Source organism: Pipistrellus hanaki (assembly GCF_964339955.1).
Source record: "Pipistrellus hanaki genome assembly, chromosome: 14".
NCBI classification, from domain to species: Eukaryota; Metazoa; Chordata; class Mammalia; order Chiroptera; family Vespertilionidae; genus Pipistrellus; species Pipistrellus hanaki.
Genome location: NC_140516.1, coordinates 53,819,270 through 53,958,787, shown reverse-complemented (window position 1 = coordinate 53,958,787; position 139,518 = coordinate 53,819,270). Strand labels below are relative to the sequence as shown.

The window sequence follows — 139,518 nt, the reverse complement described above, 5'->3', positions numbered from 1 at the left end:
GCCTTGGAACCAGGGACCCGGAGATACCCTCAGAGCGCGGACCTGCGGCTGAGCCCCTGCGGGCGGCCCGGCCTCCCCGCCGGCTCCGGGTCCGAGGGTCGCGCCCGCGGGGTGACAGAGGCGGCGGCGGCAGCGCCCCCCGAATCCCAGCGCCCGTGCCCCCGGCCCCGCGCCCACCTCCCCTGGCGCGGCTCCGGCGCCCGCGCGGCGATTACCTTGAATGGCAGCGCTCCGCCCGGTCCGGCGCCCGGGCCCCGTGGGCGGGACGGAGGCGGGACGGGGTCCGGGGAAGTCCAGCAGGAGCGCGGGTCCCGGCCCTCCAGGCTCCGGCTTCACGCGCGCCCGGGGCGGCGGGGGGCGGGCATGCCGCGGCGCCCGGAGCGGGGCGCGGGGAGCGGGCGGGGGAAAGGGCGGGCGGCCCCCAACTCCGCTCGCAGCGCGGCCCGGGGAGCGGGGAGCGGCCCGGGGGCACGGACCCCGCCGGCCCGGGAGCAGACGCTGCGCCGGCGCCCTCGCCGCGCAGACCCCTCGGCGCCCGGCTCCGCGCTCCGCACCCGCCGCTCGAGGACCCGCACCCGCCGCCTTCGCCCGCCGATCGGCTCTGCGCTGCCCGCGCCCGCTCCCCGCCGCCCGCCCGCCCGGCCCCGCCCCTCCCGCCCGGCCCCGCCCCTCCCGCCCCGGCCCCGCCCCTGAAACCCGAGCCGCTTCCCGGACGGGGCGCCGCTCCGCCAATCAGCGCCGCCCGCGCCGCGGCCCGGGCCCCAGCGGCCGGAGGAGGGCGCCCGCGGCGGGACGGGGCCCCGCGGTCCCGTCCACCCGGGCCGGCCTGACCGGAGCTGCGCCGGCGCTGCGGTTCGTGGTCGCCTTTTAAGCCAGAGAACCCCGGACGGCACCCGCCCCCCCTCCGGACCGGGCGCACGGCCGCGCGGGCGGGAGGGGCATCCCCGCGGGGAGCCCGGGGCGCACGCCGCGCGGGGCGGGAGGGGCCCCGGGGCCGGTCTGCGGGACGCGGCGTGTCCGTCCGCGAACAGCAGCCGCGGAGGCAGCGGCGGGCTCACAGAGGCCCCGCGGGGGGTCCCTCCCTGCCCCCCGCCCCGGAGTCAGGTCCCGGTTCTGATGGGGAAAGTGGGGGGCACGCAGCTGGTCCTGGCGGAGCCTGTGAGTATGATCCCTCAGAAAAGGGCAAAGCCTGCAGCCACGGGGCGGTGTTTGGTCCTTTACTTCTGAATTAATGCAGAGATTGCAGAGATATTAGACTGGATCCCGCCTCACACAGCCCTGTCACCCTCAACGGGTCCGCTCCCCTCTGTCCGAGACTCTTCGGCTGCGAGATCCGGTTCCTCCTCGGACTGCCGAGCTGTCACTGGTCACATTTCCCCGTGTATCGTATGGGGTGATTTTTCCAAGAGTTTTAATTGATTTTGAGAGAGAGAGGAAAGGCGAGAGAGAGGAGCATTGATGTGCTGCGGCCACACGGTGGGCCGCCTCCTGCACGCCCCCTGCTGGGAGCACAGCGTCAGCCTTCTCGTGCGCCTGGGCCACCCTCAGTCACTGATTTCAGTCCCTGTCCTCCCCCCTCTCCTCGCTCACCCGCACCGTGCAGCCATGCTGCGTCCAGGCTGAAGTGGAGCTACAATCCTTTGAGGCTTTTCCTCCAAAAGCCTCATGAGACCCAGAACTGCGTCGGCAGCTTTTGAGGCCTAAAGGGGCAAGGGGTCGCGGGGAGTGAGACCCAACTGGACTGGAAAAGGGCCTTCCCCGCATTCAGAGACGCAGGCGACGTGGGTCCCCAGCATCCCCCCGTCCATAACGCCTTCAAGGTGCCTCATGGCCTGAAACCTCTCTTCTTTCTTTCTTTCTTTCTTTCTTTCTTTCTTTCTTTCTTTCTTTCTTTCTTTCTTTCTTTTTATATATATTTTTATTGATTTTCTTACAGAGAGGGAGAGAGGGATAGAGTTTGAAATATCGACCAGCTGCCTCTTGCACACCCCCTACTGGGGATGTGCCCACAACCAAGGTGCATGCCCTTCACCGGAATCGAACCCGGGACCCCTCAGTCCGCAGGCCAACGCTCTATCCACTGAGCAACACCGGCTAAGGCCCGAAACCTCTCTTCCTCACAGGACACCACAGACAACTGCTCATGCAAATGACTGAAAAGCCAGGCGTCTCAGACCCACTGCCGTGCTTCACGCAAACCGGCAGGACGTTGTATTTTGGAAATGTGACAGCACCCCTGCCAGGGACAGCCTGATTCTCCAGCAAAATGGCCGGCCTGCCTGTTTGGGGGAGGGATGGGTGTGGGGCCACGTCTTCTCACCGGAGTCAGTCCCGGACCTTTTCACTGACGGCCCCCAGCCACCGGCTCCCACCGGCTGGGACTCAGGCGCCAATGCTTCCCCAGCGCTCAGCCTCGAGGTCACAGAGGGAGCTGCGTGTCTGCCCGCCGGGTCCGCGGGCACCGGACCGACCCGCTCCGTCCCGGCCGGCACATCCATCAGCCGCTGAGGACGCCGAGAGACGTTCCCACATAAATTACCGGGAGGAAGCCGGACCCCGCGCCCAGCCTCCCGGATCGATTGGCCTGGACGTGACAAACAGCGAGGTCCTCCGGGCAGGCTCACTCCTCACGGGGACGCACGGGTCCGGGCGTGGGGCGCGAACCCCACCGCAGAGAGGGCTTCGGCCCTGAGAAAAGGAGAAGCATGTTTGGAATTTGGAGAGAGAGAAAAAAAAACACAACAACACAGAACTAATTCTGTCCTCGCATTTCGGCGTGGAGGACCTCCGAGCACTCCCAGGCCGGCTCCTGAATGAGGACATAATCTCTTTACAGCTTCTTCTCTCCCCTCCTCCGGCTGGGACCCTGTGTCAATGGCCGGGGTGAATGGTGGTGCTAATAAGCCTATTAATGAGCGCCTCCGCGGCGTGAATAGGTAAATAGCTCCGATCGGAGAGGGCAGAAACGCTGGCAAGAATGGGAGGTGACAGTTGGAGCTGAGCCGGCCCAGGGCCGCCAGACAAGGCGGCATTCAGGAGCCTCCACCCCCCGCCAGGACCCTTTTCTTCCCGATTTTCCCCTTTACAAAATGCCCTGCGTATCACCTTTTTTTTTAATTCCCCCAAAAGGCCCCGGACCCGTTCTCATTTTTCACTCTAGGGAGGATGGCACGTCCGTGGCCGGAGAAAAGTGAGGGTCCCGGGGGGGGGGGGGGGACTCTGTAAAAAGGGCCCAATAAAAGTTTTTTTAAAATTTTGCCAAGCAGTGTCACCCCCAAAATTTCAATAAAAAAGTAATAATAAAAAACAGTGAGACAGCAGAACGCCGTGGCCCAGCTCCCCGCCCCCCCCAATACACATTGCACCCCCAGCCCATGGCTCTGGGGAGGGGGGAAGGGAGGGGTGGTCGCTGCCTCTCCCCTCAGGGACTGGAACTTCTCCTTTAAGAACTGTTTCCAGCGCTGGCTGGTCCTCGGCCTGCAGAGAAGTTGGAGGAATAAAAGCTAATTAAGTGCTAATGAGCCCTGCAATGTGGCCTGAGCCCGGCAGCCCGGGCTGTTCAGGCTGAAAGCGAGGTCTCAGCGATGTGCAGGGGGAGGAGGAGCCTCTGAGAGAGGGCGCGGGACAGTCCCAGGGTCCTGGGCGCCCGTGAGGGGAGGGCTGGGCCCCCCACAGCTCTGTCCCCCCTTCAGGGAGCGGATGGTGCTTCACTGAAGCAAAGTCACGGGGCACAGCCTCGTCCTGAGCACACACCAGCGCCTGGAGCCAGAGTCGGCCTCCCGAGAGGCCCACAACCCTGTGCCGCGGGCCGGGCGTGGCTCTGGCCCCTCCAGGGCTGTGTGGCCTCCGCCGGTGACCGGGGCTCTCTGAGCCGTCCCTGTGCTCCGGGTGCCCGTCCGGACCTGAGGGTCACAGAGTGGATGGAGGTCTGCAGCCTTTCCTGCTGGACGCCCCCCTCAGCACAGGAGTGATGAAAGAGGGAGAAGGTGCTTCCTGCGAGTCTGATAGTCCTTCCTATCCCTCCTCCAGGACCGCTGGGAGCACTGAGGGGTTCGGGGAAGCTCCTAGAACCCCCTGATGCCATCACAGACCCGGGTTTAATGGAGTCTCAGCCATTCGCTGCTGAGCCCCGTCCCCCCCCACTCCGCCCCAGCTGACAGGCCCTGAGTGCCCACAGGAGACCCCCCTGATGTGAGCCTGGGCCTGGGCAGGGGGCCCGAGTCGTGCAAACGGCCACTGGTGCCCACTGCCCCGGTGCGCTCTACCCACCGAGCCGCACCGCCCTGGGCTCGTTCTCGTCGAAGATGAGGTGTCTGTGCCACCCCTGGCCCCTGCCCGCTCCCCCTCCACGGCATCTGCTGGCGGCTGGACAGAAAGCACAGTGGGTGCAGGCCCGGTCTCCGTGGGAGTTCCTGTGGCCCCAGGTTCCAACCCCTTGGGAGAAGGGAAGGCCTGGGCACAGGCGGCCGTGCCCGTGGGCAGCCCGTGGACACTGGCCTTGGGCGGCCATCCGGGGCCAAGGGTTCAGGGGGAACCCCTGCCCTGTAAGGCCCAGGAAGCTGACCTGTCTGCCTGTCTGCACGCGGGCCTGGCCGCCCGGCTGGTCCATCCGGGCGGTGCCCTGAGCTGCCTCCTGCCGGACAGACACCTGCTGGTGGACGGAGGCGGCCACTGGGCCTCCTGGGGGTCCTGATCGGTGTCCTGGTCGGGGTGTGGGGAGGGGGCTGCAGAGGAGGGTGTGGTGGAGTCGGAGGTTGGAGACCAGGAGCCCCCGGCTGGGCTGACGGGTGTCCGCGGGCCCGACCCCACGGGGTGCGCCTCCCCTGGTGTCCGTGTCACCGTCCCGGGGTGTGTGTGTGTGGGGGGGGGGCTCTTTGTCCAAAGGGAAGCGAAGCTCCGGTTCATAAGCCGGAGGGGAGGCGGACGCCTCTGCGGACCGGGGGAGCCGGGGCGCGGACGTCGTAAACCCACATCCAGGCACCTCGGGTCCCCTGCCCGTACCCGCCCCGGGCCGTGGGGGGGCGCTCTCCGCACGGACCCGGCTCCTCCGGCCGGTGCCTGGGAGGCCCCCGAGCAGGTGGCTCAGGCCCGGTCCCGCTCCCTTTGTCCTCGCTCCGCGCGGGGCGGCGGGCACCAGCGCCCCCGTGTGGCCGGCGGCGGCGCGCGCACAGGAGCCCGGGAGCCGGCGGAGGCCCCTGGAGCGCGGGGCCGCCTGGGGGACCCGCCGCTGGGGGACCCCCGCCAGGCTGGGCAGGGATGAGCCTCATTCCGCCGCATCCGCCGCAGGACCCGGCGCTCGCCAAGCTCGGCTGCTCGGAGCATCAGCCTGTGGACTGAAAGGTCCCGGGTTCGATTCCGGTCAAGGGCATGTACCTTGGCTGCGGGCACATCCCCAGTAGGGGTGTACAGGAGGCAGCTGATGGATATTTCTCTCTCATTGATGTTTCTAACTCTCTATCCCTCTCCCTTCTGCCCTGTAAAAAAATTAATATTTTTTTTAATTATCCAGGTTTACCTGGAGTTCAGACGGCACCACGTGGTCCATGTTCCGTCGGGCAGCCCTCCGCCGGTGGGAACCCGCCCGCAGGCAGGTGGCTGGGGCAAGTCCCAGGCAGGCGGACTGCGATGCCTCTAAACCTGAGCACCCCACAAGCCAGGATGGGGACAAGATGCAAGGAGATGGGGGCTGGGGACAACGGGCCTCAGGGGAGGATAAAGACCACAGGCCCGCCGCCTGCCCGGTGCCTGAGACATGAGCGCCCGGCATGGGACACGCAGTTCATGCTCCTGTGACGTCCCACACCGCTGCTCTGGGTAAACTTCCCGGCCCTGCTGACTGCACCTGAGGCTCCCGGCCCCTCCTCTCTGCTCACCAGCTCTGCCCTCGAGCCTCCCCACGCTCTTCACTCGGAGGGACCTTGCGCGGCCGGCGGGGCTCAGGGGTTGAACTTTGGCCTATGAACCAGGAGACCTCGGCGCAATTCCCGGTCAGGGCACAGGCCGGGCTGCCGGCTCGGTCCCCAGGGGGAGGGGCGCAGGCGGCAGCGGTCCGGGTGCTCTCTCATCACTGGTGTTTCTCTCTCTCCCTCTCCCTTCCTCTCTGAAGCCAATAAAGGTATATATTTTAAAAAATGACACTCGACTATCCTGACCTCGCTGGTTTCCGGAAGCAGCGGCCGGCGGAGGAGAGCAGTGCCCAGAGGAGGGGCACCGGGAGCGGAAGAGGCAGCAGTCACTGGGGTGGAAAGATGCCCCAGAGGGAGCTCCTACCCCCCCCCCCCCGCCCCGCCCCGGCAGGGCCCAGGCTTGGACCTCGGCCAGCGAGGGGCCCCCGGGGCCAGGCCAGCCCGTTTTTTGTCGCTGGCGTCCAGCTCGGTCTGGGACAGACCCGTGCGGTCTGTTCAATGAAGACATTGAAGTGACCTTGAAGAGGCACCAGCCAGGGCTCTGGACACGGCCCCTCCTGCGATGGATGGAGACCTGGTCCCGGTCCGGCGTGCAGCCCCTTCCAAGGGCATCAGTCGCCAGAGGCCTTGGCGAGGGCAGAGCTGGGGGGGGGGGGGCAGCCCTGAGAGCCGAGGCCGCCTGGGGAGGCGCCCCAGCTGTTTATGCGATGGGCATCTGTGGATAAATAAACCTCGTCCTCCAGGGCTGCCATCTCTGCACGAGCAGAAACACACACTCGCTCAGAAACGTTAGAAAAATAAACAGCCGCGGTGATGTTTGAGTCTTCAGCGAGGCCGAGCTGAGCTGCTGGCCTCTCAGCTGCTTGGTAACCCGGTTTACGGCCCCCGAGGCTCCACTCGGAGGAAACACTCCTGGCGGGGCGGGGAGGGGTCGCCGGGCAGAACCTCCGGTCCACACCACCCCGCTCCCCCTCCCTGCCTCCCTTCCCCCCTCCCCCCGCCCCCCACTCGCCCGCAGCCTCCAGCCCAGACCACCAGGCCTCGCCCATGCCCACCGCAGGCCACCAGTGTCTGGGGCGCTGGCCCTGCTCAGCCGACAGCGGGCGAGGTCGAGAGGGGCACGGGAAAAGACAGACTTCACTGGGGTCCCCCTGGGGTCCCCTTTTCCCCCCGATCGGAGGCACCTCAGCCAGGCATCTGCCCACCGCCCTGCTCCGGCCTCAGTGCCAGAGGGAGGACAGGGCCCGGGGCCCGGAGCCGCACTGCCTGGGGCGTGAACGTGGGTGACGAGGCGGCAGGAGCCGGTGGCTCTAGGGGAAGCGTTCTCCGCTGGGCGCCGTTGCGCCGTTGCTTTCTTTGTGAATCCTCCCCTGGGGATGTCTTTCCATTGGTTTTTAGGGAGAATGGGAGGGGGGAAGGGGGTACGGGGGATGGGGACACACGGAGAGAGAAACATGGGAGAGAGACACACGCATGGTTGGTTGCCTCCCACATGCAGCCCACCCACAGCTGGGGATGAGCCTGCAACCCAGGTGCATGCCCTCGACCAGAATCGAACCTGAGACTGAGGGCCGACGCTCTAACCTAGGGGTGTCGAACTCAATCAGAAAAGGGGCCAAAATCTAAAATCCAGCCTAAATCGAGGGCCGAATGGTTTACTGAACAGTCATAAACTGACAATGTCATAAACTGACAGCGGAGTGCAGTGATGACAGCGCGGTGCGGGCCACATTGCAAGGCCTGGCGGGCTGGATTTGGCCCGCGGGCCTTGTGTTTGACACATGTGCTCTAACCAGTGAGCTCACCGGGCAGGCTGCAGCCAGGTTTCACCCGCCCCAGGGGCCACGGGTGGGGTTGGAGAAGACACTCCACCTTGGGCGGGTTCTGAAGGTGCCCCAGACCCCGGTGTGCGCGCTGTGGGCCCGCAGCAGCCGTGGGGCGGTGGTGTGTGTCAGTCACACCACAGCCGGGGTGATGTCGGACTGGCAGGGGGACCACTGGCTGGGGCACCAGGTCAGGACACAGGGCAGCGCCATTCCCTTCAGGGCTGGGGGCTGGGCGGAGGCCTGACACCCACCGTCCGGCTGGCCACGTCCTTCCTCCTCCTGACTTTGGGGGTGCCCCATGCCAACAGACGCCCCGCTGAGGCGAACCCCTGCTCCCGTCCCCCGGGGGTGGGGGGGTCAGATGGCGAACCCTCTTCCTGCCGCACCTCCCAGCCCGGCCCCAGGCACGTCGCCGACACCCGTGCCGTGACACCGCGTGCCGTGTCCGTGTCCGTGACCGCGGCCTCGGTGATGGCCTCGGTGACGTGAGCCGTCAGGGTGCGGTTCTGCCACAGACCCAGGTCCACGCGGTGGGCACGGAGCCGGGGGGAGGGGGGGCTCAGTCATCCTCGCATCCGCCTGACTCCTCCCCTCCCCCCCACAGCTGCAGAGGCCACCCAGCAGCCCTCTGAGCTGGCCCAGGACCCTGGCCCTAGACGGCAGGTGAGCAATTCCCGGGAAGAGCAGGGGACGGGTGGAGGGGCCGGAAACAGCTTCTTAAAAGTATTATTTTTTTCATTGTTTCAGGGAAGGGAGAGGGCAAGCGAGGTCCCCACCCCCACCCCCGCCCCCGCCCCCTGGGGAGCATCGGCCACACCTGAAAGGCTGTGCTGTCTCTTTAAGGCAGGAGGAGGGCGCCTGGCTTCCTCTGGGAACCTGACCCATCGGGAGGATAAGAGCCCTCAGTCCTCAAGCTGGGACCTGCCCGCCCAGCACACCCAGCTCACTGGCGCCTGGCTGAGCTCCTGTTCCCTCACTGGGGCTCCTTCCCCGCGGGCTCCGGTCTGGGCGTGCCCGCGTGTGTGCCCTCGTGTGTGCCCAAGTGTGCCCACGCGTGTGCCCGTGTGTGCCTGCATGTGTGCCCACATGTGCCCATGTGCCCGAGTGTGCCCCCCATGTGCCTGCATGTGCCCCATGTGCCCCGTGTGCCTGCATGTGCCCCGTGTGTGCCCCCCGTGTGCCTGCATGCACCCCGGGTGCCAGGCCTCCCCGCGTGGCACTGGGCGAACCATCGATGCTTCACGCGGGGCCGTGAACGTGTCCATGGAGCCTCAGGGAGCCACAGGCCGAGGGCGGAGCGGCGCCCCCTGTGGACACCCCGGTGACGGCCCAGCGCCGGAGGCCGGAGGCTGAGACAGTGCCCTGGGCCTCGGCCACATCCCGGGCCTGGGCCTGGGCCTCTGTCCGTCCGTGTCACCGCCTGGCCCGTGGCGCCCGTGGAGGCACAGCCCCTCTGAGCAGGGCCCCAGAGGGCAAAGGGCCACTCTTTTGGGACCAGGCGTGGCGGTCCCCTGGGCGGCCCTTTAGAACACAGACGCTCGCCCAGCCGGTGGGCTCAGGGGCTGAGCATCCACCTAGGAGCCAGGAGGTCAGGGTTCGATTCCCGGTCAGGGCACAGACCAGTGTGGGGAGTGCAGGAGGCAGCCGATCCAGGATTCTCTCTCATCACTGATGTGTGTGTGTGTGTGTGTGTGTCTCTCTCTCTCTCCCTTCCTTTCTGACATCAATAAAAACAATCTTTAAAACAAACAAACAAAATCATATAAAACGCAGAAGCTCCAGAAAACCTGAGTCACAGCCTTCCAAGAACTAGCTTGTCAGACAGCTGGTCACCCCGGAAGTGTGTGGGGGGGCTCCGCCTGAGGGGAGCTGGGCAGCCCCACAGCCACGGGACATGCCCCTCCTCCCCGAAGCCCGGGTCAGAGCGAGGAGAGCCTGGCAGTGCCCAGAGGGCAGGAGAGGGATGTGAGGTCAGCTGCCCAGCGGGTATGGCCCCGAGGAGAAGGGTCAGCCGGAAAACGGGGTTCAGGGAACAAGCCCTTGGCCAAGCCGCCCGCCAGCCCGCCCGCCGTTCACAGGTCCACCCGCCAGCAGGGACAGGAGCGGCTGGGGCTCAGGAACCCGTAGGTGTGAGGAGGGGAAGGGAGCAGGAAGCAGACCAGGTTGCAGGGTGCAGGGTGGGGTACCAGCCAGAGAGGAGCTAGGCTGAGGGCTCAGGGCTCTGGGGGAGGAGGGGGCACATGACAGGGTGACAGGGAAGGGAGAGAAGAGGAAGGGGCAAGGCGGGAGGAGGGGGAGGGGGGAAGAGCGGAGGGAAGAGGGGGAGGAGGGGGAGGAAGATGGGCCTGAGGCCCAGAGAAGCAGGGGCAGCGGTGCCAGCCCAGCCCGGTCCCCGCCTCCCCAGGCGGCCACGGCCCTCAATGCCTCCTCTGTGCCCAGGACAAGCCTGCCCGCCCCCCGCCCGCCCCCCAGGAGCCGAGGCCGGGCGTCATGTGGCCCCATGCGGGCTCCAGGCTCCGGGTCGGGACAGTGCGCTCCGGGCACCAGCGCAGACAGCACGGCTCTGCCCTCTGTGCGGGGAGAGACGTCTCAGGGCAGGACCCACCCGCGGCCCGTCTGCGAGGAGAGGGGGCGCCGACGGCAGCTCCCCATGACCCCCAGTGACTCCCAGTGGCCCCCAGCGGCTCCCAGTCACTCCCCGCGGCTCCGGGATCCACAGGCGCCATCTCACCTGTATCCTCACCGCCAGGCCCCTCCCCACGTCCACCAGCCCCGGCCTGCAGCCACCCTCCCCCCTGACCCCGTCTCCGTGCCCCCCTGGTCCCCGCGACCCTGCTCCGTCCCTCCCAGTGGGCAATGCGGCCCCCCGGCGTTCCCTCCCGGCGGGCACCGCGGGCCCCCGGCTTTCCCTCCCGGCGGGCACCGCGGGCCCCTGGCTTTCCCTCCCGGCGGGCACCGCGGCCCCCCGGCGTTCCCTCCCGGCGGGCACTGCGGCCCCCCGGTTTCCCCGTGCACCTGGCCCCACCCCAGGCTGTTCACCGGCAGCCAACACGCTCTTTCTGTTTAAATGTGTGTTATTGATGTCAGGGAGGAAGGGAGAGGGAGCGAGAGAGAAACATCAATGAGAGAGACATCCATCGGCTGCCCTCTGCAGGCCCCACACTGGGGATGGAGCCTGAGACCTGGGCCTGGGCCCTGACGGGAATCGAACCCTGACCTCCTAGTTCCCAGGTCAATGCTCAGCCCCTGAGCCACGCTGACTGGGCCCTCGTTGATTCTCCATCAAATAATCATTGAGCCAAAAACGGTGTGGCTCATTCAATTCTGGTCAAGGGCCTGTACCTTGGTTGTGGGCACATCCCCGGTGGGGGTGTGCAGGAGGCAGCTGATCGATGCTTCTCTCTCATGGATGTTTCTAACTCTCTATCCCTCTCCCTTCCTCTATGTGGAAAATCAACGAAATTTATTTTTTCAAAAGTAATCATTGAGCACTTACAACAGAGTGTCCCCGGCCCCATACCCTGTCCCCTAACCCCACCCCGAGCCTGGGACTGCAGGGACGAAAATGGCACAGTGACACCTTGAATCTTATGCACCTCAAACAGCGTCCAGCAGCCCCTCCGTGACACCGCGGCCCAGACCACCGCGCAGGCCCGGACCGTGACCCCTGTGGCGGGAACCGGGTTCGCAGCGCCCCCCACTGTGCGGACGCTGTAAAACGGCACTCACTCCCCGCTGCCAGGACAAGCAGCCGCCACAGCAGTTACGGCTCCCTGTTGAGTTTCATTGCTCAGCGTATTAACGTAGGAGCGGACGCATTACTACTCCACATGTTTTAAATACATCGATAACTGTTCAATTACCGTTCACTGTACGTGGCTTCCTCCATAACCTCATACGCTCCGGTTTATGCACCGAGAGCATTATTCTGAGGCGGCTGCCAGATGGCGAGGAGGCCCTGAGGCCCCGTCGGCCTCCAGTCGGCCTCCCCCGGGCCGGGCCTCTGACAAGGAACGAGACCAAAGGCGTCGGCCTCACAGACTGCCCCCCCGGGGGCGAGGCGGGGAGCACAGGCACAGACCGCGGAGTGACAGCTCTGCACCCGGACACCACCTCCGGGAAAGCAGGCCAGGGGCAGGGCACAGAATGCCGTGTGTGTGTGTGTGTGTGTGTGTGTGTGTGTGTCTGTGGAGAGTTCAGCTGAGGAAGCCTCTCAGAGAGCAGGGGGTTTGAACAGAGACCTGAATGACAGAACGTGAGCAGGAGAAACCACGTGGGGAGGAGGTTACAGCAAACGCAGGGGCCCTGAGGTGGGCCTGAGCGGGGAGTGGCTGTGTGACCATGGGCAGGACTGAGATGGAGAAGAAGATGGAGGTGGGGATGGAGATGGAGGTGGGGATGGAGAAGGGGGTGGAGGTTGGAGGTGGAGAAGGGGATGAGGATGGAGATGGAGATGGAGATGGAGATGGAGATGGTGATGGAGATCGAGGAGATGGAGATGGAGAAGGAGGAGATGGAGAAGGAGGAGATGGAGATGAAGAATGGGGTGCTGGTGGAGGTGGGGGTGGAGAAGGAGGTGGAGCTAGAGAAGAGGATGGAGGTAGAGAAAGGGGTGTGGATGGAGAAGGTGGTGGGGATGGAGAAGGAGACGGTGAAGATAGAGAAGGAGGAGATGAAGATGGAGAACTGGGTGCTGGTGGAGGTGGGGGCGGAGAAGGGGGTGGAGGCGGAGAAGGGGGTGGGGATGGAGAAGGAGACAGATGGAGAAGGAGATGGAGATGAAGATGGAGAATTAGGTGCTGGTGGAGGTGGGGGCGGAGAAGGGGGTGGAGGCGGAGAAGGGGGTGGGGATGGAGGAGGACAGGGAGAAGGTTGCTGGCCAGGCCAGCCCTGCAGGCCTCAACCAGCCGGGGAGGGAGCTGGGATTGGCCCCAGTGTGGGGCTGAGCAGACAGGACAGTGGCCAGTGATGCTCCATCTCATTTACAGTTGAAAGGAGCCTGTGGCCCCGTGGGGAGAGGAAGCCGGGCTGGTGAAGAAGCCATTGTGCTCAGCCGCCAGGACACAATGGAGGGGCTGGAGCCACAGGGAGCAGGAGGGGATGAGCGGCTGTGGACAGGCCTGGAGAGCAGATGACAGGACTGATCTGAGGGGCTGCAGGGGCGGGCAAGGAGGGGCAGTGAGAGAGCGGATTGATGCAGCTCCCGCTGGGCCTTGGCCACTGGGTGGACAGCGTGCAGAGAGAGAGAGAGAGAGAGAGAGAGAGCGCAGGCCCGGCCCTGGAGCTCTGCTACCCAGTGCCCCCAGGGCAATAGCCCCAATCCTGCCCCCTTGCTTTAACCCCCACCACCTGGCCCATCCTCCTGCCCATCTGGTCCTGCTCCGCCCCTTCCGGCAAAGCTGCCCCAGCAGAGTCTGCCCGCCCGCTTAGCCCCTCTCTGCCTGCCTGCCTAGACCGGTGAGGCCCAGCCTCCCACGCCCTCTCCCCGGTCCACCCCAATCCTCCTGCTCCCACACGGCCCGGAGAAAGCCCCTCCCCCACGCAGGCCCCCCCGGCGCTGCCAGCCCTCCCGGGCACTGGTGTCCAGCCTGCTCTTCATGGTGACTTCTCTTCTCTCCCCTCTGATAGGTCCTCCCTTCCTCCAGATGATGGACAGACGTACACTCCACCTGCGGCCAGACATTCCTGAGCTCCGAACCAACCACCCATCAGCACCTGCCAAATACCCTAACCCCCATTCCTAAGTCCCTAGGTCCCTCATCATAGGCCTTACCTGAAACCACCAACCAGCGTGTGCCGAGGGCCCTAAGCCCCGCCCCCTGTCCTTAAAGGTGCTTGTACCCGGCCCTCTCCGAGGAAGCAGCCGGCAGGGGTACTCTTCCTTCCGGTCTCCGGCTACCTTCTTTACTTACTCTGTCACCCTCCAGTGGGGTTCCCTCTCTATTTAATCTGTCACCCTCCAGTGGGGTTCCCTCTCTATTTAATCTGTCACCCTCCAGTGGGGTACCCTCAGGGCGGAGCAGCCGCGGGGGTCTCCATGGCAGGTGAACTCTGAGTAGGTCCTGATGCCTCTGGGTTTACCCACAATCCTCGGGTTTGTGTCCTCGTTTCTACACTTGTGCTCGGTGGCCTCCCAGAGTGAGCAGCTCGTCAGGGACGACCAATGGAGTTACTACGAAACGTGACATTTAAAAGTATCTGTGGCCGAAACCCGTTTGGCTCAGTGGTAGAGCGTCGGTCTGCGGACTGAAAGGTCCCGGGTTCGATTCCGGTCAAGGGCATGCACCTTGGTTGCGGGCACATCTCCAGTAGGGGGTGAGCAAGAGGCAGCTGGTCGATGTTTCTCTCTCATCGACGTTTCTTGCTCTCTATCTCTTTCCCTTCCTCTCTGTGAAAAATCAATAAAATATATTTAAAAAAATAAATAAATAAAAGTATCTGCGGCCCGGCTGGCCTGGCTCAGTAGCTGAGCGTCGACCTAGGAACCAGGAGGTCAGGGTTCGATTCCCGTCAGGGCACAGGCCCGGGTTGTGGGCTTGATCCCCAGTGAGGGGCCTGCAGGAGGCAGCGGATCCATGATTCTGTCTCATCATGGATGTTTCTCTCTCTCTCCCTTCCTCTCTGAAACCAATAAAAACAATTTTTAATTCTCTGCTTCGGTAAAATGAAACCAGCTCCAGCTTCTGGAGAAGGCGGAGTGGACTCTGAGCCCCAGTGGAGGCCTGCCAGCCCCTCTCATGGCCGCCCTGACCTCAGGGTGCTCGTCGGGGACAGAGGGAGACACTTCTCGGGCTGAGGCTCAAACGGGCCCCTTCCTCCCCCCCATCTCCCTCCCAAGGAGCCGGACATCTCCACCGGCTCTCACTAACCAGCATCTGGCGTCTGCCCACACGGCCCCCTCGGCACGGCCCTGGCATGCCCGTGAGGAGCGGCCACCTAAGCTAGACACGGAGGTCCCTGCCTCAGTTTCCCCCTTTGCAACAGCCCCGCAGTTTGGAGCACAGGGATGCGGCCACCGCCACGTCGGCTCTGGGTTCTGGAGAAGATGCTGGGCTCCGGCTGAGGCCTGTGCTTCCTTATCACAGGTGCCACCTCGGAGGCGGGACAGAGCGACGAGAACGAGAAAAGTTGGGGGCCCTGGCTGGTGTGGCTCAGTGGATAGAGCGTCAGCCTGCGGACTAAATGGTCCCAGGTTTGATTCTGGCCAAGGGCACAGGCCTGGGTTGTGGGATCGATCCCCAATAGGGGACGCGCAGGAGGCAGCCGATCAGTGATTTTCTCTCATCATGGATGTTTCTATCCCTCCCTTCCTCTCCCTTCCTCTCTGAAATCAATAAGGAAATATGTAAATATATATTTTAAAAATGCTGGGGTGCGATGAGGAGAGTGATGCCAACAGATGTGTGTCCAGCCCACAACTCAGAACGTGTAGAGGGTGGGAACTAGGACAACTGACGCCCACGGCCTTTCAAACACCCTAGTTTGAAGCCATCACAACTTCAAACCGCCCTGAAGACACCCACAGGGAGAGGCACACGGCCCCTGGGGGGGGGGCACCCACAGGGAGAGGCACACGGCCCCTCGGGGACACGTGCTGAGAAAACAGCGGGAAGTAGACCGGTCCCCACACGCAGTGCAGATGCATACAGTGTTGCAGGCTCCAGGCAGTCAGATACTTGGTAGCGAGAAGCAGCCGGAAACCTGTCTCGTTATCAGGAGGATCAGCGGCACCTGAAATAGCTTTGTCCCGGGAGGGATGCGGCCTAACCTTTCCAGAAAGCTGTCACCGGGACAGAGGGCCCGCCTCCGGGGATGCACTGGGCGAGGCCCTGCCCGCCGCCTGCAGGTCCTGACGGGCCGGCTCTCCTGCCGCCCACCTGCTCGGCCCCCTACCCCCACCCCTCCCCCGGTCGGCGGTGACAGCTCCGAGCCGCCGGGCCGGTCTGAACCGGTTTGGAACACACGTGTGGCCTCCTTGCATGAACGGACAGGCTCCTGGATCCCCTGGCGGATAACGGGGGTGGGGGGAGGGAGGGGAGGGGGAGGCAGTGGGGCGTGGAGGGGGTTGTTGGTTTAACTAAATGCTCGGCTCTCGTCGGGGCAAACCCTCGCCCGGGCCTCATCAAAGTCCCGAGGGACCTTCATCGAGGGTGTCCGGGCCCGAGCCTCAGCACCGCTCCCTGGCCTGGCCCAGGGCCTTCCTCCTACACACCAGTGGCCGGTGATTGTGATCTCTGAACGCACAGCAATCTGCCACTCAGGGTGTTAACACGTCTTTATTGATGTCCGAGAGGGAGGGAGCAGGAGAGAGAGAGAGAATCACGGGCCGGCTGCCTCCTGCACGCCCCACCTGGGGATGGAGCCCGCACCCCGGGCCTGGGCCCTGACTGGAGCCGACCCTGACCTCCTGGTTCACAGGCGGACGCTCAGCACTGAGCCCGGCCGGCCGGGCAGACATTATTTTAAGTGTATCTAAAAGCTGTGAGCCCCCCCCCATCCAGAAAGCAGAGAGAAATCCTTTCCTTTGTCTTAGTGCCCCGAGTTCAGACAAATCCAGCTCAGGGCCCCGCCAAGAGGACCCTTCGCAGACGCCCCATTGGGGGCGGGAGGAGCGGCGGGCGGGCGGGCCCTCAGCTCTGCCTCCCCCGCCTGCTGGTGCCAAGCTGGGAGCTGGTTACCCCCCTCCCCTACCCTCACCCCCCTACCCACCTCCACCCCCCTACCCGCACACCACCCACACCACCCCCACCCATCTCCCCCCCCACCTCCCCACACCCCCACCCCATCCCACCCCACCCCAGCCGGCGCCCCGGGGCCCACATTCTCGGCAGCTCCGGGACTGGCAGGAAGGCGTGCCTGGACAGAGCGGCTGAGGGAGAAAGGCTGCCCGCAGGGCCTTCAGGTCCCAGCAAGACACGCAATCACAGAGCCGAGGCCCGGCCCCCGCCTGCCCGGGGCAGGCCAGGCGGAGGGCGCGGGCCTCACGAGGAGCCGGTTCCCGGCCGCCAGGGGGTCCACGTCCCCAGTCACCGCGGTGGAGCGGAACCCCGTGCCGCAGCACAGCCGGGCCAGGGCTGGGCCCCCTGAGCCTTAAAGCACCAGCGGGGGAGGGGGAAGCAGCCACTGCCCTGCCTGCCCCCTCCCCGCCCAGCACAGGCCCAGGCCCAGCCTTTGGACACGCCCAGACACGGGCCTCGGCCCCCCTTTACCCCCCACCCCGTCCCCCAAAAGACACACATCCCTGGGGCCCCTCATGCTCAGATTCCTGAGGAAGTTTCCGTTTCTATTGGCAACAACGTGACCCCGCCCACCCACCCTCACCCGCGGACGCCGGCTTCTCCGAGTGACCCGGAGACACGCACACATGAACGACACACAAAGAACACGCAGCCCATAGCCGTCCACACACGTGGCCGGGCGCCGGGAGCCCACTCCTCAGAGAAGCACACAATGGTTCCGTGTGCGTGTGGAGATCTCCCCCTCCTTTACATGCTCAAGCATGTGTGTGTGCACGCGTGTCTTGTGTGCCTTCCTCGTGTGCATATGCCTGTCTTCTGTGCATGTGTGTGCGTGTGCATTTATGCGTGTCCTGTGTGCGTGTGTGGTGCTGTCTTTGCTGGTTGCTTGGTGAGGCTTTAGAACACAGCGTTCCGGGGTCCCCGGTGGGCTGGAGGTTCTGCCCCCACGTGGCCACCTGGAGAGGGCGGGCGGAGGGCCTGTCAGCCTCTGGGCGGGGGGGGGGGGGGGGGGGGGGAGACCAGCTGGTCACGGGCAGGAAACAGGCGGCAGGTGCGGACCCAGCTGGACTGGGAGGCAGAGTGTCCGGGTCCTCACAGGCCCGCCCGCCCCTCACCTGTGGCGAGGGCACAGGACAGGCCCGGAGCGGCTGAGGGACCAGCTGACAGCGGCCGTCGGCACCGGGCGGCTGGGTCACTGGGCTCGGGCCTCACGGGCTCCTCACGTCTGGCAGAGGGAGGAGGCTGCCCGGCCCGGGGGCCTCAGGCCTGAGCATCGCCCAGGGAGCCGGGAGGTCGAGGTTCGATTCCGGTCAGGGCACAGGCCCGGTGTGGGCTCCACCCCCAGCAGGAGGCAGACGATCCTGATTCCCTCTCCTCACTGATGCTTCTCTCCCTCCCTCTCCCTTCCTCTCTGACATCAATGAAAATGTATTTTAAAGAGCCGAGGCCTGCCGAAACCAGTGTGGCTCAGTGGATACAGCATCAGCCTGTCGACTGAAGGGTCCCGGGTTCAATTCCCGTCAAGGGCATGTACCTTGGTTGCAGGCACATCCCTGGTGGGGGTGGGCAGGAGGCAGCTGGTCGATGTTTCTCTCTCATTGATGTTTCTAGCTCTCTGTCCCTCTCCCTTCCTCTCTGTGGGAAATCAATAAAATATATTTTAAAAATAAAAAAATAAAGAGCTGAGGCCTCTCCCTGGGCCTGAAGGAGGGTGTGCGAGGAAGCCCCTCTTCGGTATGAACATGGGAACCAGCTCACCACCCAGCCCAGGGCCCCGCCCTGCGCCTCGGGGGGGGGGGGGCGTCGGCAGCAGGGGGTGTGGCCGCTGCCCAATGGGCAGGGAGCAGCGTCTCTGATCTGGGGAGCCCCAGGGTTCCCACCCGGCCACGGGGTGCCGTCCAGCGTGACAGCGCGCTGGCCCGTCTGAAAACACTGCTTTTGACCAAAAACAAACACTGTTTTGTAATCTCCAGCAAAATGCTCTGTGAGCCCTGGCCAGTTTGGCTCAGTGGCTAGAACGTTGGCCTGCCAAGTGAAGGGTCCCGGGGGTTCAGTTCCGGTCAAGGGCACGGACCTCGATGGCAGGCTCCCCCCCGGCCCGGGCCCTGGTCCGGGAGCAGGCGGGAGGCAGCCCGTCGGTGTTTCTCTCACTCACAGTGATGTCTCACTGCCTCCTCTCCCGTCCACTCTCCCTAAAAAGCAGTGGAAAACATCGTGGGGGAGGGTGAACAACAAAAGTGCTCTGTTAGGCTCTGACCAGTGTGGCTCAGTGGATGGAGCATCAGCCTGTGGACTGGAGGGTCCCAGGTTCGGTTCCAATCAAGGGCAAGTACCTTAGTTTCGGGCACATCCCCAGTGGGGAGTGTGCAGGAGGCAGCTGATGGATGTTTCTCTCTCATTGATTTTTCTGGCTCTCTATCCCTCTTCCTTCCTCTCCCTAAAAAAGTCAATAAAATATATATAAAAGTTCTCTGTTAGGGAGAAGAGTCCCGTTTATCCCCGTGTCCTTCTGAAACAAGGCTGCTTGGAAAATGTCCATAAAGGCCTGTGACCGAGAGGCTGGGGGGCGGCTCCCAGGCCTGTCCCCGGGGACCAGGCACAGACACAGCCGGGGCCGGTGTGCAGGCTCCGGGAACATAGCAAAAGCCTGGCCGCGAGGAGCCTGGCGGTCCAGCGCGGGGCCGCCTGTGCAGCCACCCCAGGCCCTGGGCCCCTGGGCTCCTGGTAAGGCCGTCCCCTCTTCAGAGAGGCTCTCAGCGATGCAGTCAGCCCGGGGCTGGGCGCAGGGAGGGCCGTGTCACGCACCAGCCTCGCACACAGCTCCTGCCGCGTTAGAGACTGGCGCAGGGAGCCAGGAACCCCACGTCCCGCCCGCCCCCCTCATCCCCCCACACCAGCCAACTGGTGGGAAAGCGGCCTGCGCGGAGGACCCTCCAGCAGCGCTGAGCCCGCGGCCCGTCGCTAAGAGACGCCTCCACCCTGTCATCCATTCTCCACGCTGGAGGGCAGGTGTCCGTCCCCGCCGCCCCTCTCTGGCCTCCGCGCCCCGGGGGAAGCGGGCCAGGCTGACAGGCCATCACAGACCTGTGAACTCAGAGCTCACAACAAACCGTCCCAACACGGCTCGGTTTAACCCCTGAGCCCGCGGCGGCGAGAAGACAGCAGACGGGCGGCCGGCGGACAAAGGCTTTCCCACAGCCTCTGGCCCCTGATCCCACGGATGCCGCTCCCGCCCGCCAGGCCTGGCCCGGGGCTGGGCGCCCGCCGGCCCCTCGCAGGGACCAGGGCTGCGTGGAGGCCAGCTGGCTGTTGCCGTGGCAACACAGGGCACCCAACCCGGGCTCTTTTAAACCAAACCACATGCTCGTGAGAAGAAAGGAGCGAGTTTCCATTAAAATATCCGGGCTGATTACATGTGGAAACTTAATAACACGCCGCGGCTCAAACGGCTCCCGCGGCGCGGGGCCCGGCAGGGCGTCCCGGGTTCGAGGGGAACAAGCGTCCTGGTGAGCCTTGGCATCGTCACCCCGGCTAACGTTTTAATTAAGGAGGGGCCGGCGGTGTCACCCGCTTTCTCCCGTCTCCAGGAGCGGCCGGGCCCCGGGGGCATCGACGGAAGAAACACGCTGGCTCTGTCTCCTCCCTCGGCCCACGCCCCCTCCCCTCCCCTCCTCCTGTCGGGAGCTGGACCAGAGGCACGGACGCTCAGGTGCCCCCCAGCAGCCGCGCCCCGATGGCCCCCTCCCCGCTGCCGCCCAGAGGACACCCGGCCGAGGCCACGAAAGCAAAGTTGCCAGACCTGCCCGCCCGCCCGCCCGCCCCCAGGTAGAGGCACATCTGGATCACGAAAAGGAACTAAAAATAACTGCGACCTAAAGATCCAAACGCAAGTCTGAACGCATCCCGAAGCATGTCCTCCTTTAGAGGATCCGATGGAAACGCGGGCCCGGGGCCCGGGCGGCGTCCTGCCTCGCGCTCCCTGTGCGGAGTCCTCCGTGTCCTCGGTGGTGGAATGGGGATGAGCACCCTAAACCGCCACTCAGGCTCCACGGCGGTAACACCCCCACTGCTCGCAGGGCACCCGCTCCCCGGGGCTCCCCTCGCTCCCCCCCTCCTCAGGACCCGGCCTGCCCATCAGCGGAGGGGGGGTGGGGGTGTGCCTCTGGAGGGAGATCAGGCCCCTGCACCCAGAGCTGCAGGTCAAGCAGAAAAGGCCAGTTGCTGGGCACAAACGGAGACACCCGAACCTCAAACCCCATGTGGGGGCGGGAGAGGCTCCGGGTGCGGGAGGCAGGGGGCAGGAGACCCAGACAGTCGGCCGCCTCAGGGCCGAGGCTCAGGGCCTCCGTGGAGAGGTGGGGGCAGCGTGGGAGAGGGAGGGGCGGCTCACCAGGCCAGGAGGCGAGGAAGGCCGGGATGCACACTTCTGCTTTGATTAATGGCACTTAGAAGATAGCGCACTTAGAGGGCCTTGAAGTGCTTAGATTTCTCCAGGAAATAAAACCCCTATTTACACTGGCACACAGTATAATTATTCACACTTTCCCAAGTGTTTGGAGATAATTGGATGGAGTCCACGGGTCTAGATACTTATAATGCCAAGAAAACTGTGTGCTACTGTGATTTGTTTTCTACTTAGAAAATAACTCATTTTTATATCATTTTGCTGGAAATCCTAATACTCAGACTTTCTGGTCCGCAGGGAAAACTCCAGATTCTAAACAAAAGCGAATGCACATAAAGCTCTTGGGGCAAAGAGGCTTCTAACTCCACTTTGCATGCTGGCACAGGCCAGGGTATTTATTTTTTTTAAATATATTTTCATTGATTTCAGAGAGGAAGGGAGAGGGGGAGAGAGAGAAAAACATCCATGATGAGAGAGAACCTTGATCAGCTGCCTCCTGCATGTCTTCTCCATCCCCACTGGGGATGGAGCCCACAACCCAGCATGTGCCCTGACCGGGAATCGAACCCTGACCTCCTGGCCCAGAAGTCAACACTCAACCACGGAGCCATGCGGGCCGGACACATTGCTGGGTATTTACTACAAACAAGCAACATGCTCCACGTACACGTACCCAAACAGCAGCCGCAGCCGCAGTGGAAGGTCAAGGCGACGTCCGCTGCCCTGAAAGCAGACAGTCCCTCCTCTGGGGTCGGCTGACCCTCGAGCTGCGGCGCTTAAATGTGGTCCAAGGACCGAGACCACCCGCTTCACTGGGGGGCTTGAGGGAAATGCAAAACGTCCACACCCCAGCCAGCCCCATGCCTCCTGAGTTAGTCATTTTAACAAGATCCCCAGGGGACACAGGTGAACTGATGGTCTACTGAGTGAGAAGGCACGCCGTCACCCACTTAAGGACTACATTCCCCAGACTCCCTTGCAGCTAGGTGTGGTCATGTGACTAGGTTCTGACCATTGGTAAGTGGTCAAAGTGACAGGTACAACTTCCAGGCCCTGACCTTCTTTATCTTTGCAGTGGCCATGACGCCCCCTTCTGGTCGCAATCTGTCCGTGCTTCTCCTTACAGACCGGGAGCTTCTTGCAGACAAGACAGCGACCACATCTCATGTGAGATGCTCACTACACCCCTCGTTCTGCGTCTGGCCTACAACCGCCTCACCAAGCGCCCAATTAAAGGAATGAGCAGATGAATGAATGGATCACGAGGCGCCTCCCACTAGCCAAAGGTGATATCTGAGGAGCTGCAGGAAGATGTAACTGCAATGGACTAAACTCACCAACTACGTCTAAACACGTTAAGTACGTTTACCTCACAACACACACACACATACACACACACACACACACACACACACCCCTAATCCATCACCTTCAAAGTGTAAGGAGCAAACTTAATATCATGAGAACGGGTAAATGGCAGAAAGGCTCAGACACGTCTCCTTCGCTGCCTGTGTGACCACTTTCTCTGTTCCAATCTGCAAGTTCCTATAAAACTCAGGAAGAAACTCACTGCCCGCCTTTGAAATACGCGGAGACCAACTCCTTATTTAGAAAACTGCTAACCAAAGAGTGAGAAGAGGAACGGATCCGGCTTCTCTACATGCACTGTACTTTGGGGGCAAATAGCTGATGAAGGCAAGTTCCCTTTGTAACAAATCAAGATGGAATAAAATTAGCCCTGACCGATGCTCAGTGGAGAGAGCGTCGGACTGAAGGGTCCCAGGTTCGATTCCGGTCAGGGGCATGTACCTTGGTTGCGGGCACAGGCCCAGTAGGGGGTGTGCAGGAGGTAGCTGATCGATGTTTCTAACTCTCTATCCCTCTCCCTCTCCAAAATCAATAAAAGTATATTTAAAAATAAAAATACAAAATGTTAAGATGAGGAGGAATGGGAAACCCAGGCCCCACTGGCCCGGAACCCCCTGTCCGGGCGATTCCCACGAGCAGCCCCACAGCCCAGGAGGAAGTGACTGCCGAGGGGCGGCCGCGAGCAGTCGCATCAGAAGTGAGGCCGCCCTCTCTCGGGCCCGACGCCCGAGGATCTCACTGGAGGCACAAAACACCAGCCACAGGACAAAACAAACACGCCGCGGCTCAGTCTGTTTTTACAGGGTGTGGCAGGAGCCGGGAGGTCTGGATCGGGGCCTTTGGGGGAACTTGGTCTTGATTGAAATGGTCTGGGCACCGGCTCGTATTATTCTTTCTCGCTTTGAAACGGGGACGGAAAGTCTGGTAAAGGCAGGAGCACAGCCCTGACCTGTGTCACTCCCGACCCTCGTGCCCTTTGTACCCCAGAAGCCAAAGTGTGCCCCAGCCCCCACAACTTACCGCTCTGATGCCAGGGTCCCAGCACCCACCGGGCCACGCAGAACACGGGCCCCGGCCCGCAGCCACGGCTCCGCTGGGAAGCTGTCTACCAGCACCTGAGACCGCAGACTCACTCGGGGACCGAATCGCCCCTCCTGGGGGAGTGGGGGCTGGCCCTGAGAACTGGCACCTGGTTCCCTGCGGCTTCCCGGAGCCGGGCGCTCGCTTCTTCCCAAGATGCGGCAGCCTCGGCCGGCCAGGCCGGCGGTCCCAGTGCAGCTCGGACCCAGAACCCGGGACCCAGCGGAGAGCCAGCAGGAAGTCTCTGCCGTTGGCATGGCCTCCCTGCAGCAGCCATCCCAGCGCCTGGTCTGACCTCGCGGACACGAACCTGTGGAGGGGAAGGGGCCTGCAGACGGGGACACCCTGCGGAGGCCAGGAGCCAGGAGAAAAGGCTGAGGCGGTCTCAGGAGGGGAAATGGAGGGGAAAGGGGAAGAAGTGGGGCCGGCCGGGCAGGGCTCGTTCCTTCGGCTGGGAGGGGTCGCTGTGATGGGACCAGGAGAGGGGCAGGTGAGAAGGGTGACCTCAGGGAGGTTAAACCGCCAGGGGCAGGGGTGGGGGTGCCAGTGGGGGGACAGGACGCTGCCGAAGGCTTTCCCAACAGGCAGATCCGAGGTGCTACGGGCCCGCACCAGCCCAGCCAGGCTGGACACGGGAAACAATGCCGGAGAGGGGGGTGCTGTGGGGCCCAGGACCCAACCCCAAAGCCATTCTACAGGACACGACTTAGCTGTCATCTCCTCTCACCACCGTCTTAGATGCAGAGGGAGAATTAACTCAGAGACAAACCGAACCTGAAAAAGCAATCAGACACGCCAGGCGGGAGATGGACTCCGCATCACACACGCTGGCCGAGATGGGCCAGAAGCAAGCTCCAACGCCCCATGGCCCGTCAGAGGTGTGAGCACTGGGTGAGGAGGTCTCCTTCTGCCCCCTGGTGGCTCCGGGGAAAACCAACGGAAAGGGCAGAACGGGGACCTCAAAGCATCTCCACTCTGCCCTAGGCCCCCTGAGCACCTCGCTCTCCACCCTGAAGATGATCCAGATGCTCCTGGCACAGCTCTGTCTGCCCAGGTCGCCAGGGGTGCCTGGCGAGCAGGGGGCTCCAGGTACGTGCTCGTGACGGACATCGAACCCCGGCCCCTTCAGTCTGCAGGCCGACGCTCTCCACTGAGCCACACCGGCTAGGGCATCACCAAGGATTACAGAGAACTGACAAAACCTGTTAGCACCAGTCAATTACAGCCCTGCTGCCACAAGGGAGACCAACGTCTTCGGCCCCTTTCTCAAAAGAGAAGAGTCACAGCAGAACAGCATGTGGCCACTAAAATGACATTCGTTCCTCACTCATTTGCACATTCACGATATATTAAGACATTCGCATACATCAAATAAGGAATCACAAAACAGCATCCATGGCAAGATTCCATTTTTATTTAAAGCCACAGGCTACACGCGTGCAGGTGCCCCTGTGAAGGCCAGGGCTTAGGGTGGGACGGTCAGCGCCTCGCGGTCTCTGGCGCACTTTTCTGTCCCTGCAGAGGTCAGCACTAAAACTGCTTCTGTTCTGGGGAAACGCTGTGGGAATTGTAACTGATACTAGAATAACGTGGAAAACTGGGTTCGTTTTACCATCAGCTCACCAGGAAAGACAAGCACTTGTCAATGTGTTCCACAGACACACTGTGGACTGTCACCGAGTGGAAGCAGACTGCTTTATCGCTACTTAGGAAAACGTCTCTGTAAACCGCATTTTTAAAGAGAAATTATATTCGAGTTGGTAACAAATCTTTTACTTCAAGTCCCTTTGGGGAACAGGATGTCTGTCCCCAGTGTGCCCTGCGGGAACCCAGGTCCTCGCTGGAGGAGACTCTTCCTCTGGCGTTTCCTGAGGAGGGAACCCGGCTCCTCGGGCTGCAGTGACCAGTGACCGGGAGCCGACGACACCCGGCCGATGCCTCGCTCTGCTCTCCACGTTCCGTGGTGACGGGACTCCAGGAGTGAGCAGGGGGGATACGTGTCTTTTGTGTATCGACCACAGGAGCCTCCTCGGACAGAGCAGCTTCATTTCCTCCACTCAGCGTTAGCCAATGGGCCGCTCCGAGGAATAGACAGCAAAAATACAACACGCAAGCAAGCCTGTCTGCCTTCCACATACTGGGTCTCTTTTGGAACAAAAGTACATGTTTGAACAACTTCTAATTTAACCATTTCCCAATTACATCCATTGTATTTCCCTTTCTTTTCTATAAAGTTAGCAAAAGACAGACACATTTTATGTAAGTGGTCATCATATTCTTTTTCACCTTTATTCACACGGAAATAATAGAAAACGTATAAAACCAAACCATACATCCTTCAAAACCTGAAAAGGTTCATTTACATAACAGATTCCATTATGTCAAGCAACCATACACAACTGATATTTTGCAAATAGATTAAAAAATAGGATATGCTTGTTGGAAAGGAAAATGAACAATAATTTCTTATCTAATTTTAATCAAATGATAAAATATTTATCTAATAGCCTCTATATTCTAGAATGTCAAAAGTGCTCAGGTTACACTCTGTAAAGATAAGCGAACAAAAGTGTCCACAGAACAGAACTAATGTGAAGAACGATGGTTATGGGGAACCTCTAGAACAGGGGTCCTCAAACTTTTTAAAGTGGGGGCCAGATCACGGTCCCTCAGAGAGCTGGAGGGCCGGACTATATGAACTACTAATTCCTACTGTAACACCTCGGCTGCGCTCACTGCCCAAAAAACCTGGTGGGCCGGATCAGACTCCTCTGCGGGCCGCATGTGTCCCGCGGGCCGTAGTTTGAAGACCCTTGCTCTAGAACCTTCTGCCCAAGACAGGACGGTGGGTGTGACCAGAGCCACCAGCTTTGATAGGTTCTGTCTTTCGGGGAAGCCAGGGCGTGAGAGCAGTTCTCAGCTGGGCTGCGCATCTACTGACAAGGCGGCCACTGGCCGCGACTGCCCTCGCCTTCCACCACCACCAGCGCGCAGCAGGACGCAAACCAGCACATGGCTGCTGCTCAAGAAACTGCTCACGGGGACCAGGATACTGCTATCTGTTCTCACAAACAAGCAAACAAACAAAACCCAACACGTGACGTGAGCAATCGAGCATATCTTCATGCCCAGCCCTCGGGGGCCTCCCTGGAGCCACAGCGCCCCCCCGCAGGGTCAGCTGGGTCCCGCAGGCAGACCAGCGGGGGGGGGGGGGGTTGGGGGGGGTGGGGGGGGTTTGCCCCCCGGAGGAGCCTCCTGGGAACCCTGCGGAAACAGCTTGTGCCCAGATACAGGCTCTCTCCTCACGGACACTCGTGCGTCTTTGCGAACAGCATTCTATTGTACTTGCCAACTACTCGGATGGAGGCGGCCGACGACCAGACCTGGCATCCGAGTGCCCAGGGCACTGAGGACGTCCCTGCCCTCACCCCAGAGCACTCACACCACTTCCGAATGCCACCGTAAACTCCAGCTTCCGAGGCCCACAACTTGGGAGAACACAGCATCAGACAGGATCCTATTTATGTTCAAGTTGTCATGTGTGTGCGCACAGGACAAATCTTTCTCTGTACGGCAGGACTTCAGATTGCTTTTACTCTCCATTACATTTTCCTTAATGTTTTAATTGCTCACATATCACTTTCATAATCATACGAAAAATTAGGCTACTTTCACTTCAGAGAGCAAGAGACAAACAATTTTCTATAGATTCTGAAGGCAGCTACAAGTAAGAGCCCCTCGAATGCCCTTGGAGGCTGCTTTGGGGAATTCCAGGAGGACCTGAAATCCCTGCTCTCAGAGGACACGGCTCGCTCCCCACTGTCCCCGTGGCCCAGTGGCCGCACACGGCAGGTGGTACCACGCACGGCCGGCGGTGCTGCACTCTGAGTGGATATGCAGTTTACCTGGATGTTCAATTTCTAGACACCTGACTTCTAAAACATTGTTTTATGAGCCCCCTTTTTGCTCTAACTGGCTGAAATTATTGTATGTTTTATCTGAATTCACTGCGTGTAGAAGAAACATGTAAAGGCAGCCGTGAGAGTCAGCCGACTGCACTTTATAGCACAATTTTCAAAAGGCTCACACAACACAACACAGACCCAAGGCAGAATACGGCTGCCAGGACCGAGGGGTCAGCGGAGAGCACGCGAGAAAACCACCTGTCCTGGCGCTCCCACAGCTCACTGCCCTCCGTCCTCAGCAGCCACCCTGACCGTGGCCACAGGGGCATTTGCTCAAACAAAAGGAAGTGGGAGGGGCAGGGGAGCCTTCACTTCAATGGCCAGCGTGGCATCTCCAGTGACACCCCGAAGGGCGAGCCAAAGTGTCACCCACCCTGGAGCGGAGGTCAATGGTTCCTCGTAATGAAATGGGGCTGTGCCACAGCGATGAGCGATGAACGCATTCGGACAGGAACCAATTCTCAATCAAGAGCCAAAGACGAGCATTCTCGGTCCTGAGGCATGAACAGCCAGTGAAGGCAGGAGCCCACGTTTTTCTTTAGAAACTCACTTCTTAAACGTTTACAAACAGAGCCAATGATGGACCGACGGTAAACCCAATGGGGTCGCCTGCAGAGTGAGGGGAGCACTCGCAACAACTTCCAGGAAGACATCACGCCAGTCCGGCAACGAGCAGGACCGCGGGGTAAACAGACCCGGCCCAAAACACCTGTTCAACCTCGCACCTGCTTCCCCGCTCCCTCCTGACCCCACTGAGACGCTCGCAGTGACAATGCTGGAAGCCAACAGCAGTTCTTCTCCTGAGAGACATTTCTAAGAGAGAAGCACCCCCACCTCTTCCCCACACGGAAGGGTTTTGTCTGTCTTTTAGTGTAAACTAACGTTTTAAATGGATCCAAGGACACAGTCTGCTTTGAATTCTAACGGAAAAAGGCACAGCTGCAGTTAACATTACTTATGATTCACGGATTGACTTTGCTTTCTAAAACACTGACAGTGAGAGAAGTTTACCATGTCTTGTTCATAAAACAAACTTTCGAGATTATAAATCCCAATTATGGAGCTAGGTCATAACATATTTTTTAAGTCTTTAAATTAACCATGAGGTTTTCACAAACACATTGCCACAAAGGAGTTTACAAAAGCCGTACGAGAGTCGGAGTAAGGAAGCCGCGGGGCGGCCCGGGAGCCTGCGCGGAGTGGGGCGGGTGGCCGGGCGGCTCAGCTGCGGAAGAGCAGCATCCGCTCGGAGCAGGCCTGGCCCACGAGGCGGGCGTACTGCAGCACGGCGGCCTCCTCGCCCGGCTCCCGCTGCTGCCGCTTGAACACGCCGTACGGCAGGATGGACTTCTTGTACAGCACCTGCAGCCGGTCGGGGTCCGTGCTGCCACCTTCATCCGCTGCAACAACAAAACACGGTTAGAAAGGCACAGAGCACACCCTCTTCCTAACTCGCAACACACGCACGCACAGACGGAAGTGCCGAGACGCCCCCTCCGAGCAAGGGCTCAGGCGAGGGCGCACAGCACGAGCACCCACCTAGGCAGGTCAGACCCGCCCCGACGCCGAGAGAGGGTGCGCTCCTGGCCCGTCAGGGAGACAGAACTGTGTGCACCTGAAACACTGTGCCCTACGCCTGTCACCGCCTCACACTCACTCCCAGGAGGGTCTTTCCTGCGCAGGCTGACCCGGACGTGCCGATCCTCGAGCCGGCCCACCCCGGAGGGTTCCCTCTGCGCAGAGCCTCCTGCCACGGCAGTCTTGGCGGACCCACGCCGCCAGGTAAGGGCAGTGGGCACCCTGTCGTGGCAGGGGTCACGGAGGACATGCGGAGCCTGCTGTGGCTGCCACTGTCTGTCTGCCTTTCCAGTAAGTACTTTCTGAGGGTCAGCAGCTCACTGTGTGCCAGAGGAACACGGGTGTCGCAGGAGACCTGGCCTCTGCCTGGGAGCTTGCGGTGAAGAGCTTTCCCTCAGCTCAACCAAAGCAAAACCACGAAGGACTCTGGGTACGGGAGGCTTCGTGGAACCAAACGGCCATGCCAGCCCGGGACGGCCATGTCAGAACTTGACATCAAACTGGCTGCTTGCACCAACCTACTTTAGGTGTCCATTTCTGGCAGCTGCTCCTAATTCTAAATAATCAACGTGGACTCTTCAAATGACACCATGTCCTCTCCTCCACGAGACAGCCACGGGCTGACGAGGATACATCAAGTTCCGTGTCGGGGAGACAGCGCATGGAGCCCCGCGGCCCTGAGAGGCCAGGGCTACCTGCCTCCATCACCTCTGAGAAGGCAAAATCAGGCCTTGGAGGCTGACTGCATCCTGAGCCTGCCCAGGTACCTGCGATGGAGTGCCAGCCTCCGCGGCTTTTCCCAAAGAGGTCACACAGGCCGGAGACCAATGCCTCCACTGAGCACCAGCCTGGGCAGCGCGGATGGGTGAGGACCAGGGAGCCCCAGGACGCAGCCAGAGGCCCTCACTCCACAGAGCGAAGTCCGGCGCAGTTTCAGGTTCCCGGTCCAGGATGTCTTCAGGGGACATCAGTGGAAGCACAGCGTGGCAGGAGGCGGTCTCCTCAAGGCTGCTCCGTCCCCATCCCCATCCCAGGGCCTTCGCTCTGCCCACGCCAGGACGTCTCCCCAACCTCTCCCCTCTCCTCTCAGACTCTGCTTCGCCAGCGGCTCCTGCTGCTCTCGATGTTGTCAGGCTCCATCTTCTGGGGCAGCCCGGCCCCTGGCGCCTTCCTCTCAGCCAGGCAGTGGCCAGCCGCCTGCTGCTGCCCAGCTCCGGCCGCCTCTCGGTGCCGCGGGGCGCACATCACACACACGCATCCAGTTCCCCGCATCAGGCATTTGCTCTCCGTGGTAACCCTGCAGTGCTCTGCAGCCCTGGCTGGACCACCGACTTCACAGTGTGCTGTCTGGATAACTTCATATCCCACCGAAGCAGAAAAGTCGTGGCTCTAAAACAGGAAACACTTACCACGTGCTAGGTCACCACCTCCCTCCTGGGGGAAGCGACAGCAAAGGGAAAGGAGCACCTGGTTCCTGCTCTCGTTTCGAGCACATTATGCTCACGCATCGCACCACCTCCGGCTCTCCACATGATCATAACCCCCCCCCCCCCCCAGCTCTCCACGGAGTTACGATTTAATAATGCACCTTGATGTTTATTTACATTTTCCTCCACAGCAAATGGTGCCATGTAGTCTGCAGTTATGTGTGTAAGCTTTGTTAATTTTATGTCATATTTTACAATAGATTTGGGCATATTTTATGGCACAAATACACTACTACCTATATACAGTATTTTTTGCATTCATGACATAGCTTTTTCTTGTGTGTGGGTTGTTTTTTGTGTGTGTGTGTGTGTTTTTTTGTTTTGTTTTTTTTTCTTTTTGCTATTCTAGGCTATGTGCTTTATCTTTTTTCAAATTGTCACAAATCTCAAAAAAATCCCCCAATATAATATGTATTGAAAAAAATTCACACAGCCTGGCCAGTGTGGCTCAGTGGCTGGGTAACCTTTCACTAGTTTGATTACCGGTCAGGGCACATGTGCAGGCTGCGGGTTAAACTCCTGGTTGGGGTGCATACAGGAGGCAGCCGATGGATGTTTCTTTCTCACCTCAATGTCTCCCTCCCCTCTCCTTCTTTCCCCTCCCCTCCCTTCCTCTCCTCTCCCTTTAAAATCAATTTAAAAAACACACTAATATTTAAAACGGTCAGTGCTTGAGGAAAAGGGAACAGAGATCAATGAGACACATGTAAGAGAAGGGACAGAAAAGGAGCAGCACAGAGATGCAAGAAGAAAGCCAACAAAATACCACAAAACCAAACCCGCCCCAGCCTGTTTGTGCCCAGCTCCACCCTGAAACCACTCCACACCTTCACTCAGTCCAACTGGTTAGCATTTCTGTCTTGGTGGCTAAGAAATATGGGGAAGAACTCTTACGCCCTCTCAGAGTGAAAGTAACTAACGGGTGATGGAGTCAGCCCTCAAGCAGATGTGAAAGCTAATCAGTCGCATGAGCAGCTCGATTAGCCAGGAGCACACACACGAGTTTCCGCATTCATCTGCAAAGCTGTGTGCACATGGTTCCTTATACGCACGCACGCACGCACGCACGCACGCTCTACAATACAGACTAGTAGAAAGCTCTCTGGACCCTGTTAGGAGCCACGGCTTCCCGCCCAGCTCTGCTCCACACACACCTGCTTCGGGGTCCTGGTTGAAACGGCAGTACTTGGAGTTCTCCAGGGAAGGCAGGCACTGCTCGATGGGCACCCACACGTAGGTCTCAGGACACAGCAAGTCAGAAGGTCTGTAATGACCCTGAGGAGACACGAGGGAAAAGGCATGACCACCACAGGGCGCCCTGGTTGCGAGGCTCAGGGGAGGGCTTAGCCACAATGGAAGAAAGGTGGCCAGAGCAGCTTTCCTGTCAAGGCTCAGCAACTCCATCAGGGCCCGCGCCCCATCCAACAGTGCACAGGGCATCCCAGGGCCTCTGAGTGACCTGGGAGGCCTGTGTAACCTGGAAGATTTGGGTTTCTATTTCTTTTGGGAGCAATAATTGACATATGATTTTTGCTGAGCTGATGGCTAAAAATACCCAGTTTCAAAATCAAGTTCTTTTAAATGCTAGCTAATAACACAGGGAAATTTATTTTCATGTATGAGAGTATTTTAGTTTATATAGGAAATGAACTTATTTCCCAAAATAAAATTTCATCATCCTTAGTCACAAAATTCTCACTTTGTAGACTCAGTTGACAATTTCATTTCATTCTAATAAATTAAAAAGTACTGTCTTGTCAATATACTTCCACTTCCATGAGCAATCTAAACTGATAAAGAGAAGTCTAAAAAGCATTATAGAAATTTCAGAGGAACTCTGGGATGTTTCTTTTATCTGATTACATCTTCCCATATTCCTACAGAAGAACTTCTTACAACTGAATGTACAACTGATCCACAATGAGAGGAAAACTTGCTCTTTATATTATAATGGAAAATCCCGTGACGATCCTGAAGAAAGCACTGGAATGACCGACCACGCCCTTTCAAACAAAGTCAAGTGTTAAAAAGTCTACTCTTCCATTATAGTAAATCCAGAAATGCATGACTTTAATTTCAAAAAGGCTTTAGCATCTTTTACAAACTTTTATTTTTTTTTTTTTGGCATTCATAAGATATATGTAAACCCTTATGTATTCAGGTCTATATATGTTTACAAACCTGACATGTAAGAATTCTCTCTGAATATTACATTTTTCTTTGCGCAAGTTTAAACATGCAAAAAAGAAGTTATTTCTTTAATTAAAGTTAAAGAACTTGAGACTGTTATTTTTCTCAGAAAAAAAAAAAAATCAGAGAAAAGCAAAGAAATGCTTTCATATGATATCCACCCAAGTGAGCGTTCCTGGCTTCTAATTGGAAACATCTGGGGATGGGCTTGGCCGATTGCAATAAAACTGAGGTTCCCAATTCGCACCCTGCCATTTTGAGGGAACTTTGTTTTTACAGTTTTCAAATTAAAACCAAACGGACTTTCCTTTGAACTCTGGTCCTGAAGCAAAGATCTTTATGAGATTTCACTCTCAAGAATACTTCATAAACATTTTGAAAAATTCGAAGGATTTTGTATTTGAGAAAAGGATAAACCAGCAGTTTGTTTTGAAAGTTCAATAAAAATGTAAGAATACAAAAAAGGCAATATTGTTTAAATACGGGGGGGGGGGGGGGGCGGAGAGACAGACAGACAGACAGAGAGGGGGGGGGGAGAAGGAGGGAGGGGGAGAGAAGCACTGAGCAGAAAGAAAGATTAAAGTCCTCCCTCAGGTAAAGCTGACAGGTATCCCATTTTCTACAACAAACCAATTGGCTTTACCTAAACCACTCGCCTACAGAGACGCTCTAACACTACATAAACAGAACCAGTTGAAAACAATCCATTAGAGTGGGCAGCACCTCAGAGAAAGGGGGCCGGGGTTATTAAACCCAGTCTTCCCCCTGAAAGACAACACCGGCGGAGCCGTCGAGGAGCCCTGAGCAGACCCTTGCTCCCTGGCTCCGTTACATAAACAGAGGCTGACTTGTGGGTCCCCAGGAGAGTGCTTGGGAAGTAACTCAAGCCGCTCTGTTTTCAGAAACGGTGTTCAGGCTGCGCCCGCTCAGCGGCGAGGGGAGCCGAGATGGGAAGACAAAGGGCCCAAACATCTGAATCCATTTGTGCTCCCCATTTCTGAAAGGCAGCAGATGCGCTCCATGTGCTGCAGGCTAAGCTTTGAAAACCTAAAATTACATATTTCTTCCTCTGACAAACAGAAGTGATGGAGTTCTGTGTTTCTTTAATTAAAATCCAGGGCTGGCAAAGGCTCCAGGACTTGCTCTAAAGCTTCCTTAAGACGGGGCTATTTATTTTACTAGTAGCAAGTAATACAGAATAAAGATTCTAATTCAGCTTTAATCACAATCTTTGCTTTTATTTTGGAAACCCTGGGTTAATCTTTTTTTCTTCTAGAAAATACAAAGAAAGCTTGTGAAGAAAAGATTCAAGGAGTCAACTTACAGCCCAAATTTAATTTCAACCTGAAGGGTCATAAGTTGAAAAGGATAGAGAAGATAAAGAGAAAGAAATAGGATGAAAGATGAAGACAAAGAAAATAAAGAGAAAATGAAAAGTAAAATTGGAAGTCTCTTTAACTTCTGCTGCAGGTGAAGGTGCTAGGTGAGTGTCTGCGTGTAGGTGTGTACATATTAAAGCTGGCCTTCGCCGCACGGAGGAAAAGCATCAGCTGCGTGTTTGCTCTCTCAGCTGTTGCTTGGAGCAGTTCCAGTCACTGGTTCTGACACTCCTCTCGGGTGACAGACAGACCTGGGAGCTGACTCCACGTTCTCCCTGATGAGCCCAGCTCCCTGCCACCATCGGGGTAAACTCTCTACGAAACCCCTCCGGGTTCCGCAACCTCTACAGTAAGGAGAACCACCCCTTTTTAATCCGCAACCTCTACAGTAAGGAGAACCACCCCTTTTTAAAGTGAAACCATTCCAGAGGCCAGTGATCTTAGCTACAGCTGATGAGAAGTTACCCAAGATGAAAAGGCACGACCAATTCCCGCCGCTGTGAAACGAGCTTAGGTTTTACTGGTCCCAGACCCTCGTGTGTAAAGTGCCCGTTCTGCCCTGTGTTTTCAGTCCACACCCACAGCTGCGTGGACCCGGCGCTCCTGCTCCCTGGCTGAGGCCGGACACTGCGTGTGCCAGCCGCCTTCCTCACCCCGCACTGCCCAGGGCACTGCTCTAAGCACTAAGCACGGCTGTGGGCCGGTGACCGCTCACTGTCCGAATGCCCACTGCACCTTGGGCTCGGCATCCCCTCACACCACCTGCTCCTTCCTCCCAGGCAGGATCTGGCTCTCATTCCTGCAGGGCAGCAGGTAATTAGTAAATACCACCACCTGCCGGGCTCCGAGCCAGCGTCCTGGGTGTGCCGTGGGGAACAGCGTGCCCATCTCAGTTCTCAGGGACCTCTCCCAGGAGGGAGGCAACTTTATAATCATAGAAACATCACGGCACCGTCTGGCAAACAGGCGAGGAAAAGCACAGCACACAGCGAGTGCCAAGGGAAGCCCATCCTAGAACGCAGTGCACCTGGGTCCTGCTATCCGCTGTGCCCCCCTTTCTGCCCCCACATACCCCAACCCAGAGTTTCCCCGAGACCTGAAGTGCAGCATTTCTTTGCCTTCCTTGTGCCTGGGCAGAATACCTTGTCTGGACTGAGCTCTCAATACTTAGTGAATAACTGCTGACTTAAACTAAACGGTGTCACACTGTATTCCTTAAAAATAGAAAATCAGGCCATTTTAAAAGTAGAAGAGCCTTAGGCCTCCCGAAGCAGTCTCCAGTCTCATTTTAATATTTAAAAGAGGGGCGGGAGAGAGAAAAGTCAAGTGACTTAAGGCCGATCACTGGCAAAGCCAAGATGAGCTTAATCTGTTAAAATTTCAGTTAAAACCAGACATTCAGACTAAACCCCTCCAGTGCACCAGCAAGGCCCGTGTCCTGTTCATGGAGACTCGCAGAGGAGCGCCCTCGGGGGCTGGGCCCAGAGAAACACGTTGGCGGCTTTAGCTTTCAGGTGAGAGGACCCGGCAAACAACTGCTGCCCGCGCCACGAAGCACCGCTCCACACACAGCCAGCTGCCTCGCCCCACGCCTCCATCTGAAGCTGGTATTCCCGTAAACATTTTCAGTGATTATGAAGGCCTTACTCCTGAGGCTGTGTGTTCCCGAGGGAAACAGAAGTTAGCTGATCCCTGTGTCGCAGGGGTGTGACCTCTGGTAATCATTCTTTTTTCCTGCCTGATGGGAAATTCATCACAGGGATTTAAATGCTTCAAGCTTGAGGATAACCTTCCTCCTCACCCGTGCAGCAGGAGTCCAGTACAATCACATCCTATGGCCTTAAATGTCACCAGGATTCTATGTCTCAGCAAGGAAGGGCTTGGAGAAGGCTACTATGACAGCCGGGGGAGGACCCACACGTCAGCAAGCTCAAGGGATAACTGTTTCCTCCCCTTCTCAATGCTCAGTTACGTGATTATGAAGAACACTAGAGGCCCAGTGCATAAAATTCATACACAAGGGGGTGTCCCTCAACCCAGCCTGCACCCTTCTCCAATCTAGGACCCCTCAGGGGATGTCTGACTGCCGGTTTAAGCCCAACCCCTCAGGGCAGTCGGACATCCCTCTCACAATCTGGGACCACTGACTCCTAACCACTCACCTGCCTGCCTGCCTGATTGCCCCTAAATGCTTCTGCCTGCCAGCCTGATCACCCCTTAACCACTCCCCTGCCAGCGTGATTAACGCCTAACTGCTCCCCTGCTGGCCTGATTGCCTAACTGCCCTCCCCTGCCACGATCCGCCTCCCCCACCCCCAGAGACCCACCTCCTCCATGCCACGCAGAGCCTCAGGATTCCCAGGAAAAAGATATGAGCCCCTGCAGACTCTGGGCCCCTGAACCCCACGGAGTTCCCACTCGCTCACATCAGTGACGCAAGCTCAGCACACGAGGCCCTGAGGAAACTGCCTTTGACTCTGATGCAGCAAAACCTAAAACTTAACAATTTAAGCATAAGAGTTTGTGATGAGTGTGTGATGTTTCTAACCCCCACCGCCAGCAGGAGGCATCGGAAGCCCTTGCTGCAATGCCTCTATGGTCACAGGGCATTAGCTCCAGGAAGCCGTATGCTGGGCTCTGTCCATGCAGAAACTGTGAGGTCATCCGCTCCCTCCGACCAGCAGCAGCGCTGGCACTGCCGTGTGCCCGTGCTGTTAGACCACGGTCAAGCGGAGGCACCATCACAGCTAATTAGCCTTTTGTTTCCTTCTGACATTTCCGAGACCGTTCTGCTGTTTCAACCATCTGATGTCTGGCCACGCCATGACACCCACGCCGACTGCCTGCAATCCCTGCTAACTCTGGCCACAGACAGATATGGATAATGAACTCAGCCAAAACACTGCCTTCAGATCCCTAAGGCCTGGCAGCATTAAAACGAACTAGCCTATAGAGAATACTAAAACTCTGGAAAACGCCAGCAAAATCACTATTTCCAAAAACCTAAGGTTTGGATCTCTTAGCATATTAGTAGCACTACAGGAACTCCCAAGTGGAAATGAACGATTTATAAACTTACTTTGCTTCCAACGCTTATTTCTTGGAACACCATGCATGTACTCAGGAGATAAACTGATTAATATTACACTCACAGTGTTAATAGCAGACTAGGCCACAAAACCCCAACAACACGGCCACAGCTACACACAAAACCAGCTGCTAGACCAACCCCGCACCTGTCTTCTTCCTAAAAATGTCACTGCTCCCCTTGTTTAAACTTGATGCTGGTGAATCCTTCAAACCAGTAACGGTTCTATGGGGATTACTCAGCTTTAATTTTTGTGGCAAAATTATTATATTTTCCCCCACTTTCCTGGCTTCTCAACTGATTTTCCCCAGGCTTCATTCAGAAAAAGCATGCAAATTTACCCAGAATAGCTAGGATTTCTTACACTGTCAGCAAATTCCTGCAGATCAACTACACTAAACAACTACTAAGTGCCTATGGGTAAGTACTATGCAAGGCGATGAGCAGGCTAGGCACTGTGAAAGACTGAAGATGCTTAACAATAATTTGTTTATGTTCATCAGAAATGTACAAGAAAGTGAAGCTATTCTGATGACAAACTATGAAAGCATTAATTTTCATAAATTGGAACTCTAGCAGACATGTGTGAAATCAATCTTACCTTATATTTCATCTTGGGACATGAATGAATGTAGAAACCCATATAATAATAGCTGAGCTGAGGTGCTTTTTCATGAAGTTGCCTAGTGAAAGCAATTTCTCTGTCAAAAGAATAAAGAAGATACAATTATACCTAGTTCCAATAGTGAAAGTACTATGTAAATTGATGCCAAATATTTGATAAAATTTGATACTAAGCTATCAAAAAAAAATCCAAGTATTGAAAGAACTATTTTAAAAACACTGAGATGATTTTTAATACAAAGATACAAAAAAACCCCTCTAACTTCTTTTGAGCAAATGCATCTAAATTCAGGTTTTACACTATTTTGGGCATAGATAGTGATTAATCTAAAATGCAAACACCATAAAGTTAAAGAGATCTATTTAGTGTGATTTCTTGTTGTTATTTATTAAGGAGATCAGGTGACCTCATGCTGGCAGTGGGCTGGTATCACACTTAAAGTCCAACCTCTTTACCATGATCTGCAAGCCCTGCTCCACTGCCCTCCTCACCGCGGCCAGCACCCCCTTGCACATCACTGTCCATAGTTACTGACACCCTAGCTGCACCACCTTCCTCTCTTTCCTCCTCCTCCTCAGGGTGTTTGGATTTGCTGCCCCTTCACCTGGACTTCTACCCCAGGTTTTACATAGCCTCCTCCTTTCCTTTGTTCTGATCCTCAACTGCACCTCACCCACCATGGTTTATTTGTCACAGCACAACAGAGGGCCTAGAATTATGTTCTTGGCTTTTGAACCCAGAAATAGAACTCAAGTAAGCATCTACTAAACTAATTAATTACATTTCTAAAATACATCTTAAAAAAAAAAAGCCATGCTCAAGATCGCCAATTCAAACATTTTTTTAAATCTGCAGACTAGATTACATTAAAATCTATATTGATGCCAAAATCAGTTTGGCTCAGTGGATAGAGCATTGGACTCTGGACTGAAAGGTCCAAGGTTCGATTCTGGTCAAGGGCATGTACCTTGGTTGTGGGCACATCCCCAGCAGGGGATGTGCAAGAGGCAGCTAATCGATAATTCTCTCTCATCGATGTTTCTAACTAAGCTCTCTCTTCCTCTCTGTAAAAAAATCAATAAAGTATATTTTAAAAAATCTATATTGATTATATATTGAAATACAAAAACCTTAAATGATTGGAGGGAAAAGATACCTGAACAGGTTTCACTGAACTACATTCAAGTCGGTAAGGACAGAAGTGAAACTTGTGATCTACTGGCACGGATTTTGCTCTGAAATACTGATCTTCTAGGTCTCTCTCCTCCACAAGCTCAGCAGCTCCACCTCTAGGGCTCTCAGGGAAAGGCGGGCAGGGCTGCACGGGGCATCTACTCATGTTCTCCTGTGCAGGCTTCCTGCTCCATCCTCAAAGCTCTCTAGAATTTTCCAAAGATATACCAAACAATAAGCACAGCTTTCTCATTTTGCAGGGAGTTATTTAGTTACTATCTCAAATGCAGGATTTCTATGTCTCTTAGCTATTGAGACATGGGTGGGACTTATTATTTGGAATAAATATTCTTAATATTCATCTGTGATGTCTAGACAAATCCACAATTATGCACAGTAAAGTGATAGGTACAAAAATAAAACAAACAAAAAAACTCAATAATTTCAAAGTGTTAACTGATTTCAGTACAAAGAAAGAGTATCTGTTCTGTAATAGAATACGTGTCTCAAGTTAGAAAGTGGATTGCTTCAAATGATCAGTTCCAATTTTAGTGAGATCACCAAGTCATAAATACTTTTTAGTTTATATAAAAATGCAATTAAATACCTAAGAAAAGTAAAAGATGATTAGAGATCAGTTGTAAACATGTATAATTGTGAATTTGCTATCACTAAGATAAGATGAGTTGAAAAATCCCAAGATGGAGATCTTCTTTATATCATGGGCCACTGAAACACACACAAAAACCAACTATGGACCAAATTTAAAAAATAAATCAAATGGTGATTAAAGAAAATATTAACTCTCTTACTTTCATAAATACAAAAAAAACCCACACCCGTAAACATAATAAAAATAACCACAAAGTACATTTTATCAAGATGTAAAAATGTGACCATCAGAGGAGGAACTGGAAAAGGAGAGGGGAAAAATTGACACAATGATACCGCGGGACCAAAGAGGCCTGAGCTCCCAAACAGAAAAGCTATTCTCCATCCCCTCCCACCCCGGTACACACAGGAACAGCAAGAATAAAAACGAAACAAGTATTTTCATGGAATAAAGTCCCGATCCCTTTACCTTAGGATAATGCACTGAAGGTATGTGTGCTGTGCTGCACGTATTTGCACCTGACATACATGGGAAGTCATTGTCCGATGAGGGACTCTTGGGCCTAATCCATTTTATATAACTGCATATTTCAATTCATTGTGCCAGATTCACTTAACCTTTATGAAAACACTGTATACAACACTGATGACAAGAAAAATAAATAAATAATACCACATTTGAGGAACATTAAGTGGTTCTGACAGGGGAGCTTAAATAAATGCATAAACTAAACAACAAAAGCATCCCTCAAATACAATGACTTCTCATGCACTAGAGCAGATGGATGGAGACCTTCAAAAGCTTGGGAAGTACCACCGGACACTGCCTTAGTTCTCATAGTGGTGTTTCTAAATACCGACATACTAGTGTAAAGAGACGACTGTAGCAACGAATTACATGTACTATCACAATAGGATTTCTACTGTTCTGTGATGAAACATAATCAAATGAGGAACTGCTGGAAGTTCTATATGACCCTAACAGCTGTCTAAGGCAATCTTACCGTAGTGCCGAGTAGACACCCAAGGACAGAAACGAATAATCAGGATCATAGTACAAATACACAGACGACACACAGTAGGGAAGGATGTCAATCACCCCCACTGCGATGATCTTCCCGTCCAGCCAGTACTGCTGGTGAAAGGAGCCATAGCCACAGTCGGGTCCATTCGGGGGATTCTCTGGCTGTGAAAACAGACACACATGAGCAGTTTGTCACCGATATGTACATGGAAGGGTCAGCATACACACATGTATGTACATGTATGTGAGATGAGGCCTAAGCGAAATGACCCCCAGTAGTGACAAGCACACCTAGCACCCGATCTCGGTTTCTCCATTCTGCAATAAAAGGAACCATTTATCTCTGGAGGAATGCCTGAGTCCAGGACTGAGGAAGGAAATGTACAAGATGAGCCTAAAGTATCTTGTAGTGCCAAAAACAAGGAAGGACTCAAAGAGGAAAAAGAAACCCCTATTAGTGGCGGTATATCAAAGGGGCTGGGGGGTGGGGGGGGCGGCAAGTGAAAGAGCTCCAAAGGCCTGGGCTGAAATACTAAAATGAAGTAGTACTGCCCAGCCAGTGTGGCTCAGTGGTTGAGCACTGACCCAGGAACCAAGAGGTCACCTGTTTGAGTACCGGACGGGCACATGCTCAGGTGTGAAGGAAGCAGCTGATGGATGTTTCTCTCTATCCCTCTCCTTTCCCTCTCTCTAAAAATCAATGAAAACCTAAAGGCAGGGAAGCATAACTCCCTACTTAAGTGTGGGCTGCACAGAGCCACTTCCTTCCAAAGAGCACCGTTTATGGAAAGGGAAAAGTCCCTGCATAGGTGATCAAGGTCAACCACAACCAACACGAGGATGCAGTGAGGTGCTAGCAGTATCCGTGATGTCTATAACTTCCACTGCTGTGGTTAATGTGCTGCTCGGGTAATAAACACATCTTAAACTTTTAAGAGCTCCCACCAGCTATGATGAATGATGCCAACCCCGGTCTCAGCACTCACTGCCACACAGAGCTTTGCTCCTAGCAGTGCCTCTGATCTCCCTAGCAGCTCCAAGAGGACAGGTGAGTGAACCTGTTTTAGCCGCACCACCTGAACTGACACCAACAGCTGTAAGGCTGAAGTCTAACCACCCGTTTCAGAAGCTAGAACACTCCAACTATGCCAGAAGAAAGAAAGAAATTCCTGCATGTCCTGGCATTTTACCAAAACCGTCTTTCAGAGGTGAGCCCTAAGGGCCACAGGAAGGCAGCTGCTCCCTGTCCTTAGAAATAATCGCACAGGAGAGCAGCCCTGCAGTGACCTGGACATGAAAAGGGGGGCGCTGTACTGTCAGAAACCTCCTAGTCACACGCTAATGAGGCCATAACCAGTTTGACTCAGTGGACAGAGCTGGCCCACAGACTGAAATGTCTCAGATTTCATTCTGGTCGTGGGCACGCACCTGTGCCTCAGTTGCAGGCTCACCCTCGTTTGGCACCTGCAGGAGGCAATCAGTCAATGTCTCTCACATCGGTGCTTCTCTGTCTCTCCCCCTCCCTTCCACTCTTTCAAAAAAGAAAAAGAAAAAGATCATCAAAATATCCTCAGGTGAGGAGTAACAAAACAAACAAAAAGAGCTAATTAGACAAATTTGTGTATCAGCTTGAAATAGTTTTTAAAATTGCAATTACCTTCTCAGTTTCCAATAACCATCATTCCTCTCATTCCCTGGACTTCGCTTTTAATAATCTGCTTCCATTTCATTTCACTGCTTTCCTACCACGGGCACCGTTCCCCTCTCAATCCGTGTGAAAGCAGGGGCCTTCCCCATCTGCAGATGCGGCTGCCTTCCAATTCCTTAGGAAAAGGAAGCCACAGAGCGACCTACTCTGACCCCCATCCCATCACAGCTGAGAAACCTGAAATCCAGGAGTCGATCAAGCAATATAATCACGAAACCATAGAGTTACAAACGGATCCCAGACAATAATTTAACTTATTTTAAAAGTCTGTTTCTACATTTTAAAAATAGGAATCATCGAGCTCAAAGGTAGTTGTAAGAAACAAATGATAATGTACAAACAAAAGCATCCTGCAGATTTGGGTCAGTTTTAGCTTTTGGTTTAAGGGTCTGAATGGCATATTCTAAAAGATTAAGTCTATGAAGTTACACCAGTGGCTCATTCATTTAATAGCAAAGTTATTTAAACTAATAACAGCAGTTAACTTCAGTTTCCTCATACATAAGTGATGTGATAGCAATTATTTAATAGTTTATCTTTCTCATGCCTGCAGTTTATACAGATTTGATTGTGTGAAAGAATAAGCAAAGTTATTTCTCAAAAGTTCCTCATTTCCAGGATTTAGCTGACAACGGGAAAAGTACAATAAAGCTCACCACCAGCTACACAAAAGGAAGCCGCCTCAAACCCGGGGATGGCGGGCGGCTGTGGTCACTGAGGCAGCAGCACACAGTCCCGGGCGCTGCGGATGCCACCAATGCTAACAGGCGGCCTCAGGCTTCAGGTCCAGCTGCTCCCCAGTGAGTGACCATTCCCTCCGAGGAAGTGCACCTGTCTCCTGACCCTCTGCCTCCTCTTCTCCCGGTTATGCTTAAAACACACTCCTCACCCTCAAAGGGGGAGTCACCCGCCCAGCACTGAGGTGACTCTGTGCGGGGTGGGGGGGAGGGGGTCCAGAGATGGGACAGGGAATGTCTTCCGTCTTCCGGGGCTTGGGGAGCAGAGTCTGTGTCCTCCTTCCTTCCTTCCGCGGCACCGAAAGGGCCTCCCCAAACAGGTGCTCACCACAAGCCTCGATCAGACACCTGGCGCCCTGAACATTTTAAACAACAGTTTGCGAGGCCCCCAAAGGACCTCTTTCTAAGCACGATTAAAAGCAAGCAATGCTTTACAAGAACTCAGTCACTGTTTTGCCTTTCGTTAATATAATAGTTTCATGAAATATTGTGTATACTAAACTTTGGATTCATTTTTTAAAATAGAAACCCAAAGGTGTGTTAAATCATTATGGCATCAAAATCTACATTAAGAAAAATAAAAACTAAACTTGAAAATTTGAAATAGTCTATAGTAAGAAATTTAAAAATAAGTTTAATTTGGAAACTGCAAACACCAACACTTAGGGTTAGGTTAATAAGTTTTGTAAAAGTGATTTAAAAATCAAATGCAACAAATTCCTAATTTTCTGGCAATCAGTACACTAAAGACCCAAATTAAACAAAACAATAAAGAAGCTAATTATAGTACATTCATATGAGCAACTGTTAATAATTAAAAATTATTTTTACCAAGACTTTTTAGTAACACGAACACTCCTCCAAGTTAAGTAAAAATATAACACTGTAAAATGGAAAATATAATCCCCATCATATGGAAAATTACTGGGTGTCTTTTGATGCAGATCTGGCCACACAAGTTTCAGCTACATAGGTTAACTAACATTTAAGGAAATTTAAAATCTGGTTCCTAACAAGCACATAGCTATGTAAGACACTAGCAACATACATGATGGGACAGTGCAGATGGAGAACGTTTCCACACAGCTGAGCTTTGGTTTAGTCCAGTGGTCGGCAAACTCATTAGTCCACAGAGCCAAATATCAACAGGACAACGGTTGAAATTTTTTTTGAGAGCCAAATTTTTTAAACTTAAACTTCTTCTAACGCCACTTCTTCAAAATAGACTCACCCAAGCTGGGGTATTTTGTGGAAGAGCCACAATCAAGGGGCCAAAAAGCCGCATGTGGCTCGCGAGCCGCAGTTTGCTGACCACGGGTTTAGACCATTTATATCCTATATAATAAAGAGGTAATATGCACACTGACCCTCATGCCCTCACAAAGATGGCTGCCTATGATCAGGTTGGCAGGGGGGTTAGTGAGAGAGGACCAAACGACTGAACTGCAGGCTGCATGGGGGTACCAGACAGGCGGGGGTGGGGTGGGGGGAGGGAGGCAGTTGGGGGTGACCAGGCCGGTAAGGGGGGGGGGGCATTTAGAGGCGACCAGACTGGCAGAGGGGGATAGTTGGGGTGACCAGGCCAGCAAGAGGGGACAGAAAGGAGTGACCAGACAGTGGGGGGGAGGGAGAGGAAGGGCAGTTGAAGCGACCAGGCCAGCAGGAAGGAGGCAGTTGGGGGACTGGCCAGCAGCAGGGGCCAGTTAGGGGTGACCAGGCCTTTAGGGATAGGCAGTTAGGACCCATCAGGCAGATGAGTGATTAGGAGCCAATGTTCCAGGATTGTGAGAGGGATGTTCAACTGCTAGTTTAGGCTCCATCCTGACAGTCAGACATCCCCCCAGGGGACCCAGAATGAAGAGGGTGCAGGCTGGGCTGAGGGGACCCCCCCCACATTAATTTTGTGCACCGGGCCTCTAGTTTAATATAAAATCAATAGCAGTGGGTTCAAGCGGGCCATCTTGCTAGCTGTCTCACCTGTTCTCTGTTCAGCTTTCCTTCTTTTCCCAGACCCTCTGAGAGACTGAAAGTTGTGTTCTCGTGTTGTCTTCACTACTGGATTGTGAACTGTCTCCTTTTTCTTTTTCTAAGGCTGCTTTAGGGCAGTGTCCCCCGCCCTCCCAAGCTCAGACGGAGGGTGCTCCTGGCCTTGGTGTGGGTAGGAGACGGGAGTGTTGCTCAGGAGAGCACCCACAACAAAGACAGAACCGACCCGCCCACAGCGCCGAGGCTGGGAAAGCTTGCTCTAGCATTTACAGAATCCATCTCCCACTCATCACTGTCTTCCAATAAGTGACGACACTTCCTGAGCCACGAGGCTCAGAGCAGTGCCATCAGCTCTCCTGCCTGCCACTGCTGCTCACGTAAACAGCTGTGATCCGGACCTCCCCTCACCTGCCTCTCCAGGCTCAATGTGCTTCATGAGCAAGTGGGGAACATCTACCTCATGGACACTGTGAGAACTGAAACAAGGGAAGCAGAGCTTAGCACAGTAGCCACACTGTCGGTGCCAACTTCTTTTTAGTAACTGCAACTGAAGACTTAATTGACCTGAAATGAAGGGCTGGAAGGACACCTCTGAAGAGAAGCCCCAGAGCTGGCAGTCACACTCAGTTCAGTTCCTTCCAGAGGCCCCTCTGGGGCTTCACCTCCAGAATGGTGCTGAGCTGCCCCCTACCACACCGGCTGGCAGGGCTTGACTCAGAGGAGAATTTCAAGAATCTCTCGGCCTCTGATATATAATCCCTTTACTTACCTACACTTAATTGAAGACATCTGTGGGTGGTGCCACACAAAATGTAATTCAGGTTTGGAAACGTCAATAAAAACGTCTGTAAGGAGAGGCCGGTGTAAACCTAGCAGGGAGCGCACATCGGCAACCACAGAGCCACACAAAGTTGGGACTAGAATGGAAATATGTTGCCTGACTTGACGAGGTGATAAAAGCTCTTTTCCCATAAAGCGTAATGAGCTCTATTAGTCCTCAGCTCACAGGAACGCGCAGGGTCAGCCCCACAGAGGGAAGTAACGACGCTCCACACATGGCTCCACTCAGGCGGCAGCGGATCCCATTACTGACGGAGCTGCTACCCAGACAAGCTCATCAGTTCCCGTGGCAGGTAACTGGTTAGGACTTGCAACAAAGGACACGCTTCATTCAGAGCAGCTTTTGTGGACAAAGTGAAATTGAGTCTCCTTCATTTCCACCAACTGCAGGTCTCATGTATTTCATTCTCTACCAGAATTATTTTTCTTTTATTCGAAACTAGAGGCCCAGTACACATTTGTGCACTGGTGGGGTCCCTTGGCCTGGCCTGCAGGGATCGGGCTGAAACCAGCTCTCTGACACCCCCCAAGATTGCAGGAGGGCATAGGCCAGGCCAAGGGACCCCATTGGTGCATGATCGGGGCTGGGGAGGGACCACAGGATGGCTCCAGGATGTGTCTGGCCCATTTTAACCAGTCCCCATCAACCAGACTCCAGCAGCAAGTAACCTACTGGTTGGAGCATCTGCCCCCTGGTGGTCAGTGGACATCATAGCAACTGGTTGAATAGTCGGACACTTAGCATACTAGGCTTTTATATTGTATATATATACAATAGATTAGGCAAGGTGTCTCTTCTACAGCTTAATGTAAAAATCAAACATTTAGACTCCCAACATTCTCCTGCCTTAGCTTTGCTTGGGCTCTCAGGCTCCGCAGGACCAAGGAGCCGAGTCCTGAGCTCAATGATTGGAGACTAGGAGGAGCTAGAGACTTGGGGAGCTGGAGACTGGGAGGCAGGGGGAGCTGGAGACTGGGGGGAGCTGGAAACTGGGAGGCAGAGGGAGCTGGAGACTGGGAAGCAGGGGAGCTGGAGACTGGGGGAGCTGGAGACTGGGAGGCAGGGGGAGCTGGAGACTGAGGGGAGCTGGAAACTGGGAGGCAGAGGGAGCTGGAGACTGGGAAGCAGGGGAGCTGGAGACTGGGGGAGCTGGAGACTGAGGGAAGGGAGGAGGGAGCAACCAATAATTGTCATCAGGTAGCTCCCTGGAAATTCCAGGCTAAAACAATATCAACAGAAAGCCCTCAACCACTTCCCAAATACTTTAAGGGGAAAAAGAGCACGTTGGCCATGTTAAATTTTTATTTCTTCCCCTCCCCATGTCCATCGGTCCAGTCAGAAATTAATCACTTTAGCTAAGGCAAAGTACATTTCCAAGCATTAAGTGGAAAAAGCGAATCACACAGAAAAGGACAGAAATCATCACTAAGCATCAATCTCGACGCTGTCCCTTGTTTTCACTGAAGATGAAGCTTCCCCACCTAAAGTCCAGCGTCCCAGGGAGCGAGAGGCACTGGAAGCACGCATGCTTGGTGCAGCTCCAGGTGTGTGGCTGGTGTGCTCCATGTCCCACCTACACCTGGAACCCGGAGACCACAGATCCGAGGCTGAGGGGCTACAACCCAGCAGGGAGTCCGAGGATCGCCCACATTGAGATACAAACGGGAAACCTGCTGTGCTTCTATGGGTCACACCTGCCACTCTCAGCCTCAGCCCCACCAACTCTTTCCTCGGTGCCTCTGCACTGCACCGAGCTAAGCCAGGAAGCAAGGAGAGCAGGCTCCTCTCGCTGGCCTCGAGCGGCCCGAGAAGCTGGAGTTGGCCAGGAGGCCAGGAAGGGAAGGCATGATCTCGAACCCACAATGGCTCTAAATCCAGACGTCTCTACACTCTCGGCCACCTTTCTATTTTTCCCCAAAGTCTCATCACGCATCTCCCGCAAGTTATTTCGTATTAGCTGCAGCTCACAATGACTCCTGGTTCCCCGAAGAGCTAAGTTTTTCTTTATCTCACCATTTTATCCCTAGCTTCTCAGTTCTCATCTGCAGAACACTGTGAGGACTAAACGAGAAAGTGAACAAGGCACCTAGAGTAGGGTCTATACTATGAGAACAGCTCAGTCACAGGTGAGTCCTCCGGCACAGGAAGTCCTTTGCTCCTTCCTAATCAATCCACAGATTTTCAACAGCTCATTTGAACCAAATGAAGCATCCTATGTCAGCCTCTGCCTAGGCTTCTCCAGCTCGTTAACACCTTGGCAGTTCAGAGAAAGTAAGGCTGATGTTAAAACAGTTATGGCAGCGGGAGATGCCCCACACAAGATGTCCATGGCGATGCTATTGCTCAGGTCAGTGTAAACTTACCTCCAACGGTGAGGTGCAAAGGAATCCTGTGAACTGCAGTCACATTTGAATAGAATCAGGTTCATCCAGTAAATGAGCAGCAAAAGAGAACATAAAAGGAAAACTTATTACACACATTTTCAGCAAGAACACTTAAAGTAACCCCAAAGTCTACGTATAACATCAATGCTCTCATACATATATAGCCATCCAGAGTACAGAGATGGTCAATGTGGCCCACAGTGGGCATCTGACTACTTGAATTACATTAAGTAAAATTTTTTTTTTTTTAAAGAATCTGTATAAAAACAAGTAAGTCCTAAAATATTTCTTTAAAGTTTCATTTCACAACCCTTGTATAAGAAAGCACCCGCTCTAAGGGAAGAGTCAGAGTCTGCCTGACCAAAGTCAAGTAAACGCCAAGCAAAGGACAAGGTATAAATCAAGAGGAACCGAGAAGAGAGAGAAATAAAGTCAAGAGCAAAAGAGGAGGTTGGATTTGATTAAATCCCAGAAGCTCTGGGTTTAGGAGGCAAAAAGAAGCAATTCAACATATTATAACAGTCCCATTTACATGAAATATTCACAATAGGAAATCTCTAGAGACAGAAAGTGGATGAGGGTTGCCTAGAGCTTGGGGTGGGGGGGGATGGGGAGTGTCTGCTAATGGGTAATTAAAATGTTTTAAAATTAGATGGTTGTGGTAAAAATCATTGATTGTACACCTTAGGGGTGAAATTTGTAGTATGTGAATGATATCTCAAGCTATTAATAAAAGCTCCCCTCCCACCCCTGCCAGTTTGGCTCAGTGGATAGAGCATTGGCTAGCTGACTGAAAGGTTCCCGGTGTAATTCCGGTCAAGGGCACATGCCTGGGTTGTGGGCTCAATATCCAGTAGGGGGCGTGCAGGAGGCAGCCGATCAATGGTTCTCATCACTGATGTTTCTAACTCTTTCCCTCTTCCTTCCCCTCTGAAATCAATACAACCATATCCCGTCCCCAAAGCAGGCTGGGTGAGCCTGAGTGACAGAGGGCAGGTACTGCTCCACTTGGTGGCAGTTCCCTGCTCAGCTCTCCCTCCCCAGCCACTCACATATCTTTCCTCTCTGCTCTTTCTCAGACGCCACAGCAGCTTACAGAATCTCACCTGGAACTAAGAATGCTGCCTCCCAGCATTTAAACAACGACGCATACATTTTGGGGGAGGCAGTCATGCACAAATGACAAAGCAAAGTGCAGTTTTGCTCTGAGGACTCCATCTCATCTCATACATATTCATAATGGTAATTCATGTTTTCTTAGATGTCCTTACAAAATCAACATTTCAAACCCCTTGAGTTACAATAATGATGAAATACCCAAGTAGCATAAACTCTTGATCTTTCTAAATGCAAATTATGTGTACAGCGAGTTAGGCCGCTCCAAGCCCTGCTGGACCCCCCTTGCCGGCACTCACAGGGAACACAAATTATTTTATTTCCTCTTAGAGATGCACTCAGAAATGTTGCACAATGAAATTACATGATGTCTGGGATTTTCTTAAAAATCACTTGAGGGGTCAGGAGGAAAGTAATGAGGTGAATGTGTAGACAAAACAAGACTGGTCATTATACCAGTAAGGACAGAAGATGAGTTTTTGAGAATTCATTATACGAATATCACTACTGTGCGAATGTTTCAAGTTTCCATAATAAAGTTTAAAAAACTGTATCATGTGGTGAAGGCAGGGGTAGGCTAGAAAGGGTCAATGGTGAAAAAAAGGGGGCATCTGTAATACTTTCAACAATAAAAAATAAATTTTAAATAAAAAATTAAAAAACCTATATCAGACACTTCCTCCCCCAAATACTCAAGTAAATATTACTAGTACACTCCAAAGCCACGTAATTAACTAATATCCTATAGGCTCTCGATGCCAGGGAATACCAAAATACAAACTATCAGAATGTTTTCTTAAATTGTATCAATATGCAATTCGATTATATTAACTGTTAAGAGAACTTTCTGAAAGTGCAAGGTCTAACAAAATTTTAAATTCTCAAATGCTGATATGAAACAAGTCATTCTACTGAAATTTAAAGTGCAAGCTTTGTTGTTTGGGGTCCTTTTTACAGGAGCCCAACATGAGACAGAGACTGCACACTTATAGGTACCGCTTACACACTTGGTCAGACTGCCTCCAAGCACGACCACACATCTCCACAGCACGCCAGGTCCAGGTATTGCCAAAAGCTGTTAATATTACTAGTAGTATTTTATCATTTTTAATATGAATGCAAACCTATAAAAATAACTTTAAAAATATTTTAAGATTTGTTAGCTAAAATGTGCAAAGGACGATGTCTTATTTATCTATGTGTCCCCAAAACCTACCATACTGATGAAACATGCTAGGAATTAAATGTTTACACAACTGGTTGAATAGAAGAATCACACTCATCCATAGCCAAGGGGAAAGAAATATGGGAGCCATTTTAAAAATAAAAATTTTGAACTATTTCTAAAATGTCACAGAAAAGCTTTTACATATATGTGTGTCAATATGTTTACATACACATATATACCTATAGCTTACCTTTCTAGATCTACACAAATATATTCCTATTTTTACACATTCTTAAAGACAGAATTAGGCTCTGGGTAAATAATCATGTACGTTAATACATATTCTTGTATTACTACTAACTGGATAAAACCAACTGCTTTTTCATCACGCAAACAGCTCCCTGAAATTACTGGCGTCTTAAATAAATTACCACTGCAAACCACAAGCTCTCCTTGTTTGGACTAGCCATCACAGGCAGCACTGCTCACTTGTCAAGTCCTTCGGAGGCCGTAAAGCACGAGGCTCCTCAGGTTTAATAGGAAAAGCAGACCTAAATCACAGCAGATCACGACCCAAGGCGCTCAGGACAAGGTGATTCCTATCACATGAGCTTTGCAAGCACTAAACAGTGCTTACTTGTTGGAGGTGGATTTCTCAACACTCAGGAAACTAAAGCAACTCTCACTTATAGAGAAACAACGCCAAGAGCTCCTGACTTCTTTTGAATTTTCCTTTTGCTTCAATGTCCCAAGTTTCAAGAACACAGTTTTCTTTCAGAGTAGTTTTCCGTTGGCCGGACTTGTCTCCAGCTGCTTCTTAGGAACCGTCAACTCAGCGGCGGGTCTCCCCACGAGTTCCTGGGCCCTGCTCCAGGCACCGACCGAGCCTTTCTTCTGACTCTAGCCGAGTATTTTCACAAGTTGGTGTAATAGCACAAGGAACACTACAGGCTATGGGAATCTGACCTAGTGAGTTCTTCAAAAGCAAGAACTGCCATCACCAAAGCACAAACTCAGAAATATCCTCAGTTCCTTTGTCTCCAGCTCCAAATAAAGCCGTTGAAAAATATACATATAAATCTTTAACGAATGATACCTTTTTTAGGTTTTATATGATATAAAAGTAATTTACAAAACTAAAATTACAGCCTTGACTGGGTTGGCTCACTGGATAGAGCGTCGGCCTACGGACTGAAGGGTCCCGGGTTCGATTCTGGTCATGGGTATGTACCTTGGTTGTGGGCCAACCACCATCTCTACTCACTCTCTATGCCAACTGCTAATGACAATCTCTGACTAACTGCCACCCCAAAGGGCCCACTAGAGCAGGGATCTCGACTGCTGACTCACATGCTACCTACCAAAGGCTTCTCCAACAGTGCCTGGCACATACTGTGTGCTCGATACATATTTAACAAACACGTTAGGAGACCATAAGGTAGAGAGGGAATACGCTAAAACTAGACAAACTAACAAATGACATCAAAAAGAGAAAGGATAAGAGGCTGGGAGGGGAGGGAAGATGGCAGCGGAATAGACGGACATGTCCTGAGCCTTGTCCCGGAGCGGGTGGAAGGAGCAGCTAAAACGAGTGGAATTCAGCCCGAATTTGGCGAGGAGACGCAGCTGGTGAGATAGTTTGCACCCAGGAAGGGCAGAAGTCCCTGGAAGTAAGGTAAAATCAAGGATCTAAGCAGGAGAATCTGCCGAGCCGCTGTGTCCAAAGAGGCTGGGGGAATCTACAGGAGCCGGGCCGCGTCCCTGAGGACAGGCTAAGCATCAGTCTGTGAGAGAAAAAAAAAAAGGGGGGGGGGGGGGCCAAGGGAAAGAGGCTGGAAGAGTCATTAGAGAAAAAGGCAGTCACCTGCGGGCACTTGCACTGGGAGGAGGCGGAGCACGACCATGCGTTCGTGGAGGACTCTCACTGCACATGATTTGAGAACATAAAATCTTCAATTACCTGGAAAATGTGCTTATGCTGAACATCTCATTCACTGGTGTCAGTTATTCTATAGACATTGTTTAGGCCACTGTAACTTAGCCACACGGTAAAATGTGGCCCAGTGAAAAGCACTTACATTTGGAGGCACTACTCTGCCATTGCTCCCCCATGTTATCTTGGACAAAGCGCCTAATTCTCCGAACAGGAGAAGTCAATCTACACAACCACTGAGTTCCCTTTGTCTCTAAAGTATGATGCTATGCTTTATGATCTGAGACAAGTTTCTGGAAATTACTGACCAAAATAAACTTTAAGGAAAAATATTCCCAGTGCTATTTAACACAAACCCTTTTGTATCTCCCCCCAAATTAACATTATGCTAAGAATACAATAGAGCTGCTACTCTAAGTTATTTAAGTGATTCAAAAACTTTGGTAATTTAACTATTAGTAAACGTCTCACACGCCTTAAGACGGATTACAATACGAAAGTACCCTGATTTAGAAGTTGCTCATAAAAAGTGTTTTTTTTTAATTGAATTAAAATACCAATAATTGCCTAAGCCCTCTACTTTATTCAGCTAAGTTAGCCCTGACCTTAAAAAAATATGAAAAATATTTCAAAATGCTCAGAGCTTGCCTTCATTATGAGTTAGATATTGATAAAATAGTGCATGCCTATGCACATGACAGGTTTGTCTGCATACCTGAAGGAACTGTCAGTCTGATACAGTGGTAACTTTTTAAACGTAAGCTATTATTTTCATACACACAGAGTAAGACTACTAAGAGGGGAAATGAAGCTGAAAATGTGTAAATTAAATTCCAAAAAAAATTAAATCTTTCACAAGCAACCAATCATCTGTAATTATCATATTCAACGCCTCGATGCAAACTGCTTCTACCCAACAGCAGAAGGAAAGCATTTATCCTCCTTCCCAGGATGTAAACCCAGGGCTGTATCCCCTACTGGCAGGGCTGACCCTGATCAAAGACTAGACCTGTTCTGGAGCCAGGGCGCCACCTGCTGGCTGGAGCCATGCACAACCCAGCATTCCATTAGCTCCTGTGTTTCACTTCCAGGTCAGGGCGGACCCAGGGTGACCTTCCCTTTTTATGACTACGTTCACTGTCTGACCACGTATGCCTCATGTAAGACAGCCTTCCCCTAAACAAGCACCGCTGAGGCGTGCAGGTCTCCTTCTCTGCATCGCTCACAGTAATGCCCTGAACTCCTGTAGCAAACAGTATCCACCAAAGCACAGGACCCTGGAACAGCCTCCACCGCGGTAGGAACGTCTGCAGCAGTGACACCTCCTTACACAGGGTTGCTAGGCAGCTCACAGGCCTGCTGTTGCCCACCAGTGAGCCCCAATTTACTATCTTGTCTAGAGAAGATCCTGCTCATGAAGCAGGGATGTCCCTCGGAGAGAAAGGAGCCAGAGAGCAGCGGCCGTAGGAGCAGAGAGCTACTCAGCACCCCCAAGAATTGTTACCCACTGCCAACAGCAGTCCAAAAATATCAAATGAGAAGTCCCAGCAATAAACAATTGGTGGGTGTTACACAGCACACCACTCTGGGCGGTGTGAGGCACTCTCCTGCCATGCCGTTCTGCCCGCCCAGGACGCCAATCACCCGTGTCCAGTGTATCCGGGCGTACATGCTCCTCCCTGGGTAATCAGAAAGACAAGCTCACATAGCTTTATTACATTCCCTGCTACACTGCACCACGTCACTGCTAGTCACTGCTGTCCATCTCTTCTGTGCCTGATCTAAGATTAAACTGTGCGCAGGCATGTGCAGGAAGAACATGGCACAGACAGGATTTGGGGCACGAAGACTGGCGGTAACGAGCACACAGTGATGTCTGCTGACTCGGCCTGATGACAACAGATACACACACTGCATTCCATTTCCTGGGCAGAACATCGTGTAAGAACACATCTTTTTCCAGGAGGATTTAAAATGTCGACAGGTATAACGCATTTTCATAACATTCAGTATCTCACACTGAAAGTAGAGTATTATATACTCCACTGAACAGATTAAGTGGCATAAGAAATTATATTATTTCTTCACACCCACGCCCATCACATAGGAAACGTGTAACAAAGGTACCTCGGTCTTCCCACACTCCTCGGGCGGATCCTGGTGTATGGCCATTTGATACTTGACATACAAAGAAAACGACTGGCTGAGGGACGACTTGAACTCTGGGTCCTCAAAGGAGACAGGCACTAACCTCACCTTCAGAGCAAGGAAGATACAAGCACACACTATTGAAACACGCCGCCTGAGGACGCGCTTCTGAAGGTGAGGCCCAGTAAGATCTCCGCAATTCCCCTTCCAAAGCTCAGCACTGGGTTCTCCAGGAAACGAGTGACCCTGGGAGGTGACGGGCATAGAACTCAAAGCACTAACTTCACACTAACAAAGGCCAAGACTTGGATCTTCCTCTGTTTGGGGCTTCCCTCGGCCCACCTACGCAGTTTTCTGCACGCCCTGAAGTCAATGCGGCTGCTGACGGCCATGGCCGCTTCTTTTGTCACCACCACAAGGCAAGTGCTATAAGCTTTTTCCTTGTCCAGATTTTTCCTGAGTGATTTGATTTATGAAAGTATAAGCAATGAGGATTTCTGTTCAAATACTCTTACTTTTCTAACTCTCCTCAGTTGAGTCTGGGCAGTATATTAACAGAGTAAGGCAGCTGCTATGAATGATTCCTTCTACATGTGGCTTAAAAATAGGGAGCGTATTAACCTGTTGTGCAAAGTATGTCTACCATAAAATGCAAAGGCTTTTTGCATTTTTCTCAAATATTTTTACTTAGACCTCTATTATTTTTAGATAAATGCATCTAAACAGTGGTTTTAATTGAAGATAATTCATTTTGTGTGTTCCTTTTCCACTTTGAAATCATACGACTGGCACTAGGCACAATTTGCACTTTCAGAATGTCCGTCAATCCAGTTCTGTCTCTTTGCAGATATGCTGCAAACAGCATATAAATAAAATGCATCCCAAGTAAACCCAGAGTTCATACAGGGACATCGAGTGGAAGGGAGAGTTCCGTGTGCTTGGCCTGCTGACCTGGCTGACAGTTGGTTCATCAGGTGAGTGGTTGTGAATAACCATCTGGTATCGTTTATAGACCTGGTACGACTCCAGCATTGTGGCTTTGAACTGAGAACTTGGTGGAGATGATCTCACCACCCTCACCTTCAGAAGGAGTTAAAAACAATGTCCATTAATTCATGTGCTTATTCCATGGAATATGCATTAACAATTACTCCCACCCAAAAAGAACCAAATGCTCCAATACAAACATTAATGCATAAATATGTAACAGTTTAACATTAAAAATCTACCAGTTAGTAAATAAATGTAAAAAGTCATTTCTCCAACATTCAGGCTCAGTAAGAAGGCAGAGGACCCTGCCTCAATTCTAAGACTAGCTGAAGTCTGGAACCCCACTATGGAAGCTGCTCTCTGACACTCAGGGTACAAACACAAATACAGACTCTTCCAGCCTAGCCGTGAGCATCTCACCTGCGGTTAGTCAGTCAGCAATTCTGGAAATGTGAATATATTTTTGGACACACTGATGAGCTGTTGCTAGTGCTAAACTTACCACCTTTTTTATGAGGGTAAAAGACAACAGAGTGCTCCTATTTTATAACATGGCTAAAAATGGAGACTCCAACTCAGATTCCCTTCACTCAGATCTTAATGTCACCGTCGTGCTCAATATATAAGTTAACCAGTGTAACTTAGATTACTCATATGTAAAATGAGGAAGAGTTAAAAACAGTAATTGCAAGCAGTAATAGCTAACATTTATTTTAATATTAGTTACTAACCAGTCAAAATGGGCTAGCAGAACAAGATAGTAAAACAGAAAATCAAAAGCAATCTAATAAAAAGGCACATGTCACGCAGGCCCTGAGAAGTAATTCTTCTACGAAGAAAGCGTGACAGTGGGCAGCAGGTCTCTATCTGTCCAGAGAGCCGCTACATTAAAAAGCAAAAGCTGCCTACTGTAAACAGCTAGGTTAGATGTGCCTGGTGCCCTGAATACCTTACTATTTATAAAAAATAATGACTCCTCATAAAATGTTTAGAGTGTTAATTCCTTTCTTAAAGTTGGGAAGGAGAAAATCAAGAACAAAATCAGAGTAGCCAGGAAGTATGAGTGAAAGCTGTTAAAAGTTACACCTGACAACATATTGTCCTAAGGTTTACATTACACTGTATTAAAGTTAGCTTTTAATATCAAGTCTTCAGTGATAAGAAATGTTCTTAGGTGACATTAAACTATAAACTCAAAGGCTGAGCAGTTACTAATCACTTATGAGAATATGATAGTATCATCATGGCTCATGTTTTAGAAAACAAGGTATAAATACCAAACAAATACTGAAAAATCTAGACTTAATCTGGAATGTAAATCAATTTGGGAAAAATGACAGGAACACTTAAAAAGTATTTCTACCATGCTTATCTGGCTGGGGGAAAGTAACGAGACGTTTATTACAGTAGGACGACTAGGTACCGCTTCGTTACGCCCTAACTGCTGGCCTGCACAGGTGATGCTGCTGCTTGACCAAGATCAGGAGGACAGAACAACAGTGACGCGCCTCACTGACCTCTTCTCCTTCACTATCTAAACTGCCAAACGTGAAATTCAAATAGGTGTTTTTTGCTTTTTTCACTTTAACTACTAAATTTCAATCAAAGGATACAGAAAGCCAGAAACTTTACACAGCAAAACATGCAAAAACCTGGATTTGCTTTGTTAACTTGAGTCAAACTGCCTGTTTTTTTTATCTTAAATTTCTCTCAAGTAGCAGCTGACTTAGTAAACACAAATGCTACTCCATCCAATCCACTTTAATTTCCCAGTTTAAACAATGTATCAATGGATTAATATAACTTAAAATGAAAATATACAAGGGACTCAACAAAAAAACAAAGCAAAACAAAACATTGCATGTTCTCCAAAGTACCTCTAACTTATGTGACGCATCCTCTGGTAAAGATTCAAAAATTAACTCTTCCAGCGATTTGGGCTGGTTGGGTTTGGTCTTTGGTTCCCATGGAGCCTGGAAGCCGTCAGGCTCTCCAGCCTGGCTCTGCTGCATGAGCTTTAACCTCTTCCTCTCCTTCCGGATTTCCTTTGCTTTCCGACATGGAGGCTTGCTCAAATCTGCCCCTTTGCCTAAAAAGAATTTCAGAATATGGAACCAATCACATTTGACTCTCAAAGATGCCAGAGAGATGTAGCTGTCAGGTGAGCTTCAGGGCAGGTGTCTGAGAGGGTCCTGGTGTGAAGCCGAAAGTTAATCTTAAAATTCTACCTTTGAAGCAAGAATTGCTGAAGAAGGTCAAGAGGCACAGAACTTTCCAGACATCTCTTATTGTTGAAAATCTCTCTTCTAAGCAAATATTTTACTTCCTCTCTGCCATTGTGAGTGACAGAACACAATCAAGTATCTTCTGCTCAGGACATGGCTGCCTCTGGCCCACACTTCTGAGCTCTGGGGACACAGACACGCTCAGCCCCAGGTGGAAAGATGTGCTGCTCCCAGAGCACACTGGGCGGGTTCTCAACCAAAAACCCTTTTATGCAGTTGACAGTGTGTCTCTCCCCACCGGAGGAGTCGCATCAGTTAGCTCTAGTGAATCAGAATTGTAATCAAACCTTTTTAAAAGGTAAAAATTTTAACTATCTGGGACCCCACAATTCCAGAATATCACATATGGAAAATGACTTTTAACCTTATACCAAGCTAGACTCCTCCTGGCATCCATTTCCCATATCCTTGATATGGGCCATATGGGCCAGTGTAATAGTAACAGCAGTTCACAAGTAATCCTCATAGTAGAAACTGTAGAACCAAAAATGGGAGATATCTGTAATACTATCAGTACAACAAAAACAGTCAACTGTAAGTCAGTGACTCTTTCAAATGAGGGGAGGGTACATGGAAGTTCATTATAATATTCAGTCTTCATGTGTCTGTTTGAAATTCTCCAAAATGGCTTTTTAATCTGATATACAAGTAATTTTTATAATAAAAAAATTAAAAATAAAAGAACTAACCCTATCACTTTAGTAAAAGTTGAAGGAAATTACCTAAATCGTTCAAAATATTTTAATGGCTTATTCTCATTTTTAGGATAAAATCTCAGACCAACATCAATTTAAATGCCATTAAAGTCTTACATAAAAAACACACTATTCAACAAAAACACAGTTTTCTGTGCTTTTATATATGTAGCAAAGAAAACTAAAATAGTACTAAATAGTACTAAAAATCCCTTGTTCTTAAACATAAGAACAAATTTAAGAAATGAAGCATAAAAACAACCCAAATTATTTTTATAAAATGTTAAAAGAATTGTATACACATTCTTGCACATAAGCACATTATATACTCATTTAATGGTTAAGAAAACTTTTAAACTTAATTATTTTATAAGTGAAAATATAGAAAAAAATCTTTCCTTTTTAAAAGTGAAATTAAATATCAAAATCTAAAATTTTTTAAATTAAAATTTATTATGATTGCCTAAAGAAACCTAATGATAAACAAGAATTTTACGATGTCTATACTGTGGACATAATACCGAAAATTACTTTGTCTCACTTAACACCAAAAATAAAAATGCTGAGCATATATTTTCACTAAAAAGGTTTGGTTCTCAAGCCTCGAGGGCCCTAAGGTAGTAAGGAGAAATGGAGCTCTTTTCAAATGAGTTTGGGGATAATGAAGCTATTGTCAGGGTTAGACATTGGTTTAACCCAGGCAGTAAGCGGTCTAAAACAGATCCGTTTTGTGGATTCAGGAGTGAGAGGACCGGTCACATTCCCACCACAAGGGGCACTGGACAGGTCGTCGGACAGCGGTGGTACCTGGCTTAGGAACGGCGTGCACTTCCACCGCGTGGGACGGTTCCCCGGAGCCCTGCTCCTCGTTCCTGTCCTGTGACTGAATACATTCCTTAGATTCCTCTTTCTTTGTGCTTTTTCCTTTCTTCTTCACTTCCCTCTCTAAGCTGTCTTTGAGGTTATCGCCGAGCTGTTTAAGGTCACATTGTAGATCCAATCTATTGATGAGCGCCATGTCCCCGGCGACAGCATCCTCCATGCTGGGCTCCATAGGCTCATCTACAAGTAAGAAAGCAGCAAAGCCCATCAGCCAGACACAGTGAGGGCACCCGAAGGGAGCAATGTCCCTTTACCCTCCGCAGCAGAAGCTCCTGTGTGTCCACAGATCCACCCTCGTGCCCCACGCACAGCAGAGCTGCAGCCAGGACCGGGCAGCCCCGCAAGGGACCGCACTGCCCTCCTCTGTCAGTCGGGACCAAGTTCCCACCAACAAAACATAACCAAACGGATAATCCAAAGGTGCCTCCCTTGTTCTAAAGGAAATATGTGTCCTGAACTTCCATCATTTCCCCTCCCCACTGGCAGGATCAGTAAGAACCAGAGCGACCTTGGGAACATAAGGAGGGCAGCCCAAAATGGCCAACCTGGCATACCACCCCGACTGCTGTGTGAGGGAGGAACAGATTGCTATCACTGTTTAGTCCCTGCATTTTGGTGTCTCTGTGTTACAGCTTTCACCCTAATGAGTACATCACTTCTATTAACTAAGTTGTAGCAGTAAGTAATTCAGAAAATTATACAAGTCAAATAAAAAACCTAGCATAAAAGCTACATAAAAAGACAGGCAACTGGTGTGTGTGTGTGTGTGTGTGTGTGTGTGTGTGTAAATGATAGATGTCTGTAATACTACTAACAATAAAATATATATTAAAAATAAAAAGGGCAGGCAACCATCACTTTGCAAATGAACAGCATTCTCAAAGCTTATCTAAATAGTTTTTGAAACCCAGAACATGATTCCCAGCCACTGAACAGTTTGTACTGACTAACCAACAAAATACATTTAACCTGTAAGATCACAGCGGACAATAAGCAGAGCTCGGCCAACATCCTGATGCTCCCAAAGCTCCAACTGCTCCTGACCCTCCGTGACCCGAGCCTCTGACCTCTTTGCTGTCTGGCTCTGCCCAGTTGGCTCCCACCTGCCTGAATCCTGGTCCATATGGACAGTGCATGAGGGCAAAGTACAGGAGAGTGTCCTCCGGGCCACCGCCTCTCCAGTGCTTAAAAAAGGGATTGGGACATTGTAGGCATCAAAGCACACTTGGGGAATGAAGTAACAAGCTAAGATGGGGGTGGGAGGCTCCTAAGATAAGGCATTTCCTAGGGCAGAAGGAAGCAAGGGCTTGAAGAATGGGTGCCTTCTTAATTCTTATTTATGTATTTATAGGCATTGCCTATAAGAAAAGGGTTTTTTGTTTGTTTTTTAAGTAACAAAACTGAAAATGCAAAGTATCCGTAACCACAGTTAATTAAATGTTACTAATTATCTTTAAGAATTTCATGCATTTAGCCGAGACCGGATTGGCTCAGTGGATAGAGCGTTGGCCTGAGGACTGAAAGGTCACAGGTTCGATTCTGGTCAAGGGCATGTACCTCGGTTGCGGGCACATCCCCGGTAGGGGGTGTGTAAGAGGCAGCTGATCGATGATTCTCTCTCATCGATGTTTCTGACTCCTTATCCTCTCTCTTCCTCTCTGTGAAAAATCAATAAAATATATTAAAAAAAAAAAAAATCATGCATTTAAAAAAAATTCCCACATAATTCAAAATTGACCAGACAAGTGAGAAACAGAACTTGAGGCAATGTAACTACTGAAGTCAGTCTCACTCCACAGCCAAAGGGACTGCAATCACATGCAAGTTGCACGTGAGCACCTGGTCTCCAGAGCGGTCCCCTTCCCGTTTCCTTCACAAGGATATTACTGGGATCGAGTGAGAGAAGAGTTGCCAAAGCACCATGAAAGCTACAATTTCCATAAACTCCAGAACACTGTACCTTGAAAAAGACCCTCAATCTTTCATCAAGCAAGACTTGCCCTCACATCCATTTCCCACACCCTTGATGTGGAGCCAGGGAATAGTAACAGCTGTTCCCAAGGAAATGTCGTCATAGAAACAGTGGTACCTGATTGTGGTGAGGACCCTGTTCCTTGACGGAAAGTAAGAACCCTGGAGAGAGACATCATTTTAAAGTCAACAGTTTTAACCCCATCTCATCTTACCCTCACAACTTCCTTTGGAAATTTCCCCTTTAGCCAGAAATTTCAACATTTTTTTCAAAACCTTCTTGTGAGATTTTGATGGCTGAAACTGTAAAGCTTGGCACCTACGAAAGCAAAATAAATTTTTAAAAAATGAACTCAAACTCTGAAGAAATGAACCAGTTATGGACAGTATCCAGTATACTGAGGCATTGCTTATGCCTGGGATTTCTGGATAAAGGCAAGGCTTAATGTAGCCTCTAACCAGTGGTCCTCAACCTTTCTAATGTCGTGACCCTTTAATACAGTTCCTCATGTTGTGGTGACCCCCAACCATAACATTATTTTCATTGGTACTTCATAACTGTAATTTTGCTTCTGTTAATGAATTGTAATGTAAGTATCTGTAAGGCTCTACAGCAGCGGTTCTCAACCTGTGGGATCCACAGTTTGAGAACTGCTAGCAGGGTCGCCTAAGACCATCGGAAAGCACAGATATTTACATTACGATTCATAACAGTAGCAAAATTAGTTATGATAGCAATGAAAATAATGTTATGGTTGTGGGTCACCACAACATGAGGAACTGTATTAAAGAAAGGGTTGCAGCATTAGAAAGGTTGAGAACCACTGCTCTAACTTCACCTCAAATCTCACTAAAACTAAGGGTTAGGGGGAAAAGACATAATACACTAGGAAAAAGAGGATGGGAGAAATGCCGGAAGCTAGAAAGCAGAAGTACAAGTGGTAGCTGACTGAGCAGGCCAAAGAAAGTTAACCCTGAACCAACAGTGAGAGAAGCCCAAAGGATACCCATTGTCTCTGCATTACCCATACCAGTCTCAGGGGCTACTGATACCTGTGTCAGACACCACAGGGGATGTGCAAGAAGGTGCATCTACAAATAGAAAGAGCCCTGAAAGTAGGTTCTGGAAGCAGGTCGATGTCAGGTGCCCTCCTGGCCCTGTACAGAGGACTCCCTCACAGCCCAGTAGAAAACTGCAGTTTCAGGAGAGGGAGACAGAGCCTCCAACATGAGGTCCACAAGCACATGGGGAGCGACGGACTGTACTGAGACCTCCCGGAGGTGAGGCCTTCTCTCCCAACGTGATCAGACCTGAAAGCACTGACGATGGGGAACAGCCCAGCCAGATCCCCTGCTCAAAGCCCACAGTAAGCAAGACCCGCATGGCACACGGGATTCCCAATGGGACCCTGGAAAGCTGGAATTGCCAGACACTTGAGGAGGGCCTGCTACAAAGATAGGCACCAATAAAACTGAGCTACCTGGCCAGAGAGAGAAAATCTTTTCATATTAGGATGTGGTGAAGGGGGCAGAGGGTAAACCCAAAAGATTATGAAAAACTGAATACTCTGTAGGAAAATAAGACTTTTCAGATTAAGCTTTCTAGTGAAGGAACGTGGCCTCTGAATGCACGTGGCAGTTCAGGTTTGAGCCCTCCGGCTGCTCCTCTTCCCCCAAATCCAATCTCGTACTGCCAGGATTTATGCAGTGTGAAGTTACATGCTAGAGAGGGGAAAGCCCTGAGCTAATCCTATAAAAGTTTGATATCTAAAAGTAGTTTGAGTATTTACCAATCTTTTCCCAATATTCCATGGATTTTCTGACTACACTGCCAAATGAAGAGGATATTTTTTTCATCTATTTTTACACTAGAGGCCCAGTGCATGGATTTGCGCGCCAGTGGGCTCTCTCGGACTGGCCTGTGCCCTCTAGCAACCTAGGACCCAGCCGTCTCGGCCTGATCCTCGGGGTCCCTCAGTCTGGCCTACTTAGAATGAAATTTAACATTTAAAATAAGCAAGACTCTACTAAAAAAGTACACAATCTTCATATTATGGAGCCTCTTTTTATTAATCGAAATTCTTACCTTATAGTGTATTGAGGACAACATGTTTTATTCATCACAGGCTTGTACACGTATCTCCCACTTCTAAAATTGTAAAATAGTTTTGTTAATTTCTTACGTATTTCTCATATATACCAAAGTAGATTACTATAGAAGCACAAACTTAATTGGGAAAAAAATCTAATCAATAGCGCAGAAACCCATGTAGGTTTAGTGACTCTTCCTAAGTGACATCTTGCAATGTGGGTGTGCTGAGGCCAGCTTCTCCTGCTAGACCTTACCTTGCACTCCCAGGCCAATCCTGTCACCTCCTCAGCAGCATTGCCACCCATTCCATGCCTGAGCTACCACCCAGATCCTCACTACAGGGCAGTGACAACTGCCCTGGAGGTGGTGGGACCAAGGCACACAGCTGCCTGTGATAGCCACTCTTGGGGGTTCCAGGTGCAACAGCACAAAGTACCCCCACATCAAGCTGTTCCTTTCATGCTTTCCAGAGTTCAGTTCATGGCAGAGCCATGGCTCTATGGGCTGAAATTCCTATGTTAAAGCCCTAACTCCCAGAACCCCAGAAGGTGACTGTGCTTAGAGAGAAGGCCTTTAAAGAGGTGATTGGGTTAAAAAGAAGCCATTAAGATGAGCCGCAATCCAGTCTGATACGCATCCTTATAAGAAAAGAAAATGGAAACAAAGGAATGAGGCACCAGGGAAGTCCACCCAAAAAGAAGGATCCTCTGTGGACACAGGGAGAGGCGGCCATGTGCAAGCCAAGGAGAGGCCTCAGTAGAAACCAGAGCTCTGGACACCTTGGTTTTGAACTTCCAGCCTCCGGATCTGAGAGAAAACAAATTTTTGCTAAGCTGGCCCATCTGTGGCATATTGTTATGGCAGCCCAAACAAATATTCAGTTCAGTTCAGTTCCCGAGCCAGGAACCGAGGAGTTATCTTAGACTCCTCCCTCTAATGAGCTCTATTTCCTGTCAGCAATCTTTCTGCTTCTAAAATGAACCTTCAGCCCTGGTCAGTTTGGCTCAGTGGACAAAGCATTGGCCTTCGGACTGAAAGGTCCTGAGTTCAATTCCGGTCAAGGGCATATGCCCAGGTTGCAGGCTCAATCCCCGGTATGGGACATGAAGGAGGCAGCCAATCGACGATTCTCTCTCGTCACTGATGTTTTTCTCTCCCTTCCTCTCTGAAATCAATAAAAATATATTTTGAAAAAGAAATAAAATAAATAAACCTCCAATCTGTCCCTCCTGTCTCTCGCCACTGCTGAGCCTACAGCCCGGCCCTGCATCACCCTGGAACCAGTCTTCGCCTCTCGGATCGCCCCTCCGACACTTCTCTGCTATGTAAACGACGATTCCCAAATCTCAAGGGCCACTGCATTCCTGTCCGTCAGCATCAGCGGTCCCTTCTGCCTTTGGAAAGGCTCCTCATCAGGGACACCAAGTCCTTCAGCACCGGACCTGTGTCTGCTTTTGAGCCCCGTCGTTATTAAGTTTAAGGGAAGTTGTGAAGTTCCATCTGTGCTTAATCCCAGGTTTATTGATTGGCACAGGGCACTTAACACTGCTCACACTACTTGTGTAAGGAATTTTGCCTAACAGTTACTTTAAAATCATCCACATAAAAATAACTACCAAAGAAAGCTTAGCCATCGAAGGCAATGCACTGTGTGGGCCTTAAAGAAATCCTAATTTAAATAAACCAACTGTTAAAAAAAAAACCACACACATCTGAGATGAGCAGAAAATCTAATCAAAACTAGGTAACAAAGAATTATTAATTTTGTAAGGTATAGCAAATGGAAAAGAACCCTTCTCTCTTAGAAAACAAACTTATTACAGGCATACTGGCATGATACCTGAAATTTGGTTTAAATTATTTTTGGGGGGGTGAGCGGGGAGAAGGCCGCTTGGGCTGCTATCATGAAGTGCTACAGGCTGAGTGGCTTCTAAACAACAGGAGTGTATTCCTCACAGGTCTGGGGCTGGGATGTCCAAGACCAAGGCCCAGCAGGTCAGTGTCTCGTGAAGACAAGCTTCCTGGCTCCTGCTCTCAGTGCATCCTCACATGGGAGAAGGGGCAGGGAGCTCTCTCTTAAAGGGCCAAATCTCATTCATGAGAGTTCCACCCTTATGCTAATCACCTCCCAAAGGCTACCCCTCCAAATTAATTGTAATGGGAATAGGATTGAAGCTATAAAGTTTGGTCGGATACAAGCATTCAGTCCATTGCAGGGACCAAAAAGAATTGATGAGCCCCAGCCAGTGTGGCTCTCAGTTGGCTGAGCATTGACCCCATGCACCAAAAGGTTGCTGGTTCCATCCCCTGTTGGGGTGTGTATGGGAGGGAGGGAACTGATCGATGTTCTCTATCCCACTGATGTTTCTCTCTCTCTCTCTCTCTCTCTCTCTCTTTCTCTCTCTCTCTCTCTCATCAATAGAATTATAATAAAAAATATTTAAAAACATACTGTACTTAAAAAAACAACATAGAATCAAGGAAAGAAGACTGGCAAAATGTTTAACAATTGCTAAAGCCTAGTGATAGATACACGAGCTTCATCGTAATGTACCTCTGTATCTGTATATATTTGAAGTTTTCCTGGTAAACATCATTAAAAAGAGAGAGAACAAAATCATTACATAAAGGGACAAAAAACGTCTTAAACCTCTTCCCAACAGCAGAAAAACATTTTAAGAGAAAAGAGTATTTTTTCTCTCACTCATAAGAACCTGAGTAACAGAGGAGCCGCCTGTGCTCCGTACTTACCTCCGCCATCCTCGGTCGATCAGGTCCTGGTAGTCCTGCACTGTCATGGAATGCGCCCACATGCCTGAAAGACAAGTACGTGTCACCTTGCAGACTGCACTCTGCACTTCTTAAATTCAAAGCAGTTTTTTTTTTTTTTTTTAAACGTGAATACAGAAGCAAAAAAAGAAAATCTAGGTCACACTGGAGGAACAAAAGTTTGCATGTTTTGTACTTGTTGGTTTGACATAATACAAATGGAAATTATGATATATTCTCCTTAATTAAAAAAACACACATCAGAGCTATCCCATTTAATTCAGGCTTAGTCGACAGTCTCCGTGACATCATAAATTCAGCTTCTTAGTGCAACCAGATTACATCACATCTTTAAACAACAATATCCCCAATAACGTAAGCTAGTCTCTTCAGAAAAATTAAAAAGCAAGTGTTTTCTTGTGCATATGAATTCTCCCGGTTTTTATATATGTTTACACTGAAAACAAGACAAAAACATGTAATAATACTCCTTTTAGCTACAAAAACTAAAAGTAAGCCTAGTGCCTAGGAACAGGAAAGTGATTACAGATGTACGGGTTACCGAGATGGTGAAATAATCACACAACCGTAACAAACGAAGCCTCTGAGAACACACTGGAAGGTCCATTAAAATGAGTGTTTCTGTTGTAACAGTAAATGCATCCGGCCCCGCAGACAGGTGGGGGGCAGAGGGCGCTCAGAACCCCAACAGCCTGGCGCAGCCTGACGTCACCCTAGGAGACCCGGGAAGAAAGCCTGACCCCCCCGACGGGGTCCCATGGCCAAGGGGATGGGAACTGAAGCCGGGACCATAACACGCGGTCCCCTCTTCAGGTGCAAGGCCGATAGCAGGGTCCTCCCACCAGACTGTAAACATGGGACGTCTTCACCCAGTATTTCCTCTCAGTGGGATAACCAGGATAACTCAAAATCCTGCTAAAATGTTAGTTTTATTGCACCCGTCGCAGTCACAATTGTAAAGCCCTGGACCTGGGAGGATCTCTAACAGCCTCAGGCCAACGCCGTCACCATGGGGGGGGTTCTCCCAAGGAGTCGCGTTCCCTGTCATTTGCACCCCGTGTTTTCCGGGTTCCGCTCCTCCTCTCTCGGGGACGGCCTCCCGCCGCGCTGCCCGCCCCCGGGGGCGCCTCACACCGCTTCCCCGAGGAGAAGGGCGGCCGGGGTCCCGGACCGCCGCCCGCCGCGGGCACCCACGCCCCTCGGCCAGCGGCCCCGCCGGCAGGGCGTCTTCGGGGCCCGGTCCACAGCCGGTTCCCGGGACCGAGCTTCCCCCCGCGGGGAGGGCGCGGAGGAACTGCCGCCTCGCTGTTTACAAACAACACCCCGGGAGGCGGCGGGGGAATGGCGGGCGAGGGGCTCCGTCAGCGTTCCCAGGCGGCGACGCCGGGCCTCCCTGCAGCGCCGGCGCCGGCGGCCGTGTCCCCTCCGGACCTGGTCCCGGGGGCACCTGTCAGCGGGGATCCCCGCCCGCGTCACAGACCCGCAGGGCGCGCCGGCGCCCGTCCTCCGCCCGGGCTGCCCGCGCGTCAGGGCGGCGGAGGGACGCGCTCGGGGGCTCCGCCGCGGAAGCCGGTGCGGCCGGGTTCACCCTGACAGTCGCGGGGGGCGGCGGCCAGGCCCCGCCGCGCCGAGGAGCCGCGACCCCGAGGCCGCCCCGCAGCCGAGGCGGCCGGCCCGCCCCGCTCACCATTAGATCGGCTTCCCGTCTCATCCTTGCAGTAACCGCAGCGGTAGAAGTCCTCGCCCTCGAAGTACTCCACCAGGCTGGACGACAGGGCGGCGCAGGAAGCCATGGCCGCGACGCCCCCCGCCTGACTCGCCGCCGCCCCACAACGCACCGCGCCGCCGCCCGGACGCCTCCGGCCGGCAGCCCCGCAGCCCGCAGCAGCCGCCGCCCCACAATGCAGCGCGCCGACCGGACGCCTCAGGCCGGACCTCCCCCTACCCCTTCCCGCTCAACCCACTGATGCCCCACAATGCACCGCGTCGCCGCAGCCGCCCCACAAAGCACCGCGCCTCGCGCAGGCGGAGGCGCTGACGTCGCCCGCGCCATCTTGGCCCCGGGCAGGCAGTCTTCGGCGACTGCTGCCCCTTCCCGCACAGGGGCCGCCATCTTCGGTGAGGGTGAGACGGGGACGGAGCGTGAGGAGGCGGTCTGGGGAGAAGCGAGCGGGAAGGGGAGGCAGGAGCGGGGGTGGGGGGGCGGCAGTGCGTTCCCCGCGCGGGGCCGGCCCGGGCGGGACGCGAGGCGGGACACTCACCGCAGGACGCCTTGCCCGCCGCGGAGTCGCAGTAGCCGCAGTGGTAGCCGGCCCTGAGCCCCTTGTACTCCACCACCGAGGCCATGGCCGCCGCCGGGGTGGGCGCGCCGGCCACGCCTCCCGGCGCCGGGCCGCCTCAGGAAGCGCGGGGCCGGCGGCGGGGCGGAGAGCGCGGCGCAGCGCAGCCGGCGGCGCGTCCCCGGCCGCAGCCCCGCGCCCAGCCCGCGCCGGCGCCTCTTCCGGGGCCGTCCCCACCGGGCCTGCCGCACCCCGCTGCCCTCGCAGACCGCATCACGCGCCCCCGACAGCTCCCATCTGCGGAGGCGGAGGCCTGTCGGTCTCGGTTTGAGAGTTACCGTCTCAGGTGGGCACTGGCCGCCATGGAACCACCTGGAGCTTTTGCAAACCAGCGGGCACTCACGTCGGTGCCCGTGGGCTCGTCCGCTTGCGGGCACCTGCCCATGGCCGGATAGGTGACTGTGACGCTTTTAAAGGAACCGGCCAGAGCCCGCCGCTGCCTCGGGCCACCAGAAGCCCAACGTCACCATGAAGAAAAGCTCGAAATCTAGAGTTTTTAATACGATTTTTAAAATGTTACTTTAAGTGAATTTTCTTGCACAGTGTAGCCAAACAAAACTTATACTCAGCCCGTGGGCCTCCAGTTGCAAGCACTGTCCAAAAATGAGTGTCCAACAAGGTAATATTCCTTCACCTGTACCTTGTGCGCACAGACCATTTAAGCCTGCCCGTCCTATTCTTCCGAGTCTGTAATAAACCTCATTTTTTTTAAAGCTCATTTTCTTATTGCAGCACTTAAAAAAAAGTGAAATCATGAAACTTGGGGAAACAGAGGTAAACCTTTGAGATCAGTTTCAACATTCCTGACCCAAGGCCCACCCTGCTGGGTATGTGCCTAGTTAAGGTGAAGAGATTCTTGGTGACCAGTGACCTGTTAGGTTGCTCAGCATCATTTGTGCCGCACATATTGGGGACAGAACAAGGGGTAGGTATGTGAGGTACAGCCAATTTTCAGGGCCCCTCTAAGCTTCTCCACTCCAGCTCCTTACTTGAAGGCTCCTTGCTAGATACCATATTCTTAAGACAGACTTCATCCATCTTGTTCAATTACAACAGATTTGCTTTTTCCCAGTTCTTTCCTGGCTCGGCTCTCATTTTGAATGAAAGGGCCTGTGAAATGTAACAGCAGAATGCCATGCTCAAGACAAAGAGTAGAAGATCTGGGGCTTTTCAGTCTTACATTCTTGTCCCACTTCACTTCTGCCCAACCTTATCCCACACCTTAAACCAACGCCAGCCAGGGCACTCCAGGGCATACCCCAAGTCTTGAATAATGATAATGTCCAAAGTCCTAGGCATATGTTTTACTCATTTGATCCTTACAGTTCACAGCATAGAAAACAGACCAGAGAGGCTAAATAACTTGCCCAGGGTCATACAACTAATTAAAGAAAGGAGGAAGAAAAGGTGGTTAAAGTGAATTGAAGAGGAAAAGATATGTCTGGACTTAGTAGGACAGCAGTTCCTGAACATCTTTTATTTTGCTAAAGATCAGAGACAGTTTTCATCTTTGAGGCCCAAATGAGAAAATACAAACCTTCATTTAGTTTCCCCCTTCTTGCGGGGTAGGGTGGCAGCACTAATATAATTTCTTTTTATTTTAAAATTGCCAGTAACAGACAGTTAACTTTGTTTTTAATTCTTCCAATTAATTTTCAATCACTTTAAACATATTAATAAAATGACTATCAGACTAGATTTTAAAAAGGCCCAACTATATATTATCTACCCAAATCACCCATTTAAATTTATAAACAGATAAAAGAGGCAGAGAAAGATATACTGTTAACACTAATCAAGGCTGGAATAGCTACATTAATTTCAGACAATGGAAACCATCAGAGCAAGGAAAATTAGGGATAAAAAGGTGCATACATAATACAGGGATCAATTCTACAAGAGAACCTAACAATCATTAATGTATATGCACTTACCACAGAGTGGCAAAATATGTGAGGCAAAAACTGATAGAATTGCTCGGAGAAAATGATGAGTTCACTAATAGAAATGTCACCACTCTCAGTAATTCAGATCCATCAGGCATTAACTCAATAAGGACATAATTGAAAGTAAATACCATCAATCACCTGAATCTAACTTGACATCCACAGAATAGTTTATTGAACATAGGAGAATACACTTTATTCTCAAGCTCACATGGAACATTGGCCAAAACAGACCATATTCTGGCTCATAAACACCTTAAATTAAAAGAATAGAAATAATGCAAAGTATGCTCTTAGATCACAATGGAACAAAACTAGTAACAGCTGAATACCAAAATGCTTCTAAATAACACTTGAGTCAAAGAAGTTTCAAGAGAACTTGAGAAATATTTTGTACTAAATGAACATGAAAATACAACTTACTAAAATGTGGAATGTAGCAAGAGCAGTGCTTAGAGGAAAATGTATAATACTGAATGCATATAATTGAAATCTCAAATCTAAGCCCCTAGGAAACTAGAAAAAGAGCAAATTAAATCCAAAATAAGCAAAGAACAAAAAGCAAAAATAAATGAAGTTGAATATAGTAAATCAATAAAGAAAAGACCAATAAAGTTGGTAAAACTCTAGTAAGGCTAATCCTATAGGATAAAAGGCTAATACACAAATTGACCAAATAGTGGAAAGACCGATTGCTATGACGTGCACTGACCACCAGGGGGCAGGTACTCAACGTAAGAGCTGCCCCCTTGGTGGTCTGTGCACTCCCGTGGGGAGTACCACTCTGCTAGAAGCCAGGCTCATGGATGGCAAGTGCAGCAATGGTGGCAGGAATCTCTCCTGTCTCCATAGCAGTTAGATAACCCTCAAGGGCTCCTGGACTGGGAGAGGATATAGGCCGGGCTGAGGACAACCCCCACCCCATCCCAAGTGCACGAATTTCATGCAGCGGGTCTCAATTAAGAAACTAGAAAAGAAATTATCAATGTCAGAAATGAATGAAGGACCATCACTACTGATCCTATGAACATTAAAAGGCTAATAAAGGAATAGTACAAACAACTCTAAGTCCATATGTATGATAACCTAGAAGAAATGAATCAATTATTTGAAAGCTGATCTACCAAACTCCACAGAAGTGGATAATTTGAATAGGCCTATATCTAAAGAAATGGAATCAATGATTAATGATCTATGAGAGAGGCATCAGGCCAGATGGGTTCACTGATGAATTCTATCAAACATTTAAGGAAGACATTCTACCAACTCTACAGTCTTTTCCAGAAAATAGCAGAAGAGGGAATTTTCTAACTAATTTATGAGACCAGCATTACCCCAATACAAAAACCAAAGACATTACAAGAAAGGAAAACTAAACAAATATCTCTAGTGAACACAGATGCAAAAATCCTCAATGAAATATTAGTAAATGGAATCAAATACTGTATAAAAGAATTATACACCACCACCAAGTAGGACTTATTTCAGTTAAGCAAAGCTGGTTTAACCTTAGAAAAGCAATTAATTTAATTGCACCAACCAGCTAAAGAAGAAAAATCAAATCAGTAGATGCAGAAAAAGCATTTGACAAAATCCAACAGCCATTCATTACAAAATCTCAGCAAACATCGTACTTAATGGTGAGAAACTAGATGCTTTTTTGGTAAGATCAGGAACAGTGAAAGGATGTCCCCTCATAACTCCTATTCAACATCAAACTGGAACTCCTGGCTAATGCAATAAATAATAAAAGGAATAATACCTTTTATACAGGTATAATATTGGGAAGGAAAAAATAAAATTGTCATTCACAAATGACATAATTGGCCAAATGAAAAATCCCAAAGGATCAATAAAAGTATCTTGGAACTAATCAATGATAGCAAGGTTGCAAGATACAATGTTGATTGGAATTTGAAACTAGAAACAATACCATTTACATTAGCACCAGGAAAAAACAAGAAATAATTAGGTATAAATCTAACACAATATGTACAAAATCTATTAGGTGAATGGTCAGCAAACTCATTAGTCAACAGAGCCAAATATCAACAGTACAATGATTGAAATTTCTTTTGAGAGCCAATTTTTTAAACTTAAACTTCTTCTAACACTACTTCTTCAAAATAGACTCACCCAGGCCATGGTATTTTGTGGAAGAGCCACACTCAAGTGGCCAAAGAGCCGCATGTGGCTTGTAGTTTGCCAACCACGGTACTAAGTATACAGGTTAATGCGGATTATTTTCAATAGATGGAGTTACACATATGTTGATATATATGCCATTTGATATATATGCTATTTTGATGTATTGACAAGCTTCAAGACTTCAAATTTTCTGAAGGTGTTAATATTATAGATATTTTTCCTTAAAAATGTCGAATTTTGTGCCAAACAGCATTTGCAGGAAGTTTTAATTCATTATTTTGAAGAAAGGTGCTGCTGAGTACTTCAGGAAGCTTATGGTGAACATAAGAAAGATTAAACGTTGCTCAGCAAACAATTTCAGATCATTTATAAGCAACGGGGACAATTTTAAAGGAAGGGAAATGGGTGCCACATCAACTGAACTAAAGACACATGGGAAACCGAAAAGTCATCAGTAAAATGTTGCTTCAACGGCACAAAAGAAAGTCTTTTTTGCATGGAATTGTGACTGGTGATGAAAAGTGAATTTAAGAATTCCAAATGCAGCCAAAGCCGGTTTGGCTCAGTGGTAGAGCGTCGGTCTGCGGACTGAAAGGTCCCAGGTTCGATTCCAGTCAGGGGCATGTACATTGGTTGCGGGCACATCCTCGGTAGGGGGTGTGCAGGAGGCAGCCGGTCTTGACGTTTCTAGCTCTCTGTCTCTCTCCCTTCCTCTCTGTAAAAAATCAATAAAATATATATTTAAAAAAAAAAAAAAAAGAATTCCAAATGCACATTATCATGGGTTGATCCAGGTCAACCATCAACATGGACTGCAAGGCCAACTCGCTTCGGAAAGAAGACAACGCTCTGCGTTTGGTGAGATCAGGAAGGTGTGCTATATTCTTAGCTTCTACAACCAGGTGAAACGTTTATACTAATCACTACCGACAACAAATTATTAATTTGAATCACACTTTGGTGATAAAATGACCAGAATGTGCCAGGAGACACGGCAAAGTAATTTTGCTTCATGATGACGCACCATCACACACTTCAAAACCAAGAAGTATTAACCCACCCACCGTATTCACCAGATCTTGCTCCTTCTGATGACCACTTGTTCTGATCAATGGCACATGCACTTTCTGAGCAGCACCTCAAAATATATGAAGAAGTGGAAAATTGGGTCTCTGAATGATTTGCCTCCAAACAAGAAAAGTTCTATTGGGACGGTATCCATAAATTACCGTGTAGCTAGCAATGGACATTATTTTGAATAAAGCACTTTCAATGTTTCTCTTGAAATTATCGTGTTTTCTTTAATTACAATATCCGCATTATTAACCGATACACCTAGTATATGAGGACAACTACAAAACTCAGATGAAAGAAATCAAAGGTGTAAATAAGTGAAGAGAGAATCCATGCTCATTTATAGGAAGATGAATATTGTTAAGATGTCATTTCTTCCCAACTTGCTCTTTTGAGTCAATGAATCCTAATCAAAAGCTGAGCAAGTTATTTGTGGATCTCAACAAAAGGATCATGAAATTTATCTGGAGAGGCAAAATACTCAGAATAACTAAAACAGTGTTAAAGGAGAAAAAGTCAGAGGACTGACACTACCAGACCTTAAAACTTACTATGAAACTAGAGTGATCGCATGGTGGAGAAAGAACAGGCAAAGACAAGGGAACAGAGCACAAAGCCCAGAAGCAGATCCATACACAGTCAGCTGATCTTGGATAAGGAGCAAAGGGAAGTCACTAGAGAGAAGATGGTCTTTTCAACAAATGGTGCTGCAACAACTGGGATCCACATGCAAAGTAAGGCAAGCACAGACCTTAACCTTCCACAGAAATGAAAATGATCCTAAGCAAAAAAATAAATAAAACCTCAACTGCAGTTCTCAGCAATAATAAAAACCCAATTAGAAATGGCCAGGAGAGCCGAAACCGGTTTGGCTCAGCGGTAGAGCGTTGGTCTGTGGACTGAAAGGTCCCAGGTTCGATTCCGGTCAAGGGCATGTACATTGGTTGCGGGCACATCCCCGGTAGCTGGTCGATGTTTCTCTCTCATCGATGTCTCTAGTTCTCTATCTCTCTCCCTTCCTCTCTGTAAAAAATCAATAAAATATATTTTTTTTAAAAGAAAAAAAATGGCCAGGAGATCTGTTTTAATTATAATGATGGGAACCTGTCATAAACTTGTCAAAACTCATGGGATGTACAACACGAGTGAATCTTACACTACAGGCTTTGGTTAATAACAACATATTAATATTGGTTCAGGAATCATCATCTTTCCCAGGCAGGACTTCTCATAAGTATTTAAATCTATTTCATGATTTCTGACAAAAGATTTAAAATTAGGTATATGATAAAATACTGTATGTGATAAAATATGATAAAGTTCTTTTTACATTTATCATTGAAAAACAACTCAAGCCATCTTTTGCTTATGTTAGGGCAGTCTAGTCTTGCTCAATTTGTTTCAACCTGATTTGCTTATCAAAAATATTTTTTATCTCCCCGGCTTATAAACATTCTTTATCCTCCCAGTTTCTCTTCTCATGAAAGAGAAACAATGTACAACATAGTATTTAAGTGACAAGTACTTTTAATTCCAAGTGATTCTCTTTATATAAGTTTTATTTTCATTAAGCTGATTCCTTAAAGAGAGGCTCTAATTAATTAGCTGGTTTGGCTCAGTGGATAGAGCATTGGCCTGAGGACTGAAGGGTCCCGGGTTCGACTTCAGTTAGGCACATGCCCAGGTTGTGGGCTCGATGCCCAGGTTGTAGGTATGCAGGAGGCAACCAATCAATGCTTCTCACCATTGATGTTTCTATCCCTCTCCCCCTCTCCCTTCCTCTCTGAAATCAATAAAAATATATGTATATAAAAAAGAAATGCATATTTTTCTTGGTCAAACCAAAGACTTTTATTCTGCTTTCACAGGAGCCTTTTAGCACTTCACACAGTGCCTGGCTCACAGTCGGCACAGGCACGTGCACCTCAGACACTGGTAAGGTTCCAGACACCGTCATAAAGCAAGTCTGAGCCTTTTGCTAGTGGAGGGTCTTCCTCTCAGTTCGTACAAAAACACATCTGTGAAGTGCACTAAAATGAGGTGTGCCTGTCCTGTATTAGGCACTTGTTATGGTAGGATGATGCAGTCACGTCTAGGTATTGTAAAAGTTTTGACCTAATTAATATCACATGAATTTGACATCTGAATGGCAAATTACAGTATCTTTTAGAGTTTAGGAAACAAGTGATTAAAATGCAGATTGAAATTTCCATTCAGTTCTTTCTATGAAATAGGAACCACTTTCATGACTTAATATTTGAAATTCTTTCATTTAAGCATAAAATATCCGTACTTACTTTTATAACTTTTTTCTTAAAAATTTTTTTTAGAAATAGATGGGGGAGAGGGAAAGAGAAACATGAAAAGTCAGTCCCAAATCAATTCTCGAAACAACTCACGCTAGAGCCTGTTTCCCGAGACCCTTCTCCAAATCTAGCATAACTTCTCTTTTTGATCTTCTAGATCGGCCTGGGCCAAAAGAACTCAAGATCCTCGAATTGCAGTAGGTTCCTAGTCCCCACTAGAAAAGATTAAGGTGAGGAAATACTTTTACCATGAATTTGGGAGCCAGTAACACAGTGATAGTTATCACCAAGGTGAAAAGGGCCTGGGGCTCTGCCTGTCCTGTTGGTTCACTGAGCACCACTGCAGGCCTGTGTCCTCCCTGGGCTGGCGAGTGAGGGACCACGACATTAAGCGTGTTGTTACCGCAACTCTTAAGTGTCATGAAAGGATGGGGTTATATTTGAATGCGTATGTGGAAGGTCTGAGGAAGTGACGGGTAAGCTGAAACCTAGAAGTGACAGGTGTAAGTGCCGCAGTCAGAGCTGCGACCTCGTGTGTGACTGCAGGGAAAACAGGTGGAAGGAGTCGGATGGGGAAGAACATGGCTCTTGAGGAACAGGAAGTCGTGTGGCTGCGGCAGGGGAGCGATCCGTGACTCACAGGCGATCAGGAACCAGATTAGAGCACCACTCGGACAGTCAAGGCAGGAAAGTGACGGGCTCAGATCTGTAGACATGGCTGGGGCAGAGGGAGAGAAGTGTGGGGTCAGGGAAGCCAGGGAGGCTGCCACCCCAGGGCGGGGTGTTTTGAGGTTAGAAGTGTCAGGACTGAGAAGGGCAGGCTGAAGACAACACTGCAGGGAGAGTCAGTAAAGGGTCTGTGGCCTGAGGCTGAGGCAGGCACAGCAGCCTTGTCCATTCCTCTTCCCCCTCGAGCTGGACCCTGTGAGGCCACCTGGTTCATACTCTAGAGTCTAGACCATCCCTTCCCAGCAGCCCTCTCTGTGACTGCTCTACCTCCGGTGACAATTTCTCTGCTCTCCTCCCGGCATCCCATTCGAAAGACAGAACCAGCAACGCAGGCAGAGGGAATGGCCGTGAAGTCGGAAGAGAATGAGGGTTAGTCAGTCACTTGGGGACACTCAGCTAATAGCTGGGAAAGGGAGGGATGCAAGCTAGCCTCAGTCACATGCCTTTGTCCACAGCCTGGAAGCCAGAAGGAAAGAATTTCAAGGAGGAGCATGGTCACCTCCAGAGAAAGCTGCTGAGAGGTCAGAGTGACAAGACAGAGGTGGGAGCACCGAATCTGTCCGGTGGCAGTCACCTGTGACCTAGAGTGGGGACAAAAACCCAGCCGTAGAGGCCTGAGAGCAACATAAGCAGCGGGGAAGTAGAGGGGGTCGTAGGTAAGTGCTTCAAGTCGCGCTGTGGAGGGGAGAAAGGCAGCGGAGGCTGCAGAGGAGGTGGTCGAGAAGGTTCCTCTTCTGTCCAAAGGCGAGGCAGGCTGACGCATAGCGTCACGCTGACGGGTGACCCAGTAGCGGACGTTTTGCTGAAGCAGGAAAGGGAACTTGAGCATTTGCAAATGAAGCTCTGGAGGCTCAGGGAGCACAGGTGCAAGCTGGCTTTGGCCTAGGAGGGCAGTGTTGGAAGACGGGTCTGGGAGAACGTGGTGGTGGCTATGGGGGGAGGGTGCTCCTGAGTGACTGCTTCTGTTTCCTCGAGGAAGTCTAAGGCCAAGGCTTCAACTAGGAGGGACCCTGCGGAGGGGAGAGGCGGGTGAAGAGCAGGACTGGACGCAGCGAAGAGACCGAGGGAGCATGGTGTGGGAGTGCCAGGCCGGGCTGGCTGCCACTTGAGATCCGTGCCATGGACTATGATAGAGAGCAGCCGACTTAAACAGTTCCGATACGTCCCTCTGACCAGCGGTTGGGTGGCGTCCATTCTGTAGACGTGAGGAAACAGTCCAGTTTCAGCAGGAGAGAAAAACACTTCATAAACATAAACTGTCTTTGACTTGTGGTTTGCCAAAGTGGAGGAGCACTACTGTCAACATCAAGAAATGCTGGAAGATGCTTGGGAATACTTTATGGTTCCAAAAGAGGACTTGGACACAAAGGGAGAGGAAAACAGAATACAAACTGAAAAATCAGATGGTGCTAAAAGGTGGGACTATCTAGTGTCTGAGAAGGAGCTGGACCAGATAAAGAAACACATCCACCGGACAGAGCGAGCTAGAGGCCTCCGAGACCACAAGTATCGGCTACTTCCTCAGAAGAGCCCACGTGAGACACTTACCCCCAGAACATTCACCCTGGAGGATGAACAGACGGAAAACATCCAGAGAAGACCCAAAGCTAAAACCAGACAGCACCAGGTGGCCTGGGTGCAAGAGCAGATGCAGAGACATCGAGATCGCATGATTCGAGGGCGAGAATTTGCGGAGCAAAGAAGTCAAAAACGAGAGGCTCAGAAACTGGGCGCCCAGGCTCCTCCTCCCCTAAAGCCTCAGGTGAGGAAAGAGGAAGTGAAGGAGTTTAAGCGGGTCACAGCCTACCCCCTCATCCAGCCTCCCTTGGAAGTGACCATCCTGAGGGAGAAGTCCGAAAGAGAGAGCAGCAGTAAAAAGCCACTTCGAAGACAGCTCTTGAGGATACCACCATTTCTGAGGAGTCAACTAGAAAATAAAATCAAAGCTTTCTAGACGACTGTATTTCTTTTTTAGGCAGCGTACATGCATAGTTGTTAGTGCAGTTAAAACCCCATATCCTAGTTTTGTTTCCAAGTGCGTCAAAATGGAGGGAGGGGGGAAGGAGTTAAACCATAAACACAAAACTTGACCTAAAACCACCATCTTATTATAGCTCACAATTCTGCATCAAGAATTCAAGCAGAGCTCAGCTGGGCAAGTTTCTGCCCCTGGAGCCCCACCGGAGCCACTTGAGGACACTCAGGTGATGGCCGGGCTAGTCTGGAGGGCCCATGCGTCCCCTACAAGTCCTTGACAGGAACGGCCAGAAAGCTGGGTAGCTGGGCTAATCCTCTCCCTCCGTCCCATCCTGTGTAGATGCAGAGCCTCGTGGTGGCTGAACTTATTACAGTGACTCGGGGCTCTGACAGGCCTGCCCAACTCTATAAGGCTTCTCCGGACCTGGCCTCGGAGCATCCCTTCTGCCAGACTGTGCTGCTCAACAAGCTGGCAGGCCAGCCCAGACTGAAGGGAGAGGAAACAGACTCTCCCTCTCTAACGTGTGCAGCACATTTTAATCTCCCGCTCCCAACCTCTGAACGGTCGTCACCCACAGAAGGAACAAGGCAGAACACCTCCACTTCTGCAGCACAAGCTCTAGTGGGAGAATAGGGACAAGGGAGGAGGGTGTAATGGATGGGGCCTGGAGCCTGAGGACGCACCGGGACGGGAATGCCTCAGGCAGCAGGGCAGTGAGGAGAGTGGCCTGCACCCCAGCAGCCACCGTCCGCACAGAGGAGGGCACAGCCCTGGCCTGGGAGAGCCCCACAGGAAAGGGATGCGGTGAACAGGGTGGCACAAACAGGGTGACTAAAGCAAGAACAGGTGCTATTCAAACTCTGGAGGGAAAAAGGCTTTAGGCGTTACCTCAGTTTGCTTTTTAAAAGATGGCATCCATCAGTTGTTTTGTTTTTCAACTTAGAAGTTGAAAGACGAAAAAGTGGTCCCTAATCAACCTGCCCAGGTAACTTCTGTTGACAACTTTTAAAAACAATGAGAAAGTACATGGTTAGGAAACTCGGATTACCAAAAGGTACGAAATGCCAAGTAGCAGCTTTTCCACCTTGGTTTGAAGAAAGTAGCCACTCACATCTCGTAGTGGGGAGTGTCTGAAACAAGCAGAATGGAAATGAAGGGGATGGAGAAGGCAATAGCCAAAAAATTATAATGTTAAGACCACACACGTGATTCTGTTTACGTGAAATGTCCACAACTGGCAAATTCCTGAAGATGGAAACAGACATAGAGACAGAGTGGGTCAGCGGGGGTCAGGGCTGAGGGTGAGGAGGGCAGGGTAACTGTTCTCAGGCTGGCTGTGCTGACGGGGTGACTGAGCCCTGGAGGAGACCAAACAGGGAAATGCACTGTCACTGGGGGAATGGCATGCCATCCTCTCAACCAGGCCGTCTAACGACGAAGGACTAGCTTAGAGGAGGAAGTGAGCCGGTAACAGGCGGAGACCCAAATCGTGAGGGGCTAGGCCGTCACAGGAGCCCAGGCCTTTCACCCTGGAGGCCACGGGGAGTCCCGTGTGGGAAGACGGGGGAGAAATCTGAAGGCAGACAGGAAGCGGGCACCAGAGGGATGAAATGGAGAGACCAGGGGAGAGTGAGTGACCATTGAGGGGGGCTGTGGGGTAAAGAGGAGAATTCACAGCCCCCGAGGGAGTGGGCAGAAAGGCAGGCTGTTCTCCGCACGTCAGAGCCTCGGCCGCCGCTCCGGAGCTGCGTGGAGAGTGCAGTCCGTCTGGGGAGCTTCAGGAAGTGATGTGTCCACCACACGAGGGTATGGTGGAAGGAAACCCAGGGAAGTATCAGACACAAGGATGTGGTTTTCGAGAAGCGCTTTTCAAGTGTCAAACGCAAGCACGTGTTCACTGGGTCTGAGCTGGAAAGGAAACACCGGGAAGTCTGGCCTAGACCAACGTCAGCAGAGTGGGGGGAGGAGGTGCTGAGCGGCCAAGGTTAGGACTGGACGCTTTGGAAAGTGGTCCTACTTACAGAGGAGACCGGACAGGAACTTACGGGTCCTGGTCACTTTGCTGAGATGAGATGAGATGAGATGAGATGAGATGAGATGAGATGGTGGAGGGGAAAGCACTGAGTGTGGAGAGGGAGAGGGATGACTGGCAAGGCGGAGACCGAGGAGCAGGGGAGCTCGCCCCGAGCCTTCCACAGACAGACCCTCCAGCTGTGACACGGGAGGAGTGAGCAAGGGCTGATGCAGAAAGCGGGACGGGAAAAGGAGCCCACTGTGGACTCAGACCACTGGGCACAGACCCAAAGACCCAGCAAAGACCATGCCCCGGGAGCAGCAGTGTCTGCCCAGGTGTGGTTCCCTCTAGTGGCCAGTAATCTCGTGGACAGAGGATTGGCAAGACAGACCCACGGTTGGCTTTCTGGGAAGGTGGTACAGCCTGGCTTGGTGAGGACCGAGAAGCTGCTTGTGTATAAATCAGGCTGAGTCACATGACATTGCTGATACTTGACCACATTTTATCAACAAAACTACTTTCTGTGGCACCACCTAAGAGTGTGGACCTGACCAGCTGACATCACAGCTCGGGTTGTAACAAGGACCATAATGATGTGTAGGCCACTGCCTGCAGAACTAGAACTTCCCGTGGGAGAGGCCTGGAGAAGGAACTAGCAGAACAAAGAGGAACTACACTACTTGTGAACATGGCAGTGAATTCCTTTAATCAAAGACAACCATGACAAATCCATCAACTATCAAAAGCTACAGTTTACTAAAAACAATCTGCCTTTAAAAATGTCAATCATACAATATATACAACGCATGCTGCTCTCCTTTCTGGATGTCACTATCCATTTGAGTCCTAAAAGGGGGAGGGGGAAATAGCTGGTTAACAGTTTATAAATCAAAGGGTGACTTAATTTACATGAATGCAGCCTAACAGCTAGCCCTCCTCAGTGCCTAGGCCCAGCTCGCCCATCACACACCTACCTCCCCGTCCACACTCCCCTCTCCCTCAGGATCCCAGAACAAAAGCCGCTCAGTTAACTGAGGCACATTTTAACTCTCAAAAGCATACAATACTTGAGCTAGAAAAAGAAACCTCCCACTTCAGGGACAGGTTTATAGATCTGTCGGTAAGGCAACTGTGGCCGAGTGTGAGCAGGCGACTTGCCTGCCATCGTAAAGGAGCGGAGCCGGTGGAGTCCGGTCTCCGAGGCCCCCACAGCTGCTTGCAGAAGCCAGGTCACCACGGAGCCTGCATGCTGCAATGTTCTCCTTCACAGAAAGGCAGAATTCCCTCACCCCATCGCTCATTTCCTAACTGCATTTTGAGGTGATCCTCCTCTTCTGCTCTGCACCCACAAAGTAAGCAAACCTAACGGGACCCTGGACCAGACTGATGGGAGACTTCCATATTCACTGATGTACCGATGTGTCATGCAGGGTTAAAAAAGCCAAGCAGGAGGTCACTGCTCTGCCTCTACCTCGGCCCACCTGAAGATCAAGGCCACCGGTCCAAAGAGGGGACCCGCCACAGGGCCTGCCCGGCCTTTGTCACCAACACAGGGAGGCAATGGGCAGCAAGACCCATACTTCCCCAGAACGGGCCGACGGGAAGGTGGATGCCAGGAGCGCGTGCTAAAAGCCCCGGTTGCCCCGAGGAGCCTTACCTTCAGCTGCCGTCAGCACTCAGGCTCTGCTGGCTGGGGCCGGAGACAATCACGGGCTCCGAGATCTCAAAGGTCCTCACAATCTCCTGCAGAGCAAAGAACAGGTGGGCTTACAGGCAAGGGCGGGCGAGGCGAGGCAAGGCGAGGCAAGGCGAGGCGGGACCACCTGTGGGCAATGGCGGAGCTTTACCTCCCAGTCGCGGTAACTCAAAGCTATAATCCCTTGATTCCTGATTTGGGTGTTTTGGTCAATGCCCTCACTTTCCTCATTAATATTAACAGGCTCTGTTTGAAAGACAAAAGTTTTCAAAGGTTATTCAATCAGAAGAGGTAAGCTACACAGGAACGGATGAGTAACAGGAACGAAACCTGTATCGAGATGATCCTAACACTACCTACTGATTGCATCACTGAGTTACAACGTTGTTATAGTAGCAAGTCATCCATCCATTCGTTTCCATTAAAGAAATGCAGTCGAGTAACGCAGCCTACCGCAGGGAAACCCTGCATCTCTGCGTAGCAGCCACGGCGCTGCGCCCTGGCGGTCTTCGCTCTACCCGAGTCCTGCACAGGAGCACTCACTCAACTAAGAATGAAAGATCCTCTCGGGGAGAGGAGGAGCTGGCATCAGGAGGAAAGAGAAAGGAAACTACAAAAATAACTGCAATTACCAACTTTCTAAATTAGAATTTGAGGGAAATTATTTGATTTCTTGTTCATCTTGACAGGAGTAGATGTTGAACCAAATCAATGATATAGGTGAACCCATTGTTTTAAACTGTGGCCACGTTTTCAGTATTTTCAGTTGGTTGAGCAAGATGCAGCATGACAAGAGTTTGTTTCCTAAGTGAGAACTCCCTCACGTTTAGTAAAATGCATAAACTCTAGTACCAAATAAATCTTCTTTAAAACTAACTCTTCTGAAGATAGGATCATTTACCTATTATTGGCAGTCGGTCTTGGTCAAGTTTTATTCTTGCAAAACCATCCTAAAACACACACAAAAAAAATGATTTTAGAAGACTACAATTTAGAGCCCATAATCACTGGATAAAAAAATTACTCAGAAAGTTCTATATCTCAGACAAGGGAACTGTAAGATCAGTGAGGCGAGTACATGGACAAGACCAGAACGTTCTTCTTTCCACGTCTCCCGGGCCTCTCAGCTTTCCTACCTGACACGCCTCCACCCCAGGATCTCGTGAACTGAACTGTCTGCCTCTTTGTCCGATATAAGTATTTTTTTGCACACTCACATGTTTTGTGCATAATTCTATCATTTACCATTGACAAAATATGCCTGATACCATTTCTGGGGAAACTTTAGTTAATGCAAGATTTCTTTCTCAGGTTAAGATCACATTCCTCTTACACGTGCTGGACAGCAATCTGTCAAGGCAAAGACAGTCTAATCTCCACAGCACTTTACCTCCTTTAGAATAACTTCCTGCTCAGAGCTAGAGACTGCTGTAAGACCTCCTCCATGCCCCTCACTCCACTGCACCCACCTTGTCACTCTCTGTAGACACCGGGTGGGCAAAAGCAGGCTGCAGTGTTTATGTGGAAAAGACAACAGGTAATCCAGGGCGCCCACAGCCGTAAGCCTCCTTCAGCCCACCTCCCACATTACATCACCAGCTGTTAGGAGAGTACGGGACAGGCCCCTGGCCCTCCCGAGGCGCCCAGACACACGGAGATTCTTACATGACACGACAGCTCTCGCACGCAGGGCGTGTACCGGGGTCACCACAGAGCTCTCTAACCCATAGTTCCACGCTCACACTCTGCCAATCCTTTCACTAAAATTACAAATGGGAAAGCAAGCACCTAAACTTTGAACCTGTTTTAGCCGTTGTTTCTGCCGCCAGGTCAGTTCCGATTTTCGACAACGGGTCTGCATTCACACTGCTTGGTACAAACCCTGCTGCCAGCTCCCTCCAACGCCGTTATTATTTCTCTCTTAAAAACTCATAAAAGCAATTAGAGAAACAGTCTTACCCTTACGATGAAGGAGACATGGAAGATGTTTTCCACTGTTCGAGGGAAGGAATGTGGGTCGACCACGAAGTCAAAGAAGGACATGGGAGTGTCGGCTGCAGACAGAGGAGAGATTCTTCAGGACGGGGCGTGGCTGCCGCTCACACTAAGCCCCACGTCAGTGCCTGCTGTGGGGCGTGAACAGACACAACCCTTCTGGGGGCAGTTTGGCAAATCTGTTAAAGCCAGGCATGGCCCCTGGGCCCACCCCCCGCCCCCAAGAGCTGACCTACAAAAATATTAGCATCTGAGGACAAAGTCAGGCCCCGCTTCTTCACTCTCGCCATTTTCAGGGAGTGAAGGCTGTAAAGGACTCACTCGCCTGCTGCAGAGGGGCTGGCCAAGGTGTCTATGACACAGCTGTCCGTGGGGACCACGGACAGGACTGAGGGCACCCTGTGCACTGAGAGGAATGTGTCCACAATGCTGCAGAACGTGTGCACTGTGATCAGCTTTGAAAATCCCATAAACGTCCTACTGTGTGCCTATTCCTAGGACTGGCCTGACTGAGACCATGTGAGGGTCCACCCGGCACGTTCTGCGGCGGCTGCTCCGGGGGTGAGGAGCAGTGGGATGGGTACCGCGGACTCATTTCACATCTGTGTCACGTTTTATTTTTTACAGAAAAACACCCATTGTTTAAAGAGAAAAAAGTTACTTCACCAGCATTCTCGGTGGAACTTCTAAAGGGAGGAGCCTCACTACACACGTATGCCAAAAGGATCAAAGTGACCGAACATTACTGTCTCCCACACGCCTCTCACGGGGCGGCGAGAAGGGGTCAATGGGGGAAAAGGGGGACATGGGTAATCCTTCCAACAGCAAAGAAAAACAGGAGAGAAAATGCCTTTTAAGTAAAAACAGCTTCTCGGTGAAGTGGACACACCTCCCAAACAGACCGCTCCCCTGGAGCTCGGCATCATACTCACGATCTTCCCGGAAGTACGTCTGCAGCAGCCCCAAGATCCTCTCCACTTCCTTTTCCGTGGCTTCCTGCTGCGATTCCTCCATTCTTTTCAGCTGAAAACAAAGTCCTCATAAAGCCGGCTGACCGCAGCGAGCCTCCTGCCCTTCCCCACGCGACTCCTCTCCGCGTCTCCCCCGGCTAGCTGTGCTTATCGCCGTCTTAGAGCTCACAGAGCTTTGCAGGTACATTCCACATCAGTTCCTTACCGGGGAGTAAGGTGACCAAACCAACCACCTTCAGGCCGAGCGTAAATACCCATCCCAAAGGGACTTCAGAACGGCGGTCACACCTGGGCGTGGTTTGGCCTCTGGGCACAGGTGCCAGGATGTGGCTGCCACCACGGGGAGGAGGAGAGATGCTATGGCATCCCAGGGGAAGAGGCAAGGATGCTGCCAAACATCCCAACGCAGCAGACAGACCCTCGAAAGGAACTCTCCCCCCACCTGCTGGCAGTGGATGCTGAGAAATCCCGGCTTAGGACGGACCTGAAGTATCGGCTGCGGTAAGACTAAGACAGACGGTCAATCCAATAAAAGGTTCAGAGGCTCAAATACCAGGATTATTTAAGTGACTCCAGACCCTAACGGCTAGAAGAGGTGGCCAAACTTCATGTCCATTGCACCAATGGCTATTTCCACGTCAGGTGCTGTTAAAAAGCTCGATTAAGACAAACCTGGACGGGCATCTCCCGCTCCTTCTCCGACGCGCAGATCCTCCTGGGGCGCTCGGCGCGCGGCTTCGGCACGGGGCACTCTCCCTGGATGGAGCCCAGCCTATGGGGAAGGTGCTTGGGTCTTTTTTGGTTCCTTTTTAAGTGAACTGCCTCACTCCTGAGAGCCGTCCGCTGGGCTCAGACCAGACCGGCATCGGCGAGCCAGGAGCGCCCAGACCAGGCCTGGCCGGGCCGGGCCTGACCCGTTCCTGCCCCGCTCTTCCCCACCCCCCAGCCCCGCTCTGCTCCGCCTGGCTCCCTCCTCGCCTGCGCGGTTTGCCTGACCCTGCTCTGTCCTGCACGGCTGCTGTCTGGCAGACTCCGGCAGAGCCGGGAAGGGGTACGAGCCTTCGGACAGGCGTGTGGGGAGGCGCACATGGGACCAAGCACACTGTCAGGCTAACGGCTCGAGCAGAGACCACGGGCTTCCTGTCCCACTACTTCCCAGAAGGCCCACGCAGACGGAAGCTACAACAACACATACATCACACAGAGGCCGAGCCCCCAAGAGTTCAGACCCCCATGGCCCCTGCACTTGAGCAACCAAAGGACAGCGTAGGCAGGTGTCTCGTGCACTGTGGGTCCCACGTGGGGACGGAGCACCCCTGAGGGGGACACCTGGCCCTACAGTCACAGCTCCGCGGAGGAGGTCCTGGAGGCTCCCGGGTTGGGGGGAGAACAAGCCTCCAGCTGGGGGGTGGGAGGACATGAGGCCAGGGAAGAGCCGTGGCGGGCACAGGGCTGTGCAGGGCGCTGCGGCAGGCGCTGGCTGGCCAGTGACTAAAGGGCGACACTGCCCAGGCCAGTGCACACCCAGGAGTGACAGAGCCCAGCCCTCAGCAGCAAAGAGACCTGGACTCTGTTCACAGCAAAGGCCCACACGGCCCTCCGCCTGCTGCTGGACACACAGCCTCCAGGTTCTGAGGACTCAGGACAGACGCCCAGACCCCACCTCATGAGGAAACGGGGGGCGGGGGGGGGGGGGGGGGGGGCCGGGCCTGGGGAAGGCGCCTCCGGGAACAAAGTCCCCTTTTGCATTCGTCTGGCAGAGAGCCCTCTGGTGCGGGCTGAGCAGGAAGTTAAGACAGAAACGAGTGCATTCAGGGAGAGAGAAAAACTTCAACATCAGAGCTGTATCCTAAACTGAACTGGGCTGGTCACATGGCGTGACTCAAACAGCCTTCCAACAGGACAGTGCCCATCTGAGAGGAAGCGTGTGACACGCACTTCACACGTGTTCTACTCACAGCGCTGTGAGAGGCATCGTGTCCCTCACAGGACCTTACAGAGGAGACAGAGCGGCCGGACGCCTGGGCTGGAGGCTCCCTCCCCACCAGGTCCTGCCCTCGGCCTTTCCTGCCGCAGCTAAACCCACACCAGCCAGTGACAGTCTAAACAATGTCTAAACAATGGCTCCCGGGCGTCACCTCTGCAGCATCAATAGCTCCAGTCCCTACATTCAAACACACGCATGGTCTGCCAGAGGCTGGCCCTCGGGTTTTGAAAAGGGCCTTACAGGAAGTGGAATGTATGGGTTTTATTAAAGGTGTTTTCTGCCGTTTTGCCTGATATTCTCCAGGAGTCGTAGACGATGAACTCAAAGTCCGGGCTGTCATCCTCGCGGACCAGCTCTTCGGCCTCCAGCGGGTTCACGCCCATGTGCGTCAGCTGCAGGACGAAGGGACACGGTTAAGCCACGGCGCCAGCGCACACGCCACCTTCCTTTACCGCGATCGGCTCTGCACGTGGTGTCCCACTGCGGGAGGTCTTCCCCACGTGGACGCCGGACAGCTGTCAGTCTAGGGTTTTTATGGGAAGCTTTCAGACGTCTGGGACTTACTCTGACGTGTTATTTGAAGTACAGAGCTCCATCCTGATAAAAGCAATTTGTAAAAAAGATGACCCAACCTCAGGTCACTTTCCTGAGCGGTACTTGAGTGTGCCTTTTAAAAAACACACTAACTTCAAAATAAAAAGGTTTTTTAAAAAACAGAAAAATGTAAGATTTGAAGTTTAAGTATTTAAATTTTTTTTTTTTAATCCTAAGGTTTTAAGAACAACAAACAATGAATTTATCTGGTCAGATCTCATGGTACTAAATCACATAATGACATTTAAAATACCCAGGGGGAAGGTCACTGTCCCAGCAGGGACGCTGGGCAGAGGTGAGCACGGAGCAGGATAAAAAAAGAACAGCAGACAGAAGGTCTGGCTGTGCTTGTGGGGGCAGATCCGTCACCGAGAAGTGCTACCATCTCAGGTAACAACAGCCACTCAAACTCATTAAGAGGCAAAGCAAAGCAAAACAAAAAGCGGGGGGAAAAAGAACCCCACCAAAAACAAACGAAAAAACCCCAATTGTATCCATGTGGTGCTGAAGTATCTTCTCAGACTAACACCCGCCCACCAGCCCTGACTGGCGGCTGGCAAGCCTGCCCCCTGCAGTCCTGGGCAAAGGTCCCCGTCACCGAGAATAAACTGGAAACCTAATGAGTTGGCGGGACTGAGGAGGCAGAGTGGCCATTTGTGTCCGGACAGCCCGGTTCCCAGCTGCTCCGAGCTCCCGCCCAGGCCCGGCCCGGCCCAGCCAGCCCTCCCGTCAGTCTCACGGAGTGACAGCTCTGAAGTGACGGCTACCTGCCATGGACAGAAGCAGGGCAGACAACTGGATGACAAAGCCTTCTCTAAAGATCCTGTCGCTCTGAACTTACGAGAGTCTCCACGTATCTCAGCATGTCGAAGGAGTTCAGGTCGGAGCGCAGCTGCTTCGCCTTCTCTTTGCCCAGGTCGGAAGCCAGAACCAGGAAGTGGGCGTCCAGCACGGCTTCCCGGGCTCGGGACACTGTTCGGGAGACGGCGTTAGTCACACGTGCGCCGCGAGGCCCCTCGTCTGCAGCCAGCACAGCACTGCCCGCCGCCCCCGCCGGTCTCGCTGCCGACGCCGCCGCGCCAGCTCTCCGCTCTGGCAGCAAACTGACCAGCGTCCGGACAGCCAGCCAGCCGCCCATGCCCCCCTTCTACTCCTGGAACCAACCACCACCTTCCGTCACCGCGGTCTAACACAGCCGCTTCACAGAGGGCTTTCCCGACTCCAACACCCAGCCCGCCACTGTCATCACGTGGGCAGGGCCAGGTCAGACTGCACGCCCACTGCGCGCTGGCTGGGCCCCCTGCGCGCTGGCTGGGCCCCCTGCGCGCTGGCTGGGCCCCCTGCGCGCTGGCTGGCCCCACTACGCTGACTGGCAAGCCGTAGTGGTCAAGGAGCCTGGGCTGAAACAGGGTGAGGGCCGGGCATCTCAGCGGCACCCTGCAGGTGGCGAGCAGTGACCTCTCAGGACGGACGATCCAAAAAGATGGGACAGAGGACATGGGATGGAAGATAGGCTACTGCATGCCGGCAGTGTGGGCCAGAGAATCCCCCTAGGAACCAGGAGGCCAGGGTCTGATTCCAAATCAGGACACATGCCTGGGTTCCCGCTCCATCCCCAGTAGGGGGCGTGCAAGAGGCAGCTGATCCATGATTCTCATCATTGTTTTTCTCTCCCTTCCTCTCTGAAATCAATAAAATGTGCATTTTTAAAAATACAAGCTACAGTGAGCAATTTAAATAAAAGGAGACAGGGGAATGGGAGGGAGACAGGAGGAAGCCTGGGGCGAGGAGGGGAGCGGCCAGAGGGGAGCGGCCAGAGGGCAGCGGCCAGAGGGCAGCGGCCAGAGGGCAGCGGGCTGAGGGTGGGCTCTGGGCCCCCGGGGCGGAGAGGGTGTGGAAGGAAGCGGTGGGAACAGCCGAGGCCGAGCGGAAAGGAAGCCCCGGGCGATGCCCAGGGCCAAGACCACGGTCACAGCAGCACTGGATGCTGCCGGGATGGGGACGGGCCGACCCCCGCCTCTCCCCGCTTCCAGAGGCTGGTCCGGGGACCGGTTTGCAGAGAGAGGCGGCAGGGAAAGGAGGGGCAGAGAGAGCCGGGGCGGCGGGAAAGGCGCTAGAAGGAAGTAAAGGAGAAACCACCTCCAGTGAACAGGGTGTTGGCCTCCTCCAGGACCTCGGTCAGCCTGTCGCTGGCGTTCAGGATGTCCTCCCGGTTTTCTGTTTCAAAACACAAACTGGGCAGTGGGCCGGCCACCCCTTCACCCCTCCACTCCCACCCCCAAAGGGCCAGACGCGCACAACCCGCGCCTCCACCCCGCGCCGGCCTCGTTTGAGCCAAAAAGGCGCCTTGGAGAGGGCGCGCCCGGCGCCGGGGAGCGGCTCCCTCCACCCGCCCGCCGCCCACAGCCCCGGTGCCCGCAGCCTGGCGGGCGGGACGGTCCTCCAACTCGGCGGCCCCGGAGCCCGGGCCACACGCGCGCAGGGACCCGCGCGGTGACAGGTCTCCCGGCTGCGCGCTCCGCGGTGCATCCCGCCGAGACCCGCCCCCGCAAGGTCCTGCGGCCCGAGGGGCACGGGGGATGCGGGGCCCCGTGCGGAGCCGCCCTCCTGCACCCTGCGCCCGGGCCCCGCGCCCCTGCCCCGCGCCGCCCGCTTACGCTGCACGGAGGTGATGAGCGCCCGGTACTGGTGGCGGATCTGGCGGCACAGGCCGTGGTCCGTCTCCGCCTCCAGGCTCGCGGGGTCCAGCAGCTCGTCCCCCGAGTCCGACGGCTCCCCGTCCTCCGGGCTCGGGCGCTCCGGGGCCTCCCTGCGCGCGGGCGCAGCGCCGCGGCGGGGCCCCAGCGGGGAGCGGGAGCGGGAGCGGGAGCGGGGGCGCCCCCGGTGCGGCTCGCGGGCCCGGCCCCGGCCCTCCGGCCGCCGCCCGCTGCTGTCCCCCGACATCGCCGCCGCCACCTCGGGCGGAAGTTCGCGCCAGAAACTGAAAGCCCGAGCCGCGAGCGCGCTCCCAGCGGGTCAGCCCGGGGCGCCGGCGCACAGCGCTCCCCGCGGCCGGAGGCCGGCACTGCAGCGGCAGTGGCGTCGCGCGCGGCCTGAGCGCCCCTGGAGGCGCCGCCGGGAACCGCAGGGGCCGCGGGCCCGCTGCTCAGCCCCCGCACCCACCCGCCAGGCTCCCAGGGTCCCCGCGCCCCAGCACCCGCCACGGCTTGCAGGTCCCGGGCACGCAGTGCCCCTCTGCCTGCGGGTCCGCACCCTGCGGTGTCCGCTTGTGACTGACTCTCAAGCTGAAACATTGGAAAACACGAGGCACAGGGGGTTATGTGCAGTAAGTCAGGAAGACAAACCTGTGAGCTCCATTCCGTGCACTCTGGCTTTTACTGCAATGTCGTCTTCCCAGAGTCGTCCTTGGTGCCGAGGGCACATTCTCTCACGGGAGCAGCATGACCACCGCGGCCTGCACACGTTTCAGTCTCAGCATCACGCCTGCTCTTCGCTGCGGCCTGGCACCGAGACCCCAGCCACCTGCTCCCTGACCTCTGAAGGTTCCTCTGTCCCTGCTCTGCTGCGAGGCAGATGGCGGATGCGACCTGAGTTCCCACCCGTGCCCCCACGTGCCATCCGGCAGCCCTGGGCTCTTTCTCCTTCCCCTCGCTCCATCCTTAAATTCCCCCTCAACAATGAGAAACCTGGTCACTAAGACTGTGACTATACCTACCCACGTGCCCACCCCTTTTTATTTTAAAAAATATATATATTTTATTGATTTTTTTTACAGAGAGGAAGGGAGAGGGAGAGAAATAGAGAGTTAGAAACATCGACCAGCTGCCTCTTGCACACCCCCTACTAGGGATGTGCCCACAACCAAGGTACATGCTCTTGACCGGAAATCTAACCCGGGACCTTTCAGTCCACAGGCCGACACTCTATCCTCTAGGGCCAAACCAGTTTTGGCTCCACCCCTTTTTTAAATATGTTTTTATTGATTTCAGAGAGGAAGGGAGAGTGAGATGGAAACATCAATAACCACAGAATCATCAATTGGTTGCCTCCTGCACGCCCCACATTGGGAGTGAGCTGCGGGGAGGCCCTGAGCCACGTGGCCCGTGCTCCCCACGGAGCAGCCTGCCTAGTGGGCCCAGGAGCGCCCACCCCCCACCCCCCCCGCCAGGGGAACGCAGCCAGGGACGAGGCACAGACAGGGGAGGGAGCAGCAGGGAGCTCCCTGGGTTGCAGGCCCCCCGTCCGGCTCCCTCTCCGCTCGGGGCTCAGAGACATCGGGAAGGGACAGCTTGGTGTGATGAGGCCAGCAGACGCTGGCGAGGATCGATCTGTGTTCCCCTGAAGCCCTTCGTCTCCCCCTCCTCCCTGTCCTCCTCCTCCTCCTCCTTGTCATAAGGCTGCTTTGTTTTGAAAAGTGTCCGGTCCTACCCGCCCCCCCAACATAGCACTGCCCCAAGTCACTGAAGGTGCAGTGAAGGCAGTGGAGACTGGCTCTGGAACCTGCCCTTCGGCCCCTGCCTCCGCCCCGGCAGAGCCTTCTGGAAAGCCAGGCCGGGTCAGGTTGCTGGCGGCCGCTGCCTGCCAGGCCGGCGTCCCGGCCACAAGCCCCAGCACATTTATAGCCGCTTCCATGTGATCCCGGGCAGACGACGGGCCAGGGCGGCCGGAGCCGGTGCGGGGACACCGCCCGGCCCTCCTGCCGGGCCGGTAAGTCAGCCGGACACGGAGGGAGGAGGGCCTTTCCCTCCAGGAGGGCGGCTCGGCGCGGGCTCGGCTGCTGAGACTGCAGGGGTCCGGCGTTTCCGGTTCTTTCTTTTTGGTTCGGAAGGGACATGAGAGGCAGCTCCCAGCCCCTCCTCCCCCCTGCAGGTCGCCTTCTGAGCACAGGCTGAGCCTTCTCCCACCAGGCAGCCACGGCCCCTGGCCCAGACCCTCTCGTCCCTGGAATAAGCTGAGCGTCTCCCGGCCCCCCGGGCTCTGCGCTGCAGGTCCTCAGGTCGCTGGGAGGCGATCCGAGAGGCCCTGGGAGGTGTGGGGACGGTTATTTTTAACCTCCGGCCGGTGTGGGCTCTGCAGGGGGCACCGCCTCTCAGGCTCCCACAGCACGGCCTGGCCGATGCCAACGCTGCGGCTGCCGAGGGGCGCTGCCTGGGACCTCACACACCGGGGGTCCTGGGCCGGACGGGGCGTGGGTATAAAGGAGGCACAGGCCGCAGTGAGGTGAGGCCGCGGTGCTAAGGGCCGGTGCTGACCGCTGGGAGAGTCCCACAGCCAGTCTGTGGCACATGGAGGAACGTGTGTGTGTGTGTGTGTGCGCGCATGTGTGTCCAGTGTGATGCACGCTCCACTGAACAGAAACGTGGACGGGAAGCCATTTATATTTTCTTTGTTAATCTCACCTGAGGCTATTTACCCAGAGATTTTTAGAGAGTGGAGTGAGGAGGAGAGAGAGAGGGAGAGAGAGAGAGTCATCGATGTGAGAGACACATCGAAGGGTTGCCTCCCCCACATGCTCCCACGGGGCCGGGACAAACCTGTCACCCAGGTACGTGCCCTCAACTGGGAATCGAACCCGTGACCCACTGGTGCTCAGGCGGACTCTCTGCCCCTGAGCCCCCGGCCAGGGCCAGCCCGGAACTCCCTCTCCAGGTGCTGCCCCCAGTCTGACGGTGACACCTGCGGAGAGGGAACCAGGGCACCGCCCGGCTGAGCTGGTGGGGGTTGGCCCCGTAGAGCCGGTGGCTGTACGTTGGCTGTTTTGTAAGGCCCACGCGTGAAGCTATACATGTCCAGGGGCCCTAGCAGGAAAGAGGCCCCCATCCCCGGCTCATATGAAAGAAAAACGGGCCCCGGCTGGTGTGGCTCAGTGGTTGAGCATTGACCTAGGAGCCAGGAGGTCACGATCTGAATCCCAGTCAGGGCACAGGCCTGGGTGTCGGGCTGGATCCCCAGTAGGGGGCGTGCAGGAGGCAGCCGGTCCATGATTCCCTCTCATCCTTGGTGTTTCTCTCCCTCCGTCTCCTTTCTTCTCTGACATCAATTAAGAAACAACAACAACAAAGAATGAGCGTTTTCAGAGCGAAGGACAAAGGCAGGTCCCCAGATGCCACCGGCCCAGAGGTGTGGCTTCCTGGGCGGGACACTGGGTGCTCATGGCCGCCCCCAGGGGGCTGCTTAACAAGCCCCGGCGTGGGGGAGGGGTCGGGAGGGGGATGGAGATGGGGATAGGGGTGGGGAGGGGGACAGGGACGGTGATGGGGGTGGGGGGACGTGGTTTTGTGGGTGACAGTGAGGTTAAGAACCACACTTCCATATTGCCCAGTCCGGTCGGCAGCTCAGTTGGCTGAGCATCATCCCTTAGTGGTTTGATACCCTGTCAGGGCACCTGCCTAGGTTGTGGGTTCGATCCCTGGCTGGGGCGCCTCTGAGAGGCAACCAACTGATGTTTTTCTCACTCACTCGAGGATTAAGACAAAAATAAAACAAATCAGATTCTGTGTTTACAGCGGTCAGTCCCTCGGAGCCCAGGCCTGGACTGTGCTTCTGCCACCTCCGGTGAGGCTCACGCCGGGACCCGCAGAGCTATTTGCGGCTCAGGCTTCATAGCAGAGTGCTGACACACCGGCCGGAGGCAGGCAGTCACAGGATCCCCGCGTGCGCGTTCATTCCGGGAAGAGCGTCTGGAGCCCTGGCTGGCCCTGCCCGGGGCGGCTCACCTCTGGCATTGGCCGGGGGAGCGCCCTCACCCGCCCCGGCCCCGCCCCCGCCGTCCCTGTGCTCACAGAGCCTCCTCCCTGCGGGGCAGAGGGAGGGCCGGGGGACACGCGGGTGGACAGGAGGGAGGGGAAGGCCCCGCTCCAGATCCCGACCCCGGGGAGCACCAGGCGGGAAGAGGGTGCCCACAGGGCTTCCTGCCAGAGGGGCAGGTCCGAGAAGTTACCCTTTGGAGCTCAGTCCCCAGGCCTCTTGCTGGCAGCCGGGTGGCCGTGGCCGCGGCAGACGCACAGGTGGCCGTGGCAGACACACAGGCCTCAGGACCACGCCAGTGTGGACGGGAGAGGAGGGCTGACCGGGGGTCTGGGAGGCAGCCCTTGGCCTTTGAGGTCTACGGGAGGCACTGGGTCCCACACCGGACGTTCAGCAGGGAAATTCGGTTCGGAAAATGCAAATCAGAAGCAGCTTAAGCCCCAGCTGGTGTGGCTCAGTGGATAGAGCGTCGACCTTGGACTGAAAGGTCCCAGGTTCGATTCCGGTCAAGGGCATGTGTCTTGGTTGCAGGCACATCCCCAGTAGGGGGCATGTAGGAGGCATCGATGTTTCTCTCTCATCGATGTTTCTACGGTAACTCTCTATCCCTCTCCCTTCCACTCTGTAGAAAATCAATAAAATTATATAGATATTTTAAAAAGCAGCTTAAGTTACTGGCAGGTCACATGATGCATGCTGGTGATGGCGTGGCCTAATTCACTTCCTGGCGCCCCTGGAGGTGGGCTGGGACTGGCGGGGACCCCAGTCCCTAAAGAGGAGGCAGCTTCCTCTTCCTTTCCCCCGCCCTCCCTCCTTGTATTTTTTAATCTTAATTGTCCGCTTTTCAAGCACGCCCCCGGGAGAGAGGATATTCCGAGAATCCTCGACGACCCGTTACCGGTGCAACAAGCACCTACCTACAGCCCGTGGCACCTTGTTTATCCTCTGCTTCCCGTTCCCGTTCCCCCTCCCCCACTCCCGTATTGTTTTAAAGCAAACCATCCCATCATCCATTGGTGATAGCGGTGTAAGCATCTCTAAAACACAAGGCCTTTTTTCTTTTTTTTTTTTTTTGTACACATGTAATCACAGTATTATGGCCATGCCTAAAAGCACACAAAGTAATTCCTCACTATGAAAGATCATCCCCGTGTTCCCATAGACCCCGGCTGTCCCGTTTGTTCTGTCCTGTTGTCACGGTGGCTCCGTTTCCATCGGGACCCGAACAGGAGTCGCGCGCTGCTCTGGGCCGATGGGTCCCTTCAGGCCCCGTCTCACCCTCCTCCCTCGGTTTCCGTCTCTCTCCTGTGTTCTCCGTTATATCCATCGTCCGGAGATTTCCTGTGTCTGCCCCGTGACAGCTCTCCTTTCCTGCTGATTCTTTCTGTCGCGGTTCTAAGAGTCATCTTAGGTCCTTGTTTGCTGATTCAGACGTCTGGGTTCTCTCTGTGCCTGCTTATACCGACTGTCCTCCCTCCTCACACACTGCTGTCTGCTGTGGGGTTTGGGATGTTGTGGTGCTGCAGTGTAGACGCCGGATACATTGTAGATTCTGATACAGTGTAGACGCTGATACATTGTAGACTCTGATACATTAAGAAGCTGATACAGTGTAGATGCTGATACAGTGTGGGAAGCTGATAAATTACAGAAGCTGATACATTGTAGACACTGAATTCTGTTCCGTTCCCTGAACAAGATTGTCATTTCCTCTAGCAGTTACGTTCCTGGAAGCAGTTACATTCCCCGAAGCAGTGAAAGCTCCGTGTTAGACCTGGTGGAGGAGGGTCTATCTGATTTAGGTCTGTGTTTAGTTTATTTTTAATCACAGTTTACATTCAATATTGTGTTGTATTCATTTCCATGTGATATTCTTGTTAATCCTCACTCAAGGGTATTTTTTACCGTTGATTTTTAGAGAGTGGAAGGGAGGGAAGGGGAGGGGAGAGAGAGAGAGAGAGAGAGAGAGAGAGAGAGAGAGAGAGAGAGAGAGAGGAACATTGATGTGATAGATACCATTGGGGCCTCCTGCTCGAACCCTGACTGGGGCTGGGAGCCTGTCCCCCAGGTGCCGCCCTGAACTGGGAATCGCCTCCACAGGCCGACCAGCCCTGAGCCCACAGCAGGTGGCACCCAGCAGCCCCCCCAGGCGCCGTGCTCACTGGCAGTCGCTCAGGAGCCCATAGCAGAGCTGAACGGAGCTCCGGGGGCGGGGGGCGGGGAGGGGGAGGGCAGAACCAGGAATCAGCCCCGGGTGAGACGGGCAGGAACAGAGGGCCCAGGTGGCCCGGCTCGTCCCGAGGAGCCGCAGGGTCAGGTGACTGAGCTCACCCTCCACCCTCGGGAGCAAGCGGCACCTGGGCTCCTGGCACCTGCACTCCTGCTGGGAGCCTCCAGCCGCTGCCCGCTCCCGGCTGGCGGAGGCTGCGTGGCCGATAGCGGGGCGGCCGCGGAGGGCCGGCCTCACGGCCTCGCCTGGCCGGGCGGGTCTTGTCTGCAGGCCTCGCTGCCCGGCTGGTCCAGGGCGGGACTCCTGCTCTGGCTCCAGCTGTTTACCATAAAGAGGAAACACCCCTCCCCCCCCCAGCCTGGCTGCTGCCCGTGTCCCGCCCGAGGGCGCCGGCCGCCTCCTGCCGGGGCATGTCCGACCAGGCAGCCCAGCCGTGGCCAGCGGCTGCTCCCGACGCCACCCGCCGGACCTCCGGCCTCGCCGGCAGTGCCCCTGCTCCCCACACCGTACAGGTGCCGGCCGCGGGCGCACCGTGCCCACAGGCTCTCTCCGTCCTCCCCGGGTCACGGCCTTTCCAGGCGCACGGAGCGGCGCTCGGCCAGGCCTGTCCCTCCCGCCGCCAACCGGCCCAGGCCCAGGCCGGCCTCCTGCCCCCAGGGCGGCCAGGGGGAGCGTGTGTGTGTGCATGTGTGTGTGTGTGTGTGTGCATGTGTGTGTGTTTCTGTGAGTGTGTGTGTGTGTGTGTGTGTGTGTGAGTGAGAGAGAGAGAATGTGTGTGTGTGTGCTTCTGTGAGTGTGTGTGTTTCTGTGTGAGTGTGTGTGTGTGTGTGTGTGTGTGTGAGTGAGAGAGAGAGAATGTGTGTGTGTGTGCTTCTGTGAGTGTGTGTGTTTCTGTGTGAGTGTGTGTGTGTGTACGTGGCCAGCCTTTCCGAGGGGAGGAGCCCGGAGGGGGCGGGCAGGAGGGGCAGGTGTGTGCGATCGGAGCTCGGCCGCCCCGGAGGAGGCACAGCTGGGCGCGCCTGTGTGGGGCAGGAGGCTGTGTGCCCGCGGGCGGAGGTGGGAGCTCCTCAGAGACGCACCCGCTCCTGGTGAGAGAGCCGCTGCCGAGAGCCGGCTTTCCGAGTCCCAGTTTCCCCCCAAACGTGAGTAGCTGGCGGGGAGCAGGTGCCCTGGGCCGGAGGGGGATGGGGGGGCAGGTACGGGGCCGTGTCCGGACCAGCCCGGCTGTCCTGAGACTCACTCAGAGCAGACGGTCCCGCTGTGTCCTCTGGTCCCTGGGCCCTTTGCAAGGCTGGGTCCGCGGTTCTGCCTCTGGGTGTGGGCACGGAGCTGGTTTGCTGAGGGAGGAAGAGGCTCCGAAAGGGTCACTGGACACAGGGCCGCTGGGCCGCGGGGGGGACAGGACCCGCAGTGACGCCAGGGCCACAGTGGCCGTCACACAGCCTCTCCCCAGCCTCCCGCTCCCTGAACGCGGAGGGGGCCTGGGGGGCTGGTGCTGGTCGGCGGCTCGGCCCCCGCGCTGTGGGGGAGCCTGTGATTGGGGGGGGGGGAGGTGTCCATCTCACAACGGCCAACGGCGAGAAGGGGCCAAAGTCGTGGTCAGCAAACTGCGGCTCTTTGGCCCCTGGAATGCAGCTCTTCCACAAAACACCACGGCCTGGGCGAGTCTATGTTGAAGAAGTGGCGTTAGAGGAAGTTTAAGTTTAAAAAATGTGGCTCTCGGAAGGAATTTCCATCGTTGTGCTGTTGGTATTTGGCTCTGTGGACGGATGAGATTGCCGACCGCGGGGCTAAAGGAATTTTGATTCAGGGCTTGGGAGTGAGAGAATTGATGTTGCAATTTTCTCAGTTTGGGGGCAATTTGTTTGTTTTTAATGTTTTTATTGATTTTGGAGAGGAAGAAAGCGGGATAGAGAGACAGAAACATCAGTTGGCTGCTTCCCTCCGCCCCCCCCCGTCCCCCCCGGGGATGGAGCCCACAGCCCGGGCCTGTGCCCTGAGCGGGAATGGAGCCCTGACATGGTTCATGGGCCGGACGGTTTGGGGCGTTTTAATGGGGCCCGTTCCGTGCGTGGCTGTTTTGGTGGCTGTTGCACAGGAGCGGAGCTGTGGCAGCTATGCCTGCCCCGGACACGCGGGCGGAGCCTGAGCCAGGAGACGGTCAGGGGAGAGGCTATCGGAGCCGCCTGGGGCTGCAGAGAATCGGGGCTCACACCTCCTGGTGCTGGGTCTGAGTCCTGCGCCTGGTTCCACACGGCCCACGGTTAGAGAGCGTGTCCCACACCACACTCCTCCATTCCCCGCCACGCTGTGTGTGTGTATAGATAGGCGTGTGTGTAGATAGACGTGTGTGTGTGTGTGTGTGTGTGTGTATAGATAGGCGTGTGTGTTATAGGTGTGCGTGTAGATAGACGTGTGTGTGTGTGTGTGTGTGTGTGTGTGTCTGTAGATAGACATGTGAGAGACGTGTGCAGTGGGTGAGCTCAGCGGTGAGGCAGCAAACCCGTTCTCCTGAGGCTCTGCCACCCCGGACGGCTCAGCCTCCCTGGGTCTCACGGACGGGAGGCTGGAGGCCGGAGGCTGGAAGGCTGGGAGGATGGGAGGCTGGAGGCCGGGAGGCCAGGAGGAGGGAGGCCGGGAGGACAGGTCAGCCTCCCTGGGTCTCACAGACGGGAGGCTGGAGGCCGGGAGGCCGGGAGGAGGGAGGCCGGGAGGACAGGTCAGCCTCCCTGGGTCTCACGGACGGGAGGCTGGAGGCCGGGAGGCCGGGAGGAGGGAGGCCGGGAGGACAGGTCAGCCTCCCTGGGTCTCACGGACGGGAGGCCGGAGGCCGGAGGCCGGGAGGATGGAGGCAGGAGGACGGTGCAGCCGCACTGTGTCTCACGGGCGTCATGTCCTCTTGTCTTCCAGTCGCCCCTCTGACCCCGAGGACTCGGGACTGGCCATGGGCAACGAGCAGAGCGCCTCCGACAGCCAGGTGGGTGCAGGGTTCCCCAGCCGGGCCCCACCCTGCCCTCCGCCCTCTGCCCTCCACCCTCTGCCCTCCACCCTCTGCCCTCCGCCCTCCGCCCTCTCCGCCCTCCGCCCTCCGCCCTCCGCCCTCTGCCCTCCACCCTCTGCCCTCCACCCTCTGCCCTCCGCCCTCCACCCTCCGCCCTCCGCCCTCCGCCCTCTCTGCCCTCTGCCCTCCGCTCTCTCTGCCCTCCACCCTCCGCCCTCTCTGCCCTCCGCCCTCCGCCTTCTGCCCTCTGCCCTCCGCTCTCTCTGCCCTCCACCCTCCGCCCTCTCTGCCCTCCGCCCTCCGCCCTCTGCCCTCTGCCCTCCGCCCTCTGCCCTCCGCCCTCCGCCCTCTCTGCCCTCCGCCCTCCACCCTCTGCCCTCTGCCCTTCGCCCTCCGCCTGGAGGGGCGAGCCCCACGAGGGCATCGAGGGTCGCTGGAGGCAAGTCTCATTTCACTCTCAGATCCCGGTGAAGGCGCCTGCGGTTACAGCCCAAAAGCTCGTTCTTCTCCCGAGTTTGCGCTTCACAGCTGGTCCAGGGGGAGCTGGCACTTCCCCTGAGGGGCCCCCTCCCTGCCCCCACCCCCCAACCTACCCCCCCCGTCCCCCCATCAGCAGAGGAGGGGAAACTCACCCCGCACACGCCTCCCCGGATGGAGCGGGGCCTGGAGGGGGGTCTCACCTCTCAGCGCTGAGTGGATGGAGCGGGACGTGGCCTCCAGATCAGAGGGGTCACAGGTCAGGGAGGGGTCACAGGCCAGGGAGGGGTCACAGGCCAGGGAGGGGTCACAGGTCAGGGAGGGGTCACAGGCCAGAGAGGGCTCACAGGCCAGGGAGGGGTCACAGGCCAGGGAGGGGTCACAGGTCAGGGAGGGCTCACTGGCCAGGGAGGGGTCACAGGTCAGGGAGGGGTCACAGGTTAGAGAGGGCTCACAGGTCAGGGAGGGGTCACAGGCCAGGGAGGGGTCACAGGCCAGGGAGGGGTCACAGGTCAGGGAAGGATCACAGGTCAGGGAGGGGTCACAGGCCAGGGAGGGGTCTCAGGTCAGGGAAGGGTCACAGGTCAGGGAGAGGTCACAGGCCAGGGAGGGGTCACAGGCCAGGGAGGGGTCTCAGGCCAGGGAAGGGTCACAGGTCAGGGAGGGGTCACAGGCCAGGAAGGGGTCTGGAACAAGACGCCCCGTTCTCCAGGGGAGGCCGGGCGCCCACACTGCTTTTCCGTGAAGTTGTAATTGGTTATAATTAGGCTTTTATTGTGCGGTGATAGCAGATGCACAGCTGCTGTGAGAAAAGGCACAGAATCTCAGGGACCCTTTGCCTACTTTTTTTTTTTTTTAACCTGGTAACGTCAAAGGATAACATCTTGTGAAACTCCAGGACCTCAGCCAGATGCTGAGATAATTACCTGGCCGGTGTGGCTCAGTGGATAGAGCGTCAGCCTGCAGACTGAAGGGTCCCGGATTCGATTCCGGTCAAGGGCACATGCCTGGGTTTCGGGCTCCATCCCCACTAGGGGGCGTGCAGGAGGCAGCTGATCCATGATTCTCTCTCATCATGGATGTCTCTCCCTCTCCCTTCCTCTCAGAATTCAATAAAAAAATATTTTAAAACAATTATAGAGCAGCCCCATCACCAGGAGGGTCCCTCTTATCACCTCAGAGCCACCCCACCTCCCTTGGCCCCCCTTTTCCAATGCCCGGCCGCCTGGTGTGTGTGCTCTCTCTCATTTCGCCATGCTGGGCCTGTGGTACAGACCGCCAGAGCCCGCGGACGGGGGTGACGGGCTGTGTCCACTCCTGGGATTCCCTCCCGCCCATCCAGGTGGTCGGACATCCGTTCCGGTTTCTTTTCTTTTTTTTTGGTTAATCCTCCCCCAAGGATATTTTCCCACTGATGTTTAGAGAGAGAGGAAGGGAGGGGGAGAGACAGAGAAGCATCCACATAAGAGGAACACATCGACTAGTTGCCTCCCGCAGCGACCCTGACCAGGGCCAGGGATCAAGTCTGCAACCAAGGGATGTGCCCTGGACAGGAATCGAACCCGGGACCCTTCAGTCCACAGGCGGACACTCTACCCACTGAGCCACACCGGCCAGGGCAGGCGGACGCTCTACCCACTGAGCCACACCGGCCAGGGCAGGCGCCCGCTCCTTTCGTTGCCGCCGGTGGTGCGCGGAGGCTCTGCTGCTCCCGGGCTGGGGCCGTTCCACGTGCCGCCTCCTCCGCCGGCTTCTGGGCACATGTCTCCACTCCTCCGGCGGGTGCCGGGGCCTCGCCGGGCGGACGCCGTCACATGTGCCTGCGAGGAGCTGCCAGACTGTGTTTCTGGAGCCGCTGGCCTCGGCACGGCCCCCGCGGTGCGGGCCGGCGGGGTCTGGCTCCCGGTCTGGCACCGCCGGGCATGGCCAGGCCGGCGTGGGGGGCGGCTCCGCGGCTCCGATGTCTCCCGGTGAGCGGGTGTCGAACATGGTGACGGGCTCGCTGCCATCGGCCCTGCTCCGCGGGGAACATCTGCTCCCGTTCTGTCTGTGTTCTAACTGCATTTTCCTCTTCTCGGCGGCGTCTGGAGCCCATCCCGGCGTCCGGTGTCGTTGCAAACTTTTCCTCCTGCTCCTGCTGCTCCCGCGGTCGGCAAACCACAGCTCGTGAGCCAGTGAGCCACCTGCGGCTCTTGGGCCCCTTGAGTGTGGCTCTTCCACAAAATACCACGGCCCGGGCGGGTCTATGTTGAGGAGGTGGTGCTAGAAGTTTAAGTTTAAAAAATTTGGCTCTCCAAAGGAATTTCATACGAGGCTGGTGGCTCAGTGGATAGAGCCTTGGCCTGCAGACTGAAGGGTCCCGGGTTCGATTCCGATGAAGGGCATGTACCTTGGTTGCGGGCACATCCCCGGTGGGGGGTGTGCAAGAGGCAGCTGATTGATGATTTTCTCTCACCGATGTTTCTAATTCTCTATCCTTCTCCCTTCCTCTCTGTAAAAAATCAGTAAAATATATATTTTTTTAAAAAAGAAAAAAGAAACGTCGATTACTGTCACTTTGGCATTTGGCTCTGCTGACAGTGAGTTTGCGGACCCCGGGGCCGGTCTCTCACCCTCGGACCCAGTCTTCGGGGCCAGCAGCTGTGAGGAGGTGCGGAGTCCGCTCCCCCTTTACGGACGGCGCCTGTGGTCCCCCCTGAGGACTCTGTCCGGCCGGACACCCTGAGCGTTTTCTCTCTAAAATTCCACAGCTTCACAGTGACACCACGGCCCATGCTGAGTGCACATCTCTGTGGGCGCTCTGAGGTCCGGGCTGAGGTGCGTGTCTTCGCGTGTCTGTGTTCGGCATCGCCGCTCGCCCTCAGTCCCATGCGCTGACATGCTCTCCTCGCCTCGGGGGCAGTTAGCGGGTTATGCGAGAGGGTCTGAGTCCGGTTCTCCCTGACGTGCCTGGCCTGTGGGTCTCTCCTCACGCTGGTCCCAGCATTGGCCGGCCGTGGCCGGTACAGGGACTCCTCCCACTGTACGATACTGTGAGGTTGCTTTATTTATTTTTAATTTTTATTTTTTTAAAATATATTTTATTGATTTTTTTACAGAGAGGAAGGGAGAGGGATAGACAGTTAGAAACATTGATGAGAGAGAAACATCGATCAGCTGCTTCCTGCACACCCCCTAGTGGGGATGTGCCCACAACCAAGGTACATGCCCTTGACCGGAATCGAACCTGGGACCTTTCAGTCAGTAGGCTGACGCTCTACCCACTGAGCCAAACTGGTTTAGGCAGTGAGGTTGCTTTAGCTCAGTGATTCTCAACCTTTCTAATGCGGAGACCCTCTAATGCAGTTTCTCATGTGGTGGTGACCCCCAGCCATAAAATTATTCTTGGTGCTACTTCATCACTGTCGTTTTGCTGCTGTTAATGAATTGTATAGTCAATATCTGTGCTTTCCGATGGTCTCAGCCTGCTAGCGGTTCTCAGCCTGTGGGTCACGACCATCCGATGATGAGAGAGAATCATGGACCAGCTGCCTCCTGCACGCTCCCTACTGGGGATGGAGCTCACAACCCAGGCCTGTGCCCTGACCGGATTCGAACCGGGACCCTGCAGTCCTCGGGCCATTGCTCTACCCACGGAGCCAAACCGGTTCGGCGGGAATTCTTTCGATGGTGAAACACCTGGGCTCCTGGGAAAGGGCGCTCTGCGGGCGGGGACGCCGCGGGGCTGCTGGGCAGACGCAGGCTCCGAGCCAGGGAGTGGCGTGTGTACTCAGCCGGCAGGAGGGCCCAGACACAGCTCCACACGGGGACGCCCCGCTCCCGGCTGTGCTGGGAGGGGAGGGGAGAGGGTTCCGTCATGCCCTCTGTCATGTTCCCCCCCACCCCCGTGAGGTCCTGACGCCGTGGGCACCACAGCCTGGGCGCCTTCCAGCTGTGGCCGGAGAGGGACCCGGGAGGGGGGAGTGGAGGCAGGAGCCTGGCAGGCCTGGCAGGAGGGAGGGCTCCGGGGCCGAGTGCCCTTCGCTGGCTCTGCAGAGGCAGCCCCGGGCGAGGGGGGATCGTGTTTCACACACGTGACGAGCTTCCCGGACCCGCTCCGTGCCAGGCCTATTCGGGCGGTGACCTGGGCGGTGACGCAGGCACATCCCATTGCTCAGTGACCGGGAGGGAGTGAGGCCGGAGGCGGCAGCGGCCGCTGCAGCTGTGTCCCCGCCGGCGGACAGGCCTGAGGCCGGGTCAGAGCACCGGCCGGCCCAGCACCGGCCCGCGTCCCGCCCCCTTCCCCTTCCCCGCGGGCTGTGTGGCCTCGGGCAGGTGCTCCTGTCTGTGCTCAGGATCTCGCCCGGGACGCAGGGCCGCTGTGAGGCCTGAACGAGCTTGAAGGTGCAGACACGGGAGAGAAACACGCTTGGCACACGGGTCGGTTACCGTGATCCGTTTGCTGTTATGGGTCTAACAGATGACGGGGTGTGGGCTCTGGGCGTCCTTGTTGTCACGTTTATCGGGGTGACCTTGGCTAACTGGGGTGTTAGCCTGCGGAGTGAGCTCAGGACCGCACGGCCGCAGACCTGGCCCCGCCACCCCGCCGCCCGGCTTCTCGCCGGAAACAGGAGACGGACGTGGCATCCCGCCTGCTCCGCCCACAGCGACTCGGCCCTGGACTCTGAAAAGCTCAACGAAGCCCTAGCCGGTGTGACTCAGTGGATAGAGCGTCAGCCTGTGGACTGAAGAGTCCCAGGTTCGATTCTGGTCAAGAGCATGTACCTTGGTTGTGAGCACATCTCCAGTAGGGGGCGTGTAGGAGGCAGCTGATAGGTGATTCTCTCTCATCGATGTTTCTGACTATCCCTCTCCCTTCCTCTGTGTAAAAAATCAATAAAATATACTTAAAACAATTAGAACTAAAATATTAAATCTCAGACCAGGATTGGGGGGGTTTGCATTAAAAAGGAAAAGTGGACGCCTTCCGTGGGCCGTGCTGTGGCTTCTCCTCCTCACCAGCCCCGCCCCCTGCCTCTCTTCCTCCCCAGCCCTGGCTTCCTGCTGGGGGGCGGGGAGGGGGGCGGGGCTGGGGAGGGGGAGAGGCTGGAAAAGGGGAGAGGCTGGGGAGGGAGAGAGGCCGCCCTTGTTGCTTCTCAAGGACAAGCTTGAGCTCGTGTCCTGTTCCCGTGAGCCTGAGCCGTGTCCTGTGTCCTGTGAGCCTGAGCCCGTGTCCTGTTCCCGTGAGCCTGAGCCATGTCCTGTGTCCTGTGAGCCTGAGCCCGTGTCCTGTTCCCGTGAGCCTGAGCCGTGTCCTGTGTCCTCTGAGCCTGAGCCTATGTCCTGTGAGCCTGAGCCCATGTCCCATGTCCTGTGAGCCTGAGCCCGTGTCCTGTGTTCCGTGAGCCTGAGCCCGTGTCCCGTGTCCCGTGAGCCTGAGCCCATGTCCTGTGTCCTGTGAGCCTGAGCCTGTATCCTGCTTCCCATGAGCCTGAGCCCGTGTCCTGTGTCCTGTGAGCCTGAGCCCGTGTCCTGTGTCCTGTGAGCCTGAGCCCGTGTCCTGTGAGCCTGAGCCCGTGTCCTGTGAGCCTGAGCCCATGTCCTGTGTCCTGTGAGCCTGAGCCATGTCCTGTGTCCTGTGAGCCTGAGCCTGTATCCTGCTTCCCGTGAGCCTGAGCCCATGTCCTGTGTCCTGTGAGCCTGAGCCCGTGTCCTGTGTCCTGTGAGCCTGAGCCCGTGTCCTGTGAGCCTGAGCCCGTGTCCTGTGTCCTGTGAGCCTGAGCTGTGTCCTGTGTCCTGTGAGCCTGAGCCCGTGTCCTGTGTCCTGTGAGCCTGAGCCCATGTCCTGTGTCCTGTGAGCCTGAGCCCGTGTCCTGTGAGCCTGAGCCCGTGTCCTGTGAGCCTGAGCCCGTGTCCTGTGTCCTGTGAGCCTGAGCTGTGTCCTGTGTCCTGTGAGCCTGAGCCTGTGTCCTGTGTCCTGTGAGCCTGAGCCTGTGTCCTGTGAGCCTGAGCCTGTGTCCTGTGAGCCTGAGCCATGTCCTGTGTCCTGTGAGCCTGAGCCGTGTCCTGTGTCCTGTGAGCCTGAGCCTGTGTGCTGTGTCCTGTGAGACCGAGCCCATGTCCTGCTTCCCGTGACGGAGGAAGTCCAGCCCATGTCCCCAGTCCGAGCGGAGATCCGTCCCCACCCCCCATTGTCTTCACGTGGCCTGACCTTGGGCTGGAGGGCAGGGCTGTGTCTGACCAATGACTGGGGTCACGCTCGGCAGGGGTGCGGGAGGGGCGGGAGGGGGCCTGGCTGCGGGAGGCGTTGGCCGCTGAGGCCCGTGTGCCGTCAGCCACGCAGGGACGGGGTTCTGGTTCCAGAAACCGGGCCCCGGTGTGAGAACGTGGCTCCCTCTGCTGTGGTTCTTGAGTCACGACAGAGGGCACGCCGGCCACGCATGCAAGGAGGGGCCTGCGTCGTAACCCTCACCCGATATCTTCTCCGGCGGCTTTCAGAGAGAGCTGAATTCTGAGCAAAACCATGGTTGGGGGCAGGGGGATTAATGCGTGGCAGGGACACACCGGACACTGGGGGGTCTTAGATGACATGGCCCCGCTGTCGCCAGCGAGTGGGGGACCCCCAGGTGGGGGAGGGGTCCCCGCCCGGCTCCTCACTGACGCAGGGACCCGCCCCTGGGGTCGCTGTTCCTTCTCAGCGGAAGGCAGGCCGCTCGGCGTGGCTGCCATTTGTCCTCAGCGTGCGGCTCTGCCCACGTGGTGCGCTCAGTGGGATGGCCAGACAGACCGTCGAGCCCGTGAGAATTGTGGTCCGAGGCCCACCCACAGAGCGATGTGTTTCTGTTTTCATAGATTCCTGTTTGATTTCCTTTCTCACTTCTCTTTCTCCCTCCCCCTCCCTCTCCCCCGGCTCAGAGGACCTCGTCAGCCCCGAGTCCGGGATCCCCACAGCCACCCGGGAGCAGTCGGGACGCACAGAGGAAGCCGGAGGAGCAGCCCAGGTAGGAGCCAGGCCCCGAGGACCGCTGGGCCCGTGTGGCCAGCCCGCTGCCTGCGCAGCATGTGCAAAGCCCTTCGTCTACATTCTCCCAGGGGTCACGTGGAGTGCAGGGGGCAGAAGATTCTCTGGAGCCTGCAAGGTCCCCATTGCTTTTAGGTCAAAAGAATCCTCATGCCAGCCCTGGCCAGTGTGGCTATGTGGTTAGAGCACTGGCCCACGGACGGAAGGGCCATGGGTTCGATTCCACTCAGAGGCACAGACCTTGGTGGCAGGTCCACCCCCCAGCCCCGATTGGGGTGCACGCAGGAGGCAACCCCTCGATGTGCCTCTCGCACATGGATGTTTCTCTCTCTCTCTCCCTCGTTCTGCTCTCTCTGAGTCAGTGGGATCATAGCCTCGGGGGAGGGTCAACAACGTCAGAGATGACCTCATGCCCAGCGGCTGGCCCTGGGCACCTGCCCCGAGCCCTCACTGGGGCACCGAGGGTGAGCCGGGGGAGGGGGGGCATGGGGGAGGGATCCCAGAGCTGACGGAGTGGCCGGCCCTCGGGTCCCGGGAGGAGGTGAATTCCAGAGACACGGACACATGCTGCCTGGGACGTGGCCGTGCAGGGCCCCTCGGCCACGGCTCCACGTGGACCCAGCCGGGTCTCGACTCCCCTGCCGACTGCTGGGAAGAGCCCAATGGACCCCCGGGCCATGGCAGCACCCGCCGCTCTGGGTCCCCCGCGGAGGCAGCAGACAGGCCCGGCCAGGCCCGGACGCCGGTCTGGACGGGCTGCAGAGACCCGGGGACTCATGGACTGCGAGGGGCAGGGGCGGGAGGGGGTGGGGGGGACCCTCTTCCCGGAGCTCTGCCCAGAGTCCCCGCCGGTCGGTGAGGTGCCGGCTCCTCGGCGGCGTGGGCACGGGCTGGGCCCTGGCTCTGCCCCCGTTCCTCAGCTCCCTCACCACCACGTTTCCTGGAAGAACACTCGTCGCCCGCCTCCGAGCCGAGCACACAGGGTGTCTCTGAGAGCCGCCCGAGAGGCCTCCGCCCCAGGAAACACGTGCTCCCCGTAGCACGGCATCTGTGTGCAGGGCCCGGACCCAGCGCTTCAGGGCGAGGGCGAGGGGCCGGCTCCGGGGCCCTGGGGAGCCAGGGGCGCAGGCGGAGGGCGAGCGCGGGCCCTCGGTGCCGGTCCGATCGCTCGAACATCCATCCCAGGTGACACCGGACGCGGCACCAGACCGTCCTCCGCACAAAATAAAACCTTTCCTTCCACCCGCTCCCTCCGGCTCTGAGCCCGCTCAGCCCGGCTGTGGTCCGCCCGGGTCAGCCGACCTCCATCCCCCTCCTGACCTGGTCACTGAGGCCCTCCCTCCCCTCGCCCCTCCTCCCTCACCTGAGAGGCCCCTGGTCCGGCCACCCCGCCCACCGGGCCTGTGGTGTGCGCGCCCAGGCCACACTGGGCGTGGGGGCTCCCTGACACCCCCCGTCTTTCCCTCAGGCCCCCCTCATCACCACCCTCACCCTGGAGGCCGTCACCCACGTTTCAAGACTTCCCCCCATCCCCCCTCAGCCAGCACCTCCTCCAGAGGATGTAGGTGTCCCCAAAGCGTGCCCACTCCGAGCAGTCCCCCATCCCAGTGTTCCACCCGGGAGAAGGAATAGTGTGCACACGATGGCTGGTTTTTTTTGAGCGGGAGACCCCCCGTGTCACCGGTTTGTACAGAAGACGGGAGGGGCCACAGACCTCACAGGTCTGCTTCCTGCTGGTGAACCTCCCGGGAGAAACCTCAGGCCTCAGGGGTCTGCCCCAGGGGCTGGAGGAGGACAGGACGGGGAGACACGCCCGTCCCTCTCGCAGGCCTGGCCGCCTCTGCCGGGAGCCAGGATCGGAGCTCTGGCCACCCGTGCCCAGCGGCAGGCGGTCACGTAGTCCCAGAGGCGCCTCCTCCCTCTGACCCGCCCAGGACCCTCTCTCTGACCCGCACAGGACCCTCCCGGGTCCCCACGTACAGGCGGGACCGGCTGGGGGAGTCCCATCAGATGGCGGCCTTGCCGCCCAGTGGCCACACGGTGTCGCTGTTGTCACTCAGCCCTGCATTGGCCAGACCCTGTGGAGGCTGGTCAGGGCCTCCCCACCCTGTTCACTCGGGAGCACAGCAGCCCTGATGCCTGCGTCAGGCTGTCCCTCGTCCCCGCCCCACCCATGGGACTCCTCTCCCTCCTGGGTGCCTCCAGCCAGGCCCGGGCAGCCTCTCCTTACACCCTCCGAGCACAGCGGGTCTCACCCCACCCCCAGGAGGTGGCGCAGCCGGGAGCCCAGAGGGAATGAGGGGCAAAGGCTGGACGGAGCGTTTAGGGGTCAGGGGTCAGCACGGCCGCTCACCGTCCGGGGAAGCCAGGGGGCGGCGTGTCAGAGGCGGGCCTTCCTGGTGGAGCCTGGCACCGGGCACTGCAGGGGGGACGTGGGGCGGGGGGGAGTGGGGCCTCAACAGCTAAAATATAAATAAATACATATATATAGTTCATTGATTTCAGAGAGGCAGGGAGAGGGAGAGAAACGTCAATGATGAGAGAGGATCAGGGATCCTCCCGGGCTCACAGGCGCCCGCCTTTGCCCGCATCCGGGGTCCTGGGCCCCGTGCCCAGGTGTCTGCGCCCGTCTCTGTGTCTCCCCCGGGCCCGGCCGAGGGCGGCCGCACACACAGCACAGGGATTCGCTCCGGAGTCAGGGGGGCCATGCCGGCCGGGTGCTGAGGGGGCCCAGCGGGAGCAGAGGGTTTCCGAGCTCAGCTGCCGGGCCTCTCCCGACACAGGCCCTGGCGGGTGCCCCCGGCCGGCCCCGCCCTCCTTACAGGCCACACGGACCGGAAACCTGCCGGGTCTCACGCGTGAGGCTTTTATGGGTTCATTTCCAGGCTTCTGTACATACCGACCGGCCGAGAGCCCCAGGCGGAACGTGGGGTTAATTTTTAAAACCATATATTTGTGGATTTCAGAGAGGAAGGGAAAGGGGGAGGAGGAGAGGGATAGAAACATTGATGATAAGAATCAGGGATGGGCTGCCTCCTGCACGCCCCACACCAGGGATCCAGCCCACATCCCCGGGCCTGTGCCGTGACTCGGAATCGAACCCTGACCTCCTGGTTCATAGGTCAACGCTCCACCACGGAGCCACGCCAGCCGGGCCCCGGCCTGATTTTGGGGAAGGAGATGCCACGTGCAGTGGTCATGGGAGGGGTGGGGTCCTCTGGGGGGAGGAGTGGGTGCATGGGGTGCTGTGTGTGGCCTCTGGGGGCCATCGGGCGGCTCTGCCTGCGTGCCGGTCCGTCCTCGGCGTCCACGAGACCCGGTGACCGTGACCTGTTCTCGTTGGCAGCGTCGCGCACGGAGCCGCCTGCACCGCCCCTGAGGGCGCGGCCCGCCTGGACCCGGGCGTCCCGTGTCCGGAGGTGACGGAGCCGAGAAAGCACCCCCAGAACGCCGGGGGCCCCGGCGGCTCTCCCCGGCCGGCGCCCCAGGAGACAGAGGGCACCGCCCCCTCCGTGCACCGGGCCGAGGGCCCCCCGGAAGCTCACGCCCGCAGCCCCCCCGTGGCGCCTGGGGACTGGCCGCCCGTCCAGCCCCCCGTCCAGCCCCTCGCTCAGCGCCCTGCGACACAGCCTTCTCCCGGTGCCCGGGGAGACGCCCCGGTGCCCGCCCCTCCGGGGGGCAGCCCTGCCCGGCGCGGGGCGGCTGCCTCTGGCCCCGGGGCCGGAGGGGAGAGCGGCCTGAAGGAGGAGCGGCCGGAGTCGGAGTCAGAGTCTGTGTTGGCCTCCCTGGGTTCCAGCGATCAGGCGCCAGGACTGTGGGCAGCGCCCCCCGGAGGGCGGATGGAGGGGGCGCCGGGGGCCGGGGGCTCAGGGCCGGAGGCGGGGACGGTAGATGGCAGTGACACTCAGTGCCCCGCGAAGACACGGGCGCCCCGAGCCTCGCCCCGTGACGCCGTCGGCATGGCCACGGGGGGCCCACCCGAGGGGGCTCTGCTCCTGGGCACCCAGGAGCCACGGCCCCCGGAGCCGCCTGCCGCCCAGGCCCCCGTGGCCGCAGAGGAGACGGCGTCCGGCCCCGACGTGCCCGCGCTGACAGATTCAGCCAAAGAGCCCGCAGACGCCGCGCCGGCCAGACGGGAGCCCCCGGCGGGTCTCAGGGGCGTGGGGGACGGCCCTGCCCATGCGCCCCAGGAGGACACTGGGGGGCCCATGGACCCCGAGCCGAGCCGCGAAGCCCAGCAGGGGGCGCCGCCCCCGCCCCCCAGGGCATCGGACGAAGGTGCCACCCAGTCGCCGGGGCCACGGGACGAGGCCACGGCCCCCGAGGGCCCAGGGGCGGCCGAGCCTGGGGGAGAGGAGCCGGGCCCGGAGCCTCCTGGCGGGGCATGTCCCAGGGGCCTGGGGGGAGCGCAGCCCCAGGCCCTCGGCCGCAGGCCTGACCCGGAGACAGAGAAGGAGGAGGCCTCCCAGGTGACCGGTGACGGGGGCCAGCTCCTCGCGGGCACGGCCTCCGCTCGGCCCCGCGGCCAGCAGGGTCCCGGGCCCTCGGACAGGCCGGGGTCTCCGTCAGCGGCCGCAGCTCGCAGCTCGGCGGCCTGTGGGGCGCCAGCCCCGGCCCCCGCGGCCCACGCCCCCCCCGCCACGCCCCCCGGGCCGGAGGGAGCCTGGGAGCACGTTTCGGGGGGCCGGGGAGGAGCAAAACCGGGCCCCCCGCCCCCGGCTGCCCTGGAGGGCGCCCCCGGAGCCCGGGAACGGGGGAGCCTGTCGGAATCGAAGACGGGGAGCCCCCCGGCCCCCCCGCAGCCGGGCCACGACCCGGAGGACTTGCTGACCAGCCCTCAACCCCCTGCCCCGGGGCCCGAGGCGGCCGGACGGGGAGCCCCAGCCGCTGGGCCACAGCCCCCCAACGGGGAGAGCGGGGCCGCGGACCTGCTCCTGGTTCCGGGGCACGGCCAGCAGGACAGCCCGGCCCGGCTGGGGCCCCCGGCAGCCCCCCGGCAGCCAGGCCGGCCGGGGCCTGACGCCGCTGCCTCTGCGGAGCCCGGGGAGGAGGCTGCTCGGGGGGGCCCAGGCCCTGCGGTCCTGGCTGCGGCCCCTCCCCGGGTCCCCGTGCCCCGGGCACTGCAGGAGGCTGCCAGCTGGTCCGCCCGCCCAGCAGAGGGGCCGGCCCCCACGTCGGAGCTGCCCGGCGCCCCGCGTTCAGGCCCCAGGGACTCGGAGCCGGAGAGCCCGGTGACGGGGCGGGCAGAGCAGGAGCCGGGCGCGCAGCAGGCCGAGGCTGGCAGCCGGCGCGGAGCGGCGTGTCTGGGCGGCGCGGGCGAGTCTGCAGCCGCGGAGGCCCGGCCCCCGGGCCAGGGCGCGGGCATAGCACCCGGGACAAGTGGAGACTCGGCAGGTGCCCCGCCTCGTGGGCCTGACTCAGGAGCTCCGGGGGGTGCAGCGCCCGCCCGCCCCGGCCCCGCACCCACAGGGGGCGCCCCGGAGAGGGCAGTGGGGGGTGAAGCCCGGGACGGGGCCCCACGGCCGGAGGAGGCGGATGCGGAGGCCCTGGGCCGGCCCGGACACCGCCCGCTCGCGGAGGAGCCGGGTGTGGGCGGTGCGGCTGCCCCGGCCGCTGGGGGCGCTGACAGAGGTGACCCAGGGACGCAGAAGCCTCCAGACCAGCCAGGAGGGGGCGCTCTGAGCAGTGGCACCCTTCAGCCTGAGCAGCCGCCCTGCCCTGGGGAGCAGGCTCCTGCCCCTGCCTCGCGCGAAGCCAGCCACACCGAGCTGCCCTCTGCCAGCACCATGGACACTACTGTGGCCCAGGTGGACGCTCCTGTGGCCCAGGTGGACACTACTGTGGCCAGCACCATGGACGCTCCTGTGGCCCAGGCCCAGGTGGACACTCCGATGGCCCAGATGGACGTTCCTGTGGCCCAGACCCAGGTGGACACTCCAATGGCCCAGGTGGACGTTCCTGTGGCCCAGACCCAGATGGACACTCCGATGGCCCAGGTGGACGTTCCTGTGGCCCAGGCCCAGGTGGACACTCCGGTGAACAGCACTGTGGACACCCCTGTGGCCCAGGTGGACACTCCGATGGCCCAGGTGGACGCTCCGATGGTCCAGGTGGACACTCCGATGGTCCAGGTGGATATTCCTGTGAACAGCACCATGGACGCCCCTGTGGCCCAGGTGGACGTTCTTGTGGCCCAGGTGGACACTCCGATGGCCCAGGTGGACACTCTGATGGCCCAGGTGGATATTCCTGTGAACAGCACTGTGGACGCCCCTGTGGCCCAGGTGGACTTTTCTGTGGCCCAGGTGGACACTCCGATGGTCCAGGTGGATATTCCTGTGAACAGCACTGTGGACGCCCCTGTGGCCCAGGTGGACTTTTCTGTGGCCCAGGTGGACACTCCGATGGCCCAGGCGGACACTCCGATGGCCCAGGTGGACACTCCGCTGGCCCAGGTGGACGCTCCGATGGCCCAGGTGGACGCTCCGATGGCCCAGGTGGACGCTCCTGTGGCCCAGGTGGACGCTCCGATGGCCCAGGTGGACGCTCCGATGGCCCAGGTGGACGTTCCGATGGCCCAGGTGGACACTCCGATGGCCCAGGTGGACGTTCCTGTGACCCAGGTCCAGGTGGACGCTCCTGTGGCCCAGGCGGACACTCCGATGGCCCAGGTGGACACTCCGATGGCCCAGGTGGACGTTCCTGTGACCCAGGTCCAGGTGGACGCTCCGATGGCCCAGGTGGACACTCCGATGGCCCAGGTGGACACTCTGATGGCCCAGGCGGACACTCCGATGGCCCAGGTGGACGCTCCGATGGCCCAGGTGGACACTCCGATGGTCCAGGTGGATATTCCTGTGAACAGCACTGTGGACGCCCCTGTGGCCCAGGTGGACTTTTCTGTGGCCCAGGTGGATGCTCCTGTGGCCCAGGCGGACACTCTGATGGCCCAGGTGGATATTCCTGTGAACAGCACTGTGGACACCCCTGTGGCCCAGGTGGACACTCTGATGGCCCAGGTGGACACTCCGATGGCCCAGGTGGACACTCTGATGGCCCAGGTGGACGCTCCGATGGCCCAGGCGGACACTCCGATGGCCCAGGTGGACGTTCCTGTGACCCAGGTCCAGGTGGACGCTCCCGTGAACAGCACCGTGGACGCTCCCGTGGCCCAGGCTGTGCCCAGCCCAGAGCAGCTCCCGCCCGCGGGGCCCCCGGCCGGGGCTGCCCGGGACGCCCCTCCCCAGCATGTGGACTGGGCCCCCGGGAAAGAGGCAGGAGCCGGTCCCGGCGGGGAAGGCCCTCCCCCCGCGGCGGGGCCCCCGTCTGGGGGTACTCCCTCCGCCTCCCGGACGCCGGCTGCCGGCCCCCTGGCCTCCCCCTCCCAGCCAGGGGCGGCCTCCGAGGGGCCCGGGGACCCCGCGCCGGCCCTGGCCAGCACGCCGCCCCCCGCCCGCGGCGAGCAGAGGACGGGGGAGGGGCGCGCAGCTCCGGGCGCCGGCCCCCCGCCCCCCGCGGTCCCCGTGAGCCCCGGCAGGGAGCGGGCCCCGGAGCGCGGGGGGGACCGGCCGGGGGGGCCTCCCCGGGACCCCGCCAGCCCCCGGCAGAGCGGCCCCGCCCCTGGGCTCCCCGACTTCAGAGAGCACATCACCAAGATCTTCGAGGCGTCCGTGCGCGGAGCCCCGGCCAACCGGCCCCAGCACCCAGCTGCCCCTGGGGACAGGGCGGGGGCCCCCGGGAGCAGGGGTGGCAAGCACCCCGACGGGCTGCTGAGCCCAGGGAAGCTTCCGGATGGGACTCCAGCCGCGGCCCCGGCCCCTGTCCCCGCCCCGCCTGCCGGCCTCCGCGCGGACGCAGAGAAGCCGGAGCAGGCGCTGGCCGTCGAGGCCGAGGCCTCCCACCTGGTCCCCCAGGATCCGGCCGCAGAGCCGCCGCCCCGGCCGGCAGGGACGGGCATGGGGCAGGACCCGCCTGGTGCCCGGGCCGGCGAGGTACTGGCTGGGTGCCCGCCGGTGCCTAAGGACAACCAGCGGCCAGAGGGGGGCAGCGGCCGGCAGGAGGCCCCGGTGGAGAAAGCTGCTGGCCCGCAGGCGGCCGCCCGGAGCCGCGGGGAGGGGGACTCGGACCCGGACTACAGAATTCCCGCTGGAGGACAGCACCGGCCTCAGGCAGAGGGCGCCCAGGGCCCTGCCCCGCCAGGAGCTCCCGGGGACCTGCCCTCGCCCACCTCTGCCCTGGGGGCCCCTCCTCCCCGTGGCGATGCTCTGCCCGGGGCCAAGGCCGCCCCGGAGCCCGGCCCCGCGGGGGAGAGGCGAGGTGCTGCTGGCATCTCAGAGACACAGGAGCTGGCGGCAGCGGGGGACGCCCCCCCGGAGCCCGGCCCGGCGGCAGGAGGTGCCGGGGAGCCAGTGGGCACCGCGGCTCTGGGCACAGCTGAGACCGGAGCCGGTGCCAGCAGCGTGCCCTCTGGAACGGCTGCCGCCTGGGGACCGCCTGGTGGCCCGGGCAGCTCCGAGGGGCCCCAGCCGCCCGCGCCCGAGCGGCCCGCTCCCCCGGGGGCCCGGACAGCAGGCGCCGCCTCACCTCCAGAGCCTGAAGAAGCCGGGGACGCCCGCCCGGCCCCGGAGGCCGCCTGCGAGCAGAGGTAGGTGCAGAGCCGGCTCCGGGGAGTGGGCTCGGCCTCCCGTTCCTCCGCGCTCTGTCCGTCTGTCTGTCACGGAGATGTGCGGGCGGGAGAAGCTAGCTCTCCATCTCTGATGGCCTGTGCCCGTGGTCGGCAAACTGCGGCTTGCGAGCCACGTGCGGCTCTTCGGCCCCTTGCGTGTGGCTTTTCCACAAAACACCACGGCCTGGGCGAGTCTATTTGGAAGACGTGGCGTTAGAAGAAGTTTAAGTTTAAAGAATTGGGCTCTCCAAAGAAATGTCCATCGTTGTGTTGCTGACGTTTGGCTCTGTGGGCTGATGAGTTTGCCGACCGCGGGCCCAGAGGCCCTGCTTGCTGCCGGGGGTGGCTGAGCGTGGGGGTCCCGCCTCCTCAGCCGACGGCGGCCGAGCCATTCGGTTCCCGCGGGATTGGGGGGCCGTAGCTGCTCACGGTTCTAACCGGGACCCGGGCTTTCAACGGGGCGGGAGGAGACGCGCTTCCTCCTCCAGGCAGAGCACGTGTTAGAGCAGCCGGTGCCGGCGGGCGGGGCTGAGGCACGGGGCTGGAGGGCCGTGGAGGCTGGCCTGTGGCTGGTGCCTGCCGCCTCAGAGTGCAGCGAGAGCTGCTCGGGCCGTGTGTGTGTGTGTGTGCGCGCGTGCGTGCACGTGTATGCGTGTGTGCCTGCATGTGCATGTGCGTGCACACGTGATGCTGCATGAGCAGGCGGGGCTGGACTTTAGTACCTGCCCGGCCGGCGGACCCGCCCGCACAGCTGCCGGCATTTGGCAGACGAGGCGGCTCGGGTTCGGGCTGAAGGAATGCCCGTCACCTGCTCCTCCCTCCGCCCGGCGCCCCACCCACCCGGCAGCTGCCTCAGGCCCCACGGGTCCGAGTCCTCCCTCCGGCCGAGGCGGCGCTCTGGGGGAGACACAGGTCCGAGCCTCGGGCACACGGGCTCTGTGCGGACTCGGCGTGTCGCCCCACCTCGCTGGCGAGGACTTGGACATCCCGTCAGAGCGGGGAGCGTGCTCACGGGGCCCCTCCGCCCAAAAGGGCTCCTCCCGGTCCCCGGTCCCCGGTCCCCAGGCCCCTCCCTGGAGGACGGGCCGGCGGGCGGGGCTCAGCTCTCCGCTCCAGGACTGTGTGTTCGTAGTCGTGACGGCGGTGGCGGTGTGAGGTACAGGAAGGCGCACAGGGGAGGGGAGGCCACTGCGAGTCCCCGGTTCCCTCCATTCCTGCACCTCCCCCCCGCCCTCCACCCCCCACCACACACACACACACACACACACACACCACACACACACACACACACACACACACACCACACACCACACACCACACACACACCACACACACACACACACACACACACACACACACACCACACACACACACACACACACACACACACACCACACACACACACACACCACACACACACACACCCCGCTCTGTTCTGTGTGTGAATGTCCAGTCGGTCCGGCCGCGGGAACTCCTGGCACACAGGCCGTCGTGGCTGAAGCTGGTGCCGTCCTGCCTGATGGCGGGAGGTGTGCCGTATGGTACGCTCAGCCCCTCGTGAGAGGCACCCGCCACGGGCCAGCCCTCCATGGCGCTCCAGCCCCATGTCTCAGCCCCGCACACCGGCACCTGCAGCACCAACCCTTGCTCTGCCTGGAGGAGGCAGCCGGCGCCTCTGGGGAAGTGCTCGCCACGGGAGCCGTCCACGGCCCGGGTGGGTCTCAGAGACGGTCAGGCCGCAATGTGGGTGAGCGGATTCCCACCTGGGGCTCTGCCAGGGCCCCGGGTTCCCTCCTCACCCCGGCTCTGACCCTCACTGGTGGTTGCACAGCCTCAGTCTGCCCGTCTGCGGAATGGGGTTTCGGCACCGGCCTCACCCAGGTTCGATGTCTCGCCGTCGGCTGTGGGGCTGGCGGGTATTGGGGCCTATTCTGGCTCCGGCTCCGGCTCCGGCTCCGGCTCTGGCTCCGGCTCCGTGGGTGGCGAGACTGCCCTCCTGAGGCTGCGGCTCCGGCCCACCTCCTCCCTGTCAGCACGGAGCTCCCGTCTGCTGAGCCGCTGATGGCGGGAGAGCGAGTTCCTTCTCCCTGTGGCCGCGGGGTCTGCCTCGAGGTCAGAGGCTCCGAGACAGTGTTTTGTTGTCAGACCTCCTGGTGCTGTGTGCTGCCCGTGCTGTGTGCTGTGTGCTGTGCGCGGGCGTTGTGTGGAGTCTCCGAGAGGGAGCAGGACAAGGGCACCAGCTCCGCCCTCCAGCGGGGGGATGGGGTTTGGTGGTCCCTGCCCACGGGGACCGGCTGCCACCGCCGAGCATCAGGGCCTGACCCGGGCTCTCGTGTCTGGGTGACGGCAGCGTGAGGCCTAGCCTCACACGCGTGTGGGTGCAGGCAGCACGCGTGTGCTTGCTGGTCAGGTCCCAACGTTGGCATGATGTCGGCCTGCTGGGGGCGGGCCACACGTGTTCCCCGGCTTTGCTCACCGCCGGCCGCACCCCCACTGCCCAGGGCACGTGGCAGCTTCGAGAACAGGGGCAGGTGCTTGGGGCTGGGTTTGTGCCCGCGTGTGGCCCCTGCCTGTGGGCGTCCGGGGCCACCGACAGCCTCGTGGCTCTTAGACTCCCCCCCCCCCCACTGCCCAGGGCCTGGCTGGGTCTTAGCGTGGGGTACGTATGTGTCTTCCATGTGGGTGGGAAGTTTAGCACTCGGCATTTTGCTCACACCCCGCTGATGTGTGTGTAGTTCTCCATCCATTGTGGGCCTCACCATGCTGGTATTTTTTTAAAATTTATTTATTATTGATTTCAGAAAGGAAGTAAGAGAAAGAGGGAGAGAGAGAAAAACATCAAAGATGAGAGAGAATCATTGACTGGCTGCCTCCTGCACGCCCACCACAGGGGGTCGAGCCCACAACCCGGGCACATGCCCTTGACTGGACTCAAACCCGGGACTCCTCAGTCCACAGGCTGACACTCCATCAACTGAGCCAAACCAGGAAGGGCCAAGCTGGTACTTTTTGCTGAGTGTTAATGTAAAAGGGGTTTTCCCCCTGGCCGGTGTGGCTCAGTGGTTGAGCATCAACCTATGAACCAGAAGGTCATGGTTCTTGTGGGGTCGAACCCTGGGTTCAAAATAAGACCACCAGAGGCTGATGACTGATTAAAAAAAAGCAGGCAGGATTTATTGAACTGGCCAGGACGGCTGCGAGAGCAGCACACGCAAGTGGCCACACTCACGCCCCGTTCCAGGTGTAGGCAGTCCTTTTTAAGGTCCAGACCGCAGGAATTTTCCTTTGTTCTGAATTCTAAATTCTAAAGGCCGGGAACAGCCCGCAGGGTCGTTCCCTGCCACATCCTGCTGGACGTTGGAATGTGGACAGACCTCTCTTGCAAAAGCAGATAGTACAGAAGCAGAGCTCAGTGGTTAATCTCTAAAGGTTGTCTGCAGTTTCTGCTCCTGGAGCTGCTGAGTCAGTGGGAACCGATCTCCTGTGGTCCTGGGCCACGGGGAAACTGCCTCAGCCTCCAGGTCTCCATCTGGAAGCTGAGGCAGCTCCCTCTGTTTAAGCAGGTGCAGGAGCCGGAATAGCGGTTGAAGTTCAAACAGCAGTTGTCACCCGGGTGCGGGTGCCCTGAACTTCAGTCCCGTCCCAGGTCAGGACACAGGCTCGATCCCCAGTGGTTCCTCTTTGAGGTCAATAAAAACATATTTAATAAGTAAATAAAAGGGTTTTCCTTCCCACTTGGGAAAATGGTTGGAAAATGTCCTCTTCCGAGATCAGTGCCTGTTGAGAGGATGGACGGCTCCCAGGTGCCCGGCGTCTGTGTGGACGCGGGCAGGCCAGCTCCTGCGGGCGGTGGGGCGGTGGGTGAAAAGGTGACGGAGGGGAGGGGGGGAGCCGAGGGCAGCCGCTGGGGCCCGGCCAGCCCTGCGAGCCAGGAGCCGGGGGCCGGGAGCCGGGAGCGGGGGGCCGGGGGCCGGGGGCCAAGAGCCAAGAGCTGGGAGCCGGGAGCTGGGGGCCGGGAGCCAGGAGCCGGGGGCTGGGGGCCGGGAGCTGGGAGCCGGGAGCCGGAGGGACCAGGAGGAGCAGGCCTGCTCCTCACTCCCTACCCCCCCCATGCCTTCTTCCCACTCGGCCTGCCTCTTCCTTCTCCCCTCCTCCTCCTCCTACACTCACCCTGCACCCGCCTGGAGCTGCAGGGCAGGCCTGGAGGAGGCGCAACTGAGGGAATTCCAGCGAAGGAGAGGCAGCGTGGTGTCCGCTCAGCAGACTGAGCTGGCGGCTGGGCGCCGCTCAGAGGCCCTCGGGGTTGATTCTCTATCAGCCCCTCCTGTCACTTTAAACGTCCTTTTGGGGAATATGGGGCCTATAGGGCCGTGACAGGCTGCGGCTCAGACAGGCCTCCACCAGGAGCAGTTTCTTCTGGGGATGGGGGGCGTAGGGGAGGGGCGGGGGGAGGGGGGAGCCAGGACAGGTCTGCTCCTCCCAGAGGCTCCCACCACGGCCGGGCCCCGGGCGGGCGCAGCCTCAGTCTCCAGGCCTGTGCAATGGGGAGATGGCAGGCCTGGTGAGTGGTGAGTGCGTCATACACATGGCCGCTGCTATTTAAATATTGGAGGTGCTGAATCAGAACCCCCGGCAGCTAAGCCAGAGGAGGAAATGCCGAGGCCCAGGGGAGCGGCACAGAGCCGTTCCTGTGTCTGATCTCTGCCCCTCTCCGTCTGTCACCCCACCGAGCGCCTCGCCGGACCTCGAGCCCACAGAGACACGGGTGGGTGGGATTCGCATGCTTGTCCAGACGTGGTGCTCAGACGCGTGTCGGCGGTCTTCCCAGCCGAGTGGGTCCGGCCTCCGGACAGAGAACTCTGCGTCTCGTCCCCCTGGACTGTTAGGCTCGCCGACTCTGCGCTCGGTCCCCGGCACCCGATACGCCGGCGCCCGGGGGCCCACCTGGCACCCGCTGAATAATTCACCGGTACCTCTCGGTGCGGGCGGCTTCCGTCCTGAGAGACAGGCAGGGACCAGAGGCCCACCACGGCCTGTGTAACGTGTGTCCGCTGCGTGGAGCTACTATGGAAATTACATACACACAACATGCGTGTCCGGCAGTGTGGCTCAGTGGTTGAGCATCTACCTCATGGTTAGATTCCAGGTCAAGGGCACAGGCCTGGGTTTGCAGGCTCAGACCCCCGTAGGGGGCGTGCAGGTGGTGGCCAGTCCATGATTCCCTCTCATCACGGATGTTTCTCTCTCTCCCTCTCTCCCTCTCCCTTCCTCTCTGAAATCAATCAAACTACATATTTAAAAAATAACAAAGTAATATGCACGGAAGCTTTGCTTCTGCCCACCTGCCAGGTGTGAGCACGTACAGATCAGGGTGATTAGGTTTATATCACAGTCATCATCGCCGTGGAACGATGCCCCTGCTGCTGCCCTGAAGGCAGGCTGCCGGCACACGCCTGGGCTGTGGCCATGAACTGGCTGGAGTTCGCTGGCGTCTGCCCTGGGCTCCTTGGGATGAGCCCCTCCCCCCCTCCCCTCCCCTCTGGGCTCCCGCCCACCCCTGGGTGAGCCGCTCCCCGGGCCTCCGGGCGGCGGGGCCGGGGCACCCACGGGGATGTCCTCTCCTCGGCAAAGCCGGGCTTTGGGGTTAGCCTCTCGCCCGGAGTGGCGCTGAAAGGCCGAACCCTGCCATTTGTGGTCGGAGGAGGCGGGTGCGGGCGCGGAGCCGGCCGGCGGCGGGACACCCGCTCGGAGCACCCTTCCTTCACGGACACATCGCCCAGGATCTGGCCCCGGACGTGTGGAGCTGGGAGGCCGCCTGGGAGCCGGACCCTGAGGGCGGGGCCGCGGTGCGAGCTGTCTGGGCCGCCCCACGTCCGGAGTCCGCCGCCGGCAGCTGGAGGAGGCGGCCGCCTGGGGAGGGGCCGGGCAGCTGGCCTCGGCCGGCGTCGGCAGAGAGAGAAGCGTTCGGGGAGCGGCCAGCGCCAGGCTGGGCTTGCGGGGTCCCCCCTGAGGACCTGGGGAAGCTGCTCTGCCGGCAGCTGAGGCCTGGTGCTCCCCGGAGGGGGTGCCCCGCCCGCTCTGGCTCCTGAGACACCAGAGCCAGGACGTGGGACGGCACTTCCTCGTCTTACAGCCCGGACACCTGAGACGCAGAGGGGCTAAGCGCTCCGCAGGCCGCACGGCTCCGGCCCTGGTCCCAGCCCCACGAAGGCACTGCTGCCCCGGCCAGCCCCGGCTCCCCGGTGAGTGACCAGCCTCGCCTGGCTGCGCCGGCAGGCGCCTGGGGGGCCGGGGGAAACGGAGGCTGAGAGTGGGGGAGGGGGACGGGGGCATGTCCGGGCTGCAGCCGGAGAAGGCCCATGGGATCGTGGGGCTGGCCCTGCCGGGCGTTAGGGGTGAGTTCACGTGACGCCTGACCGAGCGGCCAGCTCGCTTTGGAGCTGACCAGAGCGTGTGGCCTGGGGCTGCCAGTGGCCCGGGCAGAGGAGAGCCCCCCTCTCCCCCGCCCCCTCTGTTTTTGGGGTGCCAGTTGTGGCTTAAAGTGACCTTGTCTGTGGAGCGAGTTCAACCACGGCCTCTGGGTGTGCAGGCGGCGGGCTGTGGCCAAGGGCGTGTGCGATGGGGCTGGGGGCCGAGGGCGTGTGCGATGGGGCTGGGGCCAAGGGCGTGTGCGATGGGGCTGGGGCCGAGGGCGTGTGCGATGGGGCTGGGGGCCGAGGGTGTGTGCGATGGGGCTGGGGGCCGAGGGCGTGTGCGATGGGGTTGCAGGAAGACCGTGGAGAAGCCGGTGGGACACTCGGATTCTCGAATTCCCCACGATTGGGGGGGAGGTGCTGTTTGTGGGACAGGCTGTTTCCGAGGGCGTGAGCGCAGGAGAAAGTTCGCTGGAACCTGAGGCCGGGGTCTCGGAGGTTACCGCCGGGGCCGTGACCCCTGGGGAAGGACACTCTTAGGGGCCACGGGGGCAGGTGGTTTTCTGCAGGAGACGGGGGTGCTGGGAGCCGCCCGCTCCGGGGGCTGATGCTCTTACTCGGTTCCTGTTCTGTCTTCAGCGGAGACTCGTTCTCCTGTGGACACGGCCCCGCGTCACGTGGGGGTGACTTTTTGTCTCAGAAGCTCCCCTTGCATTAAAAAAATTTTTTTTTTATTGATTTCAGAGAGGAAGGGATCGAACCCACAACCCAGGCATGTGCCCTGTCCAGGAATCAAACCCTGGACCCTCAGTCCCCAGGCGGATGCTCTATCCACTGAGCCAAACTAGCTAGGACTCCCCTAGCATTTTGCATTTGGGGCTCATAACTGGCCCGAGTCGGAGGGCTGTCAGACCTCCTGCCCCCTCCCTTTCCCCTCCTTTACCCCCTCCCTTCCCCCTCCTTGCCCCCTCTCCCCTCCCTGCCCCCTCCCTTCCCCCCTCCCTGCCCCCTCCCCCCTCCCGCCCCCTCCCTTCCCTCTCCCTGCCCCCTCCCTTCTCCCTCCCTGCCTCCTCCCTGCCTCCTCCCTGCCCCCTCCCTTCCCCCTCCCTGCCCCCTCCCTGCACCCTCCCTGCCCCCTCCCTGCCTCCTCCCTGCCCCCTCCCGCCCCCTCCCGCCCCCTCCCCGCTCCCTCCCGGGACTCTCCTGTCCGATGAAGGGCATTCAGTGGCCTCCTCCACATCCCTTTCCCTCTGATGTGAAACGCGGGGGAAGGTGAGAAGAGCCAGCGTCGGAGGCAGGAAGCTCAGGGCCTCGGAGACCTGCTGGCTCCCACGCATGGCCTCCGGGTGACCCTCCTCGCCCTCCTGACGTTGGCCCTCAGGGACCACGTTCTTGTTCGGGAGATGAACAGGCCCGGCAGAGGCGAGGCCGTGAAGCCTCGCACCCCAGCTGCCCAGGAACCCCCGCCCCATCCTTTCCCCAAGCTGACCACAGTGTTAGCAGGGCGGTGTGCTGCTGTCAGGCAGGAACTCACCGTGTGCTGAAGAGTTCAGGTGGGTTGAGCTGGATGCATCTGGGTTCAACTCTGTCACTTAGGTCCTCAGCCAAGCTGCTGACCGCTCGAGGCCTCAGCTTCCTCATCTGTGAAATGGGTGTTAAATCAGTGCCTCCCTGGCGAGGCCTCAGTGTGAGTGTGTGTGGGACGGGCAGGTGCCGAGCGCCCGGCTGCTGCCGGTGAGGGCCGGTCTCCACCTGGTCCCATTCCTCAGCACGGGGGCTGCCCAGCGAAGGCCTGCGGATGACTGTGTCTTGTCCGGTGGGCAGAGGGCGTGTCTGTCGGCCGTTCACTCAGAAAAGCAATAAGAGTCGATCGTCTGGGTTCGCTCCACAGCACAAGGTCAGGGCGGTTCCGAACCATTGGTTCCTTCTCCCCTCCCAGGGCCACGCGCGGAAAGACCGAGTCTTTGATTTGCTTCTTGCACCCGAGACCCGAGTTCTCCAACTGCCTGCACAGGAGGGACCCCAGATAGTCAGACTTCCTTCACGGGGCCAGCCCAGCCCGGACAGCCCCGCCGCGCACACGCACACACACGTGCACACACTCACACGCACGCACATACTCACTCACACGTATACACACACATGCACACACACGCACAAGCCCCGCGGGCCTGAGTGGAGTGGCCTGTGCACGCAGGGAGAGCCCGAGGCCTGCCTGGGAAGGCGGGTGAGGCTGGGCGGGGGTGACAGCTGCCCCCACACGCTCCGGGGAATTTCGGGTTCGGCTGGCATTCCGCCCCGCCCACACTCCTCTGGGCCTCTCAGCGAAGTCCCAGCTCAGGAATGCTCCCGAAGGACGGCCTTCCTGGAATGTGACTCGGAGCCCGAGCTGGGCTTCTCCCAGAAAAACAGCAGCCTCCTCGGCCCTCACCGTGAGCGCGTCCCGTGTTGTTAGCGTGAGGGCTGGCTCTTCCCGGCTGATGTGTTCGGAGGCATCACCGCAGCCGCAGGCACAGGGCTGGCCCGGCGTATGGCGTGCAGCCTCACGGCCGCGTGTGAACCTGGGTCCATGCGGGGTGGCCCAGTGGATGCTCGCCAACCTATGAGCCAGGAGGTCACCGTTCAACTCCCACAGGCTGTGGGCTCCATCCCCAGTGGGGGGCGTGCAGGAGTCAGCCCATCCATGATTCTCTCTCATCGTGGATGCTTCTGTCTCTTCCTCTCTTTCCTCTCTGAAATCTACCTATCTACCTATCAATCTATAATTTATTTTATTTTTTAAAGTTTCTTGCCTGGCCAGTGTTGCTCAGTGGCTGAGCATCGGCCCGTGAAACTGGGTGCCCTGTGGTTCTCCAAGGACAACACGCCACGCCCGGGGCCCCCCGAGTTCTTGGGTTCCCACCGGGGTGCCCAGCCCCACGTGGACCCGCACCCCTGCCGGGAGCGAGTATGTTCTTTGTCTCTGAGAGTCCGCCGCTGCCCGGCATCACACCCCGATCAGCTCACACAGCCTCCCGGCTCCGGCCTGGCCCGCTGCCCAGATTCCTCCACGGATCGGGGGCCGGGCCGGCGGGAGAGGGGGGGCTGGCCTGCGGGGGAGGGGGGGCCGGGCCGTGGGGGGGGGTGCCGGCGGGGGAGGGCCCTGGGCCAGGGGGCAGAGAAGGTCAAGCCGGCAGGATGGATACAGCTGGTACAATGGGCTCCTTTCAGGGTCCAGCGATAACTTCCATCGCAACTGTCCCGCCCTCCCGCGGTCTGTGTCCGCTGCTCCCTCCCTCCAGCCTGAGCCTCTTCCAGGCGGGTCCTGCCTCAGACATTTTCTTTTCTTTTTTATTGATGTCAGAGGGGAAGGGAGGGGAGAGAGAGAGAAACATCAATGACGAGAGAGAACCATGGACCGGCCGCCTCCTGCACGTCCCCTCCTGGGGATGGAGCCCACACCCCGCCGGGGCCCTGACCGGGAATCGAACTCTGACCTCCTGGTCACAGCCAGGGAGCCCGCCGGCCGGGCCACACCAACAGGTTCCAAAGCACAGAGCTGCCTTCCTGTGTCCGGGCACGTACCGCCCTGGGCAGGGGTTTCACGGAAAGGACCAGCGCTCACCCTCCTCTCGGCTCCGGCCACCTCAGAGTGCGTGAGCTTGCACAGGGTGAGGGTGCGTTTTCCACGCCCCCTGCTGGTGGCACCATTTAGACATCAGCCTGTCGGAGCCTCAGTTCCACATCTGAGAAACGGGTACATGAAGACTGTCAACAAGGGATCGATCTAAAGAGCCACCAGACACGTGACTCTTAGAAGCAGCTGTTGTAAAAAACAGCGGTACTTCAGTGGCAGGCAGCGAAAGCCTGGGCCTCTCCCGGGCATTCTGTCCGGCCCCTGGGCGGCGGGCACCTGTTCCTTTAAGAGGAGGGAGGGAGGGAGGCGCTGAGTCACCCCCAGTCCCTCGCCCTTTGGTCCCCAAAGTCTATGGAACAGCCGAGCCTCTGACCCTGAAGTGAGGAGGAGGCCGGCCCCCTCCGCCTCCCAGGGCCCAGCTTCCCGGAGGCGAGGAGCTGCGGGGCCGCAGGTGGGCATCCTGTGGGGTGTGGGTGTGGGTGCGGCTGTGAGTGTGAGTGCGGGTGTGGGTGTGAGTGGGTGCGGGTGTGAGTGTGAGTGCGGGTGTGGGTGTGAGTGGGTGCGGGTGTGAGTGGGTGCGGGTGTGGGTGTGAGTGCGGGTGTGGGTGTGAGTGGGTGCGGGTGTGAGTGGGTGCGGGTGTGGGTGTGAGTGCGGGTGTGGGTGTGAGTGGGTGCGGGTGTGAGTGGGTGCGGGTGTGGGTGTGAGTGTGGGTGGAGGTGCGGGTGTGGGTGTGACTGGGTGCAGGTGTGAGTGGGTGCGGGTGTGAGTGCAGGTGTGGGTGTGGGTGTGAGTGGGTGTGGGTATGAGTGTGAGTGCGGGTGTGAGTGGGTGCGGGTGTGGGTGTGAGTGTGGGGCTGGTGTGGGTGTGGGTGTGAGTGGGTGTGGGTGTGGGTGTGAGTGTGGGGCTGGTGTGGGGCTGGTGTGGGTATGGGTGTGAGTGGGTGTGGGTGTGAGTGGGTGTGGGTGTGAGTGGGTGCGGGTGTGAGTGGGTGTGGGTGTGAGTGGGTGCGGGTGTGAGTGGGTGTGGGTGTGAGTGGGTGCGGGTGTGAGTGGGTGTGGGTGTGACTGGGTGCGGGTGTGAGTGGGTGCGGGTGTGAGTGTGAGTGTGGGGCTGGTGTGGGGCTGGTGCGGGGCTGGTGCAGGAGTGGGTGTGAGTGCGGGTGTGAGTGGGTGGAGGTGTGAGTGGGTGCGGGTGTGAGTGGGTGCGGGTGTGAGTGGGTGTGGGTGTGACTGGGTGCGGGTGTGAGTGGGTGCGGGTGTGAGTGTGAGTGTGGGGCTGGTGTGGGGCCGGTGCAGGAGTGGGTGTGAGTGCGGGTGGGGGTGTAGGTGTGGGTGTGAGTGGGTGCGGGTGTGTGTGAGTGGGTGTGGGTGTGAGTGTGAGTGTGGGGCTGGTGTGGGGCCGGTGCAGGAGTGGGTGTGAGTGCGGGTGGGGGTGTAGGTGTGGGTGTGAGTGGGTGCGGGTGTGTGTGAGTGGGTGCGGGTGTGAGTGTGAGTGTGGGGCTGGTGTGGGGCCGGTGCAGGAGTGGGTGTGAGTGCGGGTGGGGGTGTAGGTGTGGGTGTGAGTGGGTGCGGGTGTGGGGCCGGTGTGGGTGCCGGTGAGTGTGGGCTGGGGGTCCATTCCCGGTCGGGGCAGGGGTCACACTCGGACCCGGGCTGGGCTGCGGGAGGGGCCGGGCCAGGCTGCTGTCCTCGCTGTTCCTCTCCTTCCTCTGAGATCAGTTTACAAACTAAAAAACAAACACGCCGCAGCTCGGACAGGAGCACGAGGGCTGCGGGAGGCGGCGGGAGTGTCCGGCCTCCGGCTCCGGGGGGACAGCGGCCCGGAGAGGGCACCCCGTCCCCCCATGGGCTTCGGACCCGGAGCCGGGCCCCAGGACCGGAGCCCGCGCCACGGCCTCACACGGGCCGAACCGAACCGGGTCCGGACCGCCGGGCCTCCGTCCCCCGCCCCCGCCCGCAGAGGGGGCGCCGCCGGGGCTTGGCCTCCGGGTCCACCCGCCGGACCGCGGCCCGGAACCGGGAGCCGCAACCAGCGGCCGCGCCTCCGCGGGGGCCGCCCCTCCGCCCGGGGCCGGGCGGCCGGGAGCTCCGGGCGGCGGGGCGGCTGCGGCGGGGCCGGAGGGGAGCCTGCGCCCGCCCCGACTCGGCCGGGACCGCGCCGCCCGGGAGGGGCCCCCGCGGAGGAGCCCCCGCCGGCCCCGGAGGCGGTCCGGCCGGTGAGTGCGCAGCGCCGGGGCGGGCGCCGGGGCGGGGTCCGGGGTCCGGGGCGGGTAGGAGGGGGGTGGCCGGACGTGAGTTTCGGGGGTCCCCGGTGGCGGCGGCTGCGGCTCGGGCCGCGGTTGGGGTTCATGTCCCCCGGGATCGGCCCGAGCGGCGGGGCGCTCAGCGAGTTCGAACTTAGATTCCCCGGGAGTGACGTCACCGGGCTGGGCGGCACGTGACCCCCCCCCCTCCCAGTCCCTGGAGGAGACCCGCGGGGGAGGCAGGTGGACGGTCCTCTCCTCGGGGCCCCTGTCCTCGGGGTCCCTGCCCTCGGGGTCCCTCTCCCTCTCCTCGGGGTCCCTGTCCTCGGGGTCCCTGTCCTCGGGGTTCCTCTCCTCGGGGTCCCTCTCCCTCTCCTCGGGGTCCCTCTCCTCGGGGCCCCTCTCCTCGGGGTCCCTCTCCCTCTCCTCGGGGTTCCTCTCCTCGGGGTCCCTGTCCTCGGGGTCCCTGTCCTCGGGGTTCCTCTCCTCGGGGTCCCTCTCCCTCTCCTCGGGGTTCCTCTCCTCGGGGTCCCTCTCCTCGGGGTCCCTCTCCTCGGGGTCCCTCTGCAGCCCTGAGCTTCCTGCACTGAGAACACGCAGGCGTCTGCGGGGCCGCAGGCTGGTGCCTGGCTTTCCGTCCGGGCGGTTCTGGTCCGGTTCTGGTCCGGTCCTGTGTTTGGGGCCGAGTGGCCAGCTGGGGGACTGGGGCGGGGCCTGTGGGGCGGCGGGGCTGGTCCCTCCCAGGCTTCCCGCTGGGCCGGGCTCCTCTGAGGAGGAAGGCGGGAGGCCAGGCAGAGGCCGGCAGGAGGGCGGGAAGGGCGTGGAGTCCCTGGGGCCCCAGCTCTGCTGGGCGCGGCCTCAAGCCCAACTAGGTCAGGGCCGCCTGTGAGGACGCGGCTCCCAGCCTCTCGGCTCCCACACCGGCTCCCTGGTTCCTTCCTGTCGCTGGTCACTCACCGGGCCCTCCGAGCAGGTAGGCCCTGCGCGGGGTCCGCAGCTCGGGGTTCCCTCTGCACAGAGGCCAGCCTCCGGCACCGGCCTCCGGGCACCGGCCTCTGGCCGCCCCCGCCCTGCCTCAGCCCGGGCCAGCCCTCCTGCCTCCCGCTGGGCGGCCGGAGCCGGACGATCAGGCCTCGTTTCCCGCGTGACCGGGGCCTGAGGCCAGGGTCCGGCCGGCCAGGCTGAGGGGCTGCAGCCCGGCCCGCACCGGCCTGGGGCTCTCAGCTCCTCCTGAGGCTGAGGGCCCGGCTCACGGCTCTGTGTGCGGTTGTTTATGTTTGTCGTTTCTATGGAGACAGACGGGAGGCCTGGTCTGAGTTGTAATCCGTCCTCAGTGAACTGGAGTCAGACACGCCTGCTTCCAAGGAGCTGTGCGTGTGCGCACACGTGTGTGTGTGTGTGTGTGTGTGTGTCTGTGTGTGTGAGAGAGAGAAGGCATATGCTCTGGGAGTGTACATGTGTGCACATTGTGTGTGTGAGTTGAGGATGTGTATGTATACATGTGTGAGAATGTGTACGTGTGTATATGTGAGAGTGTGTATGTGTGAGTGTGTGAGAGAATGTGTGTGTAAGAATATGTGAGAATGTGTGACTGTGTATGTGTGAGTATATGTGAGAATGTGTGTGTATGAGAGAATGTGTGTGTGTATGTGTGTGAACATGTGTGTCTGTGAGAATGTGTGTGTGAGAGAGAATGTGCGATTTGCGAATGTGTGTATGAGAATGTGTGTGTATGTGTGTGAACATGTGTCCGTGTGTGTCTGTGAGAATGTGTATGCGTGTGAACATGTGTGTGAATGTGTGTGTATGAGAATGTGTGTGTGAAAATGTGTGACTGTGTGAACATGTGTGTGTGAGAATGTGTGAATGTGTGTGTGTGAGAATGTGTGTGTGTAAGAATGTGTGACTGTGTGTGTATGAACATGTGTGTGTGAGAATGTGTGTGAGAATGTGTGAATGTGTGTGTGTGTGTGTGAGAGAGAGTGTGTGTGTCTGTGAGGATGTGTGTGCATGAGAATGCGTGTGAGTGGTGTGTTCACTCACATCCCTGTGCTGAGCTGCTGGGGCTCGGTTCAGCCCAGAGCGGGGGGCGTGGGCAGCGGGTGTGGGTGGCGGACTGCACCCGAGGCACCGATGGGGGGGCGCTCAGGGAGCTGTGAGGGGGCGTCCGTCCCTCCTGGGGGAGCAGCCGAGGCAGCGGGCGGCCTGTTCTCCGTGTCTCTGTGTCCTCTGTGCCCGAGGCATGGCCGTCTGTCTGTGCTCCCCACCGAGGGAGGTCACCGGCCTTTGTTTGCAACCTCATTCCCCACGGCTCTCTGTGGGCGGGCGGAGCGCGATGATGGGCCCACGTGGGAGCCAGGCCCGGAGAGAGCGGGAGGGTTTGTAGGGAAACGGGGAGAGGGGCCCGGACTCGGGCCTTACTGCCCGGGCGGGCGCTCCCTGCAGACTCTGCACCCTGCCCTCCCGCCCTCGGCCCTCTGCCCCTCCCCGGCACAGCCTGTCTCTGCCCGGAGAGGGGGAGGGGGAGGGGAAGGAGGGGGAAAAGGAGGAGGGGGAGGGTTACGGGAGGGGGAGGGGAGGCTCAGAACCGCCGGTGTCGCCTGCCCGCCTGGAGCGAGTCAGTCACACCTCTGAGTCAGGCCCCGGCCCTCACTAGGGACACTTCCCCCCGCGCGCTTGGGGGCAGTCATGTGATGTGAACGCGGCAGCCTCCGTCTGCAGCCTCCCGGGCTTTGCTGCTCCGGGTCCTGGGTCCTGAGCGCTGGCCCTGCTGACTCCGGGCTGAGGGTGGAGCCAGGAGCAAGGTGCAGGGTCCTTCCCTGCTGCCTCTTCCTGCCCCCCCTGCCCCCAGCCTGCCCCCCAACCTCCTGCTCCCCCACCTCCTGTCCCCCCTCCTACCCCCCTCCTGCCCCACCACCACCTTCTGCCCCCCCTCCTGCCCCCCCTCCTGCCCTCAGGGCCTGCGGGCCTGCTGTGGGGAAGGCCCAGGCGGGGAGGAGGTCTGGCAGAGGCTGGTTTCTTTGCCAAGTTTCCTACTTCCCGAGTCCGAGTCCGCCTCCTGTTCCTTAAAGGGGTTTGCCTGCCGCCTTCGGGGGCTCAGAGCACGGGCACAGGAGGCAGCGTTTGGGCGAAGCTCCAAGATGCTGTACAAACTCGGGAGTTACGTGTGTTTATCACTTTTTTTAAAGCTGGAGGCTAAGTCTTCAAATTGTGGACTTTTAGAAATACATTTTTTATTGATGTCAGAGAGGAAGGGAGAGGGAGAGAAACATCCATGATGAGAGAGAATCCTGGACCGGCCGCCTCCTGCACGCCCCACACTGGGCACCGAGCCCACAGCCCGGACCTGTGCCCTGACCGGAATCAAACCAGGGCCCCTTCAGTCCTCAGGTGACGCTTTATCCACTGAGCCACACCGGCAGGGCTCATTGAGGACTGTTTGATCTGGGTGGGAAAACCTCTTTCCTCCGGTGCAATCTCACCACAGCAGCTCCCGATCCTGTGGGCGTTGTCAGCCCCCGGCACTCCCCCAGGCTCCCCCGGGACCGTCGCTCTGACTGGGCCCGACTCCGCCGCCCTGACGCCGCCCGGGCTGGCGGCAGGGCGTGGGAGGCTCAGGAGCCGAGAGCCCGGCCTGCACCAGGTGCTTCTTGGTGAGCACTCCTGTCACGCCTGGAGCTCGCAGGTGGTAGATTGGGTTAAACGGCTCCATGACAGCAGAGCAGCCGCACCGGCCCTGGCCCGGCCCCTGGCCCAGCAGGCCTCCATCCTCCTCCGCTCCGGCGGGCGGTGCCCTCTCTGCGCCCCCCCGCCCAGCCCCTGACCCGGTCCCTGACCCGGCTTCTGCACCCAGACAAGTACCCTCCCAGCCCGGCCCTGCCCCCGGCCCGGCCCTGCGCCCGGACGCGCACTCAGAGATGCCGGCACTCGGGTCCCACTGGTCGTTTGCCACATCCAGAAAGGACCAGCCCTAACCGGTGTGGCTCAGTGGATAGAACGTCGGCCTGCGGACTGAAGGGTCCCGGGTTCGGTTCCGGTCAAGGGCATGTACCTTGGTTGCGGGCACATCCCCAGTGGGGGGTGTGCAGGAGGCAGCTGGCCGATATTTCTCTCTCATCAATGTTTCTAGTTCTCTATTCCTCTCCCTTCCTCTCTGTAAAAATCCAAGTATATTAAAAAAAAGAAAAAAAGAAAAGAAAGGACGAGCTGTTCCCAGTGGCTGAAGAGCAGAGTCAGAGCCCGAGGGGCTGCTCCTGTTTGTGAGGAGAGTGGGAAGGAGGGAGGGAGGAGGAGAGGAGCACGGATGTGAGAGTTGCAGGGATTGGTCGCCTCCCACTGGGGCCGGGGGTGGAACCTGAACCTGCAGCTGAGGGACGTGCCCTCGACCGGGAATCGGACCAGGGACCTTTGGTGCAGGGGCCGGCGCTCTAACCACTGAGCAGCCGGCCAGGGCGGGGTATTAGTCACCGACCTCGCTCTGCCTGGTCGGCCCAGAACGCCAGATCCGTGAGAACACCAGCCACCCCCTGCAGGCTACCTGGCAGACAGGAAGCTGTGTTTGCTTCATCTTTAAACTGGATGACTCTGGGCAGCGGTCGGCAGCCACATGCGGCTCTTTGGCCCCTGGAGTGTGGCTCTTCCACAAAACACCACGTGTGGGCAGCACATAAGTGTGATTGAAACTTGGTGGCCCAGGCGCAGACGTCGGTTTTGGCCTGGGCGAGTCTATTTTGAAGAAGTGGCGTTGGAACACTCAAGGGGCCAGAGAGCCGCCTGTGGCTCGAGAGCCGCGGTTTGCCGACCGCTGCCTTTGGGGCTGAGTATGAACCTGTGAAACCATTACCCACCCAGGCCGTCCCTGTCCCTCCGCCCCCACGGTCCTCCCGCCCGTCTGTCATCACTGACACTCTATCCCGCTGATCTGTCCGGGCGCCGGCCCTGAGTCCTCCTGTGGCCAGGCCCCGGCGTGGCGTTCAGACTAGAGAGTGAGTGACTTCCTCGGGGGAGGCGGCCCTCTGCTCGCTGAGCGTGACTCGCGGCCCGCGGGGAAGCACTGTTGGCTCAGGCCCCCACCTGCCCTCCTGCGGAAATTCCACCCTCTGGGGCGGCAGCCGGAGCAGCCGCGGTGAAAGCTCAGATTCCTTTCCCCCAGAACTATTTCAGTCCCAGCACCTCTGTAGCAGCTGAGGAGCCATTTATAGCCGTGCCAGTCGGCCTGGAGCTGCCTCGTGAGTCCCGCCCCGGAGCAGACACCAGCTCGCCCCGTCCTCGGCCCGAGCGGAGGCGGGTCCCGGGAAGTGAGGCAGAGGCCCAGGCGGACGGTGCAACGTGCTGGTCATTTTCTTAGCGGCTCCACCCAGGGAGTCTTTTTTTTTTTTTAATTTTTTTGTTGATTTCAGAGAGGAAGGGAGAGGTTGAGAGAGAAACATTGTGGGAGCCCCTTTCACGTCCCACGTGGTTCAGGGTTCCGGTTCAGGGTCCGGGTCCTGGAGGAGGCCGCACACAAACGAAGAGAGACTAGAAGAGCATTGATGTGGGAAATGGGGGCCAGGTGGTAATCCAACTCTAGTGGGAGGACTGCTCCTCGATCTGGCTTTGCCATCCCTTTTATTAAGATCAAAATTACTGCGGAAACCGGTTTGGCTCAATGGATAGAGGGGACTGAAAGGTCCCGGGTTTGGTTCCGGTCAAGGGCATGTACCTTGGTTGCGGGCATATCCCCAGTAGGGGGTGTGCAAGAGGCAGCTGATCGATGACTCTCTCATGGATGTTTCTAACTCTCTATCTCTCTCCCTTCCTCTCTGTACAAAATCAATAAAATATATTTAAAAAAAGATTAAAATTACTGATAAACAAAAACAGACCCAGAGAAAGAAAAGCAGCAATCAGACTCTCAAAGCTCAGAGGGAAAGTAGGGGAGGGTGGGGGTAAGGGGGAGAGATCAACCAAAGGACTTGTGTGCATGCATATGGGCCTAGCCAGTGGCCATGGACAACAGGGGGATGGGGGCATGTGTGGGGAGGGGTTTGGAATGGGAATGGGGGGATGAGGACAATTATGTGAGACCATAATCAATAAAATTAAAACACACACACACAAAAAAAAATTAAAATGATAGGATGCCCCTGTATCGCTGGGCAGGAAACTCCAATCACAGCCAATCAGTGGATGTAGGACTAACAGGTGCGGCTGCTTCCACTGCCAACGTCTAGTCATTAGCTCTGACCCCCCTTCAGAGCAGTTAAGGTTGACCAGCCCTCTGATTTCCTGTCCAGAGCTCTCTGTTAGTAAAACAGTGATGGCTTCCGGCTTCTCCCCCGTGTCTTTAAAAAATCCTGCAGGCTAGAAATAAACATAAGAACAATAACACGTGTGAGTCCCAGCTTCAGTGCCAGCAGTGATATCTGGATGGTGGGCACGTGGTGGCGACGCAGGTCCGACCCTCTGGCTTGGTCCTGGGCGCCCTGCAGCGACACACAGCTGCTGACCGCTAGCAGGCCAGGCCACAGCTGCTGACCGCTAGCAGGCCAGGCGGCGTCAGCCCCTTCCATGTCTGGACTGCTTTTAATCCACATGGTCTTGGAGTTGTTTTTTGAAAATACACAAACATAGTCTCGACCAAAAGTTAATAAAGGGATCTTTTCTGTAAATTTGACTTGGGATCCTTTTCATTTTTGCCCAAACGATTTTCCTTTGGCTTATTTTGACACCATGTGTGTTTTTCATGGTTGTCTTGCTGTTAGCATCACAAAGGAAACTTAGTTTTCAAAGTAAAACATTTCTCGATGTAATTTACTTTCAGGATATTTTCCCTTACATAATATTACTCCACTTCCCCCCCCTTTTTTATTTAATTATTAGGAGGCTTTTGGAAAATTTTTATAACGTAGTCTTGATAACTTTAAATTTTTAAAAAAATTTTGCACAAAAATATGACTGCTTTAGGTTCATCTTTAGGTTCTTTGCATGTTAAGCAATTTTATATGAGATGAACTACCAATAAACATTTTAGTTAATACTTTAGAGAGAACTTTTCGTCCAGTACAATTAAGCCTTTCTAAATATTTACTTATTTCAATTAGCTAATTGAATTAATCTGAAAACTTGATTACTATTTTACTGTCAAGTTTAATACTCTAATAACAATCTTAGTTTATCCTGTAAATATTGGTGGAAAGGATTGCTTGCATTCTTGAGCAGGCCCTGAGCATTCCCGTGCTAGGCTGGATTTAGATGTAGGGCAGCTGCTGTCGGCTAAGCCCCAATCTGAGCTGGGCCAAGCTCTGTCACCTGGGTCCCAATCTGAGCTGGGTGTGGGAAGCAAAGCAGCCATGGAGGAGTCCTCCCTCAGAAGGAGCTGGGGTTCATGCCCCTGCAAAGGTGCTGGGGAGAGGGTCTGTGCCCCACCTCTGTTGACCCCCAAGTTCTCTCCTGATGGCTCCTCTGTGACTGTGCCTGTCTTAGGTTGTTCCTTCCCTGAGGAATCTTACCCGTCTCTGGCTAACCAGCCATCCTCCGGGGCCAAGCAGGGTGATGTGAGGTTCAGTTCTGTCTCCTTGGTAGCCTAACCCCCGTGGCCTCCACGCCCAGCACCTGCCTCGGGATCCCACCGTGGCCGTGGGTGGGGCCCTGGCACTGACCACAGATGTTGGGGAACCCAGGTTTCTTCCCCAGGGAGGGCCCAGCTCACACCATTGGGTGAGAGACAGATCCATGGTGCCCGCCACCACGAGGCTTCAACCTCTGCATAAACAGAAAGCTCAGGCAACAGCTTTGGGCAACTGGATTGTGAGAAGAGGGTCACAATCATCTTGGCAAAAAGGGCCAATATAGAATGCTCAGGTGCCTTCCCAGGGGGCCTGCCACACAGTGGAAGGGATTAAATCATTTCGTGTCCTTTTTATATTACTGCCAATCATTCCAAGAATTAGTTTGTAAGTTTGTTTGGGATAATTGTGCAACATACTGTTGTAAATATGTAAAAAATTATAATGACATTGCAGAATAATATCATGTAAGGATCTTCTTTGCTCAGAGCCATGGCAATTGCATTTCAAACTGGCTGCTGATTTCTTTTTGTAAAAACAAGGTCTAGTTGCCTTCTCTGCACCTCTCCCAGGAGCAAGTCCTGATAGTTCCCTCCTTCCTCGGTATCCACACAAGCCAGAAAAGTCTCTTTAGTCTTACACACACAGGGGCAGCGGTTTGATAGTGTGTCATACAGAAGGGAAGCTGGGTGGCGACACCTGTGTGATTATACCTCCTTGCCCCACCCACGGTCCTCCTGGATGACCAAGGAGTTTGGAATTATTGATGACTAATTAGGCGGAGATCAGCCCACGTAAGGGTTCTTACTCTTAAAGGGCCAGGAACATAAGTCAAAAGTACGTCCCCGTTTGCCCCATTTTCCCCGGGCAATATTACCGTAAGCTGATCGCTACCAGCGTGGCAAGAAAGACGTGCTCAGGGGTCTGTACCGCCCTTTTTACCATGCCCCAGGCGGTCTCCGGGCTGTTTGCTGCCCGGCTTGTCCTCCTCCCGCTCCTCATCCTCAGTGGACTGCCCTCTGGGGCTGGGGTAGTTGATTGTCTGCAGCTGCATGGTGTGGCTCCAGGCACAGGTCCTCATTAGTCTGGCTAGTTTCTCTCTTGGATCCCTGTTGCAGTTTAATGTTTCCAGCAGGAATCCACACGGGTTTGGAAACATTCTCTGGGAAGATATACAAGCATCCCCTCTGCCAAAGGTTAACGATGGGTAGGGTCCCTTCCATAAGCCAGACTCGGGTCCTTCCATTTAACCAGACCATTTTCCTTTGTTCAGACACCAATGCAGCTCCATAGGTGTCTTCCGTCAGCATCACAGGTGAAGGAATTCAAAGTAGCTGAGGCTTGGTGCAGCCTGCCCACAGGTGATCTCTCCATCCCCCCTTTTGGTTTTTCACGTTGGGGGTTTTAAGGAATATTTTCCCCTCCTTAGAGGCCAAGACCTTTATAGCATCTAAAAGTAAATATAGCTATTAATTTTTATTTGATAAAGCTGTCCATGCGATTTCAAGTATATTAGATCGGTTAAATTTCAAAAATATTTCCTTGAGGAGAAGAGAGAACAAATTTCCTGTATTACTCCTGGCCCTTGAAGCTTCCCAAGAATCATCTCTGTCAAAGCCTAGAAATTTCAACATGGAAGAAACGATCAAACACACACACACACACACACATATCCATATCCATATCCATATCCATATATGATTGTAATTACCACAACTATATAACCTCTCCCAATCTAATTTGCACTTTGTACTTTTAAAACCGGCAAGCCAAACATTGAGGAGTCCCTACTTACTTCCAGGGAAGTTTCAGCAACAGATCTGGCCGAGTTTCTTTCCATGCTTAATAAAGACAGATCTCACATTTCCCCCTCCTTTTTCGCTTTCCGAAGCAATAACACCCAGTTTGGCCAAAATGTGCATTTCCCTGTGAGCTCCTTTATAATTTTAAACAGCACCTTCAGCAATCTCACCGTGGAGAGCAGACAGCCCGGCCTCTCCTGCCACCTTTGAATTTCTCCGGTTTCCTCCATAGAGTTTCACTTACTACAGACTTCAAATTCCACATACCAATTAGGGTTTTAATTTGAACAAGGAACCACGTTATTTTATAATTAATTCTTCCCCAGGAGCCTGGCTGAGAAAGACGTTCCCGTTCCACTCACAGATCGCGCCTCTGCAGTCAGTCCTGGGCTTTGCGTGCGGTTTACCTTCCCCCGTTTTCTCGGGGAATTTCCACACCTTTTCTCGTGTATTTTTCCTCCTTTCTTCGCTCTAGGTGAGCAATATCATCTCCCCCAGACGCCCCGCAGGCAGGCCTATTGAGTTTTTACAGAAAGGAAGAGAAAGGGATAGAAAGCTAGAAACCAATGAGAGAGAAACATCGATCAGCTGCCTCCTGCACACCCCCTGCTGGGGATGTGCCCGCCACCAGGGTACATGCCCTTGACCAGAATCGAACCCGGGACCGTTCAGTCCGCAGGCTGACGCTCTACCCACTGAGCCACACCGGTTTCGGCCCATCCCTTTTTAAAGATTAAAATGATAGGATACACACATATCCCCTGGGCAGGAAATTCCAATCACAGCCAATCAGTGGATGTAGGACTAACAGGTGGGGACTGCTTCAGCTACCAATACCTAGTCATTAGCTCTGACCCTTCAGAGCAGTTAAGGTTGACCAGCCCTCTGATTCCCTGTCCACAGCTCTCATCAGTAAAACAATGATTGGCTCCCAGCGAGAAACATCCATGATGAGAGAGAATCATGGATCAGCTGCCTCCTGCACGCTCCCTGCAGGGGATGGAGCCTACAACCCGGGCCTGTGCCCTGACCGCGAATCAAGCCCTTACCTCCTGGTTCCTAGGTCGCCGCTCACCACTGAGCCACGCCAGCCGGTGCCTGTCCCAGCTGAATGAATGACCTTGTTCCTTGGCACTCCGATTCTCCTTAGATGTTTTCTTCATTATTTTATTCTGAAACCGGCACGTGTCAGCACAGAACTAAAACAATGGAGATAAATTCAACGAAGAATAAACTCTCGTGGCCTCACTCTGGGCAGCTTGGGCAAGCCCCTCTGTGTTGCTTGGGGCTCTTCCCTCGGGTGCTGTCTTTCTCTGTGTTTATACATACATGTACACGCATACACACATGCACATACATGTACATACACATGCATACTCATATCAATGCACAAAAAATATGGTAGAGCTGCTGAAGTTTTTAAACCTATGCTTGGTTCCTTTTTATTTTATTTTATTTTTTTCTTTAGCAGTGTTTCCCAAAGTGTGGTACGCGTACCCCCAGGGGAACGGGAAGAGTTCGGTGGGGGTACGCGTTGCACCGGAGTTTGGTGGGATATGCCCTGCACCGTGCTTAGCTGCGCCTAATTCTACGTTCTCATGAGTACGAGGGGTACTCAGCGTTACGAAAATTATAGAAGGGGAGCACATATGTCAAAAGTTTGGGAAACACTGGATTAAGGTATTACATATGTGTCCTCATTCCCCCATTACTCCCAACCCCACTCATGCCCTCACCCCCCTGGTGTCTGTGTCCACTGGTTAGGCTTATACGCATGCACACAGGTCCTTTGGTTGATCTCTCCCCCTGACCCCCTCCCTCCCCTGCCT

General features: G+C 56.1%; 5 protein-coding genes across 15 annotated transcripts in view; 2 read left to right on the top strand and 3 right to left on the bottom strand.

Moving 5' to 3' along the window:
- FGFR2 (fibroblast growth factor receptor 2) overlaps nucleotides 1-646 on the bottom strand; it is a gene marked incomplete at its 3' end in the record, with an annotated part of 55,326 nt that extends 54,680 nt beyond the window's left edge. Inside the window, exon 1 of the mRNA XM_084904404.1 lies at nucleotides 216-646. The remainder of the gene's footprint in view (nucleotides 1-215) is intronic.
- Nucleotides 647-28,239: 27,593 nt separating this feature from the next.
- Nucleotides 28,240-68,649, bottom strand: ATE1 (arginyltransferase 1). Of its 8 annotated transcripts, none has more exons than XM_084904511.1 (13): nucleotides 68,432-68,649; nucleotides 66,132-66,195; nucleotides 63,375-63,437; nucleotides 61,504-61,607; nucleotides 59,243-59,497; nucleotides 57,333-57,544; nucleotides 55,417-55,545; nucleotides 54,445-54,573; nucleotides 48,080-48,112; nucleotides 40,425-40,606; nucleotides 37,612-37,711; nucleotides 31,508-31,628; nucleotides 28,240-28,688 (listed from the first exon to the last, which is right to left on the bottom strand). In XM_084904511.1, exons 1-13 carry the CDS (start codon nucleotides 68,514-68,516, stop codon nucleotides 28,510-28,512), a joined length of 1,656 nt encoding a protein of 551 aa, XP_084760637.1. In that variant the 5' UTR covers nucleotides 68,517-68,649; the 3' UTR covers nucleotides 28,240-28,509. The 8 variants fall into 8 exon arrangements, with proteins under 8 accessions (XP_084760637.1, XP_084760636.1, XP_084760641.1 ...); XM_084904510.1 differs by lacking the exon at nucleotides 68,432-68,649 and adding an exon at nucleotides 67,858-68,098; XM_084904515.1 differs by lacking the exon at nucleotides 55,417-55,545 and having other exon boundaries at nucleotides 68,432-68,648.
- Nucleotides 68,650-77,734: 9,085 nt separating this feature from the next.
- Nucleotides 77,735-90,936, bottom strand: NSMCE4A (NSE4 homolog A, SMC5-SMC6 complex component). Of its 3 annotated transcripts, none has more exons than XM_084904582.1 (11): nucleotides 90,605-90,936; nucleotides 90,084-90,164; nucleotides 88,789-88,919; nucleotides 87,594-87,745; nucleotides 86,039-86,138; nucleotides 85,328-85,418; nucleotides 84,360-84,454; nucleotides 83,302-83,350; nucleotides 82,552-82,646; nucleotides 82,362-82,447; nucleotides 77,735-77,907 (listed from the first exon to the last, which is right to left on the bottom strand). In XM_084904582.1, exons 1-10 carry the CDS (start codon nucleotides 90,888-90,890, stop codon nucleotides 82,364-82,366), a joined length of 1,164 nt encoding a protein of 387 aa, XP_084760708.1. In that variant the 5' UTR covers nucleotides 90,891-90,936; the 3' UTR covers nucleotides 77,735-77,907; nucleotides 82,362-82,363. The 3 variants fall into 3 exon arrangements, with proteins under 3 accessions (XP_084760708.1, XP_084760707.1, XP_084760709.1); XM_084904581.1 differs by lacking the exon at nucleotides 77,735-77,907 and adding an exon at nucleotides 81,385-81,550; XM_084904583.1 differs by lacking the exon at nucleotides 77,735-77,907 and adding an exon at nucleotides 81,385-81,550 and having other exon boundaries at nucleotides 90,087-90,164; nucleotides 90,605-90,935.
- Nucleotides 78,052-78,666, top strand: LOC311632699 (RNA polymerase I subunit H-like; the record flags this gene model as incomplete). The annotated part of the gene is made up of 1 exon (XM_084904403.1): nucleotides 78,052-78,666. The coding sequence occupies one exon, from the start codon at nucleotides 78,052-78,054 to the stop codon at nucleotides 78,664-78,666; it is 615 nt and encodes a 204-aa protein (XP_084760529.1).
- A 24,981-nt stretch (nucleotides 90,937-115,917) lies between the features above and the next one.
- The window catches only part of TACC2 (transforming acidic coiled-coil containing protein 2), a 61,814-nt gene continuing 38,213 nt past the window's right edge, over nucleotides 115,918-139,518 (top strand). Inside the window, exon 1 of one of the 2 annotated variants that reach the window (XM_084904405.1) lies at nucleotides 115,918-116,046. The gene's annotated coding sequence lies outside the window, so the exon portion shown is untranslated. The remainder of the gene's footprint in view (nucleotides 116,047-139,518) is intronic. The other variant, XM_084904406.1, reaches the window with a different exon arrangement.

Coding starts and splice junctions, on each gene's coding strand:
- ATE1 (XM_084904510.1), bottom strand. CDS start 67,963: ATGGCTTCCTGCGCCGCCCTGTCGTCCAGCCTGGTGGAGTACTTCGAG. Junction 55,546..57,332: donor ATGCGTCACATAAGTTAGAG/GTACTTTGGAGA, acceptor CTCCTTCTGAAG/GTGAGGGTGGTGAGATCATC. Junction 54,574..55,416: donor ATGAACCAACTGTCAGCCAG/GTCAGCAGGCCA, acceptor CTTGCTCTGAAG/GTGAGGTTAGTGCCTGTCTC.
- NSMCE4A (XM_084904582.1), bottom strand. CDS start 90,890: ATGTCGGGGGACAGCAGCGGGCGGCGGCCGGAGGGCCGGGGCCGGGCC. Junction 90,165..90,604: donor GCTCATCACCTCCGTGCAGC/GTAAGCGGGCGG, acceptor GTTTTGAAACAG/AAAACCGGGAGGACATCCTG. Junction 82,448..82,551: donor TGAGTTACCGCGACTGGGAG/GTAAAGCTCCGC, acceptor TTTGCTCTGCAG/GAGATTGTGAGGACCTTTGA.